The sequence below is a fragment of the Scyliorhinus canicula genome, chromosome 4 (assembly GCF_902713615.1).
Source record: "Scyliorhinus canicula chromosome 4, sScyCan1.1, whole genome shotgun sequence".
NCBI lineage: Eukaryota > Metazoa > Chordata > Chondrichthyes > Carcharhiniformes > Scyliorhinidae > Scyliorhinus > Scyliorhinus canicula.
This window is the reverse complement of record NC_052149.1, coordinates 7,786,822-7,910,678: the sequence shown is the minus strand read 5'-3', so window position 1 is coordinate 7,910,678 and position 123,857 is coordinate 7,786,822. Positions and strand designations below refer to the sequence as shown.

Genomic DNA, 123,857 nt, shown 5'->3' with positions numbered 1-123,857 from the left:
CCCCTCAGCTTTGGACTGCCCAAACACTTACATAGTTCGCTGGTCCCTCCGCACATTTTGCACACCTGTCTTCCACCCTAAAGAATCTGCTCATCTGGGCCACTGTCATGTGAGCCCGATGAACAACCTTGATTTGAATCAGGCTGATCTGGCACAATTTGCGGTCGCGTTGACTCTACTCAAAGCGTCCGCCCAAAGGCCCTCCTCTATCTCTCCCCCCACTCCTCCTCCCACTTTCGCTTAGCTCCTCGTTCGCGTCTCCTCTCATCCATAAGTTCCTTATAAATGTCGAAGCGCTCCCCTCACCTACCCACCCCTGGAACTACCCTGTCCTGAATCCCCCTTAGCAGCAGAGTGGGAAGGTTGGTACCTGTCTACGCAGCTCCCGCACCTGCAACATCGAAATTTGTTCCCCCACCATGCAAACTTCTCCTCCAGCGCCCATATTGGGAAGTTCCCTCTATAACAAGTCCCCCATCCTTCAATCTCGCTCTCCGCCATATTCGAATCCCCTGTCCTCCTCCCCGGGCAAACCGGTGATTATTACAGATTGGGGACCAGACCGATGCTCCCTCTGCTCCCACATGTCTCCTCCATTGCCCTCAGACTCTCAATGCCATGCCCACACCACGGGCTGGTGGAGTACCCGCCCGGCGGAACGCAGGCGCAGTTACCAGACCACCCCGATACTTGTGCCCTGCAAGAAGCCGCCTCCATACGTACCCATCCGAGCTCCCCCCCCCCCCACCAAGTTTCCTAATCGTAGCTATGTTAGCCGCCCAGCACTAATTGCTAAAGTTTGGCAGCGCTAGCCCACCCTCTTTTCTTCCCCTTCCCCCCCCCCCCTCCGCTCCAGCATTACCCTCCTCACTCGCAGGGACTTGCGCCCCCCCCCCCCCCCCCCCATACAACCCGCTATAACTTTATTGACCCGCTTAAAAAAGGACCGCGGAATGAAGATGGGGAGACATTTAAATACAAACGGAATCTCGGGAGGACCATCATTTTCACCGTTTGGACTCTACCAGCTAGAGACAACGGAGCGCATCCCATCTCCGTAAATCTGATCCACCAACCGGGCCAAGTTCAATTAATGTAGCCGGTCCCAATCCCGCGCCATTTGGATACCTAAATACCTGAAACTGTCCCCCAACCACTCTGACGGCAGCTCCCACAGTCGCCTCTCCTGACCCCGCCCTGGACCACAACATCTCTCTCTTCCCCATATTTAGCTTATACCCCGAAAACCGGCCGAATTCCCCTAAAATTCCCATGATATCTTCCATCCCTCAATTTGATCTGAAACATACAGAAGCAGGTCGTCCGCATACAGTGAGACTCTTGTGCTCCACCCCCCCTGGACCAGCCTCTTGAGGCCCTCAGAGCATTGCCAACAGCTCTGTTGCCAGCGCAAACAGCAGTGGGAAGAGGGGGCATCCCTGTCTCATCCTCCGGTGCCATCTAAAATAGTCCAAAGTCGTCCAGTTCATCCGTACACTTGCCACAGGAGCCTATACAGCAACCTGACCCAGTCAATAAAGCCCCTCCCAAATCCGAACCGCTCCAGAACCTCCCATAAATAATCCACTCAACCCGGTCAAAAGCTTTTTCCTCATCCATCGGGACCACTACCTCCACCTCCCTACTTTCCGGTCATCATGATCATGTTTAACAGCCTTCTTACATTGGCCACCAGCTGCCTGCTCCCCATAAGCCTTCTTAACAACCGTATCAACCTGGGTGGCAACTTTGAGGGATCTACATACATGGACCCCAAGATCACTCTGTTCCGCCACACTTCCAAGAATCCTGCCTTTATCCCTGTATTCAGCATTCATATTCGACCTTCCAAATGAATCACTTCACATTTATCTGGGTTGAACTCCATCTGCCTCATATCAGCCCAGCTCTGCATCCTGTCAATGTCCTGTTGTAACCTGCAACAGCCCTCGACACTATCTACAACTCCCCCAACCTTCGTGCCATTGGCAAACTTACTAACCCACCCTTCCACTTCCTCATCCAAGTCATTTATAAAAACCACAAAGAGCAGAGGTCCCAGAACAGATACTTGCGGGACACCACTGGTCACCGACCTCCAGGCGGAATACTTTCCGTCCACTACCACTCCGTCTTCTTTCGGCCAGCCAATTCTATATCCAGACAGCCAAATTTCCCTGTGTTCCAAGCCCCTAACGTTCTGAATGAGCCTACCATGGGGAACCCTATAAATGCCTTACTGAAATCCATGTGCACCACATCCACTGCCCGACCTTCATCAATGTGTCTCGTCACATCCTCAAAGAATTCAATGAGGCTTGTGAGGCATGTCCCGCCCCTCACAAAGTCATACTGACTATCTTTATCAAACTATGTTTTTCTAAATGATCATAAATCCTATATCTCAGAATCCTTTCCAATATGTTGCTCACCACAGACGCAAGACTGATGGCTCTGTAATTCCCAGGGATTCCCTATTCCCATCTTGAATAGGAGAAACAACATTCACCTCCCTCCAATCATCCGTACTACTCCAGTTGAGAGTGCGGATGCAAAGAACCATCGCCAACGGCGCAGCAATCTCCTCCCTCGCTCCGTAGAAAACCTTGGGTACATCCCGTCAGACCCAGGAAGACTTAATCGATCCCTGATGCTTTACAATTTCCAGCATCCTCCTTAATATCAACCTGTTCGAGTCTATTAACCTGGTTCACACTGTTCTCCTGGCAACAAGGTCCCTCCTCTCGAGTGAATACTGAAGCAAAAGTATTCATTTAGGGCCTCCCCATCTCTTCAGGACCTGTAGGCCACAAGTTCCCTCCACTCTCCCTGATTGGCCCTACGCTCACTCTGATCATCCTCTTATTTCTCACACACGTTTAGAACGCCTTGGGGTTTTCCCTAATCCTTCCTGCCAGGGCTTTTTCATGCCCCTTCTAGCTCTCCTCAGTCCATTTTTGAGTTCCTTCCTGGCTACCTTGTAACCATCTGGAGCCAAGTCAGATCCTTGCTTCCCTCAACCTTATGTAAACTTCCTTCCTCTTGACTAGAAGCTCCACTTCTCTTGTCATCCATGGCTCCTTCACCTTATCATTCCTTCCTTGTCTCAGTGGGACAAAACTATTCAGCACTCGCAGCAAGTGCTCCTTAAACAACCCCCACATTACTGTTGTGCATTTCCCCAAGAACAACTGTTCCCACTTTAGCTCCTCAGCTCCTGTCCTAATAGCAGTATAATTTCCCCTCCCCCAATTAAATACCTTCCCATGCTGTCTGTTCCTATCCATGACTAGAAGTATGTAAAAAGTTAGGAGTTGTGGTCACTGTCATCGAAACTGCTCTCCCACCGAGACATCTGACATCTGGCCTGGTTCGTTGCCGAGCACCAAGTCCAATATGGCCTCCCCCCTAGTTGGCCTATCTACATATTGAGTCAGGAATCCTTCCTGTACACACCTGACAAAATCTCCTCCATCCAAACCATTTGCACTAAGGAGGTTCCATCAATATTAGGGAAGTTGAAATCACCCATGACAACACTCTGTTACTTCTGCACTTTTCCAAGATCTGCTGCCCAATCTGTTCCTCCATCTCTGCTGCTATTGGGGGGTCTATAGGAAACTCCCAATAAAGTGACTGCACTTTCTCGTTTTTGACTTCCACCCATACCGACTCAGTAGACAAACCCTCCTCAACTACCTCCTTTTCTGCAGCTGTGATGCACTCCCTAATTAACCGTGCCACTCCCACCTCCTTTTTACTTCCCTCCCTATTCTTCTGAAAACATCTAAACCCTGGAACATCTAACAACCATTCCTGCCCCTGTGAAATCCATGTCTCCGTAATGGCCACAACATCGTAGTTCCAAGTACTGATCCATGCTCTAAATTCATCTCCCTTATTCCCGACACTCCTTGCATTGAAACAGATCCCCTTTCCACTGAGTGCAACTTTGCCCTATCAACTGTCTATCCTTCCTCACAGACTCGCTGCATACTATTTCTGCCTGTTCAACAGCTACCCTATCCTCCAATCCATAGCTCTGGTTCCTACCCCGCCTGCCAAAAACCCTCCTAAGAGCTGTAGCAAACCTCCCACCCAGGATATTGGTGACCCTCCAGTTTAGGTACAATCCGTCCTTCATGTACAGGTCCCCACCTTCCCCAGAAGATATCCCAATGATCCACATATCTGAAGCCTTCCCTCCTGCACCAGCCCTGTAGCCACGTGTTCAGCTGCACTCGCTCTCTGTTCCTTGCCTCACTTGCATGTGGCACTGGTAGCAATCCTGAGATCAGTACTCTGCTCGTCCTGCTCTTCAGCTTCCAACCAAACTCCTTAAAATCACTTTTTAGATCCTCATCCCTTTTCTTAGCTATGTCGTTGGTGCCTATGTGCACCACGACTTCTGGTTGTTTTCCCTCCCTTTAAGAATCCTGTAGACTCAATCAGAGACAACCCCTGACCCTGGCACCCAGGAGCCAACCTTCCGGGAGTCTCGCTCGCGACCACAGAATCTCTTATCTATTCCCCTAACCATTGAGTCCTCCTACCACTATTGCTTTTCTATTCTCCCCCCCTTCCCTTTAGAGCCACAGAGCCAGACGCAGTGCCAGAGACCTGGCTGCTAGAGCCGTCCCACGGTAGGTCATCCCCCCCACCAGCATCCAAAACGGTATACTTGTTTTGAAGGGGAACGGCCACGGGTGATCCCTGCACTGTCTGCCCGTTCGTTTTCTTTCCCCTGACTGTGACCCAGCTACTCTTGTCCTGCACCTTGGGTGTGGCTACCTCCCTGTAACTCTTCTCTATTACCCCCTCTGCCTCCCGGATGTTCCGAAGTTCATCCAGCTCCAGTTCCCTTGCACGGTCTCCAAGGAGCTGGAGTTGGCTGCACTTCCCACAGGTATAGTCAGCAGGGACACCGGTGGTATCCCTCACCACCCACATCCTACAGGAGGAGCATGCAACTGCCCTAGCCTCCATCCCCTCTTACTTTACAGAATTAGCTGCCCCGTGGACCAACTGGGCCTCCGCCCTCCGACTCTGCTCCCAGTCAATTGCACTCTCTGGAAACTCTCAGCTCCCTTCACGCTCTCTGAGGAAATGGAGGAAGTGAAATGAAAGGAGTACCTTACTCCCACCTCACCGAACCCCCTCAGTCACCAAACTCTCACTGTAGCACCCAAATTCAGCACTGTGCACTGTAGCTGGCTCACCTTTATACTGTGATTCTAGCCTCTGAAAACTGGTCCAATCCAATTAACTAATTAACAGTCTCCAGCTGAAAGTAGTTACAAGTACAACCTTTGTTTAAAGCTGATTGAAAACTCACCTTCTTCTAAACCCAAACAGCAACTTTTAAGTTAGTTAACTAGATAAAAGAAAGACTAGACTTGAGATAAAAATGTAACATTAATATCCCTCAGTCACCAAACTCTCGCTATTGTATTCAATGCACCCAAATTCAGCACTCAGTGCAAATGAGTATCTGCGCGCGCGTGCGCGTGTGTGGAGAGTATCTGTGTATGGGGTGGGGAGTATCTGTGTGTGTGTGTGTGGGGGGGGGGAGTATCTGTGTGTGTGTGTGGGGGGGGAGTATCTGTGTGTGTGTGGGGAGTATCTGTATGGGGTGGGCAGTATCTGTGTGTGTGTGGGGGGGGGAGAGTATCTGTGTGTGGGGGGGGAGTATCTATGTGTGTGTGTGGAGAGTATCTGTGTGTGGAGAGTATCTCTGTGTGTGGGGGGGGGAGAGTATCTGTGTGTGTGGGGGGTGAGAGTATCTGTGTGTGTGTGGAGAGTATCTGTGTGTGTGTGGGGGGGGGTTATCTCTGTGTGTGGGGGGGGGGGTATCTGTGTGTGTGGAGAGTATCTGTGCGTGTGTGGGGGGGTTATCTCTGTGTGTGTGGGGGGGGGGGAGTATCTGTGTGTGTGGAGAGTATCTGTGTGTGTGGAGAGTATCTGTGCGTGTGTGTGGGGGGAGGGGGTGTGTGTGGGGGGGGGCGAGTATCTGTGTGTGTGTGTGAGTGTGTGGGGGGGTGTGTGTGGGGGGGGCGAGTATCCGTGTGTGTGTGTGTGGGGGGTGTGTGTGGGGGGGCGAGTATCTGTGTGTGTGTGTGTGGAGAGTATCTGTGTGTGTGTGTGGGGGGAGTGTGTGTGTGTGGGGGGAGTATCTGCGTGTGTGTCTGTGTGTGAGGAGACTCTGTGTGTGTGTGTGTATGTGGAGAGTGTCTGTGTGTGTGTGTGGGGGGGAGTGTGTGTGTGTGGGGGGAGTATCTGCGTGTGTGTCTGTGTGTGATGAGACTATCTGTCTGTGTGTGTGTGGAGAGTATAGAACATAGAACAGGGGGCAGCACGGTAGCATAGTGGTTAGCATCAATGCTTCACAGCTTCAGGGTCCCAGGTTCGGTTCCCGGCTGGGTCACTGTCTGTGCGGAGTCTGCACGTCCTCCCCGTGTGTGCGTGGGTTTCCTCCGGGTGCTCCGGTTTCCTCCCACAGGTCCAAAGATGTGCGGGTTAGGTAGATTGGCCATGCTAAATTGCCCGTAGTGTCCTAAAAAAAGTAAGGTTAAGGGGGAGTTGTTGGGTTACGGGTATAGGGTGGATACGTGAGTTTGAGTGGGGTGATCATTGCTCGGCACAACATCGAGGGCCGAAGGGCCTGTTCTGTGCTGTACTGTTCTAATTCTAATTCTAACAGTACAGCACAGAACAGGCCCTTCAGCCCTCGATGTTGTGCCGAGCATTGTCCGAAACCAAGATCAAGCTATCCCACTCCCTGTCATTCTGGTGTGCTCCATGTGCCGATCCAATAACCGCTTGAAAGTTCCTAAAGTGTCCGACTCCACTATCACAGCAGGCAGTCCATTCCACACCCTAACCATTCTCTGAGTAAAGAACATACCTCGGACATCCCTCCTTTATCTCCCACCATGAATCCTATAGTTATGCCCCCTTGTAACAGCTACATCCACCCGAGGAAATAGTCTCTGAACGTCCACTCTATCTATCCCCCTCATCATCTTGTAAACCTCTATTAAGTTGCCTCTTATCCTCCTTCGCTCCAAAGAGAAAAGCCCTAGCTCCCTCAACCTTTCCTCATAAGACCTATCCTGCTAACCAGGCAGCATCCTGGTAAATCTCCTTTGCACCCTTTCCAATGCTTCCACATCCTTCCTATAATGAGGTGACCAGAACTGCACACACTACCCCAAATGTGGTCTCACCAGGGTCATGTGCAGTTGCAGCATAACCCCACGGCTCTTAAACTCAAGCCCCCTGTTAATAAACGCTAACACACTACAGTAGTCCCCCTTTATAACGCGGGTGTTGGGGTCCAAGACCCCCACCCGCGTTGTAACCGAGCCGCGGATATCCACGATCAAAGTGAGCCGGCCGCTGAAATTTAATTGGATCCACGATGGGGGTTTTAAATTTATTTAAAAATCTATGCTAGCGCTTCCCATTGTGAGTCTACAGGGGGCGGGGGGAGAGGTCAGACCCCCGTAGACTCACAATGGGAAGCGCTAGCATAGATTTTTAAATAAATTTAAAACCCCCATCGTGGATCCAATTAAATTTCAGCGGCCGGCTCACTTTGATCCGGAGAGGGAAGCTGCTCTCACTGAAACAATCAGCCGGCCGCTGAAATTGACACTGCCCGCTGCTCTCTCCCTCCAATCCAACTTTTAAGTTTTAATGTTTCTGATTGGAGGGAGAGAGCAGCCGGCAGTGTCAATTTCTTTTTTTTTCCCCCCACATCCTCCAACTAGACCCCTCTCCCCCCACACCCTCCGGCTCGCCCCCTCTCCCCCCCCAACACCCTCCGGCTCGCCCCCTCTCCCCCCCAACACCCTCCGGCTCGCCCCCTCTCCCCCCACACCCTCCGGTTCGCCCCCTCTCCCCCCACATCCTCCAACTAGACCCCTCTCCCCCCCACACACTCCGGCTCGCCCCCTCTCCCCCAACACCCACTGGGCTCTGTCTCCTCCTCTCCCCTCTCCCCTCTCCCCCCCACCCCACCCACCTCACACCCTCCGGCTCGCCTCCTCCCCCCCCCCAACACCCGCCCCCCTCCCCCCCCAACACCGCCCCCCCTCCTCCCCCCCCACACCCGCCCCCCCTCCTCCCCCCCAACACCCGCCCCCCCCACACCCGCCCCCCCCTCCAACACCCGCCCCCCCCTCCTCTCCCCCCAACACCCGCCCCCCTCCTCTCCCCCCCAACACCCGCCCCCCCTCCTCTCCCCCCCAACACCCGCCCCCCCTCCTCTCCCCCCCAACACCCGCCCCCCTCCTCATCCCCCCAACACCCGCCCCCCTCCTCTCCCCCCCAACCCCCCGCCCCCCCTCCTCTCCCCCCCACACCCCCCCCCCCTCCTCTCCCCCCCAACACCCGCCCCCCCTCCTCGCCCCCCCAACACCCGCCCCCCCTCCTCTCCCCCCCAACACCCGCCCCCCCCCCAACACCCCCCCCCCCCAACACCGACTCCCCCAACACACCGACCCCCCCAACACCCGACCCCCCCCCAACACCCGACCCCCCCCAAACACCCGACCCCCCCCAAACACCCCGAACCCCACCAACACCCGACCCCCCCCACACCCGACCCCCTCCTCTCCCCCCAACACCCGCCCCCCCCTCTTCTCCCCCCCCCACACCCGCCCCCCCCTTCTCCCCCCCCCCACCCCCCCCCCCTCTCCTCCCCCCCCACACCCCCGCCCCCCCTCTTCTCCCCCCCCCAACACCCGCCCCCCCCTCTCTCCCCCCCCAACACCACGCCCCCCCTCTTCTCCCCCCAACACCCGCCCCCCCCTCTTCTCCCCCCCAACACCCGCCCCCCCTCTTCTCCCCCCCCTCTTCTCCCCCCCAACACCTGCCCCCCCTCTTCTTCCCCCCCAACACCCCCCCCCCTCTGTCTCCCCCCAACAGCCGCCCCCCCTCTTCTCCCCCCCAACAGTCGCCCCCCTCTTCTCCCCCCCCAACAGCCGCCCCCCCCTCTTCTCCCCCCCCAACAGCCGCCCCCCCTCTTCTCCCCCCCAACAGCCGCCCCCCTCTTCTCCCCCCCCTCTTCTCCCCCCCTCTTCTCCCCCCCCCTTCTCCCCCCCTCTTCTCCCCCCCCTCTTCTCCCCCCCCTCTTCTCCCCCCCCTCTTCTCCCCCCCCCTCTTCTCCCCCCCCCCCCTTCTCTCCCCCCCCCCCCTCTTCTCCCCCCCCCAACAGCTGCCCCCCCTCGGCAGTGTCAATTTCAGCGGCCAGCTGATTGTTTCAGTGAGAGCAGCTTCCTCTCTGGATCAAAGTGAGCCGGCCGCTGAAATTGACACTGCCGGCTGCTCTCGTCCCGCCCCCCCCCCCCTCCTCTCCCCCCAACACCCGCCCCCCTCCTCTCCCCCCCAACACCCGCCCCCCCTCCTCTCCCCCCCAACACCCGCCCCCCCTCCTCCCCCCCCCAACACCCGCCCCCCTCCTCCCCCCCCCAACACCCGCCCCCCCTCCTCTCCCCCCCAACCCCCGCCCCCCCTCCTCTCCCCCCCAACACCCGCCCCCCCTCCTCTCCCCCCAACACCCCGCCCCCCCTCCTCTCCCCCCCAACACCCGCCCCCCCTCCTCTCCCCCCCAACACCCGCTCCCCCCCAACACCCCGCCCCCCCAACAACCCGACTCCCCCAACACCCGACCCCCCCAACACCCGACCCCCCCCCAACACCCGACCCCCCCAAACACCCGACCGCCCCCAAACACCCGACCCCCCCCAACACCCGACCCCCCCCAACACCCGACCCCCCTCCTCTGCCCCCCCAACACCCGCCCCCCCTCTTCTCCCCCCCCCACACCCGCCCCCCTCTTCTCCCCCCCCACACCCGCCCCCCCTCTTCTCCCCCCCAACACCCGCCCCCCCTCTTCTCCCCCCCCAACACCCCCCCCCCCTCTTCTCTCCCCCCCAACACCCGCCCCCCCTCTTCTCCCCCCAACACCCGCCCCCCCCTCTTCTCCCCCCAACACCCGCCCCCCCTCTTCTCCCCCCCCTCTTCTCCCCCCCAACACCTGCCCCCCCTCTTCTTCCCCCCAACACCCGCCCCCCCTCTTCTCCCCCCAACAGCCGCCCCCCCTCTTCTCCCCCCCAACAGTCGCCCCCCCTCTTCTCCCCCCCCAACAGCCGCCCCCCCCCTCTTCTCCCCCCCCAACAGCCGCCCCCCCTCTTCTCCCCCCCAACAGCCGCCCCCCTCTTCTCCCCCCCCTCTTCGCCCCCCCCCTCTTCTCCCCCCCTTCTCCCCCCCCTCTTCTCCCCCCCCCTCTTCTCCCCCCCCTCTTCTCCCCCCCCCTCTTCTCCCCCCCCCTCTTCTCCCCCCCCCCCCCTTCTCCCCCCCCCCCCCTCTTCTCCCCCCCCCAACAGCTGCCCCCCCTCGGCAGTGTCAATTTCAGCGGCCAGCTGATTGTTTCAGTGAGAGCAGCTTCCCTCTCTGGATCAAAGTGAGCCGGCCGCTGAAATTGACACTGCCGGCTGCTCTCTCCCTCCAATCCAACTTTTAAGTTTTAATGTTTCTGATTGGAGGGAGAGAGCAGCCGGCAGTGTCAATTTCAGCGGCCAGCTCACTTTGATCCGGAGAGGGAAGCTGCTCTCTCACTGAAACAATCAGCTGGCCGCTGAAATTGACACTGCCGGCTGCTCTCTCCCTCCAATCAGAAACATTAAAACTTAAAAGTTGGATTATTTTAGTGAGAGCAGCTTCCCTCTCCGGAGCCGGCCGCTGAAATTGACGCAACTGACAGTTGGGGTCCATCAGCCCCCCCGCGGTATATCGCGAACCGCGGTATTGCGGAGCGCGGTATAACGGGGGACTACTGTATAAGCCTTCTTCACGGCTCTATCCACTAGAGTGGCAACCTTCAGAGATCTGTGGACATGAACCCCAAGATCTCTCTGTTCCTCCACATTCCTCAGAACCCTGCCGTTGACCCTGTAATCCGCATTCAAATTTTTTCTACCAAAATGAATCACCTCGCACTTATCAGGGTTAAACTCAATCTGCCATTTTTCAGCCCAGCTCTGTATCCTATCAATGTCTCTTTGCAGCCGACAACAGCCCTCCACCTCACCCACTACTCCACCAATCTTGGTGTCATCAGCAAATTTACTGACCCACCCTTCAGCCCCCTCCTCCAAGTCATTGATAAAAATCACAAATAGCAGAGGGCTCAGCACTGATCCCTGTGGTACACCCGCTGGTAACTGGCCTCCAGTCTGAAAATTTTCCATCCACCACCACCCTCTGTCTTCTATGTGACAGCCAGTTACTCATCCAATTGGCCAAATTTCCCTCTATCCCACACCTCCATACTTTCTTCATAAGCCGACCATGGGGAACCTTATCAAACGCCTTACTAAAATCCATGTATACGACATCAACTGCTCTACCTTCATCTACACACTTAGTTACCTCCTCAAAGAATTCAATCAAATTTGTGAGGCAAGACTTACCCTTCACGAATCCGTGTTGACTATCCCAGATTAAGCTGCATCTTTCCAAATGGTCATAAATCCTATCCTTCAGGACCTTTTCCATTAACTTAGCGACCACCGAAGTAAGACTAACCGGCCTATAATTACCAGGGTCATTCCTATTCCCTTTCTTGAACAGAGGAACAACATTCGCCACTCTCCAGTCCTCTGGCCCAGGGGACTTGACGACCCTCGTGTTTTTCAAAATTGCTAATACATCCTTCCTCAGAACATTTATCTCCTCCAGCCTACCCGCCTGCATCACACTCTCATCCTCAAAAACATGGCCCCTCTCCTTGGTGAACACTGAAGAAAAGTATTCATTCAACGCCTCTCCTATTTCTTCTGACTCCATGCACAAGTTCCCACTACTATCCTTGACTGGCCCTAACCTCACCCTGGTCATTCTTTTATTTCTCACATAAGAGTAAAATGCCATGGGGTTTTCCTTCATCCGACCCGCCAAGGTCTTCTCATGTCCCCTCCTAGTTCTCCTAAGCCCTTTTTTTAAGCTCATTCCTTGCTATCTTGTTACCCTCAAGTGACCCAACTGAACCTTGTTTTCTCATCCTTACATACGCTTCCTGTTTCCTCTTGACAAGACATTCAACCTCTTTTATGAACCATAGTTCCCTCACACGGCCATTTCCTCCCTACCTGACAGGGACATACCTATCAAGGACATGCAGTATTTGTTCCTTGAACAAGCTCCACTTTTCATTTGTGTCTTTCCCTGACAGTTTCTGTTCCCATCTTATGCTCGCTAATTCTTGCCTAATCACATCATAATTACCCCTCCCTCAATTATAAACCTTGCCCTGCCGTATGGCCCTATCCCTCTCCATTGCAATAGTGAAAGACACCGAATTGTGGTCACTATCTCCAAAGGACTCTCCCACAACAAATCTCACACTTGGCCCGGTTCATTACCCAGTACCAAATCCAATGTGCCCCCCCCGCCCCCCCTCTTGTCAGCCTATCCACATATTGTGTCAGGAAATCCTCCTGCACACACTGTATAAATACTGCCCCATCCGAACTGTTCGACCGATAGAGGTTCCAATCACTATTTGGAAAGTTAAAGTCACCCATGACAACTACCCTGAGACCTCCACACCTATCCATGGTCTTTTTTGCAATTTCTTCCTCCACATCTCTATTACTATTTGGGGGCCTATAGAAAACTCCTAACAATGTGACCGCTCCTTTCCTATTTCTAACTTTGGCCCATATTACCTCAGTCGGCAGATCCCCTTCGAACTGCCTTTCTGCAGCCGTTAAACTATCCTTGATTAACAATGCTACTCCTCCACCTCTTTTACCACCTTCCCTACTCTTACTGAAACATCTCAACCCTGGAACCTCCAACAACCATTACAGTCCCTGTGTTAACCATGTCTCCATAATGGTCCCAAGCATCAACCCATACTCCCAAGTTCACCTCCCTTATTCCGGATGCTCCTTGCATTAACGTAGACACACTTCAAACCACCTTTCTGACTGCCGGTACACTCCTGCGACCTTGATACCCTCCTCAGTACCTCACTACTCTCAACACTGGCTTCTGGACTACAGCTCATTTTCCCATCCCCCCATCTGTGTGTGTGTGTGTGTGTGAGGAGAGTATCTGTGTGTGTGTGTGTGGAGAGTATCTGTGTGTGTGTGTGGAGAGTTTCTGTGTGTGTGGAGAGCATCTGTGTGTGTTTGTGTCGAGAGTATCTGTGTGTGTTTGTGTCGAGAGTATCTGTGTGTGTTTGTGTGCGTGTGTGTGTGGAGAGTCTGTGTGTGTGTGTGGAGAGTATCTGTGTGTGTGTGTGGGGAGTATCTGTGTGTGTGTGTGTGGAGAGTATCTGTGTGTGTGTGTGGAGAGTATCTGTGTGTGTGTGTGGAGAGTATCTGTGTGTGTGGAGAGTATCTGTGTGTGTGTGTGTGGAGAGTATCTGTGTGTGTGGGGAGTATCTCTGTGTGTGTGTGGAGAGTGTGTGTGTGGAGAGTATCTGTGTGTGTGGGGAGTATCTGTGTGTGTGTGTGGGGAGTATCTGTGTGTGTGTGTGTGTGTGTGTGGAGAGTATCTGTGTGTGTGGGGAGTATCTGTGTGTGTGTGTGTGTGTGTGTGTGTGGAGAGTATCTATGTGTGTGGAGAGTATCTGTGTGTGTGTGTGTGTGTGGAGAGTATCTGTGTGTGTGTGTGTGTGTGTGGAGAGTATCTCTGTGTGTGTGTGTGGAGAGTATCTGTGTGTGTGGAGAGTATCTGTGTGTGTGGGGAGTATCTGTGTGTGTGGAGAGTATCTGTGTGTGTGTATAGAGTATCTGTGTGTGTGGAGAGTATCTGTGTGTGTGTGTGGAGAGTATCTGTGTGTGTGTGTGTGGAGAGTATCTGTGTGTGTGTGTGGAGAGTATCTGTGTGTGTGTGTGTGGAGAGTATCTGTGTGTGTGTGTGGAGAGTATCTGTGTGTGTGTGGGGAGTATCTGTGTGTGTGTGTGGAGAGTATCTGTGTGTGTGTGGGGAGTATCTGTGTGTGTGTGTGGAGAATATCTGTGTGTGTGTGGGGAGTATCTGTGTGTGTGTGTGGAGAGTATCTGTGTGTGTGTGGGGAGTATCTGTGTGTGTGTGTGGAGAGTATCTGTGTGTGTGGAGAGTATCTGTGTGTGTGGAGAGTATCTGTGTGTGGAGAGTATCTGTGTGTGTGTGTGTGTGGAGAGTATCTGTGTGTGTGTGTGTGGAGAGTATCTGTGTGTGTGGAGAGTATCTGTGTGTGTGTGTGTGTGGAGAGTATCTGTGTGTGTGGGGAGTATCTGTGTGTGTGGAGAGTATCTGTGTGTGTGGAGAGTATCTGTGTGTGTGGAGAGTATCTGTGTGTGTGTGGAGAGTATCTGTGTGTGTGTGTGTGTGGAGAGTATCTGTGTGTGTGGGGAGTATCTGTGTGTGTGTGTGTGTGTGTGTGGAGAGTATCTGTGTGTGTGGAGAGTATCTGTGTGTGTGTGTGTGTGTGTGGAGAGTATCTGTGTGTGTGTGGAGAGTATCTGTGTGTGTGTGTGTGTGTGTGGAGAGTATCTGTGTGTGTGTGGAGAGTATCTGTGTGCGTGGAGAGTATCTGTGTGTGTGTGTGTGTTTGGAGAGAGTATCTGTGTGTGTGTGTGTGTTTGGAGAGAGTATCTGTGTGTGTGTGTGTGTGTGTGGAGAGTATCTGTGTGTGTGTGTGTGTTTGGAGAGAGTATCTGTGTGTGTGTGTGTGTTTGGAGAGAGTATCTGTGTGTGTGTGTGTGTGTGTGTGGAGAGTATCTGTGTGTGTGTGGAGAGTATCTGTGTGTGTGTGTGTGTGTTTGGAGAGAGTATCTGTGTGTGTGTGTGTGTGTGTTTGGAGAGAGTATCTGTGTGTGTGTGTGTTTGGAGAGAGTATCTGTGTGTGTGTGTGTTTGGAGAGAGTATCTGTGTGTGTGTGTGGGGAGAGAGTATCTGTGTGTGTGTGTGTGGGGAGAGAGTATCTGTGTGTGTGTGTGGAGAGTGTGTGTGGGGGGGAGTATCTGTGTGTGTGTGTGTGTTTGGAGAGAGTATCTGTGTGTGTGTGTGTGTGTGGAGAGTATCTGTGTGTGTGTGTGTGTGGGGAGAGAGTATCTGTGTGTGTGTGTGGAGAGTGTGTGTGTGGGGGGAGTATCTGTGTGTGTGTGTGTGGAGAGTGTGTGTGTGGGGGGAGTATCTGTGTGTGTGGGGGGGGAGAGAGTATCTGTGTGTGTGGAGAGTATCTGTGTGTGTGTGTGTGGGGAGAGAGTATCTGTGTGTGTGTGTGGAGAGTGTGTGTGGGGGGGAGTATCTGTGTGTGTGTGTGGAGAGTGTGTGTGGGGGGGGGGGAGTATCTGTGTCTGTGTGTGTGTGTGTGTTTGGGGAGAGTATCTGTGTGTGTGTGGGGAGAGAGTATCTGTGTGTGTGTGTGTGTGTGGAGAGTGTGTGTGGGGGGGAGTATCTGTGTGTGTGGGGGGGAGAGAGTATCTGTGTGTGTGGAGAGTATCTGTATGTGTGTGTGGAGAGTATCTGTGTGTGTGGGGGGGAGAGAGTATCTGTGTGTGTGTGTGGGGAGTATCTGTGTGTGTGTGTGGAGAGTATCTGTGTGTGTGTGTGTGTTTGGAGAGAGTATCTGTGTGTGTGTGTGTGGGGAGAGAGTATCTGTGTGTGTGTGTGGAGAGTGTGTGTGGGGGGAGTATCTGTGTGTGTGTGTGGGGAGAGAGTATCTGTGTGTGTGTGTGTGGAGAGTGTGTGTGGGGGGAGTATCTGTGTGTGTGGGGGGGAGAGAGTATCTGTGTGTGTTGAGAGTGTGTGTGTGGGGGGGGGGAAGTATCTGTGTGTGTGTGTGTGGAGAGTGTCTGTGTGTGTGTGTGTTTGGAGAGAGTATCTGTGTGTGTGTGTGTGGGGAGAGAGTATCTGTGTGTGTGTGTGGAGATTGTGTGTGGGGGGGAGTATCTGTGTGTGTGTGTGTGTTTGGAGAGAGTATCTGTGTGTGTGTGTGTGTGTGGAGAGTATCTGTGTGTGTGTGTGTGGGGAGAGAGTATCTGTGTGTGTGTGTGGAGAGTGTGTGTGTGGGGGGAGTATCTGTGTGTGTGTGTGTGTGGAGAGTGTGTGTGTGGGGGGAGTATCTGTGTGTGTGGGGGGGGAGAGAGTATCTGTGTGTGTGTGTGTGGAGAGTATCTGTGTGTGTGTGTGTGGGGAGAGAGTATCTGTGTGTGTGTGTGGAGAGTGTGTGTGGGGGGGAGTATCTGTGTGTGTGTGTGGAGAGTGTGTGTGGGGGGGGAGTATCTGTGTCTGTGTGTGTGTGTGTGTTTGGGGAGAGTATCTGTGTGTGTGTGGGGAGAGAGTATCTGTGTGTGTGTGTGTGGAGAGTGTGTGTGGGGGGGAGTATCTGTGTGTGTGGGGGGGAGAGAGTATCTGTGTGTGTGTGGAGAGTATCTGTGTGTGTGTGTGGAGAGTATCTGTGTGTGTGGGGGGGAGAGAGTATCTGTGTGTGTGTGTGGGGAGTATCTGTGTGTGTGTGTGGAGAGTATCTGTGTGTGTGGGGGGGGAGAGAGTATCTATGTGTGTGTGTGGAGAGTATCTGTGTGTGTGTGTGTGTTTGGAGAGAGTATCTGTGTGTGTGTGTGTGTGGGGAGAGAGTATCTGTGTGTGTGTGTGGAGAGTGTGTGTGGGGGGAGTATCTGTGTGTGTGTGTGGGGAGAGAGTATCTGTGTGTGTGTGGGGGGAGTATCTGTGTGCGTGGGGGGGAGAGAGTATCTGTGTGTGTTGAGAGTGTGTGTGTGGGGGGGGGGGAGTATCTGTGTGTGTGTGTGTGGAGAGTGTCTGTGTGTGTGTGTGTTTGGAGAGAGTATCTGTGTGTGTGTGTGTGGGGAGAGAGTATCTGTGTGTGTGTGTGGAGAGTGTGTGTGTGGGGGGAGTATCTGTGTGTGTGGGGGGGAGAGAGTATCTGTGTGTGTTGAGAGTGTGTGTGGGGGGGGGGAGTATCTGTGTGTGTGTGGAGAGGGGATGCTGGGGTGGAGGTGTCGGGGTGTGGGTTGATATGTGTGTGGAGAGGCGAGAGTGTGTGAGGAGGGGATGTGTGTCTCTGTGTGTGTGGAGGAAGAAGGTGCGAATGGAGATCTGTATGTATGTTTGAAACTTTGTTTGATTGGGGACTTTTGTGTCTTTGTGGGGTGTGTGTTAGTATTTGTGTCTGTGGATGTGTTTGAGGGGTGGGGGTGGTTATTGTGGGCAGTGTCTGTACTTTGACCCTCCCTGGGAGGTTGATGCCAGTGACAAAAATCAGAACACATTCTGCACCCACCAATTAACTGCAGATGCAGTTGATGTATATTTGGAAGGTGTATTTTATGTGTGTTTTTCTATATTGGTATTGAAAGCTTCCATTTGCAGTAATAAGATTCCACTGGGAGATTGGTGGATGAGATAGTGGAGCTCAGGCAGTGATGGTGCCGTGGTTACCTGTGCCCAGGATGCTGGGTGGTGAAGCGGCATTTTGCTTCTCTTGTGTCAGCTCAGCATTGCTGAGCCAAGCTCAGGTATCCACCTTGGCACCCAGGAGAAACTGCATCAGAAACAAGCCCACGTTCGTTCTTGAAGGTGGAGGGGGAAGCAAGGTGTACAATCCAAGCTCAGCAACATAAAGGACAGCAGCACTTTGCAAATCATCTTCACAGTCCGAGGGTGCCAGCCGTGGCCTCCTCAACAGAGGGTTTTAAACCTCGCACTCCCTCGGGTTGCTGCCTGCTAGACTCCCAAGTTCCAGAATTCTCCCTTTAATTGGAGGAAAATTGAGGTCATAGAATCCCTCCAGTGCAGAAGGAGGCCATTCGGCCCATTGAGTCTGCAAAAGAACAATTTACCCAGGTACACCCCACCACGCACAGACACCCTGTCACAATATCCACTCATGTACATCATGAGATGCAGACAGGCAGTGATTGACATGCAGGGTAACCAATCAGCATACACGACACAGAACCACCAATGATCAGACAGGACACCACCACTATAAAGCCCACAGGGCATTAAGGCTCTCCCTCTCTCACAGGACACGGCCAGGGAGATAGTCACAGTGCACAGGCCAATGAACATCATCACTATGTGATAGAGAGCTAGTCTGGTCAAACCGGTAGGAGGTTATCAGTTAGGTTAATAGAGTGTCAACCCACAGCAGATTATGTACCGCAATCAACAGGTTCAATAAAACAGTTTTGGACCATCTCCTGTGTCGGAAGTCTGTTTCTCGTTTTACTGCATCCAGTTGCAGTCGATGTTAGACCAACACAGATAACACATCACACCCCTCTCCCAACCCCGTAACCTAACCTGCACATCCCTGAACACTTATGGGGAAAGTTTAGCACGGCCGGTCCATCTAACCTGCACATTTTTGGACCGTGGGAGGAAACCGGAGGAAACCCACAGGGAGAAAGTGCAAACTCTCCACAGACAGTGACCTGAGGTCGGAATCGAGCCCGGGACCCTGGCGCTGGGAGTCGGCAGTACGAACCGGCGTGCCGTCCCAATGTCACATCTGATGCACGGTTTTATCCCCTCCTGGCCAAATGCATTTTATAGGTTCAAAAAAAAATATTAACACCTGACAGGAATGCAGTGCTGCTGTGGTTATTTACAGAGCCAAACACACAGCTGAGGTTTGAGAGGGAGGGCCCTGAAGCGGGGCAGGCTGGGAGATGTAGTCTTTTCCTGCACCTTTGCTGTTGGGTCAAAGCACCAGCAGGACCACAACTCCCAGGGTGCAGTGCGTGCCCAGGTGGCCTTGATTGACAGCTGGCTGACAGGACAGAGAGAGAGAGAGATAGAGCTATGGGACTGAGAAAAGGTAGGTGCCAGGGCATCTGACAGGGTACAGAGGCATTGCTTTTATTTATTTATGTAAACGCAGTCGTCAGTAATGCGCTGCAGTTATAGGCTAAAGTTATCCATATCCAATTGAAAAAAAAAACATGCTTTGAGTCAATTATTATATCTGCATTGGAGGCAATATTGACACTCTGGTATTTGAGAGATATTTCAATCTAAAATACGATCGAGCAAAGGGAGTCCTTCTTGTATTTTTTTTGCTGCATTTTTGTGTTATGGACACTCCTGGCCTGTGTTTGTAGCATTTACTGCAGTGCTCATCGTCTGCCTGTTTCTCTCTCTCTGCAGTGCTGTGGCAGTTGTGACTGCTTTAAGTTACCTTTTTTTCATGTCTGCATTTTTATTTGATGCTGCGGATTGTGGTGAAGCTGCTGTGCGAGGTGTATTTTGCATGCAGGATGTGTTGTTGTTTTCTGCTGTCAGGAAGGTTTCGGTTTGGGGGGGACTGGGTTGTATTTGGGGGGGGGGGGGGGGGGGCGGTTACTAATTAAATGAAATCTCAGCCCTCCAGTGCATTGCTTACTGATTGTAGTATGATTCTGTGCTCTGTAGATTGAAGCTCCATTATGCTGAGGTGTGCATTGGCCTTTGTAATTTTCTATAATGGAGTGTATCTCTCTTGTCAATAGTTTAATTTGTGATGCAGATGGAATATGGACATGGAAAAGCGAACTCATCCATGGCCATGCCCAATGGAAATAGGAAATAGATTTGGTTTTGACATTTTCACAATGTTGCCCGCCCTGGATTTATGTTTTATAATGTTGGTTTGTGCTCCAATTGCCTGCCCTTTGCAAACTTGGCGTTTGCTCTATTTTTAAAGAGCTTTGCCCTGGTGTAGGGTTGCACAGACTTTCCATTGAATCCCCACAGTGCAGAAGGAGGCCATTCGGCCCCTTGAGTCTGCACCAGCCCTCCGAAAGAGCGCCCTTACCAAGGCCCACTCCCCCGCCCCATCCCTGTAACTCTGCACATCATAGAAAGATAGTGTAGAAGCCAGGTATTTCAAATACACTTAATATAGGTAAAACAATTATATAAAACATTTATATAAAACAATTCTTATTTGCACCTGACAAGTTTTTAACTTGATTTTCTACTGAGTTTCAGCAATGCTCAAGAACAACCGGTAACCTTAAATTGAAGCTCTACTTCACAATCATAAGTTCCTTCAACTAGGAACTAGAAGCAGGCCCTTTGAGCCTGTTCCACCATTCATTATGATCATGGCTGATCATCAAGTTCAATACCCTGATCCCGCCTTTCCCCCATATCCCTTGATCCCTTTAGCCCCAAGAGCTATATCTAATTCCTTCTTGAAATTACGCAACATTTTGGCCTCAATAACTTTCTGTGGTAGCAAATTCCTCAGATTCGCCACCCTCTGGCTGAAGAAATTCCTCCTCCTCTCTGTTTTATAGGATCGTCCCTTTAGTCTGAGAGTGTGTCCTCTGGTTCTAGTTTTTCCTACAAGTGGAAACATCCTCTCCACGTCCACTCTATCCAGGCCTCGCAGTATCCTGTAAGTTTCAATAAGACCCCCCCCCTCATCCTTCTAACGAGTACAGAACCAGAGTCCTCAACTGCTCCTCATACGACAAGCTTTGAATTCCCTGGATCACTTTTGTGAAATTCCTCTGGACCCTTTCCAAGGCCAGCACACCCTTCCTTAGATACGGGGCCCAAACCAGTTCACAATACTTCAAATGGGGTCTGATCAGAGCCTTATACATCCTCAGAAGTACATCCCCGGTCTTGTATTCTCGCTCTCTTGACATGAATGCAAACATTGCGTTTGCCTTCCTAACTGCCGACTGAACCTGCACGTTAACCTTAAGAGAATCGTGAACAAGGACTTCCAAGTCCCTTTGTACTTCTGATTTCTGAAGCATTTCCCTATTTAGAAAATAGTCTATGCCTAAATTCCTCCTTCCAAAGTGCATAACCTCACACTTTTCCACGTTGTATTTCATTTGCCACTTCATTGCCCGCTCTCCTAGCCTGTCCAAATCCTTCTGCAGCCCCCTTGCGTCCTCAATACTACCTGCCCCTCTACAGATCTTTGTATCATCTGCAAACTTAGCAACAGTGCCTTCAGTTCCTTCTTCCAGATCATTAATGTATATTGTGAAAAGTTGTGGTCCCAGCACAGACCCCTGAGGCACACCACTAGTCACTGGCTGCCATCCTGAAAAAGACCCCTTTATCCCCACTCTCAGCCTTCTGCTAGTCAGCCAATCCTCTATCCATGCCAGGAACTTATCCTTAACACCATGGGCTCTTAATCTATTTAACAGTCTCCTATGTGGCACTTCGTCAAGGGCCTTCTGGTCATCTAAATAAATCACGTCCACTGGTTCTCCTTTGTCTAACTTCCTTGTTACTTCCTCAAAGATTTGTCAGACGTGACTTCCCCTGGACGAAGGCGTGTTGACTTAGTCCTATTTTACCATGCACTTCCAAGTACTCTGCAATTTCAACTTTAATAATGGACTCTAAAATCTTACCAGTGACCAAAGTCAGGTTAACTGGCCTATAATTTCCCATCTTCTGCCTCCCTCCTTTTTTAAAACAGCGTTGTGACATTAGCCACCTTCCAGTCCTCTGGGATCCTTCCAGTGATTCCTGAAAGATCATCACCAATGCCTCCACAATCTCCTCAGCTATCTTGTTTTGAACCTGGGGGGTGTAGTCCATCCGGTCCAGGTGCCTTATCCACCTTCAGACCTTTCAGTTTCCCCAGAACCTTCTCCTTAGTGATGGCCACTGCACTCACCTCTGCCCCCTGGTTCTCCTGGAGCTCGGGCATCCCACTGATATCTTCCACCGTGAAGACTGACGCAAAGTAACTATTCAATTCTTCTGCCATTTCTTTCTTTCCTATTATTACTTCTCCAGCCATATTTTCCAGTGATCCAATGTCTATTTTTGCCTTTCTCTTACCTTTTATTCATTGAAAAATATTCTTCCTATCTTAGAACATAGAACATAGAACATTACAGCGCAGTACGGGCCCTTCAGCCCTCGATGTTGCGCCGACCTGTGAAACCATCTGAAGCCTATCTGACCTACACTATTCCATTTTCATCCATGTGTCTATCCAGTGACCACTTAAATGCCCTTAAAGTTGGCGAGTCTACTACTGTTGCAGGCAGGGCGTTCCATACCCCTACTACTCTCTGAGTAAAGAAACTGCCTCTGACATCTGTCCTATATCTACCACCCCTCAATTTAAAGCTATGTCCCCTCGTGTTGGTCATCACCATCTGAGGAAAAAGGCTCTCACTGTCCACCCTATCTAACCCTCTGACTATCTTATATGTCTCTATTAAGTCACCTCTCAGCCTTCTCCTCTCTAACGAAAACAACCTCAAGTCCCTGAGCCTTTCCTCGTAAGACCTTCCCTCCATACCAGGCAACATCCTAGTAAATCTCCTCTGAACCCTTTCCAAAGCTTCCACATCCTTCCTATAATGTGGTGACCAGAACTGCACGCAGTACTCCAGGAGCGGCCCCACCAGAGTTATGTACAGCTGCAGCATGACCTTGTGGCTCCGAAACTCAACCCCCCTACTGATAAAGGCTAGCACACCATATGCCTTCTTAACAGTCCTATTAACCTGGGTGGCAACTTTCAGGGATTTATGTACCTGGATGCCGAGATCTCTCTGTTCATCTACACTACCTAGAATCTTGCCATTAGCCCAGTACTCTGCATTCCTGTTACTCCTTCCAAAGTGAGCCACCTCACACTTTTCCGCATTAAACTCCATCTGTCACCTCTCAGCCCAGCTCTGCAGCTTATCTATGTCCCTCTGTATCCTATAACATCCTTCAGCACTATCCACAACTCCACCGACCTTGGTGTCATCTGCAAATTTACTAACCCATCCTTCTACACCCTCTTCCAGGTCATTTATAAAAATGACAAACAGCAGTGGCCCCAAAACAGATCCTTGCGGTACACCACTAGTAACTGAACTCCAGGATGAACATTTGCCATCAACCACCACTCTCTGTCTTCTTTCAGCTAGCCAATTATATATCTTCTTTTATATCACTGGCTAGCTTGCACTCATATTTCATCTTCTCCTCCCTTTTTGTTTTTTTAATCCCATTTTTCAGCATTTGATCTGTTGGGTGGTCAGTTTAGTGAGAATAGAGTCAGGGGAACAGGAAGTAGGTCTCATGACCAAGAGAAACTCGGGGTGGAGAGACAGTTGGGGGTTTGGGGTGAGGCCTGGGCCGAGCTTTTGGGGAAGTATGGCCCAGTGGTCTAACAGAAGGGAGGGAAGCAACAGAGGTAGCTGAGTGGGTGGTCTTGACCTCCGTGACCCGGAGAAGTGGGGAGGGGGGGTGATATCTAGATCGGAAAATACAAAAGCTTCATCAGGGTTTCCCTGTGCCATCGTTAGATACTACGATAATGGAGCTGCCGGTTAATTGAAGCAATCGAATATTGAGACGTTGTAATTTTATTTGAACAGCTCCTCTTCAAGTGTTGGACAGTGCCTGCTGGATGATAGAGTTGGGTAACAATTCCACCTTCCCTTGCCAGGGTCAGAGCCTAGACATACAACACAAAAGGAAGCCATTGATTCCAAAGTGGCAGTTTCTTCTTCTACTTTTATGATATTTATTGTCACATGTACTGAAGTACAGTGAAAAGTATTTTTCTACGGCCAAGAGAATGTACACAGTATGGCCATAGTAGAGAAAAGAATAATCGACAAAGTACATTGACAAATGGTACATCGACAAATAGTGATTGGAGAGCAGCATAGGGCGTTGTGAATAGTGTTCTTACAGGGAACAGATCAGTCCGAGGGGGAGTCGTTGAGGAGTCTAGTAGCTGTGGAGAAGAAGCTGTTCCTATGTCTGGATGTGTGGGTCTTCAGACTTCTGTACCTTCTGCCTGATGGAAGGGTCTGGAAGATGGCAAAGCCTGAGTATGAGAGGTCTCTGACAATGCTGTCTGCCTTCCTGAGGCATATTCTCGGACCTTCAATCCCAGTTTCCTGCTGGCTCTGCAACCATTCTCGGATGAGGCATTTTTCCCTGGTTACAATCCTAGTGAACGTGCGACCCACCTGTAAAACAGTGTGCACAATACTGTGAGCTCTGGCCTATTTAAGGCCTTGTACATGTGCATTGTCACCCCCTTGTTTTTCTCTGTTCTATACTTGCACGCGACTGACATCTTCAGTACTTTGATGTTTGTGCATGGGCACATTTTTTCTCTCTGTATCTGAACCAAGTTGATGCTGAGAGTTTTAACAATCTTTCCTTTTTCCAAGCTGCCTAAATTTTGCTGAATTTGAGAACCATTTGAATGAAATGCTGGAGAAATGGTGCTATCACCTCGCCCAACCCTCGTCCGCAACAGCTTTAACATAAAGCACATTTTCAAATTGGAGGTCGCAGATCCCCTCTCTTTCATTCACAACTTGAAACAAAACTTCAGCCTGTGGCTTTGTCTCAGGTCGCTCTGGCACCTCAAAGTGCGTTCTTCCTTTGTGTTTTAACAGCGGTCCCCAACGAGGAGGCGCCAAGGCTTTAACCTTGCCCCCGAGGTGCCGTTAAGGCATCACTTTCACATGAAGAATAACCATCCCAAGTGCAAAGAACAATACAGCACAGGAGTAATGATAATAATCTTTATTAGTGTCACAAGTAGGCTTATATTAATATTAACATTGCAATGAAGTTACTGTGAAAAGCCCCTAGTCGCCACATTAACACTCCAATTAAGTTACTGTGAAAGCCCCTAGTCGCCACATTCCGGCGCCTGTTCGGGAGAATTCAGAATGTCCAATTCACCTAACAGCACGTCTTTCGGGACTAGTGGGAGGAAATTGGAGCACCCGGAGGAAACCCACACAGACACGGAGAGAACGTGCAGACTCCGCACAGACAGTGACCCAAGTCTGGAATCGAACCTGGGACCCTGGCGCTGTGAAGCCATAGTGTTAACCACTGTGCTACCATGAGTAAACATCCTAGTGAGCATTCCTCTTTTAAAGGAAAGAAATACAAGAAAACCGGAATAAAAATTAGAGACATAAGGGCGCAAGTTAAGAAATGGGAACGTTCAGTGGGCCATTCAGCCCCTCGGACTTGATCCATCATTCAGGAAGATCCTGTCTGATCTGATTGTGGCATCAACTTCACTTTCCTCCCTGCTCTCTTTCTCTCCCCCCTCCCCGCCCCTCCCAAAGCCCTTGACTCCCTTGTCCATTAAAAATCTGTCCAACCCAGCCTTGAATATATTCAATGATCCAACCTCCACTAAAGAGAACCCCAGCGATTAACAGGAAATGCTGGAAGACCTCAGCAGGTCTGGCAGCATCTGTGGAGAGGGAAAATATAGTTAATGTTGAATCCGTATGACTCCTATTCAGAGCTAAAGAGAGGGTGAAATGTAATGGACCATTTATTGTATCAGAGGGGGTGTAGCAGCTGGAGCAGCGTAAAAAGTTAGTGATTGGTGGGAGCTAGGGGAGATTGGAAGAAAGATGTGTAGGTCACGGGATAGAGGAAATGTTAACGGCAGGAGAAGGTGCTGTAGTTGCATCAAAGTAAGGTATCGGAACGTGTTAATAGGTGAATAAAGACTGGTGCTCAGTGAAAGCAAAACACAAGAACAAATGAGAGATGGCGGAGGGAGGTGTTGCATTGCTACTAAAAATGTTTTCATATAAAATAAGATTTTAAAAGGGGAAATGAAATGAAAATCGTTTATTGTCACAAGTAGGCTTCAAATGAAGTTACTGTGAAAAGCCCCTCGTCGCCACATTCCGGCGCCTGCTCGCAGAGGCTGGTACGGGAATTGAACCGTGCTGCTGGCCTGCCTTGGTCTGCTTTCAAAGACAGCTATTTAGCCCTGTGCTAAACCAGCACCTGACAGAAAGATCACTGTCTAAAGTTGTCTAACTCAATGTTGAGTCCTGAGGACTGTAATGAGCCTAAAGTTTGCAGTGGGCTTCACTGGAGCATTGCAGCAGGCCAAGCGGCCTGTGGGCACAAGAGCAAGGTGCCGAGTTAAAATGGCAAGCAGCAGGAAAGTTGGGGTCATGGTTGTGCGCTGAGTAAAGGTGTTCTGCAAAGCGATCACCCAGTCGGAGTTTAGTCTCCGCAATGTCGAGGTGACCGCATTAGGAGTAGCGAATACAGTAGACCAAATTGAAGGCAGGGCAAGTGAAACTGTGCTCATCCTGAAAGGAGTGCTTGGGGCCTTGAATGAACAAGGAGGTAAAAGGGCCGATGTTGCACTGTCAGCAATTGCACGGTAATGAGATGAGGAGTTGGTGGTGATTAAGGAGTGCACCAGAGTGCCACGGAGCAAGCAATCCCTACGGAATGCTGACATGGGGTGAGGGGAAGATGCGTTCCATGGTGTCATCGTGCTAGAGTTAGTGGAAATGGCGGAGGATGATCCTTTGAATGAGGTGATAAGCGAGGGCAGGGGGGAGGTGCCATTTTCGAAGGCGGCATCGTTGGAACAGATGCGACAGAGGTGGAGAAACTGGAAGAATGGGATGGAGTCCGTGCAGGAAGCAGAATGTGAGGAGCTGTCATCAGCACGGTAGCACAGTGGTTAGCACAGTTATTTCACAGCGCCGCCATCCCAGGTTCGATTCCTGCCTTGGGTCACTGTCTGTGCGGAGTCTGCACGTTTTCCCCGTGTCTGCGTGGGTTTCCTCCGGGTGCTCCGGTTTCCTCCCACAAGTCCTGAAAGACGTACTGTTAGGTAATTTGGACATTCTGAATTCTCCCTCTGTGTACCCGAATAGGCGCCGGAATGTGGCGACTCGGGGCTTTTACAGTAACTTGAAAAATGAAATGAAAATCACTTATTGTCACGAGTAGGCTTCAATGAAGTTACTGTGAAAAGCCCCTAGTCGCCACATTCCGGCACCTGTCCGGGGAGGCTGGTACGGGAATCGAACCGTGCTGCTGGCCTGCTTGGTCTGCTTTAAAGGCCAGCAATTTAGCCCAGTGAGCTAAACCGGCCCCTTCATTGCAATGTTAATGTAAGCCTACTTGTGACACTAATAAAGATTCTAGATTATAAAAAATCGAGATAAGAGAGGCCAAGGAAGGGAACTGACCTATTGGAGATGGACTATGTGAAGATGAGAGAAGGGTGGAGATTGGAAACAAAATCTCAGACTCACCTCTAAGTGCTCCGCAGATGCACATTCTCCCCGTGTCTGCATGGGTCTCACCCCACAACCCCAAAAAGATGTACAGGTAGGTGAATTGTCCCTTAATTGGAAAAAAGAGAATTGGGTACTCTAAGTTTAAAACATTTTTAAAAAATGTTCCACCAGACAGTGAAGGGCAGCAGCTGTCGTTGTGTCCACGTACACAGTAGCCAATTTATGCATAGGAGGATCCCACAAACAGGAAAATCGTGAATGGCCAAATTTTAGAGCTGATTTGTTTTTTTGCAGGGGCTCCGAATGTTGTCTCTGCTTCTACTTGGCTTGTTTCATGGGATCTCTTGAGATCCACTAGATCACATAGTCAGGTTCTCAGTTCTATCAACTGATCCAGAGGACAGCATCACTCGAAGTTCTACCCCCTCCCCCAAGGTGCTGCTTAAGTCCAGGACTGGGATTTGAATGCACAGTTTATTCAGACTAACTGGCCTGGTGAAGGATTTAGACCCAAAACATTAAGCCATTCTGTTCGTTGATGCTGTCAGATCTGTATATCCCCAGAGTTTTCCACATTGAATCTCGTGGTCATGTGCAGCATAGGTTACATGGAGCCTCGATTTTAGATGGTGCTGGTTCTGAGGGGCTTGCTGACGGACAGGTGCACAGATTAAACTGCTCGGGTTAGACCACCCCCATGTACAACGGTTCCTCCAGGAAAATAAGACATGGATTAAAAAAACATTTACACCTGTGTGCATCTCTCTTTTACCTATTCCCTCCTCCCTCCCTCCCTCTACATCTCTCCCTCTGCCTCCATCCTTCCCTCCGCCTCCAACCCTCCCTCCACCTCCCTCCCTCCACCTTCCCTCCCTCCCTCCACCTTCCCTCCCTCCCTCCTCCCTCCCTCCCTCCCCCGCCACCTCCTCCCTCCCCTCCTCCCTCCACCTCCCTCCCTCCCTCCCTCCACGCCCTCCTCCTCCCTCTACCTCCCTCCCTCCCCTCCCGCCACCACCCCCCCTCCCTCCCTCCCCCTCCCGCCCTCCACCTCCCTCCCTCCTCCACCTCCCTCCACCTCCCTCCCTCTCTCTCCACCTCCCTCCACCTCCCACCCTCCACCTCCCTCCACCTCCCACCTTCCACCTCCCTCAATCCCTCCACCTCCCTCCCTCCACCTCCCTCCCTCCCTCCACCTCCCTCCCTCCCTCCCCTCCACCTCCCTCCCTCCCTTCCTCCACCTCCCTCCCTCCCTCCACCTCCCCTCCCTCCCTCCACCTCCCTCCCTCCACCTCCCTCCCTTCCTCCCTCCAACTCCCTCCCCTCCACCTCCCTCTCTCCCTCCCTCTCTCTTCTCACACCCACTCTTTCTCATTCTGGCAAAAGATTCAGCCCTTTCCGTTTCTTAACGAGCTCTGAATTGCCTGCCGCCTGCTAATTAATCCAATTAACAACACTGGAGAGTTGGTGAGGGTGGGCCCCTGTGCATATATTAATCTGAGTGTTCAAGCGAACAGCAATCCCTCAATCGCCACAATGGGCCCCTGAATGTTGACATGTTTGTTTTTGTATCTGGACCCAGCTCTGTGGTTTATGCTGCATTTTAACTGTCCCCAGTCCCGCACTAGCTGGAGTGCGGCTAATAGCATGTTCTTGCACTATTCCTGTAATTAAGCTGTGCTCGGGTAATTACTGCCGCGCTGCATATGGAAGGTTCTAAATTTGAAGCCGTGCTGGCAATAATAGCTAATTGAAGGGAAGCAGCAGAGAACGGCATTGCAAAGTTTTCAGATCGCATTTCCCCGATGCTTGGTTGCGAGCGTTTACGGTGCTGAGTTTGGATGCACTGGACTGTGATTGTGGTCCGTTGAAAATGTCAATGTTTGGGATTGCTTACTGTTTGAGTTCGGCCTACGGGAATTTATAATGGGGAACAAAGAAATGGCTGACCAACTAAATACATCCTTTGGTTCTGTCTTCACGCAGGAGAACACAGTTAAGATATCAGAAATGTTGGTGAACACAGGGTTTGGTGAGAGGGAAGAACTGAAGGAAATCGACAAATCCCCAGGGCCTGATAGACTACATCCCAGAATACACAAGGAAGTGGCTTTAGAAATAGTGAATATGTTGGTGTTCATCTTCCAGGATTCTATAGACTCTGGGACAGTTCCTCCAGATTGGAGGGGAGCTAATGCAACCCCACTATTTTAAAAGTGAGGTAGAGAGAAAGCTGGAAATTATAGACCAGTCAGCCTGATATCATCAGTGGTGTTGCTCGTTTTACTGGAGTGTGATTAACACGCCTCCGTTTAAAGGCCGTGTGCTTAACACTACTATGGCTCTGTATGTGTAATTATGCTCGGAGTCGCCAGGTGCCGTATTGAGACACCGTCACAAGTATATCAAGGTCAGGTTCAAAGTAATAAATCCATACACCGATTAGTAAGTCCAAACGATTGGTGTTTATTATAACAAATATAATAAATACTCATGCATACGCTAAAGAGACTAACTTACTTCTAATACTAAACAACTAAATACTTATCTAGACAGGAACAGGCAAGGTCAGGGAGCAAGGCCTTCGTCCCGTTCTTGGTCTGTAGCTTTCTGATCGGCAAAGTTGTCAAGGGCTAGCAAGGTCTGGATCACGTAGCGATCGTTGTGTTGGCACTTACAGTTCGATGGCTGATGCTCAACGGCCGGTGATGAAACTGGAGTCAGGATGCGATGTAACAGGTCTGGGCCGGAGTCTGGAAGCAACAGACTGAATCATGTGCTTGACCTCCTTTTTATAGGTCCCAGGAGGTTCAGGCCCCCTTGGGGTGGTTCCCTCATCTATTGGGTCTTTCCCAATCGATATCTTTCAAACTCCCCAATTCTAGGGTCGTTTCTCGATGTTTGGGGCGGTCCCTACGGCTCTTTGTTTCGGTTGCTTTGGCGCCATTCTGTCTGGGCGTCTATGGAAAAGTATCCATTGATACTTAAATGTTTCTATTGTACCTGGGCCTGGGCCGGGATCACCTCATTAATATGCAGATCTGTTTCCCATTTGCACCTTTGGCTGAAACTCTGCAACTCTTTGGAAACTGGTTTCTGTACGTGCAAAATGCAAAACAGTCTTTTGCAAGCTGTGTGTCCTCACTATGACTGTTTTTCCCTGTGTTCCTTGTGGTTCTCCATTTTGTAGCCCAGTGTCCATCTTAGATGGCTACAGTGGGGAAAATGCTGGATCCAAAATGTAATAGCAGAGCACTTGGAATACAGTGGCATGATCGGGTAGAGTCAGTGTGGATTTAAGGAAGGGAAATAATGCTTGCCAAATCTACTGGAATTCTTCAAGGATGGAACTAGCAGAATTGATGAGGGGGAACCAGTGGATGTGGTATATTTAGACTTTCAGAAAGTTTTTGACAAAAGTCCCACATGAGAGATTAGTGTGTAAAATTAGAGCACATGGGATTTGGGGTAGTATATTGAGATGGATAGAAAACTGGTTGGCAGACAGGAAATAAAGAGTAGGAATTAACGTTTTGTTTTTCAAATTGGCAGGCAGTAACTAGTGGGGACCACAGGGATCGGTGCTAGGACCCCAGCTATTCACAGTATAGATTAATGATTTAGATGAGGGAGCTAAATATAATATTTCCAAATTTGCAGATGAGGCAAAGCTGGGTGGGTGGTGGTGGTGGGGCGGGGGGAGGGGTGAGCTGTGAGGAGGATGCAGAGATGCTTCAGTGTGATTTGGACAAGTTGAGTGAGTGGGCACATGACAGATGCAGTGTAATGTGGATGAATGTGAGGTTATCACTTTGGTAGAAAGACAGGAAGGCAGATCATTATCTGAAGTGCTATAGATTGTGAGAGGGGAATGTGAAATGAGACCTGGGTGTCTTTGTACACCAGTCGCTGAAGATAACCATGCAGGTGCAGCAGACAGTAAAGAAGGCAAATGGTATGCTGGCTTTTGTAGAGAGAGAATTCAGCGAGAGGATTCGAGTTCAAGAGTAGGGATGTCTTGCTGCAGTTATACAGGGCTTTCGTGAGACCACACCTGGAATATTGTGTGCAGTTTGGGTCTCCTTATCTGAGGAAGCATGTTTTTGCTATAGAGAATGCGCAGCGAAGGTTTACCAGACTGATTCCTGGAATGCCAGGACTGATATATGAGGAGAGAATAAATTGGTTAGGATTATATTCGCTGGTGTTCAGAAGAATGAGGCGGGGAATCTCATAGAAAGCTATAAAATTCTAACAGGAATGGACAGGGTGGATGCAATAACGATGTTCACGATGGTGGGGGAGTCCAGAACCGGGGTCACAGTCTGATAATATGGGATAGACCATTTAGGAGAGAGATGAGGAGACATTTTGTTGCCTAGAGAGCGGTGAGCCTGTGGAATTTGTTACCACAGGAAGTAGTTGTGGCCAAAACGTTGTATGTTTTCAAGAAGCAGTTAGATATAGCACTTGGGGTGAAGGGGATCAAAGGATATGGGAGGAAGGCGTGATCAGGCCAATGAGTTGGATGATCAGCCATGATTATATTGAATGGCCGAGCAGGCTCGGAAGGCCGAATGGCCTCCTCGTCCTCCTATTTTCTGTTTCGAGAAGAGCAGGGGCATTTTCCCCTGTGTCCTGCCTAATATCTATCCCTCAATCAACCTCGCAGAACACGTTAAAATAAAAGCAAAATACTGCGCAGACTGGAAATCCGAAACAGAAAATGCTGGAAGAACTCAGCACGTCTGGCAACATCTGTGGAGAGAGAAAACAGAGTTAATGTTTTGAGTCTGTAAGTGAGCTCGAAACATTAACTCTTTCCTGTCCAGAGATGCTGCCAGACCTGCTGAGTTTTTCCAGCATTTTCTGTTTTTGTGTCACAAAGGACGTTGTCCGGCTTTATCTGATTGCTGTTTGTGGGAGCTTGCTGAGCACAAATTCGTGGCCTTTCCTACATTACAACAGTGACTACAATTCAAATAAATAACTTAATTGGTTATATAGCGCCATGGACTGTCCTGAATTTGTGAAAGGCGTTCTATAAATAAGAACATAGAACATACAGTGCAGAAGGAGGCCACTCGGCCCATCGAGTGTGCACCGACCCACTTAAGCCCTCGCTTCCACCCTATCCCCATAACCCAATAACCCCAAATGTAAGTTTTTAAAAAAGTTTAGAGTTTATAAAGTCCAAATAAGGGGCAAATTCAGCGTGCCCAATCCACCTACCCTGCACATCTTTGGGTTGTGGGGGTGAGACCCACGCAGACACGGGGAGAATGTGCAAACTCCACACGGACAGTGACCTGAGGCAGGGATAAGACCCAGGTCGTCGGTGTTGTGAGGCAGCAGTGCTCACCACTGCGCCACCGTGCTGCGCCTGCATTTCCAGCATTTTGCCTCTTACTTTAATGAACCCGAATCTTGTACCTCTTTTGCAAAAAGGATTCTCGGTAACCACGGTAGCAATGCAAACCTGCGACTGTGTGTTTACCTCACAGATTTCCAAATGAGGTCCCCTGACTCGAGCAGGTTTGACAGGGGAACCCGGGGATTTTGTAGAGATGCGACATGTCAATGTTTACTGACTTAATGATATCTGACTGCCTTCCGATGCATTCCTCCGGGAGTTGGGACAGGGATGTCTCGGAAGAACACCTCCACAAGAGTTTACCACCAGCTGCTCAACTTGGAATTTCAATAAGTCAACCTTTGCCGGAATGAAGACTTTAAAGTATGTTTGAGATATTTCTGAGAAGTATTTTTGAATGCCTAATTGCAAGGGGTTGGAGAAATTGTCAATCTGAGCGGGTTGGGTTTCAGACCTAGTCTGTATCACGGGCAAATTTCCCCCAGCCCTCGGGAGGCGGGCTTGAGGTTGGGCGTGGGGAAGGGGGAGGGGGTGGTGCAGTGGGAAAATAACTGGTGGGGGTGGCGGTGGGGCACCAGGACGGGTGGGGAGGCTGCCAGCCGCCATGCGGTGGACCATTGACATCACAGGCTCCATAACCCAAAGAGGGACAGTGACAGCTACGTAAACAGTTACGTAGAACATACAGTGCAGAAGGAGGCCGTTCGGCCCATCGAGTCTGCACCGACACACTTAATTCCTCACTTCCACTCTATCCCAATAACCCCTCCCAACCTTTTTGGACACTCCAGGCAATTTAGCACGGCCAATCCACCTAACACGCAAACTTTGGACTGTGGGAGGAAACCGGAGCATCCCGGAAGAAACTCACGCAGACACGGGGAGAACGTGCAGACTCCGCACAGACAGTGACCCAGCGGGGAATCGAACCTGGGACCCTGGAGCTGTGAAGACACAGTGCTATCCACTATGCTACGGTGCTGCGTGCTTGCGTGCAGGAAAATCCGCCCCTTCGGTTGGAACCAGCCATTTGGAGAGTGTTTCCTCCACAAAGGATGGCCCACCTGCTTGACCCCACTGAAACGTCCCTCATTGTTATGAAGGGCCTCCTGCTCTGCAGGAATTCTATGGCTCTTTCTCTGCCGCCTTCTGCCCGTTACCCTGCGCATTTTTCCTTTTATTAATAATAATAATAATAATAATAATCTTTATTATTTTTTACAAGTAGGCTTACATTAACACTGCAATGAAGTTACTGTGAAAAGCCCCTAGTCGCCACATTCCAGCACCTGTTCGGGTACACGGAGGGAGAATTCAGAATGTCCAATTCGCCTAACAGCACATCTTTGGACTGTGGGAGGAAACCGGAGCGCCCGGAGGAAGCCCACACAGACACGGGGAGAACATGCAGACTCCGCACAGACAGTGACCCAAGCCGGGAATCGAACCTGGGACCCTGGCGCTATGAAGCAACAGTGCTAACCACTGTGTGACCCTTCATATAACAGTCTAATTCCTTTCTGGATGCCTTAGTCGCACCTGCCTCCACCCCACACTCGGGCAGCGCATTCCAAACCTTAACCGCCCGTCGCCTGGAAAGGTTTCTTTCTCACATTGCTTTTGCTTCACCCAGAGAATGGTGCGAAAGTGGAACTCGCTACCCCGGGGAGTGGTTGAAGCACATAGTGAAAGATATGTTAATGGGGAACTAGACAAGCATGTGAGGCAGAAGGGTACAGAGGGGTTCGATGATAGATTGAGATGAGGAAAGGCGGAAGAAGGCGCGAGTGGAGCATGGAACAGATGGACCGAATGGCCAGTTTCCGTGCTGCACATCTACCGCCCATGTAATTCTATGCAAAGGATGTTTTCAAAACTTTCGATGCTACTTAAATTAAAAATGTTAACGCGCATTAAGAAAGAACATAGAAATTGGCCTTGAAGTTCCAGGATGTCGAGTGCTCTGTGTAAAGTCCTTCGGAGGACTTCAAGGAACGCACCGCCGCCTACTCTGACAGGCCTGCTGCCATTTCTCGTTTTAATGAACGTTGATTGGCAGCAGTCCATCCTCCCTTCCGTATTTGGAAGGACGTGCAACCTTGGAGAGCTGTCAGTCAATCCAGCCCATCCAGGCACAGTGCTGCAGTGGCCAGAGGCTGTACTGCAGCCTTGTGCCTCAGACAAAGCCCCAGGTCCTGCACTGATGCCAAGTAGCAGGGGTCCTGGGGAGGGGTGGGTAAAGGATAGCCTGGGTTTCATAGAATAGAATATACAATGTGGAAGGAGGCCATTCGGCCCATTGAGTCTGCACCACACTCTATTTAAGCCCATGCCTCCAATCTATCCCTGTAAACCAGTAATCTGACGTAACTAAGGGGCAATTGATCATGGTCAATCCACCTAACCTGCACGTCTTTGGACTGTGGGAGTAAACCGGAGCACCCGGAGGAAACCCACGCGGACAAGGGGAGAAAGTGCCGACTCTGCAAAGTCAGTGACCCGAACCCTGAATTGAACCCGGATCCCTGAAGCTGTGATGCAGCAGTGCTAACGACAATGCTACCGTGCCGCCCATCCTGCGGATGGGTGGGCTTGGTGGTGAGTGCGGGGGGGGGGGGGGTCTGGAAGTCTCGTGTCCTTCAGGAGAGGACGTCCCCGGACTGAAGGGGCCTTCCTGCCCGAGATGGAGGGAGAGGACCTTTTTTCCTGTTCCCCAGCCTGCGTCGAAAGGCACCCGCCAACCTAGAAATTGAGGCCGAGTGGGAAAAGGCCAATAAATGGTCCTAGAAGGGTCACGGGCAGACTTCCCGTCTCGAGGCCCTGTCCACCCCACTGTAACGTGGTGTCTGGGTCAGGATGGACCTGATCCTGAGGGATTCCCATCCCTGCTGTTTTGGAACCTGCTGTGCGAGGAAGCGTAACATTATGGCCCATATCCCAGACGTGGGGCAATATCACAATGGGCTTTCTTATGGGTTAAAGTTTCCATAGTTCTGTAATACATTGCACCACTAAAGTCTGATGTACGAGGCAGCTAGGGGGATGGGAACTTAAATGGGCATGAATTTCCCGACACCGGCTAGCGTATTGGTTATCAGTCATGCTGCTCGTTCCTAGCCATTTTCCTTGGGGCCGGAATGAACGAGGATTGGCAACCGGCCTGCAAGAGTTAGGGAATCTGTCCCAGCCAATGAAATGGCCAATTAAATGTTCATGGCCAGCATCGCTGCGGGTTTTATTAATTGGATTTAAATGCCACCTGTTGCTGTGGTGGGATTTGATCTCAGGTCCCCTATTGATAGCCTGGGCCTCTGGATTACTGATCCACTGACATTATCACAACGCCCACCAGCTCCCAGTCGAGAAAATGCATTTCCACTCACGGCTGGAGACACAACAGTGGTGACTTTGGTACAAAGGAATTTATTAATCGTTTGTCCCTCACCCCCTTTTGAAAGTTAGCAAATTTTTGCGGATGGATTATGATCCTTGTTTTACTTCTAGTTCGCCTGGTATTTGCGCATGTGGCGCTTTGGGAACAGTGCTTTATTCTCTGATTGCATGGAATACCTGATACAACTGTTCGTTTCAGATCTGCCTGGACTGGAGGGCATGTCTTATGAAGAAAGGTTGAGGGAGATCGGGCTTTTCTCACTGGAGCGAAGGAGGAAGAGAGGTGACTTGATAGAGGTGTACAAGGTGATGAGAGGCGTGGATAGCCAGAGACTTTCCCCCAGGGCGGAAATGGCTATCACGAGGGGACATAATTTTAAGGTGATTGGAGGAAGGTATAGGGGAGATGTCAGAGGTAGGTTCTTTACACAGAGAGTGGTGGGTGCGTGGACTGCACTGCCAGCAGAGGTGGTGGAGCCATTAGGGACATTTAAGCGACTCTTGGACAGGCACATGGACAGCAGTAAATTGAAGGGGTGTAGGTTAGGTTGATCTCAGGTTAGAATAAATGGTCGGCACAACATCGTGGGCTGAAGGGCCTGTACTGTGCTGTACTGTTCGATGTAAGGCAATTCACAGTTGGTGCACCCCCGAGACTTCCCCTAAATTCTCTGCCTTTGTTTTGTTTCTAGGGATATGGAAGGACTCGGAGAGAGAAAGCAATTGAAGCGAGCGCTTCGTTAGTTAACCCTTCAGAAGCTGCAGCCCCTCCAGACAGCGAGTGCATGGAACCAGAGCTGAAAGAGATTGAAGAATGGCGGAATCCAGGTTTGAGTCTTCTTTTAAAGTAAGGGTTTGAATGGAGGTTGGTTGGATAGTGCACTCACCTCTATCTGGTGTCCAAACCCTCCTTCCCCAATAAAACCCTGAGCATGTAATTGTGGTGATATGCATCACAAGGGGTTAATGTAAATACACTACGACTAAGTAAGCACCAGAGGGAGCGCCAGAGACGTAATGACATGCAGACATGCAGCTAATGAACACATAGAATAAGACACGACCAATGGGCAGTCAAGACACCCAGAGGTGACACTACCACATAGGGCATTACACAACTCATATCTATGGACAGGGCACACCTGCTCTGCCTCTTTCCACAGGCAACACTTAGAGAATAGGACAAGGGCAGATCAGAAGCATCACACCCACCACGTGGCTTAGAGCAGGCTGGTTAGTTAGACTGAGTTACTACAGCAATATTAGCAGGAGAGTCGAACTCATAAAGAACTGTGCTAATGGTTCAATAAATCACATTGAACTTACTTCAACGTCTGGAGTATCTTTTGGTCAAAGCTGCATCGAGTTGCAGCCTGTGTTATCCCAGAGTACATAACACAACAGTAATCCAGGTTGATACTTCAGTGCAGCATCATTAGGAATGCTAACTTTCAACTGAGACATTAAACAAAGGACTGTGCTGCTTGTTTAAGTGGATGTAAAATATTCTAACTCAAAACAAGAGCGAGCTCTTCTACTCAACCTGGCTAACATTCCTCACTCAGTAGCACGGGCAGCACAGTAGCATTGTGGGTAGCACAACTGTTTCACAGCTCCAGGGTCCCAGGTTCGATTCCGGCTTGGGTCACTGTCTGTGCGGAGTCTGCACATCCTCCCCGTGTCTGCGTGGGTTTCCTCCGGGTGCTCCGGTTTCCTCCCACAGTCCAAAGATGTGCAGGGTTAGGTGGATTGGCCATGATAAATTGCCCTTAGTGTCCAAAATTGCCCTTAGTGTTGGGTGGAGTTACTGGGTTATGGGGATAGGGTGGTGGTGTTGACCTTCGGTAGGGTGCTCTTTCCAAGAGCCGATGCAGACTCGATGGGCCGAATGGCCTCCTTCTGCACTGTAAATTCTATGAGAATATCAGAAATATATTAGCTGACCATCCATTGCTTTCCTGTTCTCAGGTTAGTTGCCACATTTTTATCCCACCCCCTCCCTTCTGCCCTATCCCCGATTTCTCTCATGATGCTCTGTCCGAGCTAATTTAATCACGAGATGTACCTCCTGCCCCCTCGATTTTGGCCATCTGACTTAATATGTGTCATGGTGTGTTTTACAATGCCCCTCTGAAATGTCATGGGAGATTTTATTATGTTAAAGGTACCAGATAAATATAAGTTTGTAGAACCCCTACAGTGCAGGAGGAGGCCTTTCGGCCCGTCGAGTCGTACCGACCCTCTGAAAGAGCGCCCTCCCTGGGCCAACTCCCCCACAAACCCGTAACTCCCCCTAACACTATGGGGCAATTTAGCACGGCCGATCCACCTAACCTGCACATCTTTGGACTGTGGGAGGAAACCGGAGCACCCGGAGGAAATCCACGCAGACACTGGGAGAACGTGCAGACTCCGCACAGACAGTGACCCAAGCCGGGAATCGAACCTGGGTTCCTGGCGCTGTGAGGCAGCAGTGCTAACCACTGTGCCACCACCCCATTGTTATTTTATCGTTGACTGCACATTTCCTAGAACACCAATCAGTTGTAAAGCACGTTTATGCTTGTAAAGTTGTAAAGCAAACTGCAGTAAAGCAGTTTGGGCAGCACGGTAGCATGGTGGTTAGCATAAATGCTTCACAGCTCCAGGGTCCCAGGTTCGATTCCCGGCTGGGTCACTGTCTGTGCGGAGTCTGCACGTCCTCCCCGTGTGTGGCTGGGTTTCCTCCGGGTGCTCCGGTTTCCTCCCACAGTCCAAAGATGTGCGGGTTAGGTGGATTGGCCATGCTAAATTGCCTGTAGTGTCCTAAAAAGTAAGGTTAAGGGGGGGTTGTTGGGTTACGGGTATAGGGTGGATACGTGGGTTTGAGTAGGGTGATCATTGCTCGGCACAACATCGAGGGCCGAAGGGCCTGTTCTGTGCTGTACTGTTCTATGTTCTGTGTTCTAAAGCCTGTGAAATGTGTTTTTCTTTATTCATTTGTGTAATGTGGGTGTTGTCATGGTATGCAGGCACACACACGCCAAGCAGCTAATGGACACAGAGAACAGGACATGACCAATAAGCAGGCAGGACACTCAGGGGTGGGATCTGACTATAAAAGACACAAGGCCCTCACACGCCGCCTCTTTCCACTGATGAACACCTGGAGAGTCAGTCAAGGGTGTTGTTACAATCTCACACCTCCACTACATGACCAAGAGCTAGTCTGGTTCAGTCAGACAGAGTAACCACACTTAGGTTAGCAGAGAGTCGAACTCACAGAGAACTGTGCTAACTGTGCTACTGGTTCAATAAACCTGATTGAACTAACTTCAAGGTCTGGAGCATCTTTCTGATCTAAACTGCAGCCAGTGTTAGGCCAGTGTACCTTAGCACGACATGATACCAGGGGACTGCTAATTTAAGGTGGCTTACCTCAGTCTGCTCCGTGACGACCAGCAAATGTATCCCGGCACCATGGAGAAGATTCAGGCTCCTCACCAGCTCAGGACCTCCGACAATCTCAGTGCCGACTGACGGGTATTCAAGCAAAAGTTTCTGCTGCACATTGAAGCCTCAGGTTCGAGGGTGCGTCCGACGCAAGGAAGATCGCGCTTCCCCTCTCAACAGCGGGTGATCAAGCCATCGAACTCTTCAACTCGTTTAACTTCACCGAAGGCCACGGCCCACACTATCTGCAGATTCCTGGCTTGGGTCACTGTCTGTGCGGAGTCTGCACGTTCTCCCTGCGTCTGTGTGGGTTTCCTCCGGGTGCTCCGGTTTCCTCCCACAGTCCAAAGATGTGTGGGTTAGGTGGATTGGCCAGGCTAAATTGCCCTTAGTGTCCAAAAAGGTTAAGTGGGATTACAGGGATAGGGTCTGTTCCGATTCATTAACTTTACATAGAATTTACAATGCAGAAGGAGGCTATTTGGCCCATCGAGTCTGCACCAGCTCTTGGAAAGAGCACCCTACCCCCTACCAAGGTCAACACCTCCACCCTATCCCAATAACCCAGTAACCCCACCCAACACTAAGGGCAATTTTGGACACTAAGGGCAATTTATCATGGCCAATCCACCTAACCTGCACATCTTTGGACTTTGGAGGCGTGAGCTTTGGTAGGGTGCTCTTTCCAAGGGCCAGTGCAGACTTGATGGGCCGAATGGCCTCCTTCCGCACTGTCATTTCTATGATTCATGAAGATTGTGGCTTTCCTGAACCTCAGCCTCGCGTTCCGGCCTACCCCACAATAACTGCCCTCACCCACTTGCTCGTCACGAATGTGTCGACCCTGCCTTAAAAATATCCACTGACCCTGCTTCCACCGTCTTTTGTGGAAGAAAGTTCCAGAAACTCCCGGCCCTCTGAGAGAGAAAGATTCCCCTCACCTGTCTTAAATGGGCGACCCTTTATTTTTAAGCAGTGGCCCCTAGTTCTCGATTCTCGTGCAAGAGGAAACATCCTCTTCACACCCACCCTGTCAGGACCTCCGAGGATCTTGCGTGTTTCTGTACTTCACTTTATTTTTCTGTAGATTTATTGAAGGCAAAGCTCAGTATTCAGACAAAGGAAGAAAGGTATGCTGGCAGGGTCGGAGGATGAAGTGTGGGAGGAATCCCGTGTGATCTGATGGGCCGAATGCCCGGTTTCAATGCCGTAAACGCGACGTAACACATGACGGTACCCGATTTACAACGGCAGCTTAAATTTCCAGAGCGCCTTCGGCATGTTCCCCGAGGTCACTCACGGAACACAATTTGACAGTCGCATGAAGAGATGATGGGTGACCAAAGGTTTGGCCAAAGAGGCGGTGTTTTTTTTTGTTTTGGGAACATCTGAAAGAAACACGGAGAGGCACGGAAACCGCTGGAGAGAATTGCCAAGCAGAGGAGCGAGACAGCAAGGCCGAGAACCTGTGTATCTCAGGAAGCACTTGGGCGATCTGTAAATGGGACTTTACTGGCAGCAGAGTTTGAGATGAACTGTAGATGACGGAGGCTGCAAAGCGTTATTAACTATGTAATATTTACACAGATTTGGAGCGAGGTGCCCCTGAGACAGAGTCAATGGAACTCGTTTCCCAACAGAACAACTGCAAGAATAAGACGGCTCCTGAATGTACACAGCCTACTGAATCAGTAAGTACTATATTCAGCCTGGGGAGTTGGGGAACATTTAGTGTTCTTGGGACTGTTTGGGTTAGGAGACACCAGGGGCAGAATTCTCTGACCCCCCCGCAGGTGGCCCGCGATGGGCCGAAGTCCCGCCGCTGTCAGGCCTCTCCCGCCGACGTGGTTTAAACCACCTCTGTGCCGGCGGGATTGGCGGCGCGAGCGGGCCCCCGGGGTCCTGGTGGGGGGGGGGGGGGGGGGCGCGGGGCGCTCGGACCCCGGGGGGTGCTCCCCACGGTGACCTGGCCCACGATCGGGGACCACCGATCGACGGGCGGGCCAGTGCCGTGGGGGCACTCTTTTTCTTCCGCCGCCTCCACGGCCTCCACCATGGCGGATGCGGAAGAGACCCCCTCCTACCACGCATGTGTCGGTGGTGACATCAGCAGCCGCTGACGCTCCGGCGCATGCGTGGACTCACGTCGGCCGGCGAAGGCCTTTTGGCCAGCCTCGACGCCGGGCGGAGTAGCGGGAGCCACTCCGGCGCGAGCCTAGCCCCTATTCTCCGCACCTTTGGGGAGGCCCGACGCCGGACAGGTTGGCGCCACTCCGCTACGCCGGGACCCCCCCCGCCCCGCCGGGTAGGGAAGAATTTTGCCCCAGGTCCATGGAATCGCAGTAAACAAAGCAGGGGAGTAGGCCATTTGGCCCATTATTCCTGTGCCGCCCCATTGTCCAATTCGTCCCACTTCCCTGTCATTTCCCATAAACCTTTCCTCTCTCAATATTAACCTAATTCCCTTTTTGAAAGTTACTATTTATTGAAGTTGCTTCTTTCACTTCATCCAGCAGCTCATTCCAGTTCACAGCAACTGGTGTGAAATAAAAGGACCCTCCCTGATTTTGACTTGTATCTCTGCCCAGTGATTCTCGACTCTTCCACCAATGGGAATAGCTTGTTCTTAGTTACTCTCTCAAAGTTGACGAAACTACGTAGTCAGGCAGTGACTAGTGGGTTACCTTGGGGATCGGTACAGGCACCCAGCTGTTCAAAATGTATATTAATGATTCAGATTAGGGAACTAAATGTAATATCTCCAAATTTTCAGATGGGACCAAAGCTGGTTGGGAGGGTGAGCTGTGAGGAGGATGCAGATATGCTTCAGTGTGATTTGGCAAATGCATGGCAGATGCAGTGTAATGTGGATAAATGTGAGGCACGGCAGTACAGTGGTTAGCACTGTTGCTTCACAGCGCCAGGGTCCCAGGTTCGATTCTCGGCTTGGGTTGCTGTTTGTACGGAGTCTGCACGTTCTCCCCGTGTCTGCGTGGGTTTCCTCCGGGTGCCCCACTTTCCTCCCACAAGTCCCGAAAGACGTGCTGTTAGGTGAATTGGACATTTTGAATTCTCCCTCTGTGTACCCGAACAGGCGCCACAGTGTGACGACTAGGGGCTTTTCACAGTAACTTCATTGGATTGTTAATGTAAGCCTACTTGTGACAATAAAGGTTTTATAAAAAGGTTATCCACTTTGGCAGCAAAAACAGACAAGCAGATTATTATCTGAATGGCTATAGATTGAGAGAGGGGAATGTGTCCTTGTATACAGGTTGCTGAAGGTCAGCATGCAGGTGCAGCAGGCGGTGAAGAAGGCAAATGGTATGCTGGCATTCATAGCGAGAAGGTTTGAGTACAGGAGCCGGGATGTCTTGCTGCAATTATACAGGGCCACACCTGGAATATTGTCTGCAGTTTTGGTCTCCTTATCTGAGGAAGGAAGTTCTTGCTGTCGAGCAAGTGCAGCAAAGGTTTACCAGGCTGATTCCTGGGATGGCGGGGCTGACGTACGAGGAGTGATTGAGTCGGGGAGAATTATATTGGCTGGAGTTTAGAAGAATGAGGAGGGTACCACAAAAGAAACCTTTAAAATTCTAACAGGGCTAGGAAGGAAGGATGTTCCTGATGACAGGGGAGTCCAGAACCAGGGGTCACAGTTAAGGATAAGGGGGGGTAAACCATTTAGGACAGAGATGAGACATTTCTTCACCCAGAGAGTGATGTACCTGTGGAGTTTGATACCACAAATTGCTGTTGAGACCAAAATATTGTACGTTTTCAAGAAGGAGTTAGATACAGCTGTTGGGGCGAAAGGGATCAAAGGATATGGGGGAAAGCGGGAACAGGTTACTGAGTTGGACAATCAGCCATGCTCATGATGAATGGCAGAACAGGCTCAAAGGGCTGAATGGCCTCCTCCTATTTTCTATGTCTTCTTTTTGTTCGACTAGCCTGTTGTGCTTTGAAGTAAATTTCTGTCTTTTCCCCATCTGAGCTGCTTAATATATTGAATACCATAACAAACTCTCGCTCAACCCTTTCGTCTTTAAGGCAGAAATCTTCTCTAATTTTCTCGTTGTCTTCACTCTTTGTGCTTGCAGTCAGTATTTTTGAACTGTGACACGTACAAGAAGTCTCGTGGCATGAATGGTCACACTCAAGATGTGTCGGGACACTCAACAGGTAGGAACGTCTCCTCGGATGAATTGGTCGGATAGGGGAACGAGCGCGTGGTATTCACTTGGGCAGGTGTGAATGGCCCTGCAATGCTGAGGCCCGTCTGCAGGTGGCAGCGTTTCACCGAAATTGGTGGAACGCCAATATTCATGATCAAGACTGAGCAGACTGGGCCTAGTTTCTGAGAGAAGGTTCAGGGGTTACCTGATGGAAGTTTTTTTAAAATCGTGATGGGTCTTGATCGGGTTTTCATCCCCTTATCTGAGGAAAGATACACTGGCGTTGGAGGCAGTCCAGAAAAGGTTCACTAGGTTGATCCCCGGTATGGAGGGACTTTCTAATGAGGAGAGGTTAAGTAGGTCAGGCCTGTGCTTGTTGGAGTTTAGAAGAATGAGAGGCGACCTTATTGAACATGGAGGATTCTTAAGGGGCTTGACAGGGTAGATGTTGAGAGGTTGTTTCCCCTTGTGGGAGAGTCTAGGACCAGTGGGCAGAATCTCAGAGTGAGGCGTCGCCCGAGATTCAGACAGAGATGAGGAGGAATTTCGTCTCTCAGAGGGGAGTGAATCTGTGAAATTCTTTACCGCAGAGAGCTGTAGAGGGGCTGGGTCGTTAAGTATGTTCAAGGCTGAGATAGGTTTTTAATCAGTGAGGGAAATCATTGAATCCCTACAGTGCAGAGGAAAGCCATTTGGTCTGCACTGACACTCTGAAAGAGCACCCTACCTCGGCCCAATCCTTGGCCTATCCCCGTAAGCTCACCTAACATTTGGACACCGAGGGGCAATTTAGCATGGCCAACCCACATAGCCTGTACATATTTGGATTGTGGGGAGGAAACCGGAGCAGCCGGAGGAAACACACGCAGACACGGGGAGAAGGTGCAAGCTCCACACAGACAGTGACCCGCGGACGGAATTGAACCGGAGGCCCTGAAGCTGTGAGGCAACAGTGCTAACCACTGTGCCAACATGCCACCCAATAGGTTCTTTTATTTATATGGGGATTTTTAAAAGGTGAATAATGAAGGCGTCAAGAGGGAGAAAAGAAATTTTACAAACTGAAGTTAAATAATCTTTCAAATGAGTTTCTAGCTCACAACAGAATTCCAGCAAAGCTCTCACTAGATGGACTGTTTGACGGAGGTTGGGTTTGGGATGGGAGGGCGGCTGTGTGAAGTCTAAACACCGGCGGAGACTCGTTGAGTTGAATGACTTGGTTTCTGTGCCGTTTGGGGATTGATGCACATTTGTGGCAAGCTTTATCCTGGCTTCTAATCCATGTAATACCTGACTGGGATGGGTGTGAGTGATGATGCTATTGCTAAACACTAAACACGGTGAGAATTCTTCTCACCCTGTTCCGACCCCCTTCTGATTGTAAGGCTGAAGAGAGATTGGGGAAATGGGAAGAGGCTGGTAGGCTCTGTTGTGAAATCCCTCCAGGCAGGGACCTGACCTAACCTGCCCATTTCATCATAACCAAAATGGATTGCAGGTCGTGTCTATTGGGAACGAGACCGACATTGTCCAACTGTCTGGAGATTAATAGTCTGGAAATTAACATTTTCATCCCATCAGGTTTGAGCCACTGTAACAATTTTAAGATTTCTGCCTCCTTTTAAATTTGACTTGCACTTTGCATGTGGAATGAAGTCAGGCACGTGTTCCTCATCCATTCACCCTAACATGGCACTGGTGGCCATGGATTTCCGTTGGATTGGTCCACGGTTATTGGTAAAATACTGCAGTGGTTTACCACTGCCTCCTGCAGCCTTGCTGACCAGGAACCTCTCCTCTTTACCACCCGCCGTCAGGCATATTGGAAGGATTTGCAATCTGATCATCGCCCTGTTTGACAACTTTCTTGGCCATCCAAGTGCTGAAGTGGGACTCAAACCCAGGCCAGAGATAGGGACGCTACCCACTGCGTCACAAGACCTTCAGGCACTTGATAGATATGGGTAGTTCTCAGACTTTGGGCAGAGGAGTCAATGCTAATAATAAGAATAACAATGTTCCGGATTGGCTGGTCTTGCTTTCGAGGTGAATCTGGGATAGTCACATTGAGAGTTGGAGGTGTCACTTTGATGGTTATTGCCAGACATGTGCAGCGAACTAACTCAGAAACCCAGAGGGCAGGATGGCAATAATGTGTCCATTGTGCCATTACAGAGGAGTGATCAGAAACTGAATTGTAATAAAAGTGCGACTCGGCAGCACAGTGGTTAGCACTGTTGTTTCACAGTACCAGGGTCCTGGGTTCGATTCCCGGCTTGGGTCACCGTCTGTGTGGAGTCTGCACATTACATAGAACATACGTAGAACATACAGTGCAGAAGGAGGCCATTTGGCCCATCAAGTCTGCACCGACCCATTTAAGTCCTCACTTCCACCCGATCCCCGTAACCCAATAACCTTTTTGGCCACTAAGGGCAATTTAGCATGGCCAATCCACCTATCTACCGTGCTGCCCATTCTCCCCGTGTCTGCGTGGGTTTCCTCCGGGTGCTCCGGTTTCCTCCCAGAAGTCCTAAAAGACGTGCTGTCAGGTGAATTGGACATTCTGAATTATCCCTCTGTGTACCCGAACAGGCGCCGGAGTGTGGTGACTAAGGGCTTTTCACAGTAACTTCACTGCAGTGTTAATGTAAGCCTACTTGTGACAATAAAGATTATTATTATTATTAAATGTCAGCAGTTTATTCAGAAACAAACTGCTGCACCTGCTGGAAATCCGAAATAAACGCAGAAAATATTGGAAATACCCAAGAGGCCAGACGTTATCAGGACAGAGGGAGAAACAGATTTACTGTGTCTGCTCTCTGACCTGAAATCAGAAGCTGGAATATTTGTTGCACTCCTCCGTTACTGCCTGACTTGCTGAGTATTCCCAACACTTGCTGTTTTTATTACTCTTCAATCATGTCACCTCTTCAGGCCCCTCCTTCTTGCCGACGAGGGTTGGGTGGAATGTTGTGCCAGCACTTTTGCGGAGGCCACAGCGTTTTTTGCGACTGTTTCATTGCTAACGGTGGGATGATCCTCCGCAAGGCCCCAATCTTTTCTGAGGTCAGTGGTCTCGAGTCGACTTTGTCAGGACAGTCCCCCGGAACGTGCCCCACGTCTTGCTGCTGTCCACCTTCTCGGCTGTTGACACCCTGACAGGATCGTTGGCCTCGTCCATCGTTCCAGGCTTCATCCACCGATCGGGGTAATGTCCCTTACCGACACCGGAGGAAACTTGGTTTAGTTGATCGGTCACGGTGAGGTATCTGGGCGTGCACTGCCAGCTGCTTGGTGATGTAAGTGAGAGCTGAGAGCACAGTGGGACCCCCCCCCAGTAAGCCAGGCCCACATCTTGGGAGTGTGTGACTCCTGTCTCAAAACACCCCTATACACCCCGTTCATCCATCATGTCAAATAAAACAGCTTGTTGGTTCCTCATCTTTCGGCAGTGCTTTTTCAATCTCCCACCCAGAGAAATAAGGAGCACTTTAAAAGCAATTTGTACAGGAGATGGGGGCGTCGCTGGCAAGGCCAGCATTTATTCTCTTTACCTATTGTGTTTGTGAACCGCTGCAGCCCATGTGGTGTAGGTCCACCCACAGTGCTGTTAGGGAGGGAATTCAGGATTTTGACCCAGCGACAGTGAAGGAACGGCCATATATTTCCAAGTCAGGATGGTGAGTGGCTTGGAGGCAAACCTGCAGGTGGTGGTGTTCCCATGTACCCTCTGCCATTGTCTATCTTGGTCGTAGTGGTTTGGAAGGTGCTGTCGAAGGAGTTTTGGTGACATGCCACAGTGCGTCTTGTGGATGAATATAGAAACAGGAGTAGAACATTCAGCCCTTCCAACCTGTCCCGCCATTCAATGAGATCATGGCTGATCTGTGACCTAACTCCATGTTGGTCCAAGTCCCTTAATATCTTTGCTTAACAAAAATGTATCTATCTCAGATTTAAAGTTTTAAAAAATAAATTTAGAGTACCCAATTCATTTTTTCTAATTAAGTGGCAATTTAGCGTGGCCAATCATAAGACCATAAGACATAGGAGCAGAATTAGGCCACTTGGCCCATCGAGTCTGCTCCGCTATCCAATCATGGCTGATATTTTCTCATCCCCATTCTCCTGCCTTTTCCCCATAACCCCTGATCCCCTTATTAATCAAGAACCTATCTATCTCTGTCTTAAAGACACTCAGTGATTTGGCCTCCACAACCTTCTGCGGCAAAGAATTCCACAGATTGACCAGCCTCTGGCTGAAAAGAATTCCTCCTCATCTCTGTTTTAAAGGATCGTCCTTTTAGTCTGAGATTGTGTCCTCTGGTTCTACTTTTTCCGACAAGTGGAAACATCCTCTCCATGTCCACTCTATTCAGGCCTCACAGTATCTTGTACGTTTCAATAAGATCCCCTCTCATCCTTCTAAACTCCAACAAGTACAGACCCAGGATCCCCAACCGTTCCTCATACGACAAGTTCTTCATTCCAGGGATCATTCTTGTGAACCTCCTCTGGACCCTTTTCAAGGCCAACACATCCTTCCTTAGATACGGGGCCCAAAACTGCTCACAATACTCCAAACGGGGTCTGACCAGAGCCTTATACAGCCTCAGAAGTACATGCCTGGTCTTGTATCCACCTAGCCTGCACGTTTTTGGGTTGTGGGGGGGCGAAACCCACGCAAACACGGGGAGAGTGTGCAAACTCCACACTGATGTGGAGATGCCGGCGTTGGACTGGGGTGGGCACAGTCTTACAACACCAGGTTAAAGCCCAACATGTTTGTTTCAAAAACACTAGCTTTCGGAGCACTGCTCCTTCCTCAGGTGAATGGAGAGGCATGTTCCAGAAACATATATATAGACAAATTCAAAGATGCCAGACAATGCTTAGAATGCGAGCATTTGCAGGTAATCAAGTCTTTACAGATCCAGAGATAGGGGTAACCCCAGGTTAAAGAGGTGTGAATTGTCTCAAGCCAGGACAGTTGGTAGGATTTTGCAAGTCCAGGCCAGATGGTGGGGGATGAATGCAATGGGACATGAATCCCAGGTCCTGGTTGAGGCCGTACTCATGTGTGCGGAACTTGGCTATAAGTTTCTGCTCGGTGATTCTACGTTGTCGCGAGTCCTGAAGGCCGCCTTGGAGAACACTTACCCGGGAGATCAGAGGCTGAATGCCCTTGACAGCTGAAGTGTTCCCCGACTGGAAGGGAACATTCCTGCCTGGCGATTGTCGCGCGATGTCCATTCATTCGTTGTCGCAGCGTCTGCATGGTCTCGCCAATGTACCACGCTTCGGGACATCCTTTCCACACTGACAGTGACCCAGAGCCGGGATCGAACCTGGGACCTCGGCGCCGTGAGGCTGCAGGGCTAACCCACTGTGTCACCGTGCTGCCCGCAGATTTAAAGTTAACAACTGATGTGGCTTCAGCTGCTGTTTGTGGGAGAGAGTCCCAAATCTCTACCACCCTTTGAGTGAAGAGGTTCTTCCCGATATCTCTCCTGAATGTCTTGCCCTAATTTTTAGACTATGCCTCTCGAGTTTTAGAATCTCCAACTAGTGGAAATAGGTTTATAAAAAAATTAGAGTACTCAATTCTTTTTTTCCTCAATTAAGGGGTAAGTTTGTATGGCTAATCCACCTCCCCTGCACATCTTTGGGTTGTGGGGGCGAAACCCATGCAAACACGGGGAGAATGTGCAAACTCCACACGGACAGTGACCCAGAGCCGGGATCGAACCTGGGTACCTCAGCGGCGTGAGGCAGCAGTGCTAACCACTGCACCACCGTGTCACCTGGTGGAAATAGTTTATCTACCCTGACTTTCCCTCTTAATAACTTGAAGATTTCGGTCAGAGCACCCCTTAACTTCCTGAATTCTACCTAAAACAATTGCTAATTTGTGTAATCGCTCCTCCTAGTTTAACCCCTGTAAACCAGGTATCATTTTTGCAAACTATAGAAAGCATCCTATCTGGCTGCATCACAGCCTGGTATGGCAACTGTTCGGCCCAGGACCGCAAGGAACTTCAGAGAGTCGTGAACACCGCCCAGTCCATCACACGAACCTGCCTCCCATCCATTGACTCCCATCCACACTTCCCGCTGCCTGGGGAAAGCGGGCAGCATAATCAAAGAACCCTCCCACCCGGCTTACTCACTCTTCCAGCTTCTTCCATCGGGCAGGAAATACAGAAGGCTGAGAACAGCACACAAACAGATTCAAAAACAGCTTCTTCCCCACTGTCACCAGACTCCTAAACGACCCTCTTATGGACTGACCTCATTAACACTACGCCCTGTATGCTTCATCCGATGCCGGTGCTTATGTAGTTACATTGTATATCTTGTGTTGCGCTATTATGTATTTTCTTTTATTCCCTTTTCTTCCCATGTACTTAATGATCTGTTGAGCTGCTCGCAGAAATATACTTTTCACTGTACCTCAGTACACGTGACAATAAACAAATCCAATCCAATCCAACCCAACGATGCACTCCCTCCAAGGTCAAAGTATCCTTCCTAAAGTGGTGCCCAGAACTGCTCCAAGTGACTCCAAGTGGGGTCTAACCAGGGTTTTGTACAGTTGCAGCATAACCCCTGTGTCTTTATATTCCAATCCTCTGGATAAAAAGGCTAGCATTCCATTAGCCTTTTTGATTATTTTCTGTACTTGTTTGTGGCATTTTAAGGATCAATGCACCTGAACCTGCACGGTAGCACAGTGGTTAACACTGCGGCCTCACAGCGCCAGGTTCCAGGTTCGATTCCCGGCTTGGGTCACTGTCTGTGCGGAGTCTGCACGTTTTCCCCATGTCTGCGTGGGTTTCCTCCGGGTGCTCCGGTTTCCTCCCACAAGTCCCGAAAGACGTGCTTGTGAGGTGAATTGGACATTCTGAATTCTCCCTCAGTGTACCCGAACAAGCGCTAATAAAGATTATTATTATTAAGTCTCCCGATCTTATAAATGCAGGCATTCTTGCGGATTGACAGTTCTTATACATCTCTGTCTGTCGTGGTTGGAGGAATGGTAGTGGGCTCTGTCTCTGGTACTTGGTTATAATGATAATCATTAGTATCACTTGTGACATTAGTAAAGATAGTTATTTTATTATTAAGTAAGCTTACATTAGATCGAGAGGAGCTCCCGCTAGTGGCCACGATTTGCGGCACTTTCAGAGGTTCCCCGACTTTTCGATCCCCCCCCCCCCCCAAACTATTGACGGCCTTTGGGACCGTCACGGGCAGCTAGCGTGGCCGGTTTGAAAACCAGCGAAGGATCCCGCGTGGGTGTCGGGCGGCAGGTGCCGAGGCGTCGGGCCCAGCGCGCGGGCTCGAGGGGCTGAGCAGCGGGGGCAGAGCCAAGCGGGGGCCGAGGCGGGAGGCCCGAAGCCAGGGCGGGATGTAGAAGTGATGTCCCACGTCGCTGGCTCCCACCTAGAGCGTGCCGAGAAAGTTGAAATCCAGTCCCAGGGAAAGTCTGGAGGGATGCCAAAAAAGAAGAGAAGGAAGAAGTTTTAAATAAGCTTGGTGGAAAAACTTCCCCCCCCCCCCCCCCCCCCGGCCTTTGAAAAATTGACTGTTTTTCAAAGGAAAAAACGGATTGAAGAAGGACAGGAGGGTGAAGGTGGGAAAAGGGGAAAGAAAAAAAATGGAAAAACAATACGCAATATGCGAAAAGCAGCGTCGAAGAAGGGAGGAAACGCGGGTTCGCCGCTGAATGAGAAGACGAGCAAACGTGCTGACAGGATGGCGGAGGCCGAACTGCATGGTGGGGCCGCACTACTTACGGTGGAGAAGATGACCGAGGTGATGGCGGTAGAGCTGGAAAAACAGTTTGCGAGGCACATAGAGGCCTTGAGGAAGGAGACGGCGGCCGCATTGAAACCAGTGGTGGAGGAGGCGATCGCCCCAGTGAGGGTAGCTGTGGCAAAGGTATTGGCCGAGGTGAGAGAGCAGGGCGAGAAGATAAAGGAAGTGGAGGAGGCCGTGACACAGCACAGCGACCAGCTCACCTCGATAAGGGACGAGCTGCGGAGGGTGGTGGAGGTCAACAGAGGACTCCGAGCAAAGCTTGAGGCCTTGGAGAACCGCTCGAGGCGGCACAATTTGAGAATTGTGGGCTTGCCCGAAGGGACAGAGGGCCCAAGGTCAGCACAATACTTCGCTAAGAAGTTGGCGGAGCTGATGGGGGAGGGTGAGAACCCCTCCCAGCACGAAACCGAACGAGCTCATCGGTCATTAAGGCCGAAGCCCAAAGTGAACAAGCCGCCAAGAGCAGTAATTATCTGCTTCCATAAGTACTGCATTAAGGAGGAGGTGTTAAGCTGGGCGAAGCAGAAGCGCGAGGTGCTGTGGGATGGTGCTGGAGTTCGGATCTACCAGGGCTTGACGGTGGAGTTGGTAAAAAGACGAGCGGCGTTTGGGCGAGTGAAGGTGGCACTGTACAGAAAGGGAGTGCGATTTGGCATGGTATACCCGGCGAAGCTGAGGGTAACGTATGAGGCCAAAGACTTTTATTTTGAGACGGAGGAGGCGTTCGTGAGGGCAGAAGGCTTGGGACAGACGTGAGGAGCGGAGCTGGAAGAGAGACTGTGGACTGTGACTGGGGAGCTGGAAAATGTATAAATGCTACAACTTTCTGTTTACTGATGTGTATTGTAATTTACTTCTCTTTACATTATTATAGAGTTCAAGTTAATGGTTGGGTTGATTGACGTTCTGTGTTGCGACGGTTATATCTTAGTTTAGTGAATTGTATGGGTTGGATTGTTGTTTTGGTTTTTTTCTTTCTCTGGGACTGGGTGGGAGGGGACGGTATAGCGTGGCGGGGGGAGCCACCCGCGCTGGCTAACTCCTTGGCCGGGGGGAGCCACCCACGCTAGCTAACTCCTTGGCGGGGGGCCACCCATGCTAGCTAACCCCTTGGCGGGGGGCCACCCGCGCTAGCTAACTCCTTGGCGGGGGGCCACCCATGCTAGCTAACTCCTTGGCAGGGGAGCCACCCACGCTAGCTAACTCCTTGGCCGGGGGGAGCCACCCGCGCTAGCTAACTCCTTGGCGGGGGGCCACCCATGCTAGCTAACCCCTTGGCGGGGGGCCACCCGCGCTAGCTAACTCCTTGGCGGGGGGGCGGGGGGAGCCACCCGCGCTAGCTAACCCCTTGGCGGGGGAGCCACCCGCGCCAGCTAACTAAAGTCGGCTAGTGAACGGAGGTGAGGTGAGAGGAGGGCTGTGGACATTGGAGTCTGGTTAGCAGGTTTCGATGGGCCTACGAGGCGAGCGAGGGGAGGGGAAGGGATTGATGCTGGGAGATGTTTTTTAAAGAGGAAATGTAGGGGGGGTTCTAGGGAGGGGGGAAGGGGTTCAATGTTAATAACGGATAGGGACGGGTCAGGCTCATGGGGCAGGGCCCGGTGGTATGATGATGGTGGATAAGAAGGGTGGGGGGGATGGGAGATCCCCAGTTAGGACAGTCACGTGGAACGTGAGGGGGGTTAGGAGGACCGATCAAGAGGTCAAGGGTGCTTGTGCATCTTAAAAGCTTGAAAGCCGATGTGGCAATGCTGCAGGAGACTCACTTGAGGGTGAAGGACCAAGTGAGACTGAAAAAGGGCTGGGTTAGTCAGGTGTTTCACCTCTGAATTTGACGGAAGGGCTCGAGGGGTAGCGGTAATTGTCAGCAAAAGAGTACGCTTCCAGATGGAGAAGGTGGTGGCAGATCAGGGGGGTCGATATGTGACTGTGACAGGGGTGCTGGAGGGGAGGTTAGTGGCGCTGTTAAGTGTATACGGTCCCAATTGGGACGGTGTGGGATTTGCAAAGAAGGATGGCCCCATCCCCGACTTGGGCACACACAAGCTGATAGTGGGGGGGGGGGGGGGGGGGGGGACTGGAACTTGGTGCAGGAGCCAAGGTTGGACAGGTCACGGCCGCGCTCGCTGGTCCCATCGGGGGGGGGCCAAGGCATTGGCTGGGCTAATGGCAGAAATGGGAGGGGTGGCCCCTTGGAGGTTTCTGCACCCGAGGGAACGGGAGTACTCGTTTTTCTCAGCAGTCCATAAGGTATACTCGCGGATCGACTTTTTCATGGTGGGAAAGGCTTTGCTGGCTGGAGTCAAGGGTCGGAATACTCGGCAATTGCTGTGTCAGATCATGCTCCGCATTGGGTGGATATGGTACTGGGGAAGGGGGTAGTGCAGAGGCCGGGGTGGAAACTGGATGTGGGGCTTTTGGGGAACTAATTGTTTTGTGAGAAAATTGAAAAGGTAATTAAGGAATATGTAGGTTTCAACGGTACGGGTGAGGTGTCGAAGGCAGTTATCTGGGAGGTTCTAAGGCGGTGGTGAGGGGTGAGGTAATTTTGTTTAAGGCCAAGGTGGACAAAGAGGAGAGGTTGGAGCGGCAGAGGGTAATAGATGAGATGTTGGAGGGAGATAGGAGTTATGCAGAAGATGGGGACCCAGCGAAGCTGTAATGGAGGAAGGAACTATAGGCGAGCTTCGACCGACTGTCCACCAGGAAGGCGGTGCACCAACTGAGACGAGCGAGGGGTGCAGTTTATGAACATGCGTATGTTAGCAGGTCAGCTCTGGAGGGAAGCAGCAGCAAGGGAAATTATTCAGGTGAGGGATAGGGCAGGGAAGTTGGTGGTGGCTCCGGATCTGATTAACAAGGTTTTCGAGGAATTTTATGAAAGGTTGTACAGGTCAGAGCCACCTGGGAGAGACCGTGAGATGCAGGAATTTCTAGATGGGTTGGAGTACCCGAGGCTAGGGGAGGGGGGCAGGGCTACATTAGAAGGAGCGATAGTGGAGCAGGAGATAAAGGATGTGATTGGGAGGATGCAGTTGGGGAAGGTGGCAGGGCCGGATGGGTTTCCGGTGGAATATTATAAAAAATTAAAAGATAAGCTGGCACCCCTGATGGTTGGGATGTTTAAAGGGAAGGGAGTGCTGCCACAAACCTTGGGGCAGGCATGGATTTCACTGTTGCTAAAAAAAGATAAGGATCCGACGGAGTGTGGGTCGTATAGGCCCATATCACTTCTGAATGTGCACGCAAAGGTATTGGCGAAGGTACTGGCGGGTAAGCTGGAGGAGTGCCTCCCGAAGGTGATAGGTGAAGATCAGACGGTGTTCGTGAGAGAGAGACAGCTTTTTTCGAACATTAGGAGGGTTTTGAACGTCGTTATGGCACCGGCGCAAGGGAAGGAAATAGAAGTGGTTGTGGCATTGGCTGCTGAGAAGGCGTTTGACCGGGTAGAATGGGGGTACTTGATGGCAGTTCTGGAGCAGTTTGGGATTGGATCAAGATTTGTGAACTGGGTAAAGCTACTATATAAGGAGCCGGGGACGAGTGTCCGCACAAATAACATCAGCTCGAGATACTTTTCTCTCCGCCGTGGGACGAGGCAGGGACGTCCTATGTCCCCCTTGCTGTTTGCACTCGTGATTGAGACGTTGGCCATCGCATTAAGGAGTTTGGGAGCATGGAAAGGAATAGTGCGGGGGTGGGGGGGGGGGGGGGGGGGGGGGGGGGGGGGGGTAGAGCATAGAGTGTGTATGCCGACGACTTGCTGCTGTAAGTGTCGGAACCGAGTGTGTCGATAGGGGGAATATTGGAGCTACTGCGAGTATTTGGGTCTTTCTCGGGGTACAAGCTGAACAAGAACCTGGACAAGAGTGAGTATTTTGTGGTGTCTCGGGTGGGGACAGGGGTGGGACTGCTGCCATTCCGTACGGCAGGGACTCACTTTAGATACCTGGGGGTGCAGGTTGCCTGGAAGTGTGGGGAAGGGGGGGGATTCTTCGCAGGTACAATATTTCTAGTTTGGTGGGGAGAGTGAAAGCTGATTTGGCGAGGTGGGATGGTCTCCCTCTGTCACTGGCGGGTCGGGTACAGGCGGTTAAAATGAACGGGTTGCCGTGATTTCTGTTTATTTTTCAATGCCTCCCGATTTTCCTGCCAAAGGCTTTTTTCAGGGAGATTGAGGGAAGGATTACCTCACTCCTATGGGGAGGGAAGGTGGCCAGAGTTAGGAAAGATGCTGCTACAGAGGGGAAGGCAGGCAGGGGGTTTGGGTCTTCCGGACCTGATGTATTATTACTGTACTGGACGGCGAACGTGGAGAAGGTGCGGAGCTGGGTCAGAGGGGTTGATTCCCAGTGGGTCAGAATGGAGGAGAGTTTGTGCAGGGGGTCGGGACTGAAAGCACTAGCAACAGCGCCGCTCCCGATAGCCCCGGGGAAATACTCAGGGAGTCCGGTAATAATAGCTTCATTGAGAATTTGGAGGCAGTTTCGCCAACACTTCGGGTTGGGGGCAGGGTCAAGGGAAATGCCTGATTCGGGGGAACCACAGATTTGAGCCAGGGAGGTGGGATGGAAATTTTCGGAAATGGGAGGAGAAGGGGATTAAGACACTAAAAGATTTGTTTCTTAGGGGTCGGTTTGCAGGTTTGAAGGGGCTGGAACAGGGGGAAATGTTTAGATACATGCAGGTTCGAGATTTTGCCAGAAAGGAGATACAGAGCTGCCCGGTGGAGCCGGCCTCCACATTGCTGGAGGAGGTGCTGACGTGGGACTAGAGAAGCGGGTAGTGTCAGCGGTTTACGGAGATATTTTGGAAGAGGAGAAGGCACCACTGGAAGGAATCAAAGCAAAGTGGGAGGAAGAGTTGGGAGAGGTTATAGAGGAGGGGGTCTAGTGTGAGGTGCTCTGGAGAGTGAATGCCTCCACCTCATGTGCGAGGTTGGGGCTGATACAACTGAAGGTGGTGTACAGAGCACACCTCACGCGGGCAAGGATGAACCGGCTCTTTGAAGGAGTAGAAGATGTGTGTGAGTGTTGCGGGGGGTGGGGGGGGGGGGGGGGGGGGGGGGGGGCGCTAATCACATTCATATGTTTTGGTCCTGCCCAAAGCTAGAGGATTACTGGAAGGAGGTTTTTAGGGTAATTTCCAAGGTGGTGCACGTGAAACTGGACCCAGGCCCTCGAGAGGCCATATTCGGGGTGTCGGACCAGCCGGGGTTGGAAACGGGTGCGGTGGAAGATGTTGTAGCCTTCGCCTCGTTGATCACCCGAAGTTGGATCCTGATGGGATGGAGAGCAACCTCTCCACCCTGTGCCCTGGCGTGGCGGGGGGACCTGTTGGAATACTTGACCTTAAGAAAGTTGAGTTTGAACTGAGGGGAAGGACGGACGGGTTCTACAAGTCATGGGCATTATTCATTATGCACTTTCAAGAACTGGATAACATCGAACATTAGTGGGGGGGGGGGGGGGGGGGGGGGGGGGGTTGTGGGGGAGGGGGGATGTGTATATTAAGGATGATATGGGTAATCCCTGATTCCTTTTTGTCATTTGTTTATGTAAACATGCGGGCTGATGTTTGGGGTTTGGTTGGAGGATGGGATCGTTGTTATTGTTATGGGGATTGACATATTTGTTACTGATTATTGTTTATTGTTGGTGAATGTAAATTCGGGAGAAAATGTGAAAATGGAGGAGAATAAAAATATATTTAAAAAAAGTAAGCTTACATTAATACTGCAAAGAAATTACTATGAAAAGCCCCTGGTTGCCACACAACGAGCGCCAGTTCGGGTACACTATCTGTTTCTATTTGTTTTGGCGCTCCTTCGACTTGATGCAAGATCAGTTTGTTAATTGAGATTGATGGATTTTTGTTAGGTTACGGAGGGTAACGGGTCAAAGGCAGGGACATGGGGAGCAGATCAGCTGTGATCTCATGGGATGGCAGAACAGACCCGAGGGGCTGAATGGCCTGTTCCTATATTGATCGTGCAGAGGCTTACGTCTTTGCTTTTCGAGTAGCTCAAGATGTCTTGTGCTGGGTTACAGATTCTTATTCACAGCAAGCAGTGATGCTCATTGTCAGAGCTGAGTGCTGCAACATTGGCCTCCGCTTCAGGCTGTGTGGAAAGTTCATTCCTGTGGTATGAGGATATGGAGAGCACGCTGCCCTGTGTGCACTGCATGATTTATTTACCTTTACAGTCTGGATGTGATTAGTGATTTAAATGTGAGGATTTCTTCAGCAACAAGAGAAGGCCAACAACAGGCTCAATACTGAGCTCACAGACTGCAGGGAGCCAGTCAAACTCCTATTCAGAGCGTCTGATTAAAAAGGTGTCTGTGACTGAGTTGGAGTTCAGAGCAGTAAGTGTTGAGCGTTTACCCAGTATAACAATCAGCTCAGGCTCACTTGCAAGTCAGTGAGGGATACAAAGCTTATTCTCTCTAATTTCTATCTCTGTCTACCTCTCTCTCTGTCTGCGTCTCTCTGTCTGCTTCTCTCTCTCTCTCTCTCTCTCGTGCTCTCCCTGCTTCTCTACATCACTCTTTTTCTCTCTCTCTTTTTTTCTCCTTCTGCCTGCTCTCCCTGTCTGCTTCTCACTCTTTCTGACTGGCCTCTTTCTGACTGGTTTCTCTCTGTCTGCTCGTCTCTCTGACTGCTTCTCCCTGTCTGCTTCTCCCTCTCCCTGTCTGCTTCTCACTCTTTCTGACTGGCCTCTTTCTGACTGGTTTCTCTCTGTCTGCTCGTCTCTCTGACTGCTTCTCCCTGTCTGCTTCCCCCTCTCCCTGTCTGCTTCTCTTTTTCCCTGTCTGCTTCCCTCTCTCCCTGTCTGCTTCTCCCTCTCCCTGTCTGCTTCCCTCTCTCCCTGTCTGCTTCTCCCTCTCCCTGTCTGCTTCCCTCTCTCCCTGTCTGCTTCTCCCTCTCCCTGTCTGCTTCCCTCTCTCCCTGTCTGCTTCTCCCTCTCCCTGTCTGCTTCCCTCTCTCCCTGTCTGCTTCCCCCTCTCCCTGTCTGCTTCTCTTTTTCCCTGTCTGCTTCCCTCTCTCCCTGTCTGCTTCTCCCTCTCCCTGTCTGCTTCCCTCTCTCCCTGTCTGCTTCTCCCTCTCCCTGTCTGCTTCCCTCTCTCCCTGTCTGCTTCTCCCTCTCCCTGTCTGCTTCCCTCTCTCCCTGTCTGCTTCTCCCTCTCCCTGTCTGCTTCCCTCTCTCCCTGTCTGCTTCTCCCTCTCCCTGTCTGCTTCCCTCTCTCCCTGTCTGCTTCTCCCTCTCCCTGTCTGCTTCCCTCTCTCCCTGTCTGCTTCTCCCTCTCCCTGTCTGCTTCTCCCTCTCCCTGTCTGCTTCCCTCTCTCCCTGTCTGCTTCTCCCTCTCCCTGTCTGCTTCCCTCTCTCCCTGTCTGCTTCTCCCTCTCCCTGTCTGCTTCCCTCTCTCCCTGTCTGCTTCTCCCTCTCCCTGTCTGCTTCCCTCTCTCCCTGTCTGCTTCTCCCTCTCCCTGTTTGCTTCCCTCTCTCCCTGTCTGCTTCTCCCTCTCCCTGTCTGCTTCTCCCTCTCCCTGTCTGCTTCCCTCTCTCCCTGTCTGCTTCTCCCTCTCCCTGTCTGCTTCCCTCTCTCCCTGTCTGCTTCCCTCTCTCCCTGTCTGCTTCCCTCTCTCCCTGTCTGCTTCTCCCTCTCCCTGTCTGCTTCGCTCTCCCTGTCTGCTTCCCTCTCTCCCTTCTGCTTCCCTCTCTCCCTGTCTGCTTCCCTCTCTCCCTGTCTGCTTCCCTCTCTCCCTGTCTGCTTCCCTCTCTCCCTGTCTGCTTCCCTCTCTCCCTGTCTGCTTCCCTCTCTCCCTGTCTGCTTCCTTGTCTCTGCCTCCCCTGCCGATCACCACCCACCCCTACCTCTGCGCGTGTGTGGGCATGTGCGTGTGTGTGTGTGTGTGTGTGTGTGAAGCTCTCTGACTGTTGCTCAGACGGTGTTGGGATAAATTGCTGTGTTTTCTGAGCTATTTCAGATGCAGCTGAGGAAGGAGAAGGACAAGTTAGGCATTGGATTATTTTTGATTGCTGAACGAGATGATCTCATTTAGAACCTTGATCGGCTTCAGAAAATCTGGATGCTCCAGATTAGATTTTGTTTTAAATTTAGTTTTCTCTCTGGGGCCTCCGCTACCATTGATTTCAGACTGAAAGGTGAGGTTTGTTTAATTTGACAGACGCAAGTGTTTGGAGAATTGAGATCTAATTAATATCTGAGTCACACGAGGAGAATTAAAAATCGCCGGAAGTTGGTTGATGAAAATGCGCTGCACTTTTGTACAAGAATATAGTGAATGATATTGTCACCTTTCCCAGTAAGCCACCACAGGGGCTGGTTTAGCTCACTGGGCTAAATCGCTGGCTTTTAAAGCAGACCAAGCAGGCCAGCAGCACGGTTCGATTCCCGTACCAGCCTCCCCGGACAGGCGCCGGAATGTGGCGACTAGGGGCTTTTCACAGTAACTTCATTGAAGCCTACTCGTGACAATAAGTGATTTTCATTTCATTTTTCAAGTTACTGTAAAAGCCCCGAGTCGCCACATTCCGGCGCCATTTCAAGTAAAACCTGCAGGGTTGGTAAATCGCAGCAATATAACTGCTAACTGCTTGGGATTTCTTCAGATCAGTGGCTGTACGGGGAGTGTGTGACCAGCTTCAGGGAAGAGGCGGCAAAAAGGATGTTACTCGTTCGACTTCCGTCTCCTGACCTTGCCCGGAAAAATGACACGGCCAAAGAGGAGGCAGAGCAACGAGCAGCAGGTAATGGGACGGTCTAGATTTCCCGGCGCAATTAAAGTCCAGGGAGGAACGGCAAGCCGCTTGGCAGTTATCCTACTTTCTGTGTTAATGATTGTCGCACTCGCTGGCTCTTTGCTTAGTTAACTTCTTCAACTCAGTCCCATCAGTTGTAAAACAAACTGACACAGCACACCAGGGGGTCAGCTGGTACACTGCGTCCATACTGGCTCTTTGAAGGAGCTATCAAACTATTTATTCTTTCAGAGGACGTCGCTGGCTGGACCAGCATTTGTTGCCCACCCCGAATTGCCCGTGAACTCAGTGGTTTGCTAAGCCATTTGAGTCAACTAAATTGCTGTGGGTCTGGAGTCACATGTAGGCCAGACCAGGTAAGGACGGCAGATTTCCTTCCCTGAAGGACATGAATAAACCAGATGGGTTTTATCACAATCGATAGAACTAGAGCAGGGTTCGTCAAACTTTTTTTCCGGGGCTCCCATTTTTACCAACCGGCCAACCTTCGCGACCCACGCCGGCCGACCTGCGCGACCCACGCCGGCCGACCTGCGCGACCCACCATTTTCTCTGACCTTATTTGCTGCTGACAAAAATGGAGGAAATGGTTTTGGGTCCCTTTGGCCCTCGTACACGCTCCTCCAATGGAACCTGTTGGATGAAGGTGAAGCCTTCCCGTGTTGGAAAGTATGGAGTCTCCATCTGTCCAAAGTTCTCCATTTTTTTCCTGTAAAATTTTACCAAATAAACCCCCCCCCCCGAACTTGTAAAAAAAAAATTAACAAAATAAGTTAAAAAAATAAAAATAAAATGAATGAATAAACTGAATAAAAACCCTCCGAACTTGGAAAACAAAAAGCTGCGACCGTTTTTTAAAAATGCTGCCGTAGTGCGCATGCGTGCCGATAATCTAGTACGCATGCACAGTGCGGCCACTTTTTTTTAAAACGGTCGCAGCTTTTTGTTTTCCAAGTTCGGGGGGGGGGGGTTTATTCAGTTTATTCATTCATTTTATTTTTATTTTTATCATTTATGTTATTCATTTTTTTTTAACAAGTTCACAGTTGTAAGCATGAGTGCCGATGATCTAGCACGCATGCGCAGTGCGGCCAATTTTTAAATACATGTTCGCAGCCATTTTGAAGGCCGCTTGCAGCCGGCGTTATTAACAGCCGGCTGCTGCGGCTATTGCACGCAGGTTTGCGCGATCGGGAGCGCCGTGACAGACGCCTCCGTGACCCTCCCGAGGGTCGTGCCCCCGAGTTTGACGATGCCTGAACCAGAGACATAGCTGCTAGACTGGGACTGCAGCAGGTGATGAGAGAACCAACAAGAGAGAAAAACATACTTGACCTCATCCTCACCAACCTGCCTGCTGCAGATGCATCTGTCCCAGGCAGTATCGGTAAACGTGACCACCGCCCAGTCCTTGTGGTGACAAAGTCTTGTCTTCACACTGAGGATACCGTCTATCGTGTTGTGTGGCACTACCACAGAGCTAAATGGGGTAGACTTCGAACAGAGTAACTCTAGACTGGGCATCCATGTGGGTCACCAGCAGAATTGTGTTCAACCACAATCTGTAACCTCATGGCCCGGCATATCCCCCACTCTACCATTACCACCCAGCCAGGGGATCAACCCTGTTCAATGAAGAGTGCAGGAGAACATGCCAGGAGCAACATCAGGCAGACCGAAAAATGAGGTGTTCACCTGGTGAAGCTACAACACAGCACGACCTGTGTGCCAAACAGCATTAGCAGCAAATAACAGACAGAGCTAAGCGATTACACACCAACGTATCAGATCTAAGCTCTGCAGTCCTGCCACATCCAGCTATGAGTGGTGGCGGACAATTAAACAACTCACTAGAGTAGGCTCCACAAATATCCCCATCCTCAATGATGCATGAGCCCAACACATCTGTGCAAAAGATAAAAGTTAAAAAAAAATAAATTTAGAGCACCCAATTCACTTTTTCCAATTAAGGGGCAATTTAGCCTGGCCAATCCACCTAACCTGCACATCTTTGGGTTGTGGAGGCGAAAACCCATACAAACACGGGGAGAATGTGCAAACGCCACACAGACAGTGACCCAGAGCCGGGATCGGACCTGGGACCTCGGCGCCATGAGGCAGCAGTGCTAACCACTGCGCCACCGTGCTGCCCCAAAAGATAAAGTTGAAGCATTCGCAACAATCTTCAGCCAGAAGTGCCAAGTAGATGATCTATCTCGGTCTCCTTCATAGATCGCCTTCATCATGGATGTCAGTCTTCAGCCAGTACAATTCACTCCAGCCGTAAGAAATGGCTGAAGGCACTGGATACTGCAAATCTGACAATGTTCCGGCAATAGTCCAGAAGTCTTGTGCTCCAGAACTTGCCGCACCCCTAGCCAGGCTGTTCCAGTACACCTACAACACTAACATCTACCCGGTAATGTGGAATATTGCCCAGGTGAGTCCTGTACACACAAAGCTGGACAAATCGAACCTGGCCAATTACCACCACACCAGGTTTAGGTTCCGCCAGGGTCACTCCGCTCATGACCTCATTACAGCCTTGGTTCAAACATGGACAAAAGAACTGATCTCCAGAGGTGAGGTGAGAGTGACTGCCCTTGACATCAAGGCAACATTTGGCCGGGTGTGACATCAAGGAGCCCTCGCAAAACTGGAGTCAATGGGAATTGGGGAAAACGCTCCGCTGGTTGGAGTCATACCCGGCACAAAGGAAGATGGTTGTGTTGGTTGGAGGTCAATCATCTCAGCTCCAGCACATCACTGCAGGTGTTCCTCAGGATTGTGTCCTTGGCCCAACCATCTTCAGCTGCTTCATCAATGCCCTGACTTCTATCAGGAGGTTGAAAGTGGGGTTATTTGCAGTTGACTGCACAATCTTCATCAGCACCATTTGCGACAACTCAGATAATGAAGCAGTCCATGTCAAAATGCCGCAGGACCTGGACAATATTCAGGCTTGGGCTGACACATGGCAAGTAATGTTCATGCTGCACAAATGCCGGGCAATGACCATCTCCAAGAAAGAATCCAACTGTCGTTCTTTGACATTCAATGGCATTACCATCGCTGAATACCCCACTATCAACATTCTGGGGTTACCATTGATCAGAGGGCGAACTGAAATAGCCATATAAATACTGTGGCTACAAGAGCAGGTCAGAGGCTAAGAATTCAGTGCCCCACCCCAAGCCTGTCCACCATCTACAAGGCACAAGTCAGGAGTGTGATGGAATACTCTCCACTTCCCGTACCAGCCTCCCCGGACAGGCGCCGGAATGTGGCGACTAGGGGCTTTTCACAGTAACTTCATTGAAGCCTACTTGTGACAATAAGCGATTTTCATTTCACTTGCTTGGATGAGTGCAGCTCCAACAACACTCAAGAAGCTCAACACCATCCAGGACAAAGCAGCTCCTCTTGATTGCTCCTCCTTCCACAAACATTCAAACCATCCAACACCGACGCACAGTGGCAGCCGTGTGTACCATCTACAAGATGCACTGCAGGAACTCACCAAGGTTCCTTAGGCAGCACCTTCCAAACCCACGACCACCACCATCTAGAACGACAAGGGCAGCAGATAACTGGGAACCCCACAACCTGGAGATTCCTCTCCCAAATCACTAACCACCCTGACTTGGAAACATATCGCCGTTTCTTCACTGTCGCTGGGGCAAAATCTTGGAACTGGAACTCCCTCCCTAACAGCGCTGTGGGTATACCTACACCATATGGTTTGATTTGATTTGATTTATTATTGTCACATGTATTAGTATACAGTGAAAAGTATTGTTTCTTGCATGCTGTACAAACAATGCATACCGTACACAGGGAAGGAAGGAGAGACTGCAGAATATAATGTTACAGTATGTCCTGGGTACATGGGCTTCTTAATTATGCTGGCTGCCTTTCCGAGGCAGCGGGAATTATAGATAGAGTCAATGGATGGGAGGCTGGTTTGCGTGATGGATTGGGCTACATTCACGACCATTTGTAGTTTCCTGCGGTCTTGGGCAGAGCAGGCTCCATACCAAGCTGTGAGACAACCAGAAAGAATGCTTTCTGTGGTGCATCTGTAGAAGTTGGTGAGAGTCATAGCTGACATGCCAAATTTCCTCATTCTTCTGAGAAAGTAGAGTCGTTGGTGGGCTTTCTTAACTATAATGTCGGCATGGGGGGACCAGGACAGGTTGTTGGTGATCTGGACACCTAAAAACTTGAAGCTCTCGACCCTTTCTGCTTCGTTCCCATTGATGTAGATAGGGGCATGTTCTCCACTACTTCCTGAAGTCGATGATAATCTCCTTCATTTTATTGACATGGAATGCAGCGGTTCAATAAGGCAGCTCACCATAACCTTCTGAAGGGAAATTAGGGATAGGCAATACATGCTGAGGGGGGGGGGGGGGGGCACTGGTGGATGGCGTGTTTGACGACTGTGATATTAATTATGCTGATGTTTTCTTTGTTGATGGGATGTGGGTGTTGCTGGCTGGGGGAGCATTTATTGTCCATCCCTAATGGCCTTGAGAAGGTGGTGGTGATAATGATAAGCTTTATTATTGTCACAAGTAGGCTTACATTAACATTGCAATGAAGTAACTGTGAAAATCACCTAGTCGCCACACTCCGGCGCCTGTTCGGGTACATAGAGGGAGAATTCAGAATGTCCGATTCACCTAACAAGTACATCTTTCGAAACTTGTGGGAGGAGACCGGAGCACCCGGAGGAAACCCACGCAGACACGAGGAGAACATGCAGACTCCGCACAGACAGTGACCCAAGCCGGGAATCAAACCTGGGACCCTGGCACTGCGAAGCAACAGTGCTAACCACTGTGCTACATGGTGAGCTAACCGTGGTGTAGGTACACCCACAGTGCTGTTGGGAAGGGAGTTCCAGGATTTTGACCCAATGAAGGAACAGTGATCTATTTCCAAGTCAGGGTGGTGTGTCTTGAAAGGAAACTTGGGTGGTAGTGTTCCCATCAACCTGCTGCCCTTGTCTTTCTAGGTGGCAGAGGTTGTGGGTTGGAAGGTGATGTCAGGGGAGCCTGGGAAAACCTGGCTGTTCTTGACCCAGTGGTAGTGTGGGAGTCAGTACAGCACAGGACCAGGCCCTTCGGCCCTCCACGTCGGTCACTGCTGCTGGACATCTTAGCCATTCAAAGGCACAGGAAGGGATTGTGAGAACTAACCTTTGCAGAAGCCTCTGCTTTGCCAAGACTTCCCAATTCAGCTGAGTCTTTGGCAAGCTGTTGGACAGGATGGAGTTTTGGCCTTGTCCATGCCGAATGTCCATCTCACCACCAACTCGGTGGTGGTCAGCAGCGATCTTAACTTCTATTCATTCTTAAGTTGAGAGGCCAATACCGGAATTTGTTGCCAATCCCTCGTTGTCCTCTAGAAGGTGCTGGTGAGCTGTTTTGTGAATCGCTACAATCCCCGTTGACGTCGATGTACCTTCTGTGCTTATTTTTCTGCAGTTCTTTGCTCAGCCACTTGAGGGGGCAATTGCGGGTCCCATTGCTGAGGGTCTGGAGTCACATATGGGCCAGGCTGGGTCAAGATGCCCGTGAAGGGCATGAGCGAATCAGATGGATGGTTATGACCATCTGGAGAGTTTCAGGATCACTATGCCTGAGATTGGCTGTTATTATTTATTAATTGAACTGAGTGGGATTTGAACGGCTGTCTCCCTCTGGATTACTGGTCCACTAACATTTCCATTATGCTGCCCTCCTAGCCTAAAATACAAATGCCAGAAATGCGATTCTATTCAACACCCGAGAGGTTTGCAACTCGAATGCAGCACCTCAGACTGCCCAGCGGCAACCCAGACTGCATGGCGCCCTCCGCCATGGCGCTAATGACGATGCGCAGAGAACCTCTCCCCCTGTCCGATCCCCCTCGTGGACATTTAGAGGCTAGATTCCCCTGCAAGGACTGAAAAGGAGAGGGAGATCTGGAACAGCTGGCCTCGCTGTTGCCAGCTATTGTTTGCGTGAATGTATGTGTCAGCGTTGTAACAAGAACAGAGTTTTCTCTCCCTCCAGATACTGCCAGACCCGCTGAGTTTTCCCAGCATCCTCTGTTATGTTTCAGTGCTGGCTACTCTGAGGAGTCAGTAAGTATCCTGGGCGCATATGGTGTTCAGGGTAAGATCCTGGCATGGATAGAGGATTGGCTGACTGGCAGAAGGCTGAGAGTGGGGATAAAGGGGTCTTTTTCAGGATGGCAGCCGGTGACTAGTGGTGTGCCTCAAGGGGTGGGTGCTGGGACCACAACTTTTCACAATATACATTAATGATCTGGAAGAAGGAACTGGAGGCACTGTTGCTAAATTTGCAGATAATACAAAGATCTGTAGAGGGACAGGTAGTATTGAAGAAGTAGGCAGGTTGCAGAAGGATTTGGACAGGCTGGGAGAGTGGGCAAAGAAGTGGCAGATAGAATACAACATGGAAAAGTGTGAAGTTATGCACTTTGGAAGGAGGAATGGAGGCATAGACTGTTTTCTAAATGGAGAAATGCTTAATAAATCAGAAGCGCAAAGGGACTTGGGAGTCCTTGTTCACGATTCTCTTAATATTAACGTGCAGGTTCAGTCGGCAGTTAGGAAGGCAAATGCAATGTTAGCATTCATGTCGAGAGGGCTAGAATACAAGACCAGGGATGTAGTTCTGAGGCTGTAAAAGGCTCTAGTCAGACCCCATTTGATGTATTGTGAGCAGTTTTGGGCCCCGTATCTAAGGGAGGATATGCTGGGAAAGGGTCCAGAGAAGGTTCACAAGAATGATCCCTGGAATGAAGAACTTGTCGTATGAGGAATGGTTGAGGACTCTGGGTCTGTACTCATTGGAGTTTCAAAGGATGAGGGGGGATCTTATTGAAACTTACAGGATACTGCGAGGCCTGGATTGAGTGGACGTGGAGAGGATGTTTCCACTTGTCAGAAAAACTAGAATCAGAGGACGCAATCTCAGACTAAAGGGATCCTTTAAAACTGAGATGAGGAGGAATTTCTTCAGCCAGAGGGTGGTGAATCTGTGGAACTCTTTGCCGCAGAAGGTTGTGGAGGCCACATCACTGAGTGTCTTTAAAACAGAGATAGATAGGTTCTTGATTAATAAGGGGATCAGGGGTTATGGGGAGAAGGCAGGAGAATGGGGATGAGAAAATATCAGCCATAATTGAATGGCGAAGCAAACTCGATGGGCCGAGAGGCCTCATTCTCCGTCTATGTCTTATGGTCTTGCATTCCTCTCCTTTGGGGGAGCATGTGCCTGAGGCTCTTTGGCTTGAGTGTCGGCTGGAGGGCCAATGCCTCCTGGCTGATCCTGAGCCTTCAGAGTGAATGAGGTAATTGAACCTCTTTCTGCAGACCCCATGGAATTTCTCACAGTGGCAAAAAAAGCTTGATCGAGGCCTGCTTGTTGTGGGGAGCGCTGGTCCCCACTTGCCTTCTCCGGAAGGAGGTCATCACACCCTGCCTTGACAAAGTCTCTCTGTGAAATGAGGGGCAGCTCGACTCTGGCTTTCCAGGCCAGCTGTTCCATCAATTAGTACTGCAAGCAATTTGCCGGGTAAAACAGCAGTCACAGGAATGGCGGACGCTGTGGGTTTAAGTTGGGCCCTCTCTCACTTCTGCTCCTGCCTCCATTCCCTGTCGAGGAAGGGCAGGTTGACCCAGAATGTTCCGTCACCATTCTTGGAAAAACGACTGGTGACAATGTTCACATGCCAGCACATTTGGACTGAGCCCTCATTATTGGAGTTACATGCTGACCGGTTTGCCAGTAGCTGCTTGGGTGAGCTGGTGAGGAAAGTTGGAAGGGGGGGGAGGAAAGTTGGAGGGGGGGGGGGGGGGGGGGGGGGGGGGGCGGTGAAAATAGCTTTGTAATAATTTGGATTGGTGTTAATTTGACGAGAAATTGAAGCTCATTAACACTATTTGGATCTCATTATGGATGCTAATTAACACAAGTGTATTAATTGCTGTGGAAAGTTGATTGTAATTGATCTTCGCAGTGCATCACAGCGATGAGCTCAATGCAAAAGCTACGCTGTGGATACCATTTAGTTTGATGAAAAAGCATAAGTCAGTCAGAATGTGCTATGTAGGTGGAAAAGCAATATTGTTTAATGGAAACCTCACTGCACTAACTCCTTTTATTTAATAAAAGAAACAAGCAATTTCAAATTCTGAACATCATTTTGAGAGGTGCGAATCCAACCCTGGGGAATGGGGAGGAGGCATAGTGAAGAATATTTAGCCCCTAGCTGGATGTACCGACTCGCAGCCGCATCATCAGCGATTGAAGCAAGTGGCTGTGAAACCATCGAGCTTGATTGATAGCGCGTTATAAATCTAGCGGAGCTTCGAGAGAAAGGGAATATTAATTTCTGGGGCAGAAACCTAATCGCGTTTCCCTCCGTGCAATTGATTTTGCACATCGGATTTACTGTTTTGTCGAGAGGAATAAGCTGAAGGGTTGGTTTGTGCTTTTGGTTGATTTGCCGGGTTTTTGCCCTCTCTGAAAGGGACGCCAGTCATGTGGAAATAATCACTAAAATGTCCTCACGGAAGCCTAAACGATGGACCTTGTTCCTCCTTTCCTAGTTCCTGAACTGCGAGGTGCTTCTTGCCTCCCCACCCCCTCTGCGTCCCCTGTCGAGATGGAGAGTATCGAGAGCGGTTCGAATAAAAGGTACGTGGGCATTTTCACTCCACTTGCTAACAACCCAACTCTGTAAATCGCTTTTTAATTTTATAAACACGCGCTGCCCCTGAAGCAGATATAAACACCTGGCCTCTGGCGTTGGGTGTAATGGGTAAGCTTTATTTCATTGAACATGGTCCTGTTGAGAAAGAGCACAGAGTTCAGCTACATCACTGACCCAGGTGTGGTTTACGTTCACACTGCCCAGATTGTGCAGCGGTGAATTTGTTTAGCAATTGCAGTTAACTTTAGTTTTTTTCCTTCTTCTCAAGTTTTCTCCCCTCGCCTCTCGAAGGCGCTGGCAGCTTTGGGTAATGTTCCATCAATGCCAGCATATCTCAATACCTCCCAGGAAATGTCTTAATCCCTCCCCGTCCCCCTATCTTCCTAACTCCGCAGCACTGAGGCCAGGTATCATCCCAACGGAGATTAGCTCGTGTGCGGGATCTATTGCCCCCATTGAGGTGCTTGGGTGGACCCAAGACAGATGGGGAAGTATGAAACTAGACAAAGATCCTTTTCACAACGGCAGGTTTATTTGCAGGATGTGGCATTAAATACCTCTGCCTCCCAACTACCAACACCCCAGTATCCCGGCAGTCCCCTTTTATACTCCCTTAATAGATGCAGGAAATTTTTTTTAACAAAATGGCAAGGGTGACAGCCCCTGGTTTAAGTAAAACGGCAAAAGGAAACTTAACTAACTGAACCAGAATGTCATTCCCAGGGTTAAAGATGATGCGTGCCAACCCTTGAGGCACCCACCGGTCACGAAGGTGTGAAGCCAACCAGTGGAAGTTCCTTTTATAATCAATAAAACAATAATCAATAAATTAACCAAAAATGACGGGGGACAGCCCCTGGTGGAACACTCCAACTAAAATAAAATGTCCCAAGGAAACTTAGCTAATTAAACCAAATTGTCATTACTAGGGGCGATAATGCCCCCCAGTCCCTGAGGCAGTCCCGTTTTGTATGTGCTCAAGGCACTTAATCAATTGCTACCCTCCACCTCTTTATCCTCAACACAAGAACACAACACAGGGAGTTAGGAGTATGACCAGTCGAACCTGTTCCACCTTTTGATATGACCAGAGCTGATCTTGGGTTTCACTCTGTTCCCCATTTCCCCCTATTCCCTAAGAGGCCCAAAATCTATCCATCCCAGCTTTAAATATGTTCAATGATGGAGCATCCACAACAACTCCTCTGGTAGGGAATTCCAAAGATTCACAGCCCCTTGAGTGAAGAAATCTCTACTTGTCTCAGTCCCCAATGATCATCCTCTTACCCCGGAGACTGTTACCCACCCGCTCCCCCCCATGGTTTAGATTCACCGATCAGCGGAAACAATCTGTGTCCACCCTATCAGACCCCTTCAGAATCTCGCATGTTGCAATGAGATCACCCCTCGTTCTTCGGAGAATACAAGCCTAATTTAATGGAGTCAGTGAACAGGTCCACATTCAAGAATTCAGCGACCAACCACCGTCACAGTCTTCATCAGCGAGTGTGTAGAAGATTGCGTGCCAAGGAAGGCAGTACGTGTGTTCCCCAATCAGAAACCATGGTTTAATCGGGAGATTCGCTCCCTACTGAAGGCCAGGTCTTTTTTTTAATATAAATTTAGATTACTCAATTCATTTTTCCCAATTAAGGGGTAATTTAGCATGGCGAATCCACCTATCCTGCACATCTTTAGGTTGTGGGGGTGAAACCCACGCAAACACGGGGAGAATGTGCAAACTCCACACGGACAGTGACCCAGAGCCGGGATCGAACCTGGGACCTCGGCGCCGTGAGGCTGCAGGGCTAACCCACTGCCCCACCATGCTGCTCCTGAAGGCCAGGTCTGAGGTGTTCCAAGACAGGCGACCCGGACCTATACAAGAAATCTACAACCTTCGCAAAGCCATCAGGGACGCCAAGAGACAATACCAGTGTGGTGAATGTAATATATATATATATATATATATATGATAATTCACACTGTCTTTGTAAGCGCAGTAGCGCTATCCTACCACTAGGGGGAGTAGCTCTGGGAGTACTCAGGAAGTTGTACTGAGCTCCACCCTTGGCTCCGCCCACGACTCCTCCCCCTAGTGCTGCTGTATAAATATCCTTGTCCAGAGTCAGCCTGAGTTCACTAAGAGTTCATCAACGAGTAACAGGCTGGCTCTGAAGTAAGTCGATTCAAGCCTAGATTCACATCGGAAACTCGTGTCTGGTGAATTGATGGTTCCATCAACCAGACTAAGCTAGAGTCACAGACTAACGACATGGACTCTCGTCGATTGTGGCAAGGCTTAAACAACATGATGGGCTACAAAGCAAAGCCGAGTAGAATCTCCGGCAACAGCGCACCCCTCCGTGATGAACTCAATACATTCTATACTCAGTTTGAGCAGGAAACCAACAAACCATCATCAACTGCCCCAGCAGCCTTGGGCACACCCATACCCACCGTCACAGCTTCCAAATCAGATCGGCCTTCTTGAAAGTGAGCCCTCTAAAGCGGTGGGTCTTGACAGAGTCCCTGGTCGTGCACTCCGATCCTGCACGGACCAACTGGCGGGTGTGTTGCGGACATCAACTTCTCCCTACTCCGTTCCAAGGTTCCCACCTGCTTCAAGAAGACCACCAAAAAAGGTGCCAAAGAAGAACCGAGCAAATGACGTTCCTGTGAAAAGCCCCTAGTCACCACACTCCGGCACCTGTTCAGCTACACTGAGGGAGAATTCAGAATGTCCAATTCACCCTCCATAGATATAGAACATACACTGCAGAAGGAGGCCATTCAGCCCATCGAGTCTGCACTGACCCACTTAAGCCCTGACTTCCACCCTATCCCCGTAACCCAATAACCCCTCCTAACCTTTTTTGGACACTAAGGGCAATTTAGCATGGCCAATCCACCTAACCTGCGCTTCTTTGGACTGTGGGAGGAAACCGGAGCACTCGGAGGAAACCAACGCAGACTCGAGGAGAACGTGCAGACTCCGCACAGACAGTGACCCAGCGGGGAATCGAACCTGGGACCCTGGCACTGCGAAGCCACAGTGCTAACCACTGTGCTACCGTGCTGCCCAAAGTTATGTTTTTTTTCAGCCAGGGTTCTATCCTGGGACCTTCCTGTCCAGTTATCATAGAATTTACAGTGCAGAAGGCGGCCATTCAGCCCATCGAGCCTGCACTGGCCCTTGGAAAGTGCACCCTCCCCAAGCCCACACCTCCACCCTATCCCCGTAACCCCACCCAACGTTTTTGAACACTAAGGGCAATTTAGCATGGCCAATCCACCTAACCCGCACATCTTTGGACTGTGGGAGGAAACCGGAGCACCCGGAGGAAACCCACGCACACACGGGGAGAAAGTGCAGACTCCGCACAGACAGCGACCCAAGCCGGGAATCGAACCTGGGACCCTGGAGCTGTGAAGCAACTGTGATAACCACTGTGCTACCGTGCTGCAATCAAGCACGTCTTTTGCGACGTAAATAAACTGGGGAAAATAATTCAGATTAGCCACTCGTTTTTCTTATTGGCGTTAGTGGAACATTTCTGGACTGTGCACAGGAATTAGGCCATGTCCCCTAGTTCTACATTCCCCCGTAGATGGAAGCATCCTCTCTGCATCCACCTTGGCAAATCCTCTCCAAATCTTTATATGTTTCAATAACATGGCACAATGCAGGTAGGGAATATACAGTGAATGGTAGAACTCTCAAGGGTATTGACAGTCAGAGAGATCCAGGTGTACAGGTCCACAGGTCACTGAAAGGGGCAACACAGGTGGAGAAGGTAGTCAAGAAGGCATATGGCATGCTTGCCTTCATTGGCCGGGGCATTGAGTATAAGAATTGGCAAGTCATGTTGCAGCTGTATAGAACCTTAGTTAGGCCACACTTGGAGTATTGTGTTCAATTCTGGTCGCCACACTACCAGAAGGATGTGGAGGCTTTGAGGGTGCAGAAGAGATTTACCAGGACGTTGCCTGGTATGGAGGGCATTAGCTATGAGGAGCGGTTGAATACACTCGGTTTGTTCTCACTGGAACGAAGGTGGTTGGGGGGGGGCGACCTGATAGAGGTCTACAAAATTATGAGGGGCATAGACAGAGTGGATAGTCAGAGGCTTTTTCCCAGGGTAGAGGGGTCAATTACTAGGGGGCATAGGTTTAAGGTGCGAGGGGCGAGGTTTAGAGGAGATGTACGAGGCAAGTTTTTTACACAGAGGGTAGTGGGTGCCTGACTCGCTGCCGGAGGAGGTGGTGGAAGCAGGGACGATAGTGGCATTTAAGGGGCATCTTGACAAATACATGAATAGGATGGGAATAGAGGGATACGGACCCAGGAAGTGTAGAAGATTTCAGTTTCGACGGGCAGCATGGTCGGCGCAGGCTTGGAGGGCTGAAGGGCCTCATCCTGTGCTGTACTGTTCTTTGTTCTCTCAGGTGTCTAAACCTCAATGGCTGCTTCAAATGCCTTTTCAAAAGTTATTGAACCTACCATTACCCAGCCTCCCTCCCCCCCGTCCTGTGGAATGACAGCATTTGTCAGGAGGCCATTTGGCCAAAATGTCTGTGCTGCTTGCTCTTTGTAAGAGCTATCCTATTTGCCCCGCTCCCCTGCACATTTTGCACCATCAAATATTTATCCATTTCCCTTTTGGACGTTTAAGGGTGAATCTGCAACCACTGACCTTTCAGGCAGCGTATTTGAGATCACAATGCACTGTGTATTCTTTCTTTCTTCATTAACCTCTTTGCAGAGTCAAATGTCATATTGTGCTGTCAGCTACTGTGGACCACACATTGGTTCGAGGTCCTGGTGGGCCATACTGGGTCAGAATGGCAGCGTCTAACGGAGACCACGTGTTTTCTCAATGACCATTTATTGATTTTCCTGATGCTAAACCACAAATTACACGACATTCCGCAGTGGAATTTAAACTCCTGACACTGCGTATTGGTAGTCGAGTGATGTAGCTTGAGTAGATTCGGATTTAATGCTCTTGGGGGTCCAGGAAATCGGGAGGCGATCTCAGTGAAACATGGAAGATCCTGAGGGGAATTGACGAGGTGGAGGCTGAGAAGATGTATCCCCTTGTGAGAGAGACTAGAACTAAGGGACACAGTTTAAGAATAAGAGGTCTTCCATTTAAGATGGAAGCGAGGGGAAGTTATTTCTCTGAGGGGCATGAATATTTGGAACTCTCTTCCACACAGAGCGACGGAAGCAGGGTCATTGAATATTTTTAGGGTAGCGATAATTAGATTCTTCACTAACAAGGGAGTCGCAGGTTATCGGGGGTAGGTGGAATGTGTAGTTGAGGTTGCAGTCAGATCACATGATCTTATTGAATAGCGGGAGCAGGCTTGAGGGGACGAATGGCCATCTCCTAATTGATTTGTTTGATTTGAGAAATTTCTTGAGGGTTGTGAATCACTGGAATTTTCTACCCCAGAGGGCTGTGGAGAGTAACTGCGGAGAATGTTCCAGGGGGAGATCAATAGATTTTCCATTGACTCGTAGAACCAAGGGATTAGGGTGAGATAGAAGTTCAGCCTTAATCTTATTGAATGGTGCAGCAATCTCGAGGATCCTTATGACTCTTCTCCACCTCCTGTTCCTTATGTTGTACTGACTATGGCAAAAACAATTTGGCATGGAAGTTGTTGCGATGGCAAATTCGTCAGTACGTTACCCCAGCACACACAACACTATTTACGGCCCAAGAACTAAAGTTTTGTGTAAGAATTCAAAGAGACAGTGAAGTGCCTTAGGGTGATAGCATTTTGCAGCACCAAAGGAAATAATTGTACTTGTGCTGACTCCTTCCCTCATAGCCCCGTATTACAATCCCTGACCAGACCCCAACAGTCATACCGGACAGAAACCCCAATGTTTTATTTAATTCAGAAGACTGTGAGGAAAGGATATTTCGCTCCAGGAGTGATTCCACACACAAATAGGCATATGGCAAATAAAAACAAATGTTTTTATTAACACAGCATTGAACTACCCTACCATCACAGCAATATATCTTGCAATTACCAGTTAAACAATGCTTAACAATGACAATGAAACACAAAATCCTAACTGCTATCTTTTATCTCCACTCGAGCAAAATCCAGCTCGGGTCAAAATCCACTTTTAAATACAGTTAGCAGTCTCAGGAATGCTTGCTGTAAATAAATGTCTTGGACAAACCACTTTGAGGGAGAAATCCTCCAGGGAACAGCTTTCAGATTCTTGCCTATGTCAAACTACTTAATCTGCCAGCCTTTTCAGAAACTGCTGTTCTGTTCACAGGCAAAATCTTTTAAATTAAACTGCTTTGAGAGAAGAAGCCAGTCTGTTCACAGACAGATCAAAATTATTTTTTTCCAGAAACTGTTAGTCAGTTCACAGATGGATCTAAACTCCGTTTGTCCAGAAAAAGCTTATTTTTCAGGCAGATCTAAACTGAACTCCAAAACCCAACACCTGACTGCTTCAGCCCTGGCTCCTCCCATTAACTACATCATCTTCTTAAGCTGAACACACTGTCTCTAATTGTTTACTCCCCAGGGTACCCTCTTTATAGAAACAAAATCCCAACCTTTATGATGCTTTAGCTGGACCTCTGTCTCCAGAAAACCTGGCTGTCGTTAAAAACATGACCGCAACAGTCACACACACTCTAACCCAGGATTTTAACCCTTACTGCACCAAATGCCCCAGTACAATATATCTGAAATCCTTACATTTGCCTCACCTGAAGATATTCCCTTTGCAAATATATCTCCAAATCCCTTCTGAACATTTCTATTGAACCAGCTGTCACCATCCTTTTAGGCAGTGTGTTCGAGATTTGAACAACTCAAGTTGTCCTCATTTGTCCTTGTCCTCAGGGGCTGGTTTAGCTCACTGAGCTAAATCGCTGGCTTTTAAATCAGACCAAGCAGGCAGCAGCACTGTTCGATTCCCGTACCAGCCTCCCCGGGCAGGCGCCGGAATGTGGCGACTAGGGGCTTTTCACAGTAACTTCATTGAAGCCTACTCGTGACAATAAGCGATTTTCATTTCATTTCATTTCCCCTCTGATTCTTAATCAGTGACGTTGAGTTTGGATCCTCGGGTTATCAACCCTGCTGTCCGTGGGAATGCTGCCCTGAGTGATAACGGCCATTTGCTCCAGCTCTCGATCATCTTCCAATCCGAATGCAGTTGAATGTTGGTTTTTGTAACCCGTTGCGGTCTCTCTGCAGTTTACTGCTAACTATTTAGTCCCGTATTTCTATCTCCGCAGCCCAACAGAAAACAGTAAACTGCTGGACCCTGCACAGTGGACCATTTTAGATGTTTTCAATTATTTCAAGAAAGCTGGATTTGAAGATCAGGCCATGGCTTTTCAGGAACAGGTGGGTTGAAAGTGAACAGCAGTGGGTGAATTCCCTCCTCACGCTCCCCTAAACGTTTCAAGGTGCTTCTGACTTTGCCTTCAGCAGTTCACCCCGCCCCAGAAGGTGATCTTTCAGTTATTGTGTCTCCTGGGGAATCACGTCTCCACACCCGCTGGTTTTCAGTGTACCCACTGGGGGGGGGGGGGGGGGGGGGGGGGGTGAATGCACAGAATTAAGAGAACACAGAGGGGTGTGTGTATATCAGCAGTTGGGTAATAATCTTTATTAGTGTCGCAAGTAGGCTTACATGGGGCTGGTTTAGCACACTGGGCTAAACAGCTGGCTTTTAAAGCAGGTCAGCAGCACGGTGCGATCCCCGTACCAGCCTCCCCGAACAGGCGCCGGAATGTGGCGACTAGGGGCGTTTCACAGTAGCTTCATTGAAGCCTACTCGTGACAATAAGCGATTTTCATTTCATTTCATTAACACCGCAATGAAGTTACTGTGAAAATCCCCTCGTCGCACAGAATTCTCCATGGCAATGCCTCCACCAATCCGAAACTATTTGCCAATCAATCTGTACTCTCTTCTCCTACAATAAAAACGTGTTGATTTCCCCTGACATTGTATTCTTGCGGATGTCATAATGAGTGAAAGGCTGTGACAAAAATTGTCTTTTTTCAATAGTACCGTGCTACCAAATGACGAAAGATCAGTTTGTTTGGGTTTGGAAATGCTGATTTAGGCATGGGAGAGGTGGTGGCATAGTGGTGTCATCACTGAACTAGCAATCCAGGGACCCAGGTTTAAGGCTTTGGAGACCTGGGTTCGAATCCCATCACTGTAGATGGTGAAATTTGGATTTTTATAAAGAAAGCCTGGACTTAAAAGTCTAATGATGACTATGAAACAAGTGTCATATAAAACCATCGGGTTCACTAATGCTCTCTTTTGGAAGGAAATCTGCTGCCCTTACCTGGTCTGGCCTAGATCTGACACCAGACCCACAGCAATGTGGCCTAGAGTTCAAAGGCAATTAGGGATGGCAATAAATGCTGACCCAGCTAGTAACGTCCTTATACAATGAATTAAATTTATTAGCAGTTTGAGTTATAAAAACCCATCTCCTCTTCTCGCTTTTTGTACAGTAGACGGCGTCCTCTCTTAGCTCTGGCAGCGAGGATTCAGGCAGCACAAACTGGGGAGGCGAGGGGTTGGGGAGGGAGAGAGCAGGTACGAAGAACAAATACACGATCCGAGGAAAATGAGTTCAAAGCAAATTACTGCAGATGCTGGTATTCTGAGACAAAAACAGAAAGTTGCTGGACAGTCTCAGCAGGCCTGGCAGCACCTGTGGAGAGGGAAGGGAGCTAACGTTTCGAGTCTGGGTGACTCTTTGTCAAAGTAAGTGTGGCAGTAGCATCGAATGAACAAGGAAAAACACTGACCGGGAAAAGTGGAGAAAGGACAGGAAAATTGGACAAGAAACGGACAAAATCGGGTGGCAGCAAAAGGTTCGGGAATTGGGAAGGAAAGCTGGAGGGTTCGCACAGCAAATGAAGGAACTTTCCTGTGAGAGGAATGTGAAAATCCTCGGAAACCAGGGGCATATAGGAATAAAACCAAAATGTGGCTGAATTTGGGACTGCAGTTAACATTAAGATGCATTTTGACACAGACATCTAGACTGTTTCTTTCATGGCTCTCACGATGGTTAGCACTGCTTCCTCACAGCTCCAGGGACCCGGGTTCGATTCCGGCCTCGGGTGACTGTCTGTGCGGAGTCTGCACTTTCTCCCCGTGTCTGCGTGGGTTTCCTTCCAGATGCTCCGGTTTCCTCCCACAGCCCAAAGATATGCGGGTTAGGTAGATTGGCCGTGCTAAATTGCCCCTTAGTGTCCCGGGATGTGCAGGTTAGTAGCGGTTATGGGGATAGAGCAGGGTTGGGCCTAGGTAGAGTGCTCTTTCAGAGGTTCAGTGCAGACTTGATGGGCCGAGTGGTCTCTTTCTGCACAGCAGAAATTCTACGGTTCTATAGTTTCCATAAATACATCGAAGTTAAGCTAGATAAATGCATGAGGGAGACAGGGGTGGAAGGATATGTTTATTGGGTAAGATGGAATAGGTTGGAGGAGGCTTGTGTAGATAGTATGTCCTGACATAGCGGTAACTAGTAACCAAGAGGTCCCAGATAATGCTCTGGGGAGAAGGTTTCAAATCCCACTGCAGCAAGTGGGATTAAGACTGAATTAATAAATCTGGAATTGAAACTAATCTCAGTAATGGTGCCTCTGTTATTGTTGGCTTTGGCCTGGTGTGCAGTCGCCGTGGTGTTGGACTTACAGATAAGGCAGGAGGTGAGACTGTTAGCAAACTCTTAACTTTTATTGAACTGTAGGCTAACTATTTACAAGGTAGACTCTGCGCTATGCTCTACATGGAACTGTTTCTCTTTCCCTGCGCTGTTGTCATGCGATTTTACATCATACAGTGTTGGCTGAGTGTTGGCTGCACTCAGGCAGGCTGCACAAGGCCTTGGACAGGCTAGGTGAGTGGGCAAAGAATGGGCAGATGGAATACAATGTGGAAAAGTGTGAGGCTATGCACTTTGGAAGGAGAAATGGAGGCACAGACTATTTTCTAAATGGGAAATTGCGTAGGAATTCAGAAACACAAAAGGACTTGTGGGCAGCACGGTAGCATAGTGGTTAGCATAAATGCTTCACAGCTCCAGGGTCCCAGGTTCGATTCCCGGCTGGGTCACTGTCTGTGCGGAGTCTGCACGTCCTCCCCGTGTGTGCGTGGGTTTCCTCCGGGTGCTCCGGTTTCCTCCCACAGTCCAAAGATGTGCGGGTTAGGTGGATTGGCCATGCTAAATTGCCCGTAGTGTCCTAAAAAGTAAAGTTAAGGGGGGGTTGTTGGGTTACGGGTATAGGGTGGATACGTGGGTTTGAGTGGGGTGATCATGGCTCGGCACAACATCGAGGACCGAAGGGCCTGTTCTGTGCTGTACTGTTCTATGAGTCTATGAGACTTGGGAGTCCTTGATCACGATTCTCTTAAGGTTAACGTGCAGGTTCAGTTGGCAGTTAGGAAGGCAAATGTAATGTTAGCATTCTTGTCAAGAATACAAGACCAGTGATGTACCTCTGAGGCTATATAAGGCTCTGGTCGGACCCCATTTGGAGTATTGTGAGCAGTTTTGGGCCCCGTATCTAAGGAAGGATGTGCTGGGCCTTGGAAAGGGTCCAGAGGAGGTTCACAAGAATGATCCCTGGAATGAAGAGCTTGTCATCTGCTGAATGGTTGAGGACTCTGGGTCTGTACTCTTGGAGTTTAGAAGGATGAGGGGGGGGATCTTATTGAAACTTACAGGATACTGCGAGGCCTGGATAGAGTGGATGTGGAGGATGTTTCCACTTGTAGGAAAACTAGAACCCGAGGACACAATCTCAGACTAAAGGGACGATCCTTTAAAACAGAGATCAGGAGGAATTTCTTCAGCCAGAGGGTGGTGAATCTGTGGAACTCTTTGCCGCAGAAGGCTGTGGAGGCCAAATCACTGAGTGTCTTTGAGACAGAGATAGATAGGTTCTTGATTAATAAGGGGATCAGGGGTTATGGGGAGAAGGCAGGAGAATGGGGATGAGAAAATATCAGCCATGATTGAATGGTGGAGCAGACTCGATGGGCCGAGTGGCCCAATTCTGCTCCTATGTCTTATGGACTACATGTTTACATATTTAGTGTTAACACTTTACAGTGATCATGAAACTATCGCTGATTGTTGTAAAACCCCACTTGGTACGAGGGCAGCACGGTGGCCTAGTGGTTAGCACAACCGCCTCACGGCGCTGAGGTCCCAGGTTCGATCCCGGCTCTGGGTCACTGTCCGTGTGGAGTTTGCACATTCTCCCCGTGTTTGCGTGGGTTTCGCCCCCACAACCAAAAAATGTGCAGAGTAGGTGGATTGGCCACACTAAATTGCCCCTTAATTGGAAAAAATAATTGGGTAATCTAAATTTAAAAAAAAAAAACCCCCACTTGGTACGTAAGTGTCCTTTAGGGAAGGAAATCTGCCGTCCTTACCTGACTCCAGACCCACAGCAATGGGGTTGACTCTTAATTGCCCCTCTGAAATGATGTGGCAAGACACTCGGTTCAAGGGCAATTAGGGATGGGCAACACATGGGTGGACTTGGTGAAACCCACATTTCATGAGAGGATGTTTTAAAGATCGGAATTGGACAGATGAGCTACTTTGGTGTTGTGAATAGCTTTTCACGGTGAGAAATGCAGATTGTTTCTCTCCGTGCTTCTCTGTAATGACCATGTTTGGCATTGATTCTTTTATGTTCTGCCCCAGGAAATCGATGGCAAGTCTTTGCTTCTGATGAAGAGGAGTGATGTCCTGACCGGACTCGCGATCAAGCTGGGCCCAGCGCTCAAGATTTACGAGTACCACGTGAAGGCACTACAGATGCGCCATTTAAAAAGCAGCTCCTCGTAGTGTTAACGCTGGCCCGTGAACTTTCCATTGGGGTCCAGCGTGTTGAAACCTGCCCCCTGTTTCCTCCCCAGTGCAACCCCCTTCCTCCTCCTGACGAGTGCATGTGGGATTTTGCCCGTTCATCAGCCTGGGTTGCAGAGATTCTGTATTGTAGAAAATTGTCTTGGTGCTTTTCAGAACTCGAAGGGACTTGACCCTCCTGGAGGCAAAGTGGCCATTTACAGTGACTTGGAACCTCTACTCAATTTTGTGAGCAGTTGTGTTTTTCCTTTAGCCATTGACGATGCGTGTTTACCGTAGGTACATGTCAGTGATCTGATGATGGCCATTCAGATCCCATAAAGCCCCGACTGTACAATAATGGAACTCCAGCAATAATATATTGCTTGCTGTGGATCTTGCCCTGGGTGCTCTTCCATGAGGCGCCATGCTGTGTTTGTAAAATACCCCATTTTATATTGTAGCTGTTGAGTTGGTGCAAATGAGTCATTGGAAGAGTTTCCCTGGCGTCGCCGTTTTGTGATTAGCTGTTTGCCATGTGGCCGATACATGAGTGCTCAGTGTTAGCGTGGGAAGGTGTGTATCGGAATGTGGCTTTGATTGTGAAGCGAGGGGTCCACCAGCTTCTGTGCATCTTTTTAACCACAGGGAGTGGGATCAGCTATTCCAAAGTGTTTACTCCCACCCTTTAAAAGACCCTTGGATCGCCATCTGCCATTTTGTGCAGCCTTTCCTAACCCAACGGTGTGCTCCAGAGGGGCGGCCTATCGGATGTCGTCTAAATCACACACTCTCTCGGGCCCGCCCTCCCCTTTTCCGATGATCATTGAAGATATGTCCCCACAAAACGTGCGTGGCAAGAGAGAGAATTGAACATCAAACTCTGTCTTTGTCACATGGAAATGTTTGGAGGGAGAAAGAAAAATAATTTTTATTCCATTCGCGACCCACTTGCAGCTCAAAGCACCGAGTCACATCATTTGAGAAACAAGTTCTGTATAATTTAAGCAGGGGCTGTCTGTAGAACCAGCTCCTGCGATCCCTGGCAAGCTGACTTCCGAGTCAGAGAGCCGTGGATTCAATCCCACTCCAGGGTTTGAGCACAGAGTCCAAACCGCGATTGTGTGTGCAGGATACACGATGAGCACCGCCAGTTAGTGAGCGGTTTGATTTGTCAACCCAACTCCCTTCCATTCCACGTGTGCCCAGTGGAAAGATCGCTCCTCGGCTCTTTGTCCACCAGCCGATGCTTCACCCTGAGCCATTTTTCTTCACAGATTTTGTCCGGAGTGGTTTGTCACTGCCTTCGGTGGCGGGACGGGGCGGGGGTGGTGCTCGCCCATGTCTCCCTCAGCTAGATTGAGAATCGGAGCGTTCTGGACCACGACAGCCAACTGAGCCAACCAGACCCCCTCATAATCCCAATGCCAGAAGCCACGCTGAATGGCGAGGTGATAACGCATTGTCCCGATTTGATATTTTCACATTGTATGACTTCTCTAAACACTTACTTTAAGCAGATGCTTACGCTAATTAAAATAAAACCTGATTTGTTCAGTGCTTCCTCCAGGAAAGCAGCTGGGCGCCACTAAAAGGGCAGTGGCACAGCGGTTAACACTGCTGCCTCACAGCGCCAGGGACCCCAATCCGATTCTGACCTCGGGTTACTGTCTGTGCAGAGTCTGTACTTTCTCCCCATGTCTGCATGGGTTTCCTCCGGGTGCTCTGGTTTCCTCCCACAGTCCAAAGATGTGCGGGTTAGGTGGATTGGCCATAATAAATTGCCATTAGTGTCCAAAACGTTAGATTGGGTATGGCAATAGGGTAGGGGAGTGGGTGTAGTTAGGGTGCTCTTTAAGAGGGTTGATGCAGACTTGATGGGCCGAATGGCCTCTTTCTGCACTGTATGAATTCTATGCAACTCTTGTTCTCTGACAACTAGCCGAGATTGGAAACTCGCTACATGATGAGATATATCAAGAATGTTACAGTCCAGGGATTTCCCCCACCTCTGTTAACACGCCAAAGGGCAATTTGCATAAGCAGCTGGAACGGCAGATCAAGTGAAACCTGTGTTGCGATGAGGCGTGACGGTGCGTGGGATCTCACACCCCAGCGTTAACCATAAACCTCACCATCGTCGTCATTCTGTCTCTGCAAAACGCTTCCTGCCTGCCACATTCTCCCAGCCTTTCCGAGAGCCATCAAATAACATGCCGCCAAACCTAGAGCAGGCGCGTGCCAAATGGTCAGATTTATTTCCAGTTCAATAATGCACAAAAAGTAAAAGCAACGTAGTGAACCCGCACAATAGTTTTTTCTTCTAAAGAACTCCTTGCCACTGCAGGGGGATTTTATCCTCTCTTTAAAAGGATTGAGAATTGGGGTCCTATAAATCAACCGGAATTTATTTGAAAACTAGCCTCCTGGGTAGACTTTGAAATAAACGTTGTGCATCTCTTGTGGCGATGGTTGGTGAATGTGATGAGACAACCCATGTGCTTTCCAGTAAACAGCATATCTTGATCAGTAAGCAAAGCCATTTTGCACGAATACTTTGACTGTCCTGACAAGAAGTCAAACCCACTTTCCATTTTAATTTACTTGATCCTCCCCCCCCCCTCCCACACACACACACACACACATTCTAAGAAGTTAATGCCTCAATATTAGCATTTCGCACATAACTATGCATTAGGTTGATTCATGCCTATTTAATTCAGAAGTTTAGAATATCCAATTATTTTTCCCAATTAAGGGGCAATTTGGTGTGGCCAATCCACTTACCCTGGGTTGTGGGGGTGAGACCCACGCAGACAGGGGGAGAATGTGCAAACTCCACACGGACAGTGACCCAGGATCGATCCTGGGTCCTCAGCGCCGTGAGGCAGCAGTGCTAACCAGTGGGCCACCGTGCCGCCCTTAAGAGGCGATAGTTTTGACAATAGCACACATTAACGATTTGTCAAAGAAACTGTTGACTCCAGTAATTTGCAAACGAAGATGTTGGCTGCATTTGCAGACACGATAATCTGTGGTTCTTAATTTTGGTGCAGTTTAATGGCTGCCATATTAATTCCCACTGTTTTATTAATTGGTTCCTTATTTAGCACATCCTCATTCGGCATTGCACTGGCTCCCTGTGTGTTTATGGGCTGTTGGAGATAAGGGAGTCGGCACTGTCTTGTGTTCATCATTTACGCACTACTTTTGCAGGCACTCTTTGATTTTGATGGTCAAAGTTAGTTTAGATCATTTATTTGGTTTGGGTTTTTTTGTCAGCTGGTGAGTACATTTCATTCCTGTTAATTCATGAACGTCTGCAGATAAAGAGGTTGTCCTTCCATCACTTTCACCGACCCAACACCCCTACAAGGTGCTAAGAGAGGAGATCCTTTAAAGAGGATAGATAGCGATCTGGAGACACCCTGGGTTCTTTTCTGTATTCGTGAATCGACCGTCCCAAAGTGGAAATTGAGATTTAAACGAAAAATAACTTGCAATAAGAGAAAAGATTTAGCAAAGAAAAAGTGCATTGATCACAACAAAGGGACGCACAGAGTGGTTTGAATCCTGAGTTACCTGTCTGTCGTGTGGAGCCTGTATTGTAGCTTGTACCGTGTACCGATGTGTGTGTTTTTTCAAACTCGTAAGCCTTTTTTAAAACTTGAAACAAGTCATGGTGACACTGTTATTTCTATTGCTCCCTGAATCGGGAGAGTTTGGACACAGAACACGTGGAGCCAATTAAGCAGCAAATTGCTGACTGCTTAACCCTACATGTATTTTTGTGTGTGTGTGTGAAATGTTAAATTATGATTTTTTTGTGTGTGTGTATTATAATTGCAGATTTTATCAACATATTGTATTGTAACCAGTCATCTTAAATTACAGATGCACATTGAAACTATTTATACATGTTACTTGAGAAAGAAATGTTACATTGTTTTTTTAAAAAAAAATAATATGTTGTTGACTAAAGCCTTCTCGCCTGTGTCGTCTGTTCTTTTGAGGAGAATTGCAAGAGAGTGTGCTCAGGGTAAACCTGAAATAAGCCCAGTGCGGAGGTGGTTATATCTGAGAAAAAGAGCTTTTCGCACCTTTATTTACCATCCCGTGTCAAGAGAGTGAGGCAACGTGGCACCAAACTTTAGATCATCGAATGCAGCAAAGGTGGACCTAATCTTTATTGCAACATTAAAATACATCAGCTTACAATTCGGGAGGGGAGAAACACTTGCAAAGGTTCAAAACATTTCACCTTCAACCAAACTTTACATTGGATTCATCTTTTACCCTTGCATTGTTCCACGTCGGACTCTGATTCATTATCTTTTTAAATTTGGACCTCCACTGTGGAAGGATTTAATCAAAAGTAATGCGTAGAGGCTTGATCTTTCCGTACTCTTCCAAACGACCCTCTTCTGGAGGAGGAGGTGTTACAGTTTAGACACCGGTCTCCTTCGCAGTGTGCCTGTTATACTGCCCGAGGGGTTATCCAAAGGCAGTAGAACCTAGAACGGATGGAAATATAGACACACACATTTGGATGAGTTAATTGAATGTGAATATCAAGGGTTTCACGCACTGGAGAATATTTTTTAAAATTACGGTCAACTTTCAATATCTAGGAACTTCCGGTTGCGGTATTTCCCTTCTGCGCTATTTCACGGAGCTGAAAGGGGAGTTGTTGGAATCCCTGAAGGTGACGACGAGTAAGCTGCTGGAGACCCAGAAAACCCAGGGTGCAGCGATACTCGAGTTGCAGCAGCAGGCCTCTGAGCGCGAGGAGGAGGTTTCAGCCCTCGTGGGGAAGGTGGAGATACACGAGGCACTTCATAAAAAGTGGCAAGATCGGTTTGAGGAGATGGAGCTTCGGTCACGGAGGAAGAACCTGCGGATCCTGGGCCTCGAGGAGGGGCTGGAGGGGTCGGACCTGCCGGCCTATGTGGCCATGATGTTGAACTCGCTGGTGGGGGCAGGATCCTTCCATCTGCCCCTGGAGCTGGAGGGGGCCCACAGAGTACTGGCCAGGTGGCCTAAGGCGAATGAACCCCCGCGGGCGGTGCTGGTGCGGTTCCATCGGTTCAGTGACCGGGAGTGTGTTCTCCGATGGGCCAAGAAGATGAGGAGTAGTAAGTGGGAGAATTCGGTAGTGCGTATCTACCAGGACTGGAGTGCGGAGGTGGCCAAGCGGAGAGCCGGGTTTAACCGGACGAAGGCGGTGCTCCATGGAAAGCAGGTGAAGTTCGGCATGTTGCCGCCTGTGGGTCACCTACAAGGACCGGCATCACTACTTTGAGTCCCCGGAGGAAGCGTGGGCCTTTGTGCAGGCTGAAAAGCTGGACTTGAACTAGAGATTGGGGGCTGTGGGAGTTTTCCTATTCTATTCATATATCATTGTTTATGCTGTAGCGGGTTATTCTGTTTGTTTTTGTTTTTTCTCTCACTTTCAGACGATGTGGGTTATGGTTTCATGTTCTAAGGGGGGTACTGGGGTTTGTGGTTGATCTGTTTTTGTTTGTATGGAGTTGGTAGTTGGGTTGGGACTGCGGTTTGGGAGCTGCGTTGGTGGGGTGGGGCAGTGTGAAAGTGCGAGCTTTTCTCTGGTTTCCCGCGCTGCGGGATGAGGGGGTGGAGCTGGTGGCGAGGGGCGTGGCTATTAGACCGGGTTTCCCGCGCTGAAGTGGTGCCCAGGAGCTGATGCAGGGGAGGAGGGGGGACCTCATATCGGGAGGGGTCGGAGTTAGAGCGGGAGCTGCCGGGGTCAGCAGAAGTCAGCTGGCTCACGGGAGTACAGTGGAGGGAGAGTCGCGGCTAGGAGGGGTCCTAGCCTGGGGGGGGGGGATACCGGGTTGCTGCTGGATTGGCCAGGGAGAAGTTCCGGGGGGGTCGGGGTGAGGTTCTATCGCCTTGGGAAACGGACCGAATGGGTGATGGCCAGGGGCGAGCAGTCGATGGGTTATGGCTAGTCAACGGGGGAGGGGGGCGGGGTGCCCCCGGATCCGGCTGATCACGTGGAACGTGAGGGGGTTGAATGGGCCGGTTAAGCGGGCCCGGGTGTTTGCGCATCTGAAGGGGCTAAAGGCGAACGTGGCCATGCTCCAGGAGACCCACCTGAAGGTGGCGGACCAGGTCCATCTGAGGAAGGGGTGGGTGGGGCAGGTTTTCCACTCAGGGCTCGACTCGAAGAACCGGGGGGTGGCGATCCTGGTGGGGAAGAGGGTGGCGTTTGAGGCGTCTGAGGTTGTGGCTGATAGTGGCGGCAGATATGTGATGGTGAGCGGTAAGCTGCAGGGGGAGAGGGTGGTGCTGGTTAATGTGTACGCCCCAAATTGGGATGATGCTGGTTTCATGAGGCGTATGTTGGGCCGCATTCCTGGCCTGGAGGTGGGGGGCTTGATCATGGGGGGGAACTTCAATACGGTGCTGGAACCCCTACTGGATCGTTCTAGTTCAAGGACAGGCAGGAGGCCAGCAGCGGCCAAGGTATTGAGGAGGTTTATGGGCCAGTTGGGAGGAGTGGATCCCTGGGGCTCGGGAGTACTCCTTTTTCTCCCATGTGCACAGGGTTTATTCCCGCATTGATTTCTTTGTTCTGAGCAGGGGACTAGTCCCGAGGGTGGAGGAGGCCGAATATTCGGCTATCGGATTTCGGACCATGCTCCGCGTTGGGTGGATCTGGAGATGGGGGAGGCATGGGACCAGCGCCCGCTTTGGCGTCTGGACGTGGGGTTGTTGGCTGATGAGGAGGTGTGTAGGAGGGTTCGGGGATGTATCGAGAGGTACCTCGAGGTCAATGGTGCTGGGGAGGTCCAGGTGGGGATTGTGTGGGAGGCTCTGAAGGCAGTGATTAGGGGGGAGCTGATTTCCATCCGAGCCCATAGGGAGAGGAGGGAGAGGGAGAGACTGGTGGAGGAGCTGTTGAGTGTGGATAGGAGGTACGCGGAGGCCCCGGAGGAGGGATTGCTGGGGGAATGGCGTAGCTTGCAGGCCAAGTTTGATTTATTGACCACCAGAAAGGTTGAGACATAGTGGAGGAAGGCGCAGGGAGCGGTCTATGAGTATGGAGAGAAGGCGAGCAGGATGCTGGCGCACCAGCTGCGTAAGCGGGGCGCGGCTAGGGAGATTGGTGGAGTGAAAGATAGGGCTGGGGATGTGGTGCGGCAGGGGCCAGAGGTCAATGAGCTCTTTAGGGACTTCTATAGGGAACTACCGGTCGGAGCCGCCGGCGGTGGGAGGGGGAATGGAGAATTTTTTGGACAGGCTCCGATTTCCAAGGGTGCAGGAGGAGCAGGTGGAGGGACTGGTGGCGCCGATCGAGTTGGAGGAGCTAGTCAGGGGGATTGGCCACATGCAGTCGGGGAAGGCGCCGGGACCGGATGGGTTCCCGGTTGAATTTTATAAGAATTATGCGGACCTGCTGGGCCCCCTGTTGGTTAGGACCTTTAACAAGGCATGGGAGGAGGGTGTTCTGCCCACGACGATGTCTCGGGCACTAATCCCCCTGATCCTGAAGCGTGATAAGGACCCCTTGCAGTGCGGTTCATACAGGCCGATTTCACTGCTGAATGTGGACGCCAAGTTGCTGGCGAAGATCTTGGCCACTAGAATAGAGGACTGTGTGCCGGGGGTGATACATGACGATCAGACGGGTTTTGTGAAGGGGAGGCAGCTGAACACTAACGTGCGAAGGCTGCTAAATGAGATAATGATGCCGGCAGCAGAAGGAGAGGCGGAGATTGTGGTGGCATTGGATGCGGAGAAGGCCTTTGACAGGGTTGAGTGGGGGTACTTGTGGGAGGTGTTGGAAAGGTTCGGGTTTGGGGTGGGATTTATTAAATGGGTGAGGTTGCTGTACGAGGCCCCGATGGCGAGTGTAGCGACAAATGGGAGGAGGTCCGAGTACTTCAGGCTCCACTGTGGGACGAGGCAGGGGTGCCCCCTGTCCCCCTTGCTTTTTGTGTTGGCAATTGAGCCTCTTGCCATGGCTCTCAGGGAGTCGAGGAGGTGGAGGGGTTTGGTGCGAGGGGGGGAGGAGCACCGAGTGTCGCTGCCTGCGGACGACTTGCTGTTGTATGTAGCAGACCCGGTGGGGGGATTGCCGGAGGTGATGGAGATTCTTGCTGAGTTCGGGAGTTTCTCGGGATATAAATTGAACCTGGGCAAGAGTGAGCTGTTTGTCGTACACCCGGGAGATCAGGAGGAGGGGATTGATAGGCTCCCGCGAAAGAGGGCAGTGAGGAGTTTTAGGTACCTGGGGGTTCAGGTGGCTAGGAGCTGGGGGACTCTGCACAAGCTCAATTTTACTAGGTTGGTGGAGCAGATGGAGGAGGAATTTAAAAGGTGGGACATGCTGCCGTTGTCGTTGGTGGGTAGAGTACAGTCCGTTAAAATGACGGTGCTCCCGAGGTTTTTGTTTTTGTTTCAGTGCCTCCCCATTTTCGTTCAGAGGGCCTTTTTTAGGAGGGTGAACAGCAGCATTCTGGGATTTGGGCGCATGGGACTCCGAGGGTAAGGAGGGTCTTTTTGGAGCGGGGCAGGGATAGAGGGGGGCTGGCGCTGCCCAACCTTTCTGGGTACTATTGGGCGGCTAATGTCTCGATGGTACGCAAGTGGGTAATGGAGGGGGAGGGGGCAGCATGGAAAAGGATGGAGATGGCGTCCTGCGGAGGCACGAGCCTGAAGGCACTGGTAACGGCGCCGTTGCCGCTCCCTCCAACGAGGTATACCACGAGCCCGGTGGTGGCGGCCCCCTCAAAATTTGGGGGCAGTGGAGGCGACACAGGGGGGAAGTGGGGGGCTCGGTGGAGGCCCCGCTGCGGGGGAACCACCGGTTTGTCCCAGGGAACATGGATAGCGGGTTCCTGGGGTGGCACAGGGCGGGCATTAGGAAGTTGGGAGACCTGTTTATTGACGGGAGGTTTGCGAGCCTTGGTGAACTGGTGGAGATGTTTGAGCTCCCCCCGGGGAATATGTTCAGGTACCTTCAGGTCAAGGCATTTGCTAGGCGACAGGTGGAGGGGTTCCCTTTGTTGCCCCCACGTGGGGTAAGGGATAGGGTGCTTTCGGGGGTGTGGGTTGGGGATGGGAAGGTGTCTGACATCTATCAGGTAATGCAGGAGGTGGGGGAGGCGTCGGTAGAGGAGCTGAAGGCTAAGTGGGAGGTGGAGCTGGGGGAGCAGATTGAGGAGGGGACATGGGCGGACGCCCTGGAGAGGGTGAACTCCTCCTCTTCATGTGCGAGGCTTAGTCTCATCCAGTTCAAGACGCTGCATCGGGCCCACATGTCCGGATCTAGGATGAGTAGGTTCTTTGGGGGCGAAGACAGATGCGTCAGGTGTTCGGGGAGTCCAGCGAACCATGCCCATATGTTCTGGGAATACCCGGCACTGGAGGAGTTCTGGAAGGGGGTGGCGGAGATGGTGTCGAGGGTGGTGGGATCCAGGGTCAAGCCAGGTTGGGGACTCGTGATATTTGGGGTTGGGGTGGAGCCGGGAGTGCAGGAGGCGAAAGAGGCCGTGTCTTGGCCTTTGCGTCCCTAGTAGCCCGGCGGAGAATCTTGCTGCAGTGGAAAGATGCGAGACCTCCGAGTGTGGAGACCTGGATTAATGACATGGCGGGATTCATTAAGTTGGAAAGGGTCAAGTTCGCCCTGAGGGGGTCGATACAAGGGTTCTTTAGGAGGTGGCAGCCTTCCCTCGACTTTCTGGCTCAACGATAAGGAACTAGGTCAGCAGCAGCAGCAACCCGGGGGGGGGGGGGGGGGGGGTTTAGGGGGATAGTGTTTAAGTTAATTTGCTTATTGGTAATTTATTCTGTTGTTTATTGGGGTTGGGGGGGGGGGTGGGGGTTTTGTTATATGCGTTGTTACGGGTGCCGGGGGGTGTTTATTATTATTATTGTTATTATTGTATTGTTTTGTTGATATATATTTTTCAAAAAATTTCAATAAAAATTATTTTAAAAAAAAACTTTCAATATCTACCAGCCACACGTGGCAACATTGTAAATGCAATATATTGCAGTGGCATTTTGAATGTGATCAGCAAGCTTTCTGTGGCATTATACACAGTACATTAGCTAATGCAGTGCCTTATAAGGAGTTGCATCATTGTTATACCAAGAGAGCAATTTGCATTCTTCTGTTGCTAAATTGAGCCTGATTTTCTTTTAGCCACTCACTTCAATGCCAGAAAGTTTACCTTCAAAAGCAAGGTCGATTGCATGTTGATTGCAGTTGATGAGTGGTTTGCAAATTGGATAGTGCTTCAGAGCAGAATGGACCAGCCTGAAGTAAGCACCCGTCCCATTTGTCATGATATGCAGCAATGGGTCATCACAACAGGACACAACCAATGGGTAATCAGGACACCCAGAGGTGGCATTATCACAAGGGGGCACTACACGACCACTATAAAAAGGACAAGGCACACAGGCTCTGCCTCTTCCACCGGCAGAAACCTAGAGAGCAAGACAGGGCTGATTATCAGCAACATCACACCCCAGCAGGCTTGTATAGTTAGCAGAATAGACTGAATTACTAGAGTCAGATGAATGAAAAATGAAAATCGCTTATTGTCACGAGTAGGCTTCAATGAAGTTACTGTGAAAAGCCCCTAGTCGCCACATTCCGGCGCCTGTCCAGGGTGGCTGCTACTGGTTTAGCAGTGTCGAACTCATTTAGGAGCATTGTTAATCGCTCAATAAATACATTGAACTTATCTCAGAGACTGGAGCATCCTTCAGCAAAGTCTACATCAAGTAGCAGCTTACGTTACTCGAAGTAACAATGCAACACCATTTTCCTGAATATATTTGGCACTGTGAAATCTGACGGACCTGCACGAACATGACCTTCAGAACACATCGTACCCAGCTTACCTCATTGTTTTGATGGATTCCAAATTTTGTCAGATCGATTGTGAAGTAATGCTTATTTGGCATAATTATTTCAATCTCTTCCATCTAAAATGCAAAGATGCACATTGTAGACAGGCAATCTATCATTGAGATTCAATACATTTTAATTGCATATTTATCAAGATTTTGGAAAACGATTACAATATTGGGAACGTGTATACGTTGCATATATTCTCTAAAACTCTGCCAATATAAATGCAACAAGTAATTCTTTTTTTTATAACTTGTCAATAGACTGCTGGCTGCGTTTTGGTTTGGTATTATGTATTCATAACATCAACAAACTATTTGTGCATCAGCACGAGTAGCAGTTTCACCACTCGAGTTAGAAGGTTGGTAAGTTCGAGCCCCACTGCCAGACGTGGATGTAACAATCAGGCCTGTAGCCCAGGGAGGGAGTGCTGCATTCCTGCTCGTGCCATCTTGCCGATTAGATTTTAAACCAAAGTCCTGTCTCACCCTCTCAGCTGAAAGTCAGAGATCCTCTTGACCATGATATTGAAGAAGAGTGGGGGAGTTTCCTAATCATTATCACCATACTGTTCATGGGATCTTGCTGTGTGCAAATTGGTTGCTGTGTTTCCTACTTTGCAACTACACTTCAAAAGCATTTCATTGGCTGCAAAGTGCGTTGAGAGCTCGATTGGTCATGAAAGGTGTTGCATTAACCCAAGTCTCCTATTTTGGGGGTCTATTAATAATAGCTTATTGTCACAAGTAGGCTTCAATGAAGTTACTCTGAAAAGCCTCTAGTCGCCTGTCCGGTGAGGCTGGTATGGGAATGAAACCCCCACTGCTGCCATGTGTTGCATTACAAGCCAACTATTTAGCTCAGTGAGCTAAACCAGCCCCCAGTCTATTGAAATGGCTCAAGGAAGTCTATACGGAAATGTGTGAAAGAGGCAGTAGCATAGTGGTCTTGTCACTAGACTCGTAATCCAGCACCCAGGACAAGATCTGGGGACCTGTGCCCAACTCCCATCACGATACAAGAAATTAGCATTTAGTGAAAAGAAAAATCTGGAATTAAAAGTCTTAATATTGGCCATGAAACGATTGTTTTTAAAAATCTGCTCTCCAGGTCTGCATGTGATTCTACGTTGACTCTCAAATGCGCAGTTAGGGGAGAGCAATAAACGCTGGCCCAGCCAACAACACCCATATCCTCTGGCAATGTGAAGTTTCCATTGCTGATACTAATCTTAGATGGTCACACTTGAGGAATAAAAGAGTTTTTCTCCTCTTCCTGGGAGTGTCAGTGGATGGTGAAGCGCGACTGTTTCTGGTGGAAAGCTTCACACCTGAACCTGCTATCGTGGGTAGAAGGGTCGTTTAGATCCAAAACCTCTCCACAGATGCTGCCAGATCTGCTGAGTTTATCCAGCACTTTCTGTTTTTATCTCGGATTTTCCGCATCTGCAGTATTTTTCTTTTATTGCTATTGCCCTTGTTCATTTCCTCGCAGACGGCCAAAGATCACAGGCATCAAGTCCAGCGAAGATCAATCTACTGAGCACCGGCCTGTGGTCTGTATGGATTAGTGATACAGCAAACACCTGGACCAGAGCTGATGTGAAAGGGTAGTTATATCTGCAGCTTCAGATACCTTCCTTGAGATGCAGAGAAAGCTCAAACTGATTGTGTTCAACCTAAAAAGAACTTCCATTACTAATGTGTCTTGCACTGCTGCAGGAGTCAGATCACAGTTGATGAAGTACTTTTGAAGGGTAGTCGCTGTTGTAATGAAGGGCAGCGTCGCGGCGTTCGGTTCTCACCTTTCCATTTCCTTTGAAGAAGTTGTGCATTCAACCGATCAGAGTTTTGATGCAAATCATAGAACATAGAACATTACAGTGCAGTACAGGCCCTTCGGCCCACGATGTTGCGCCGACCGTGAAACCCCTCTAAAGCCCATCTACACTATTCCCTTATCGTCCATATGTTTATCCAATGACCATTTGAATGCATTTAGTGTTGGCGAGTCCACTACTGTTGCAGGCAGGGCATTCCGCGCCCTTACTACTCTCTGAGTAAAGAACCTACCTCTGACATCTGTCCTATATCTATCTCCCCTCAATTTAACGCTATGTCCCCTCGTGCTAGACATCACCATCCAAGGAAAAAGGCTCTCAATGTCCACCCTATCTAATCCTCTGATCAGCTTGTATGCCTCAATTAAGTCACCTCTTAACCTTCTTCTCTCTAACGAAAACAGCCTCAAGTCCCTCAGCCTTTCCTCATAAGTTCTTCCCTCCATACCAGGCAACATCCTGGTAAATCTCCTCTGCACCCTTTCCAATGCTTCGACATCCTTCCTATAATGCGGCGACCAGAACTGCACGCAATACTCCAAATGCGGCTGCACCAGAGTTTTGTACAACTGCAACATGACCTCATGGCTCCGAAACTCAATTCCTCTACCAATAAAAGCTAACACACCATATGCCTTCTTAACAGCCCTCTCAACCTGGGTGGCAACTTTCAGGGATCTATGTACATGGACACCGAGATCTCTCTGCTCATCCACACTACCAAGAATCTTACCATTCGCCCAGTACTCAGTCTTCCTGTTATTCTTTCCAAAACAAATCACCTCACACTTTTCTGCATTAAACTCCATTTGCCACCTGTCAGCCCAGCTCTGCAGCTTATCTATGTCCCTCTGTAACTTATAACATCCTTCTGCACTGTCCACAACTCCACCGACTTTAGTGTCATCTGCAAATTTACTCACCCATCCTTCTACGCCTTCCTCCATGTCATTTATAAAAATGACAAATAGCAGTGGCCCCAACACAGATCCTTGTGGTACACCACTAGTAACTGGACTCCAGTCTGAACATTTCCCATCAACCACCACCCTTTGTGTTCTTACAGCTAGCCAATTTTTGATCCAAACTGCTAAATCACCCTGAATCCCATGCCTCCATATTTTCTGCAATAGCCTACCGTGGGGAACCTTATCAAATGCTTTACTGAAATCCATATACACCACATCAACTGCTTTACCCTCATCCACCTGTTTGGTCACCTTCTCAAAGAACTCAATAAGGTTTGTGAGGCACGACCTACCCTTCGCAAAACCATGTTGACTATCTCTGATCAAATTATTCCTTTCCACATGATTATACATCCGATCTCTTATAAAACTTTCCAAGACATTGCCCACAACAGAAGTAAGGCTCACTGATCTATAGTTACTGGGGTTGCCTCTACTCCCCTTCTTGAACAAGGGGACAACATTTGCTATCCTCCAGTCTTCTGGCACTATTCCTGTAGACAAAGATGACTTAAAGATCAAAGCCAAAGACTCAGCAATCTCCTCCCTAGCTTCCCAGAGAATCCTAGGATAAATTCCATCCGGCCCAGGGGACTTATCTATTTTAACACTTTCCAGAATCGCTACCTCCTCCTTATGAACCTCAAGCCCTTCTAGTCTAGTAGCCTGTATCACAGTATTCTCCTCGACAACATTGTCTTTTTCCTGTGTGAATACTGATGTAAAATACTCATTTTCATTTCATTTAGCACCACTCCTATCTCCTCGCACTCCACGCACAACTTCCCACTACTGTCCTTGACTGGCCCTACTCTTACCCTAGTCATTCTTTTATTCCTGACGCATCTATAGGAAGCTTTAGGGTTATCCTTGATCCTACCTGCCAAAGACTTCTCATGTCCCCTCCTGGCTCTTCTTAGCTCTCTCTTTAGATCCTTCCTAACTCTCAAGCACCCTAACTGAACCTTCACGTCTCATCATTACATAAGCCTCCTTCTTCCTTTTGACAAGTGTTTCAACTGCTTTAGTAAACCACGGTTCCCTCGCTCAACCACTTCCTCCCTGCCTGACAGGTACATACTTATCAAGGACACGCAGTAGCTGTTCCTTGAACATTCTCCACATTTCCATTGTGCCCATCCCCTGCAGGAGCTCATCCTGAGTCAAGCCAGTGACTCAGGAGGTTTTTCACAGGAAACCGAGCTTCATATTCTTCCCCGAGTCACATCTTCTGTACATATCATTCTTTTCTTGCTACTCCAGCTCATTGGAATTTCGCATTTTTCACAGCTTTCCCTTTTCTCAAGGGCTCAAAGTTCCGCTCTTGATTCAGATTCCAAACCATGGTTGTATTGTGATTTTGGCTTTATTTGATGCATATGGGTGTGGGGGAAACATGAACTATCATGCCATATGTATTCGTGTTGCAGAAGAAAAAGTCCAACTCATTCCTCAAGTAAGTTAACTTCTTCATCCGAGACTCCTAACGGGGGAAACCCACGCTCAGCCCCAGGATTTGCGCGCACTGGTCTGATTGGCCGAACACAGGTCACATGGCCCTACAAGAACGCGCCCCTTAAAGGGGTATGCTATTTTGGAGGCAGTTCAGAGGAGGTTTTCTAGATTGATATCTGGAATGAACGGGCTGACTTATCAGGACAGGTTGGACAGACTGGGTTTGTTTCCACTGGAGCTTTAGAAGAGTGAGGGGTGACGTGATTGAGGTTTAGAAGATCCTGAACCTGCAATAGCATACCCCTTTAAGGGGCGAGATCTTGGAGGGCCATGTGACCTGTGTTCGGCCAATCGGACCAGCGCGCGCAAATCCTGGGGCTGCGCGTGGGTTTCCCCCATTAGGAGTCTGGGGTGGTGGAGAACGGTAACCTTTATCTCACCCTCTGTAACTGGTTACTTATCTTAATAATCCATTTATTCATTGATCTCCTTGGTCATTTCTTCCAGGACACTATATTTGGCGATGAGGATTAATCGGAGTGCCTTCCTACTACTACAGAAATCGGAGAGCAGACCTCGTGTGGAAGTCTTTTGTTTTGAAGAAAACTTGTAAAGCAGTTTGTGGAGTGTCAACCTGCTCTCTCTTGGGAAACCTGAGCCATTCGACCCTAGCACAGAACAGTGGGTGCTTTATGTCGAATGCCTGCGCTAATGCAATTGAGGGGAACAGAAGCAGCGGGTAATCCTACTGACGGCCTGCGGGGCTCCCGCCTATAACCGGAGAAGGAGCCTGACTTCTCCGCATGACCTCGACTTTGAGAAGCTTGTGGAATTAGTCGAGAGACATTATCACCCAAAGCCCTCGGCGATAATGCAACGATCCAAATTCAATTAAATGACGAGAGCCCCAGGGGAGACGATAGCAACATTCATGGCGCGCCTGAAAGAAACGAGCTTGGATCTGCAGTCTGGGTGTGGACGGGGACGAAGGAGCCCTGCAGAGTCTGGTGTCTCCGGTGAGATGGTGGAAAGGTTCCCGGTCAAATTTGAGAACTGGCTGCCATGTCTCAGGGAGTCTCGATCAGGAAGGAGGGCAGCTCAAATTCGACGGGGAACGTTTAACCTTGTCTTCGACACCTGGCGTTGGGGTGGCCTTCTGGTTGTGTGTGCCCCTGTTCCGGGTTTTGGTCGAGGTGGTGAGAGCTGCCCGAGCCGGCCAGGCTGGCCCCCCCCACCGCGGGAGCCTGGGTTGTTGACAGCCTGGGCCTGGTCGAGTCGGCAGACTGGAAGTAATGAAGCTTGTGTTCTGATCTTTGAAATCCATAAAGTTCCTGAACGATGCCCTCCTTATACATCCTACTTTGTCCTTGATGACTACTTCCTTCATGTGCCTATGGAGTGAACTTTTCTCCAGATGACTACCTCGCTTCTCAGTTGTCATCCTGGACTTTACTCCCTGAGAATTGTGATGCTTGTCTGCTATTGTTATTTTGTTTGTTTGCAGGGTAGTGAATTCTTTGGGGGTGATGGCTTGTACCATTAATTATGCTAAATTAACAGAGTTCGACTATTAATCGACTGGGACCAGACTGTTTTCCATTTGAGCCTTGGATATTGACCCCTTTTTCCCTTTTGGGGGTGATGTTGGCGGTTTGATCATCTGGTTTGACCTTGGTTTGGGGTTGGAGGATGGGGTGGTGGGGGCTCAATTATTTGCCCCTAACTCTTGTCCTTGCTCTATTTTTGCTTTCGCTGTGGGCGACCATGGGTCATTAACGTGGGTCTGGTCTTGCTCGGTCCTCTCCTCGAATTTATCTTTGCACTTTGCCATCTCGAAGGTGTGGGGGGCTGCCTGTTCCAATCTGGATTTGGAGAAGAGTTCAAGTTGTGCTGTAAGCGTTAGCCAAATTCTCCTTTGTATTGAGGTTCCCAGGTATTGTTTTCTCCTCCTGTCATTCTGTTTTGAAGCTATGGGTGTGTTGGAGGTTTGATGTGCTGCCTGTATCCTGTTCTGGTGCAGGTGGGCCACCTGCCCATGGGGGGGGGAAATTATTGGGGGCTTTGTCCCTGTTTTATCTGATCTCGTTGTTCCTAACACAGCAATGGCTGTTGTCATGGGCTGTACCGGCTGTATATTCATACCTGTCACTGTATTTTTTTCTGTGGTACAGAATAATCCAAGGCAGGGGATCACCCGGATTTGGGGCCTTCATTTTTGGTTTCTGAACCCAATGGCTGGGAAATTCATGACGGCAGCCTGGGCCCATTCTGCCCCCTTGGAAAGGAAGAAGGTTAAGTGTTCTGGTTTCTGCTTGGCACTTCCCTGCAATAGCCAGTCAGCTGAAGCTCCCACATAGGCCTTCAATGCAAGTTCCACCGGGACAAAAACATGGGAATGATTGGACGTGACAAGTAAGTACCTGATCGCAAACCCAACCCAACACCTGCCTGCTTTCAACCGTCCATGGATAGAGTGACCCACCCTTCCCAGGTTCAGGACTGGCCAGGGCCCCTGCTTGGCCAACCTCCACAGATGGGGCAATACGGCCAGCCCACTATGTGCCTGCGGGAGAGAGCAAACTCCGCACCACATTGTAGAAGGATATCCAATCCACATTCATCAACGGAGGCCTATCCACACTCAACACAGCAGGACGGAGGAAACTGCTTGGTATAGAGACTTTACCTTCACTGAATAAATAATCTCCGTCCCTGGTAGACCTGGAATCTCAGCGTCTTTGCCATTCAGAATGGCAGAGGTCTGCTAAATTGTGTTGATTTAACAAAGTTAAGCTAAATTGTACAATGATCACTTCCAGCATCTACTATAAGAGCAGAGAATGCCGTGGGGTTAGGCCAAGACCAAGGAGAATTCAGCCTTTGACAGTCAAGGGTGTAACGGAGGATCTGAGTGATGGGGTTAATTGTTTTCCCTTTATTCTTTCATGCAATGTGATGTCGCTGGCAGGACCAGCTTTTGTTTCCCATCCCTAATTGCCTTTGAACCAAGTGTCTTGCCCAGCCATTTCATAATCTTTATTATTGTCACAAGTAGCCTTACATTAACACTGTAATGAAGTCACTGTGAAAAGCCCCTAGTCGCCACATTCTGGCGCTTGTTCGGGTACACGGACGGAAAATTCAGAATGTCCAATTCACCTAACAAGCACGTCTTTCGGGATTTGTGGGAGGAAACCGGAGCACCCGGAGGAAACCCACGCAGACACGGCGAGAACGCGCAGACTCCGCGCAGACAGTGAGCCAAGTGGGAATCGAACCCGGATCCCTGGTGCTGTTAAGCAACAGTGCTAACCACTGTGCCGCCCCACTGTGCTACCGTGCCACCCCAGAGAGGCAGTTAAGAGTCAACAATCTTGCAGTGGATCTGCAATCACATGTAGGCCAGACCAGGTAAGGGCGGCAGATTTCCTTCCCTGAAGGACATTAGTGAACCAGATGGGTTTTCACAATTGATAGTCACAATTGATCATGGTCAGCATCAGAGACAAGCTTGCAGTTGATTTATTGATTGAATTAATACGCTGTGGTGGGATTTTAACCCATTTCCTCAGAGAGTTAGATTGCCCATCCAGACACATTACCAGTACAACACCATCTCCTCCAAATATTGCAACTTCCATTGAATAGCGTCCCTCACATTGAAAAACATCACCCAGCATTTTGCAAGGGCTTCAATTACAAGGGGCACAGAAGACACGTCGTGACGATTGTCCTGCAAGATCCGGGTGGTAACCCAAAGCGTAGGAAGGTTAGTGACGGAGAAAATGATGGGAGTGGAGGACAAAGTGGTAAAATGATGGGAGTGGAGGATGAGGGGGAACCCACGGCAGGAGAAATGGAACGCCAAAGTAGGAACACGGGATGGAACTAAACAAAAATACTGACCTCTGGCACTCTGCTCAAACTGAGGCACTGAGCTTTAAAGAGAGTGTTCTGGGCAGACGGGGAGTATATTCCTGTGCCATAGGGACCAGCAAATGATTCAATGATAGAATCCTTCACGGAATTCCTGGGGAAAAAGACAAGCTTGGTTAGACCTACATTTCCACAGGTTTTCGGCCGCAGCCCCTCACCCCTCTGACGTGCGTATATGTAATTCCGAGTGTATATTTGGACTCAGCTGCTGCTCCTCATGTTTGAACCCGCTAATGGGCCTGGAATTTCCTCGATCCCATTCACACCAATCGTGGTGATAGGAACTTCGCCCACAAAGTTCTTGTGTCACACATCTGTTGATGCAGTTGCATTGTAACTGGGATGTGTGAAACAAACACAGATGCTGCATCGGTAACAGTGGTAAGAACGCACGGGTTGCTGTTCCTTGCTCTGGTACCACACTCTCAGAGCCTTGGAATGGCTGTGGGGGGTGGAGGAGGAGTGCAGGCACGGACGTGGGGGGGGGGGGGGGGGGGGGCGGTGCTGGTGGGAAGGGCCTGAATCATCTTGGCTGCATTGAGACTGACAGCTGTGGTCAATGTCTCGACAGGAGGTATATATCAGGTGAAATAGACAGGTTAAGTAAGTGGGAAAAACCTGGAAGATAGAACATAGAACATTACAGTGCAGTACAGGCCCTTCAGCCCTCAATGTTGCACCGACCTGTGAAACCGCTCTAAAGCCCATCTACACTATTCCCTTATCGTCCCTATGTCCATCCAATGACCATTTAAATGCCCTTAATGTCGGCGAGTCCACTACTGTTGCAGGCAGGGCATTCCACGCCATTACAATCTCTGAGTAAAGAACCTACCTCTGACATCTGTCCTATATCTATCTCCCCACAGTTTAAAGCTATGTCCCCTTGTGTGAGCCATCACCATCCGAGGAAAAAGGCTCTCACTGTCCACCCTATCTAATCCTCTGATCATCTTGTATGCCTCAATTAAGTCACCTCTTAACCTTCTTCTCTCCAACGAAAACAGCCTTAAGTCCCTCAGCCTTTCTTCATAAGATCTTCCCTACATACCAGGCAACATGAAAAATGAAAATGAAAATCGCTTATTGTCACGAGTAGGCTTCAATGAAGTTACTGTGAAAAGCCCCTAGTCGCCACATTCCGGCGCCTGTCCGGGGAGGCTGGTACGGGAATTGAACCGTGCTGCTGGCCTGCTTGTTCTGCTTTAAAAGCCAGCGATTTAGCCTGGTGAGCTAAACCAGCCCCTAAGCCCCAACATCCTGGTAAATCTCCTCTGCACCCTTTCCAATGCTTCCACATCCTTCCTATAATGCGGCGACCAGAACTGCACGCAATACTCCAAATGAGGTCGCACCAGAGTTTTTTACAGCTGCAACATGACCTCATGGCTCCTAAACTCAATCCCTCTACCAATTAAAGCTAACACACCGTACGCCTTCTTAACAACCCTCTCAACCTGGGTCGCAACTTTCAGGGATGGAATATCAGAGCGGAAAATGTGAAGTTAGGCACTTTGGTAGGAAAAATAAAGGAGCGGAATATTATTTAAACTGAGAAAGCTGCAATGCAGAGGGATTTGGGAGTCCTTGTGCATAAAGGTCGGGCCTGTGCTCATTGGAGTTTAGAAGAGTGAGAGGCAACCTTATTGAGACATTGAGGATTCTCAGGGGGTTTGATAGGGTGGATGCTCAGAGGATGTTTCCCTTGTAAAGGAAGTCTGGGACCAGAGGGCATAATCTCAGAGTAAGGAGTTGCCCATTTCAGACAGAGATGAGGAGGAATTTCTTCAATCAGAGGGTAGTGAATCTGTGGAATTCTTCACCACAGAGAGTTGTAGTGACTGGGTCAGTAAGTATGTTCAAGGCTGAGATAGGCAGGCTTTTATTGAGTAAGGGAATAAAGGGTTATGGAGATAAGGCAGGAAAGTGGCGTTGAGGATTATCAAATCAGATCAGTCATGATCTCATTGAATGATAGAACCGACTCGATGGGCCAGATGACCTACTTCTACTCCTATATCTTATAGTCGTACAGTATAAACTCTGGAGAGCTCAGTTGGACAAATATCAAGTGGCTTTGGAGTTGCACTAAGCTTTTTGGGTGATGTAGTACTTGCGTTAAAGTCGGGAAAGTTATGAGCATTTAGTTTTTGCACAAGGCAGTGCAGAGGATCGATGTCATTCAGCAGCAGAGCACCTCAGCAGACACATGTCACGACTAATCGAGGAGATTGGAGCACAACCCAACCCAAATCTGGCAACACACACCAATCCCTTCACTAGAAAATGGAACAACTCAAGACCAGGGAATCCCAGACCTGAGGGTCAGAGACATAGCTGACGTAAGGGGTGTTTGAGACACAAGTATTTCCAGGATGTGGGTCTGGCTAGTGCCCTTTTGTAGGGCCATTTGGCCCATCATGCTTGTGACAGCTCTTTGAAAGAGCCATCTAATTAATCAGTCCCATTCCCCTCCCCTTTTCCATCATTATGACTTTTTCCCTTCAAATCTTTATCCACTTGAATTTCGTAAGTTATCACTGAATCTCAGGCAGCACTTACCAGGTCTCAACTCACAACCATTAAATAAATAATTCTCCTCATATCTAGCTCTTTCGCCCGTTACCTTAAATCTGTTTTATCTCATAGTCACTGGAAACAGTTACTCTATATTCTCGCAAAGCCTCTGATAATTCTCTACCAAAGCTTCCTTTGAGCTTTTCTCCTCTGTGGGAGAACGATCCCAGATTCTTTATCCTCCACACTTAATTATAGAATTATAGAATTTACAGTGCAGAAGGAGGCCATTCGGCCCATCGTGTCTGCACCGGCTCTTGGAAAGAGCACCTTACCCAAGCCCACACCTCCACCCTATCCCCATAACCAAGTAACTCCACCCAACACTAAGGGCAATTTTGGACACTAAAGGCAATTTAGCATGGCCAATCCACCTAACCTGCACATCTTTGGACTGTGGGAGGAAACCGGAGCACCCGGAGGAAACCCACGCAGACACGGGGAGAACGTGCAGACTCCGCACAGACAGTGACCCAAGCCGGGAATGGAACCTGGGACCCTGGAGCTGTGAAGCAATTGTGCTATCCACTATGCTACCGTGCTGCCCTTTAACGGGAGCACTTTGTCCCTGGTTCCATTCTGAGAAACCTCACCCCCAACCTTCCTGCTGTAAGAGGGACAGTCCCAGCTGGTAACACCAATCCCCACGCTTGTTGGGAAGTGGCAGGCAACATGAGACACCAGAGGAGTTGTGAAATGTAAATAGTGAGGGTTATTCTCAAATTAAGAGTTTGACAATTGTACAATGACAATGACACAGTGTGGTTACGCAAACTTACCAGGCTGCGTCAAAGTTGGTATGTCTGGGTGTACTGTAACGCCACTTGGCATACACAATGGTAGAGAACACTCTGTCCCTTACTTCAGGCAAGGTAGTGAATCGATCCTTTCGAAACCCCTCAAAGCCAGACTGCGTTGATTTTAAGACCTTCATGTTTTTTAATCCAGCATGAACCACGGGTGGTTCTGTAAAGCAACCAGGAGCGCACAGGTGAGAATATCATAGAATGCCTACAATCATCTATTCGGCCCATCGAACCTGCACCAACCTTCTGAAAGAGCCCCCTACCTAGGCCCACTCTCCCGCCCTATCCCCACCTAACCTGCATATATTTGGACACTGAGGGGCAATTTTTAACACGACCAATCCACCTAAGCTTTGGACTGTGAGAGGAAACTGGAGCACCCGGAGAAAACCCACGCAGACACGGGGCGAATGTGTAAACTCCACACAGTCACCCAAGGCTGTAATTAAACCTGGGTCCCTGGCGCTGTGAGGCAGCAGTGCTAAACACTGTGCCACTCTATGATAATTTGCAAGTGACCGTCTCGGCTTAATTCTTTTTTACATTTAGAGTACCCAATTATTTTTTTGTCAATTAAGGGGAATCTAGCGCGGCCAATCCACCTACCCTGCACATCTTAGGGTTGTGGGGGTGAGACCCACGCAGACACGGGGAGAATATGCAAACTCCACACGGACAGTGACCCGGGGCCGGGATCGAACCCGGGACCTCGATGCCATGAGGCAGCAGGGCTAACGACTGCGCCGCCGTGTACATATGTACAACCCCACTTGATCAGATTTCTCGGCTGAGACTCTGAGTCTATTGAGGGAGTGGAAGAGAATTCCAAGCTGCAGTTTGCAAGAAGAGGAACGCAGTGTTTCTTTCTACGTTCCCTAGTCAAAAGCAGATGAACTAGTCATTCAACAACAACTTACATTAAAACAGCACCTTTCATGTGAAACATGTCCGTGATACTTGAAGGACAAACATGCAGAATGTGAAGATTGCACTATGGATGGATTGATGGTCGAAGCTTGGTTGAAGAGGAAGGTTTTGCTGAGATGTATAAGGACGAGAGCTGACTGGAGAAGCAGAAAGATTCAGGCAGGAGTTGCCAAAAAGCTGAACTGACCCAGTTAAAGTCCCCTTTCACCAGTGGTGTGTGTGTGGGGGGGTGGGTGGGGGAGCTGGTATTGGAAGCACAGAATATTTTTGGAAGCAGGTATATCAAACTGGAGTCCACCCCCTCACCACCACCACCACCATAGGCTCAGGATAAGAGGCAGCAGATTTAAAACAGAGTTGAGGAGAAACTACTTCTGTGGAATTCGCTACTCCAGAGTGCGGTGGATGCTGGGACAGTGAGTAAATTTAAGGAGGAGTTTGACAGATTTTTAATTAGTGATGGGTGGAAGGGGTTACGGAGAACGGGCAGGATGGTGGAGGTGAGGCCATGATCATATTGAATCATATTGAGCAGGCCCGAGAAGCTAAATTGCCGACTCCTACTTCCTGTTCTTATAAGCAAGAACTATTCTGTCTAATTCCACCTTCCAGCTCTTGGTCTGCTGTCTTGTAGGGAACAGCACTTCAAGCACAAATCTGGTGTTTATGATTAATAAAGGGATTTGTTTGAAGACTAAGGGGATAAGGAGTTATGGGGAGAAGGCAAGAGAATGGGGATGAGTAGCATATCAGCCATGAGCGAATGGTGCAGCAGACCCGATGGGCAGAATGGCCTAATTCTGTTCCTATATCTTATGCTTTTATGGACTTATGGGATCGGTTACAAATGCCGATCTATACTGAAAATATGTGCTTTTCTCCTGCAGTGTAATTTGTTGTGATTGTTTGAAATTTGGTGTTCTTTTATTTGTTCCAGGAACATATGTACATTCGATCAGATCATGGCTGATCTCTTCCTGGTCTCAAATTCACTTCGCTACACGGTACGTACGGTAACACAATGGGTAGCACTGTTGCTTCACAGCGCCAGGGTCCCAGGTTCGATTCCCAGCTTGGGTCACTGTCTATGCGGAGTCTGCACGTTCTCCCCGTGTCTGTTTGGGTTTCCTCCGTGTGCTCCGGTTTCCTCCCACAAGTCCTGAAAGACGTGCTTGTTAGGTGAATTGGACATTCTGAATTCTTCCTCTGTGTACCTCTACAGGTGCCAGAATGGCGACTAGGGGCTTTTCACAGTAACTTCAGTGCAGTGTTAATGTAAGCCTACTTGAAATGAAATGAAAATGAAAATTGCTTATTGTCACAAGTAGGCTTCAAATGAAGTTACTGTGAAAAGCCCCTAGTCGCCACATTCCGGCGCCTGTTCGGGGAGGCTGGTACGGGAATTAAACCGTGCTGCTGGCCTGCCTTGGTCTGCTTTAAAAGCCAGTGATTTAGCCCAGTGTGCTAAACCAGCCTCTCTTGTGACAATAAAGATTATTATTATTATACCTGTTCCATATCTCTTTAACCCATTTTAAAAATCAGAAATATATCTATCTCTCTCTTGAAACCATCTAATGACTCAGACTCCACCGCACTATGGGGCAGCAAGTTCCACACATTCACCACCCTCTGCGAGAGGTAGTTCCTCCTCATCTCAGTTTTAAATTTACCGCCTCTCAACCTAATCTGTGAGCTAGGTTGCCCTACAAGGGGGAACATCTAGTCTACATTTACTTTATCGATCCCTTTTACTGAGTACAAGTGTCCCTTCTGATGAGTACAAGATGAAAAACTTCAGCAACACTTCTCCTTTTTCAGCAAGATTCAAGACTCTTCTGAGAACATGCCTCTGCCACCTTTCCGAATATCCCTCCATTTGGTCCCGTGTCAAACACGTCTCTTCACGCTTCTGTGGAACTGCTTGTCATGTTTTTACTACTTTATGAGCATTCCTGCTATTGAACTTGCTTCTTTGAGAGTTGTCAGGAAGATTTCCGAGGGGCGTTTTTCCTCTCTCAGTGCTGACGGGTCTAGTGCGCTGGAAGACCGGATTTCACTGATTCAGTGAACTGAGTGATCCTTGGGTACTGCTAAAAATCCTCCATTAGGCACAATACATTCTCAGAGAGGAAACCCTTACCCTTAAGGTTAGCAGCATTGCTAAAAGGCCAGGTCAACCCCATGATATAGACCGAGAAGATCTATGTCCTTTTTTGACTGGTAATAGATCTTTATCCATTTTTGATTAACCATAGCTTGTCATTCATGCGTGCCAGAAACTGCGATATACAAATTGATAATCTTAAAGGTCCTGCCCCCTGTGACTGAATAGATTCTACTTTGCTGTGGTTGGAAGGAGTTTTAAAAATATTCTTAGCAGCACTCGACAAGCAGTAATTATTACTCATTCACGGAAGCTCTGAGAGTGATGAGGGTGAGTCACATCGTGAGGAATTGGAACTGCACGTTTGTCAGACCAGGTTTGATGTGTTGGGTACTCTGGATCTGTAGAGACTGTGTTTACCTTAGCAGTAACATAGACAGGCTACCTACACTTGTAATAGCACAACTCTACGTTATTTAACTAAGAGCTGTTAAACATACTTGCACTGTGGGTCAACACTATGTTAGGTTGACTGAAGACCTATGGCTATCCTGACCAGCCTATACTGCTAGCACATGGGAGATGTTTGTGCTACTGACTGCAGGCTCTGTCTGTCTCAGAGGCTGCATCCCGAATGAGCGGGAAAACTAGTGCCCTCTGGCTTTATAGTGACCGTGCCCTAACTGGTGATTGGCTGCTGTGTTGTGTGTGTTGATTGGTCTTGCAGTGTGTCAGTCAGTGTGTGTCTCTGCACCATCATATACTGATGTGTATATTATGACAAGGTTAACCTGCTAGGCTACCTCCCCTGAAGAACACTAATGAACCAGTTTGTTAAGAAAAATCTCCTGGGATGTATCGGATTTGCTTAACTGCAAAGGCATCAAAGGTTGGAAGCGAAGACTTACCGTTCTGCATTTGTTCAACTTCACAAAAGTGCGTTGCTTCGTGATTATGAATGAAGGCGTGTACATGGCCAATACCGCCCTGTAATGAAAATAAATCCAGATATATTCCTTATTTTTCCTAGATCAGCAGATTTCCTATGAAGAGCAGTTAAGTATCGCACAATACGTTAAAGGTCATTAAAAAGAATGACCTGATATACACTGCCTGAAATGAAGATGTAAACAAATGTGATAATAACTTTCTAAAGTGAGATTAGATATATACTTGAAAAGGAATTTAAAAAGGTGGATTGTGCGGAAATAACATAAGACTCGGATTTCTTGGATTGGATTTAATTTGTTGTCACGTGCACCGAGGTACAGTGAAAAGTATTGTTCTGCGTACAGTCCAGACAGATCGGTCCATACCTGAAAATACAAAGGACATACATAAATACACAATGTAAATACATGGACACAGGCATGGGGTGAGCATACAGAGTGTAGTACTGTTCAGCAGAGAAGACCTGTGGAGCGATCAGTTCAGTCCATAAGAGGGTCATTCAGGAGTCTATGTCAACGGGGAAGAAGCTGTTTTTGAATCTGTTAGTGCGTGTTCTCCTGCCCGATGGAAGAAGTTGGAAGAGAGAATAGCCTGGGTGCGAGGGGTCTTTGATTATGCTGCCCGCTTTCCTAAGGCAGCGGGAGGTGTAGACAGACTCAATGGTTGGGAGGCGGGTTCGCGTGATCGACGGGGCTGTGATCACGACTCCGGTTTCTTACGGTCTTGGGTCGAGCAGTTGCCATACCAGGCTGTGATGCAGCCAGATAGGAGTTTTCTATGGTGCATCTGTAAAAATTGATAAGAGCCAATGTGGACATGCCGAATTTCCTTAAGAGTCCTGAGGAAGTATAGGCGTTGTTGTGTTGGATAAATCTTTCATAGTGTTTCACAGACACAATGTGGCCAATGACCTCCCGTTGTGCTTTATCATTCTACTGGCCTATTTGTGTAGCCAGAGTCACATGATACCCACTTACCAAATCAAATCTCCTCTGGAGAGCTTGGGTCTGTGATCTGCTGTCACGTTGGTCAAGGGAAATGCTACAAGAACACTCTATCTATCGCTTCATTTGGGAGATTTAACATTGACTCCTAGTCACAGAATCACAGAATTGTTACGGTGCAGAAGAACACCATTCGGCCAATCAGGTCTCCAAACGAGCATTATCACTGAGTGCCACCCTCCTAAATTTCCCCCATACCCCCTGCACATGGTTTTTATTCAAATAATAATCTAATGTACCCTTAGATGCCTCAATTGAACCTACCTCTACCACACATCCAGGCCGTGCATTCCAGACCCCAACCACTAGCTGTGTGAAAACGTTTTTTCTCACATCACATTTGAATCTTTTGCAAATCAGTTTAAACCTGTGCCCTCTCGTTCTTGATCCTTTAACGAGCAGGAACAGTTTCTCCCCGTCTACTCTGTCCAGCCTCCTCATGATTTTGAACACCTCTATCGAATCTCCTCTAAGTTTTCCAAGGAGAACAGTCCCAAACTCGCCAATCTACATCATAACTGGACAGCTTCTTGTGAACCTCTCCTCCACTGTCTCCAATACGTTCAAATCCTTCCTATAATGTGGCGTCCAGAATTGTACACAATATTCCAACTGAGGTCCAGCTAGAGTCTTGTGTGAATTTAGCATAACCTCCTCGCTCTTGTACTCTGGGAGAAACTCGCCCAGGATCACCGCCGCTGATGCAATCAAGTCAGAACAGAAGCGGGAAAGCAAGTGGAGGCAGAGAGAAAACGCAAGGAGAGGAAAGCCCTCGGCTCCAGCAGGGCTTATAGCAGGACCTTCCTTTGCAGTGACCTACCTGTCATGATATACACCTGTGTATATCATGGAGTGCAGACAGGCAGTGATTGACACACAGGATGACCAGTGAGCACACAGAACACAGCAGCCAATCACCAGACAGGACACTACCACTATAAAGCCAGAGGGCACTAGGTTTCCCGCTCTCTCTGGACCCAGCCACTGAGACAGTCAGAGTCCATGAGCTAGCCAGTGCAAACACCATGCGGTAGCTAGTAAGTCTGGTCAGGCTAGTACTAGGTCTCCAGTCAATTCAGTATAGTGTCAACCCACAGCTGAACATGTATATTAGTTAATACGTTGAATAAAATCGTGTTGGATCTCATCCAGTGTTGGAGGTCTGTCTCTCGCTACACTGCATCAAGTGCAGCCCACGTTGACCCAACCTGCCTAACACATCACTACCGGCCCCCTTGACCCTATCAAATACCCCAGATGAACAATATGATCATCGTCGACTTGGTGGATAGAGGAATATAGGACAGAGGAGCAGGAAGGAGCCATTCAGCCCTTCAACTCTGCTCTACCAGTCAGTAAGATCATGGCTGATTTGGGTGTGATTTTAACTCCATTTTCCTTCCCGCTCCCCCCCCCCCCCCCCCCCCCCTCCCCCCTGTACCTTTGAGTCCCCTGTCAATCATAAATTTGTCTAACTCTGCCTGGAATAAATTCACTGACCCAGCCTCCACTGCTCTTCGGGGAAGGGAATGCCACAGACTAACAACCCACTGACAGCAACGGTTTCTCCTCACATCTGCCTTCAAGGGGAAAACTCTTATTCGTAAAATATGGCCCCTGGTTCTAGTCTCCCCCATATGAGGGAACACCCACCGTGGTATCCACACCATCAAATCCCCTCAGGATATTATAAGTTTCAGTAAGATCACCTTTCACTCTTCTGAACTTGAACAAGTTCATAACTCTGAGATTCTATGATGATGTACTAGAGGGAGGATGATTTGATTTGTGTTATATTGTCATGTGAGAGTACCTTTAAGAAATGGGTGTTTATAAATGGGTGTGCATATAAGTATCTGTAATGAGAGTACCTTTAAGAAATGGGTGTTCATTACTGCAGTGATGGCAGAGAGTGGGTGGAGCTGGGCTGTCTGTCAGCTTTTTACTTTTGTTTTAGGCTGTTTGTTGCAGGGTGTGTTTTAGTTTCGTTTTCAGAGCTGGATAGCTGCAGTCACAGCCAGAAGGGGCATTAGAATCTTTCTCTGTAATCTAAAGATAGTAAATCGATCCTGGTGATTTAAAACTAATAACAGTCGTGACTTTAACCTGATGTGCTTCTGGTAAAAGATGTTTTAAGTCTTATGGATGTTAAAAGGAAAGCTTAAAGGATTACTTAGTGTTGTATTCTTTGAGGGTTGTATTTGAATCAATATGTTCACTGTATGTTTTAAAAAGGTTAACTTGAGTTCATAGAATAGACATTGTTTTGCTTTAAAATATACTTTTCCATTTCTGCTGTATCACACCTGTGGAATGGGCCGTGTGCTCCCCATACCACAATCTAGTAAAAGTTGTGGGTCAGGTGAACTCCATGATACACTTTGGGGTTCTCTAAACCCTGGCCCATAACAATATGCATTTTGAAACAACCAATGTATTTATAAATACGAACATATCAAATAGGAGCTGAGGTAGACCATTCGGCCCCTCGAGTCTGCTCTGCCATTTAATAAGATCATGGCCGATCTGTTTGCATTTCGAGTTCTGCATTTCCATCTACCCCCGATAACCTTTGATTCCCTTGTCTACCAAGAATCGAGCTATCTTTGCCTTAAAGATATTCAATGACCCCGCCCCCACAAGCTCCTGAGGCAGAGTGTTCCAAAGATGCACAATGCTCTGAGAGAAAGGAATTCTCCTCATCTCTGTCCTACAAGGGTGACATGTAATTTTAAAACAGTGGACCCTCGTTCTGGACTCACCCACATGAACGAACATCTTTTGCACGTCCACAATGTCAATACCATTTGGAGCCTAGATACTTCAATTAAGTCACTCCTCACTCTTCGAAACTCCAGCGGAAAGAGGCCCAACCTGTCTAGACTTTCCTCATGGCCTTTGTTACTTCCAGATATCAATCTAGTAGACCTCCTCTGAACCGTAGACCTCCTCTGAACCATAGACCTCCTCTGAACCGTACTCCTCCTCTGAACTGTAGACCTCCTCTGAACCGTAGACCTCCTCTGAACTGCCTCCAAATTTTGCAATTCATTTGGAGATGAATGCTTCCACCAATGCTCTGAATCCTGATAATCGCTGCAGGTGCCCCTCATCCGCAGTTGAGTGTCACTCGTCTGCGGTGCATTGGAGTGCTGGGGTGTACGGTATTTTTGGCATCATATGAGCGGAGAATAACAGAGACAAAGGTCAAGGGCGCGATTCTCCGCAAATGCGGCGAGTCGTAAAGGCTGCTGTGAAACCGGCCGTGTTTCGCGGCAGCCTCCGCGCCCCCTCACGGGACCCGATTCTCCCCCCCAGGCGGGGCTAGCAGCGCGGCCCCGTGAAGCACGGCATCGCGGGCTTAGCGACGGTCGCTAAGCCCGCGCGCCAAGCATCACGGCGGCTGACGCGCATGATGACGTCAGCCGCGCATGCGCGGGTTGGACAGCTCCAACCCGCGCATGCGCGGATAAAGTCATCACGCATATGCGTCAAACCCGCGCATGTGCGGGCCATCATGCCCCTCAGCCGCCCCGCGGACTGATCCTGCGGGGCGGCGGAGGAACAAAGAGTGCGCGGGTATCGTACCCGCTGCCCGCGATCGGTGCCCACCGATCGCAGGCCCATGCCACCCTTGGCACGGCCGTGATGCGGCCGTGCCAATCGGTGCCATGGTTGTCCGGGACAGCACTTTGCGGCCGTTTTCACGAACGGTGAGAGCAGGTGTGTTTGCGTTCGTGAAAACGGCCGTAAAGGCCTGGGAACTCGGCCCATCGGCCTGGGGAGAATCGCTGTTCGCCGTAAAAAACGGCGAGCAGCGATTCGTGTCGTGGGGCGGCAGTGGGGGGGGGGGGGGGGGGGAGAATAGCGGGAGGTCGGGAAAAATGTCGGGAAGGCCCTCCCACTATTCTCCGACCTGTTGTGGGCAGCGGAGAATCGCGCCCCAAGTTCTTGCAGTTACAAATTGGTTGTGGAATTGTCAGCTGTGGAATACCATTCGATCTACCCCCGGCGCCCGCTTTCAGGGGCAAGTGAAATGAGAATAGGTGAAAAAAGTTAAGTCAGTGAAAATACTAAATCAAATGTTGCCCCAGCACGACACCTCACAGCACCTGCCGTTAGCTAGACTTGACCCTTTGACTCAAAAGCCCAAAGTTACTGCAAGTGTGAGCTGATAACTAAGGACCCAAGTGACCCAGGGCAACAAATCGGGCATCTCGTAACCATTCGGAAATGAAGAGCAGAATCACTGAAATAAAAGCAATATACTGCGAATGCTGGTTTAGCTCACAAGGCTAAATCGCTGGCATTTAAAGCAGACCAAGCAGGCCAGCAGCACAGTTCAATTCCCATACCAGCCTCCCCGGACAGGCGCCGGAATGTGGTGACTAGGGGCTTTTCACAGTAACTTCATTGAAGCCTACACGTGACAATAAGCGATTTTCATTTCATTCATTTTCATGCCTGAAATCTCAAATATTTTCTTGACAAATGCATGGACAGGATGGGTATAGAGGGACACGGCACAAGGAAGTGCTGAGGGTTTTGGCAAAGGTTGGTATCATGACCGGTACAAGCATGGAGGGCCGAAGGGCCTGTTCCTGTGCTGTATTGTTCTTTGTTCTTAAAACTGTGAAGAGGCCATACTAACTTGAAATGTTAACTGTGTCCGGGATTCTCCGTGTGAGTCCACCCCGCTACTCCTGCTAGCGAGGACGGAGAATTTGGCACTCAGGCAAATCTCCTACTCACCGCAGCGGTGTGATGATATGCATAAAGCAGTTCTGTACATAATGTTATGCATGACCTCCGACCACTAGGTGGCAGTGTAATCCCATCAGGTGACCCTGTGGCTGAGGAGTTGGGAGTAGGTCGTGCTTGCAGTATCTCTACAGTAGTTAATTAGTGTTAGTGGTTTATTATTTTATCTATCCTAGTTACCGTATCACGCAGCTGTCCCACAATGAATGATTTAAACTAGATGTTCTGTCGTTTGTCATTTACTTCGGCCAATCCACAGAACACGATAAGCGAGATTGGAGAATCCCTCTGCCGTGAACGGATGGAGAATCCCGTCTTGTGTGTTTCTCTCTCCCCAGATGCTGCCCGAACCTGCTGACATTCTCCAGCATTTTCTGCTTTGATAGCAGAAACACTGAGATGGCGAGCCAATTAAAACGGGGTGAATTAAACATCAAAGCAGGTACAGAACGAGAAATAAACAGAGCAAGTAAAGATAGGAAGGAGGAGAAAAAAATTGAAACTGGAAAAGCAAGAAAAGCAATTAACATGTTAAATTTGCCATATTCTAAATCTAACCCATACTATTAGCTAATTCTCCATACCAGAGAAGCTGATTTAGAATAATTAACAATCAGGTGCTTTATCTAAAGGATCCCGATGCCACCAACTCCCAGGACTAAACAGATGCCGCAGGTTTAGTTTTTATCTCTCATGCAAATGCAGCAATTTCATAACGTTTAAAACATTTTAATGGCGAGCGGCGTTGTGTTCCGGTTCACTCAGTGACTTGAAGTTGCTGTGGCAACATGCATTTTGACATACATGTCGTCTGGAGCTATGGAAAGTAATGATTGAGACGCCGACGGTCTTTCCATCACACGGATGACCAGGAGTCTTTCCCACTCTTACCGCCAGCCATTGTCGTTTGTTTTAAAGCGTTGCAGGTTGACAACCAACCTCATTGGCCATGGAAGGAATGTGACTTCATTGAGCATCTAGTCCTGGAGAGGGACTGAAAGTCAATGGTTCTGGATCTGAGGCAGTGACGCCACCCAATGCACTACAAACCCTGGTGAGGCAGACAGCTAGGTGCTCTTTTTACTCAGCTACCAGAAGAATGATGCAACTCAGACATACAGAAACCACCCAGGATAAAGCAATCGACTCGATCAGCACCCCATCCACAACCTTAAACATTCACTCCCTCCACCACTGGCGCACAGTATGTAGCACCTACAAAACGCACCTCGCCAACGTTCTTTCAGCATCACGTTCCAAACCCACAGCCTCATCCATCTAGAAGGGTCAGCACGTTCTCCCTGCGTCTGTGTGGGTTTCCTCCGGGCGTTCCGGTTTACTTCCGCAAGTCCCAAAAGACGTGCTTGTTAGGTGAATTGGGCATTCTGAATTCTCCCTCCCTGTACCCGAACAGGCGCCAGATTGTGGCGACGAGGGGCTTTCCACAGTAACTTCATTGCAGTTAATGTAAGCCTACTTGTGACAATAATAAAGATTATTATTATTATTTTTGTAGCCTCAGATGCCCATAGGCTGCTTTACCCTTTGAGAGGGGGGAGCTGACTGGTGGCGGTTTAACCCGAGGATCACCACACCTCAGGCGAGGGGCAAAGCGGGCGTTCATGAATAACCTCAGCTGCTACGGGAAATGGCCCCGTGCTGTTGGCCACAATCTGCGTCACAAAACAGCTGTCCAGCCAGCTGAGCCGCACCTACAGCCGCATGTCCAGTGTAGATGGACCTTGCTGCTACACCACATGGACCGCAGTGGTTCAAGAAGGCGGCTGTATCATGTGGCAAATGGAGGATCTTAGCAATATTGTCTTCTAAATACTGGGACACTTTAAGGGTTAAATGCCTGCAATTATAATTTATTTGACTGCAGTGGTCACGTTTTTGAAAAGGATTTTGTTTAGTAAAGACCTGGGAATTTCTAGGCAAATGCAGGTGAAAATTGACCAGAGGAATGTGGCTTGACTGGTGAAGCCACCAGAGTGTTATTGTGCTTTGCAGCCTGCAGAAATCATTTGTTTTCTAGCTTGGGGAGATGAGGTCATTGCTGGGTGGAGCCCAGGAACGCTGAGAGGCAGGGAGTTTTTTGGAGAAGCTTTGGGAGAGAGAGGACCTTAATTCTGATCTGCCTGAAACTGAGTCCACAATTCTCTCATAAGAGGATAGTTATAAAAGAGTAATAACAGATAATGCAGAGCAGTCTTGGCTGGGGACAAGGAAGGAGCTCAAACACCGCAGGTGAACCAGCTATTTGAAGATATTCAGCCAGAGTCTGAATGGAGTCTAACACGACCCAAATCTGTTTTATAACGCAAGTATTACTCTATGCCATGCTAATTTTAAGATAGATGGAGAGCTGTATGTTAATTTTCCTGTTGTTTAATGGGAAATTGAGTAGTTGGGTTAAGGAGTAATTGTAAGTTGTTCTTTTCGGTAGTGAAGTTAAAAAGTGCAATATTGTATTCATAATGAAGTTTTGGTTTAGAAATACCAGAGCCCTATTTCTTCATGCAATCACTCCTCGAGTGAATCATTCTTTCCACACAGTCTTAAAACTAAACTAAAATATTGGGTTTCGGTCCCGTATCCTCATCACTGCTGGGGTTTCATCTGGGATTGTAATAATAATAATGATCGTTATTGTCACAAGTAGGCTTCCATTAATACTGCAATGACGTTACTGTGAAAATCCCCGGCGCCTGTTCGGGTACACAGAGGGAGAATTCAGAATGTCCAAATTACCTAACAAGAACGTCTTTCGGGACTTGTGGGAGGAAACCGGAGCACCCGGAAGAAACCCACGCAGACACGGGGAGAACATGTAGACTCCGCACAGACAGTGACCCAAGCTGGGAATCAAACATGGGTCCCTGGCACTGTGAAGCAACAGTGCTAACCACTATGCTACCGTGCTGCCCAAATGACACCAACATTTGTTAGGATACCAGACGGGAACTCTGACCAATAGGTATATTTTATGTAAAAATAACCTTTAATTTAAACACAGCAGTGACCATATTAACATCAAAGAAATAATGTTACGATTATCAGATAAACAGTTCTTAAACGCACGGAAAATCTTAAACTTATGCCTGACACCTTTACTATAAATATTCACTTGTAAGTAAAGTTAACAGAACAGGTTTGCTTATTTAACTGTGTTGAGATTTTTTGGAGAGAAAACCTTTAAGAGCAACCTGAATATCCTTCTGTCTTCTCAGAAGCTGCTGCTCAACCTGACAGTATTTGACAAAGCTGCTGTTCAACTTAAAAACCTCCAGCAGACTGCAAATCTACAGGCGGGCCTGGCTCCTCCCCTTAATTACATCATCTGTGTCCCACTATGATGTACCATCACCTGCTTAGGTAGGACTACATTCATAGAACATAAAACATAGAACATACAGTGCAGAAGGAGGCCATTTGACCCATCAAGTCTGCACCAACCCACTTAAGCCCTCACTTCCACCCTATCCCCGTAACCCAATAACCATTCCTAACCTTTTCGGACACTAAGGGCAACTTAGAATGGCCAATCCACCTAACCTGCATGTCTGTGTACTGTGGGAGGAAACCGGAGCACCCGGAGGAAAACCACGCAGACACGTGGAGAACGTTCAGACTCCGCACAGACAGTGACCCAGCAGGGAATAGAACCTGGGACCCTGGTGCTGTGAAGCCACAGTACTATCCACTTGGGCTACCGTGCTGCCCAAAATCCTTCACAACTTATCTACTCCCGAAGGAATCTCCAGCAGTCTTAACAATATCCCTTTACACCTCTCAGATAAAAAAAACTAAATGGTTAGACTCAATCATGACTTTGCCTTTTATGACCTCTTAATTGCAGCATTAGCAGCCACACAGTCTGGACACTTTAACTTAGGCTCTTTGACAATGTTACTGCAACACATATATACCTTGACTCAGTCTTTTAAAAAATATCTTACTACAACCAATATTAAAATTCAATGAGTGAGATTCTCCGTCTTGTTGCAATGCCCGTGCCTGCAACAGGATTCTTCGTTCCGCCAGTCAATGGGATTTGCCATTGTGCACAGCCCCACGCTGTCGGGAAATCCCCAGGCGCGAGTGTGTTGCCAGCGCAACCCAGAATCCTGACAGCGGAGAATCCAGCCCAATATATTTACCAATATCCTATATTCATCACAGTAGCTTTAGCTTCTTCTTCCTTTTCAGTTTCTTCATTTCCTGGGAGGCTCTGAAGGTTTGACCACAATTTGAACATGTTGCTGCTGGTCCTTTCTGCATAACAGTATGGTATAATAATATGTGTATATATATAGATTGGATTGGATTGGATTTGTTTATTGTCATGTGTACCGAAGTGCAGTAAAAAATATTTTTCTGCGAGCAGCTCAACAGATCATTAAGTACATGGGAAGAAAAGGGAATAAAAGAAAATACATAATAGGGCAGCACAAGGTACACAATGTAACTACATAAGCACCGACATCGGATGAAGCATAGAGGGTGTAGTGTTAATGAGGTCAGTCCATAAGAGGGTCATTTAGGATACTGGTGACAGCAGGGAAGAAGCTGTTTTTGAGTCTGTTTGTGTGTGTTCTCAGCCTTCTGTATCTCCTGCCTGATGGAAGAAATTGGAAGAGTGAGTAAGCCGGGTGGGAGGGATCCTTGATTATGCTGCCCGCTTTCCCCAGGCAGCGGGAGGTGTAGATGGAGTCAATGGATGGGAGGCAGGTTTGTGTAATGGACTCTCTGAAGTTTCTTGCGGTCCTGGGCCGAGCAGTTTCCATACCAGGCTGTGATGCAGCCCGATAGGATGCTTTCTGTGGTGCATCTGTAAAAGTTGGTAGGAGTTAATGTGAACATGCCGAATTTCCTTAGTTTCCTGAGGAATATAGGCGCTGTTGTGCTTTCTTGCTGGTAGCGTCAACGTGGGTGGACCAGGACAGATTTTTGGAGATGTGCACCCCCAGGAAAGGGTGAATGATGACATCTCAGTGTAACACAATCACTAGACGGCAATTCTAAATCACATTATATATATGAGGACTCAAAGGATCTTGGATCTCTTCCAACCAGGAGTGACTAGACAATAGAGTGTTAGGGAGGTAGATCACAGCATTGTTTAGCATGTGTAGTTTAAATTAATTAAACTTTAATATAGATTACTTGTTTACTGGTTATAGTTCTGTAGAGTGTGTGAACTCAATATTTGCTTTCAGTTAAAAACTAGTGGTTTCTTCAGAATCACACCATCAGACCATTCTGGATTACGAAGCAACGAGTAACGATATATTACCAAAGAGTAATGTAACAGAATGGAATGCTGGAATGACCTGGACCTTAGTCTGGGGTGAAGTTGCGTTGTGTGGTATATACACAACGCAACTCCCCTTGGGACTGGGGTGCTTGCATATTTTCTTTGCTTATGGAAGGGTGAGTGTGAAGAATCTGTGCTTGGCTTCTACACGCGTGCAGGTGGGTCTGGTAACGGAGGTTAAGAGGCTGTGGTGGGTTGTTGGTGCCTTTGGTTCTGCCGGAGTTGAGGAAGATGAACCTTGGTGCGCACTCAAACATACCGTGGAAAATGTCTCCTGTTTCTTGTAGTAACTGTGGGCAGAGGTGGCGTGGGAGGATGTGCACCAGTTTACCGTGTTTTCCATGGCCTCGCCCTGTTTCACCCTGGGTCTCTGGTGGGGATGTATCGGTATCTAGGTATGCCTAATGATTGTATTGAGCCAATTGTGATGTTGTTCTCCTTTCTGTCTCTACTCCGTATGCCGAGCCAATTGTTTTTATCCTTGCTTACGGCGATGTATTACTTTGCAATTTTGTAGCGTTATTCTCTAAAATGTAAAACCTTAAGAAGCATACTTTAAGGAAAAGAACGAGAATAGTTTAGTGAGCGAGAAGCAGTAATTTAGAAGGGGTAGAATTGGGCAATCAGTACTCATGGAATTAAAATGCAACAAGATGTCAATTCCTCTCAACAGTATTTTTCTATAATTCTTACTTTCTCCAAACGTTTCCAGGGGACCTCTTCCATGTAGACCATGGCCCGACTAACATGTTGGAAGGAAGTCAGGAAGTGGTCACAGATATCCAGTGCAAACTCTTCAATAGTTCGAATCTGACAAGATATAGCATGTCAATATATCACAGGCTATCATAGAATTTACAGTCAATATATGCTGAGGCAATTTCTAATTTTCTTTACACTTAATTCACAGAATCCATAGAATCCTGCGGTGCAGAAGGAGGCCATGTGACCCATGGAGTCTGCACCGACCGCCCGAAAGAGCACCCTACCTGGGCCCAGTGTCCCGTCCAACCAGCTCTCTCCCCAGTAACTTAACCTGCACAGCCCTGGATATTAAGGGGCAATTTAGCATGGCCTATCCACCTAACATACACATCTTTGGACTGTGCGAGGGAACTGGAGCACCCGGAGGAAACCCACACAGATACGGAGAGAGCGTGCAGTCTCCACACAGTGGGCTGGGCTTTTTGGCCACGCCCACCACTGGTTCACCACAGATGGGATGGGGACCATGTAAAGGTCCGTTGACCTCGGGCACGAATTTCCAGCCGCTGGGCGGGCGCAGCTGAAAAATCCTGCCCGGACAGTCACCCAAGGCCGGAATTGAACCCGGGCTCCTTATGCCGTGAGGAAGCAGTGCCAGTGGGCTGCCTGTACAGAACTTAAACATCCCCTAAAAGAGAGGAGAGCTCTTTGCAACAACTTTCTCGATGAAGAGTTTGCTTGAGTCAAATTTCCTCACAGTTCCAATAAATGGATCACCTCCGAGACTGACAAACCGAGCCTGGTAATAAAGTTCAAGGTAGTGAAAGATGTAGAGGTAGCTTTTATTGCACAAGCAAACTAGAGATTCAGGTCATGGCTGTGAGGTCATGGGTTCAATTCCAGCAGCTGGTAGAATGAAATTTACATTAATTAAAATATTGCCTTGACAGTGAGTACTTAGCATTTTTTGTCATTCAGAAAACATTACTGAGAATTTAATTCCATTCCACAAGCTTCCATGGTGGGGGGATTTGAAGCCCCTGAGGCTATGGACTACCAGCCTGGTGCCATTACCACCATCTTCCCTGCAGTGGTTCGGTCAATCCTTCAGGATTTAAAAAAAAAAATCATTTGTGGGATCTGGGCATCGCTGGTTGGGCCTGCATTTATTGCCCATCTCTAATTGCCCTGACGAGGCCTTTTCAGGGGGCAGTTAAGAGTCAACCACAATGCTGTGGAGTCACATGTAGGCCAGACCGGGTAAGGATGGCAGATTTCCTTCCCCAAAGAGCATTAATGTACCAGATAGGTTTTTATGACAATCGACAATAGTTTCATGGTCACCATTGGACTTTTAGTTCAAGGTTTATTTAAAATTCAAAGTTCAACATCTGCCGTGGTGGGATTCGAACCCAGGTTCCCAGAGCATTTCCCTAGATCTTTGGATTATTAGTCCAGTGGAAATATCACTGCAGCAATGACCTGCCGATTCCAGCAATGGAAGATTTCTGTGCAGGACACAAACCTTCCTGAAGAAGAATCATAGGAACTTCAAAAAGAATGGGCTTATTTCATCATCTCTGAGTTGCAAAATTACTGGGGAGGGAAAAAAGGTCTGGTTGACTGACAGGCGGTTCAGTTGGCCAATAAAAGGGGTTTTGTGTATTCCAAGTGGTGGGGGAGGGGGGGGGGGGGTGTGGGTGGGAGATGGAGCACTGAGAGAATGGACGTATGAGCAGGGAACGCTAGATGAAACAGAGGCCATGCTCAGTGGGAGCAAAGCTGAACAACTCAGAAGGCTGTAGTGAGCCTCATTGGAAGATGAGGTGTTGTCCTTCCAGTCTGCGTAGTGCATTAGTGGAGCATTGCAACAGGCTGAGGGGGGATATGTGGGCATGAGGACATGCTGTGAGGATTGACATGTTGAGTGGCCAATGGCAAGAGTGTGGGGACCTGGGGCAATTGGAAGCAGAAGGTCAACTGATGAGGGGGTAGTGTTCAATTGAATAGAACAATCATAGAACCTTACAGTGCAGAAGGAGGCCATCTCGTCTGCGCCGACCCTTTGAAAGAGCACTGTACCTAGGCCCACACCCGCCCTATCGCCATGACCCCACCTAACCTGCACATTTTGTGACACTAAGGGGCACTTTAGCATGTCTAACCTTCACATCTTCACTGTGGGAGGAAACCGCAGCACCCGGAGGAACCCACCCTGACACGGGGAGACCGTACAAACTCCACACAGTCACCCAAGGCCGAAATTGAACCCGGGTCTCTGCCGCTGTGAGGCAGCAGTGCTAACCACTGTGCCACCATGTCAATAATTGTTCTGTTTTTGATTATGTGAGTCTGGTAACTGATCCGTGCTCACTGTGCATGATTGGTTGAGCCTGGACGTGGCTCAGACCAAGCAAACAAAAATACAGAAGCTAGGAGAAGCTGTGAGCTGAAACATGGTGTACGCAATTCAAAACATTGTATACAACGCTGTGAATAAAGATAGGGCATACTTAGAAACTACTGTCATCTCTACATTGCTGATGAAATTCAAATATCTAAAATGTACAAAAAAACCTCCAGCAATGCTTTCAGTCAGAGTTGAAAGCCCGAATGTATATATGTGCAAGAACAAGCGTGTTACAGTAACTATACCCAAAGTAAACTTACCCCTTTAAGCTTAGCCAAGGCGTGAATGGTATTTTTGATAGTGTCAGTCGGAATGATATCAGAATTGTCCCCGAGCAGGTATTCCTTTAACGTCTTCAGTGTAAGCTGAATATTTGTTTCAATCTCTTTGATGTAATGATGCTTTCCTTCTCTCCTTATGGTTAGAACTTTCACCACATCTTTCCCATATCCGGTGCGGACAAATTCCACATCTCCCTGTGTTACAAAGGAAAACACAATCAGATCAGCAAGGGGGGGGGGTTTATGGTGGTATGTGGAGTTGAGGTTGTAGTCAGATTAGTCGTGAATTTATTAAATAGTGGAGTAGGCTCAGGGGGCCAGTGCTCTACTGCTGCTCCAAATTTGTATGCTCCTTTGTTCAAAGTAAGAACTCTTACAACACCAGGTTAAAGTCCAACAGGTTTGTTTCGAATCACTAGCTTTCGGAGCACTGCTCCTTCCTCAGGTGAATGAAGAGGTAGGTTCCCGAAACATATATATTCTGGAACCCACCTCTTCATTCACCTGAGGAAGGAGCTGCGCTCCGAAAGCTAGTGATTCGATACAAACCTGTTGGAATTTAACCTGGTGTTGTAAGACTTCTTACTGTGCTCACCCCAGTCCAACGCTGGCATCTCCACATCATTTGTTCAAACAGAACATACAAAACATGCTGGAAGTACGCCCGGTATCGTCCGCAAAGGGAAAAAGGCTAGGTTACCAATCCAGCTCTTCTGCTCCTCTGTTGGAACTTTGTCAGGTTATATATTAATGACTTGGACGAGAGAACTGAATCTATGATCTCCAAATTTGCAGATGATACAAAGTTGGGTGGGAGGGTGAGCTGTGAGGAGGATGCAGAGATGCTTCTGCAGGATTTGGACAGGCTGAGTGAGTGGGCACATGCACGGCAGATGCAGTATAATGTGGATAAATGGGAGTTATACACTTCGGTTGCAAACACAGGAAGGCAGATTATTTTTTGAATGGGTGTAAATTGAGACAGGTAGATACTCAGAGAGACCTTTGTCAGCTCGTGCATCAGTCACTGAAAGTAAGGGCGCATGTACAGCAGGCAGTAAAGAAGGCAAATGGTGTATTGACCTTCATAGCGAGAGGATTTGCGTATAGGAATAGCGATGCTTTACTGTAATTGTATAGGGCATTGGTGAGGCCACACCTGGAGTATTGTGGGCAGTTTTGGTGCCCTTATCTGAGGAAGGATGTTCTTGCTATGGAGGGAGTGCAGCGAAGGTTTACCAGGCTGATTCCTGGGATGGCGGGACTGTCATATGAGAAGGGACAGTCAGGATTATATTCATTGGAGTTTAGAAGTGTGAAAGGTGAGCTAAAAGAAGCTTACAAAATTCTAACAGGATTAAACAGGGTAGATTCAGAAAGAGTGTTCCCGATTGTGGGGGAGTCCAGAACCCAGGGGCCATAGTTTGAGGATGAGGCGTAAACCTTGAAGGACGGAGGTGAGGAGAAATTTCTTCACCCAGAGAATGGTGAATCTGTGAAATTCGCTACCACAGAAAGTAGTTGAGGCCAAAACGTTGTGTAATTTCAAGAAGGAATTAGGTCTAATGGGTGCTGGAGCAGACTTGAAGGACCAAATGGCCTCCTTCTGCTTCTATTTTCTATGTTCTACTTTTCTGTGGACGTTACCATCCTATAATACTAACCCGATGTTTCTCTCTGCAGATCTGCCTGACCTGAGCACTGCCAGAATTATATTCTTTCTTGTCCAGATATCAAACGTCAACAATATTTTACTGCTTAATGCATCAATTTTAACGTTGCTTTGTAAGAGTGTTGATAAAACTATCACTCGGAAAGTAAAAGCATTGTAGTGAAAATCTATGAACAATACAGGTTGAGTCCGTAATTAAGAAAGCAAATGTAATGTTGTCATTTATCTCAAGAGGCTTGGAATATAAAAGCAGGGATGTACTTCTGAGGCTTTATAAAGCACTAGTTAGGCCCCATTTAGAATACTGTGAGCAATTTTGGGCCCCATACCTCAGGAAGGACATACTGGCACTGGAGCGGGTCCAGCGGAGATTCACACGGATGATCCCAGGAATGGTAGGCCTAACATACGATGAACGTCTGAGGATCGTGGGATTATATTCATTGGAGTTTAGGAGGTTGAGGGGAGATCTAATAGAAACGTACAAGATAATGAATGGCTTGGATAGGATGGACGTAGGGAAGTTGTTTCCATTAGCAGGGGAGACTAGGACGCGGGGGCACAGCCTTAGAAT

The 123,857-nt window shown here is 49.2% G+C and overlaps 2 protein-coding genes across 3 annotated transcripts in view; one reads left to right on the top strand and one right to left on the bottom strand.

Annotated features, from left to right (window-relative positions):
* Positions 1 to 18,772: 18,772 nt before the first annotated feature.
* On the top strand, positions 18,773 to 82,388 carry samd13 (sterile alpha motif domain containing 13). 2 transcript variants are annotated; one of them, XM_038793666.1, is made up of 8 exons: positions 18,773 to 18,847; positions 36,507 to 36,642; positions 40,834 to 40,937; positions 43,350 to 43,431; positions 59,893 to 60,030; positions 68,672 to 68,759; positions 76,065 to 76,176; positions 80,526 to 82,388. In XM_038793666.1, the coding sequence occupies exons 2-8, from the start codon at positions 36,600 to 36,602 to the stop codon at positions 80,667 to 80,669; spliced, it is 711 nt and encodes a 236-aa protein (XP_038649594.1). In that variant the 5' UTR covers positions 18,773 to 18,847; positions 36,507 to 36,599; the 3' UTR covers positions 80,670 to 82,388. The 2 variants fall into 2 exon arrangements, with proteins under 2 accessions (XP_038649594.1, XP_038649595.1); XM_038793667.1 differs by lacking the exon at positions 59,893 to 60,030.
* A 2,430-nt stretch (positions 82,389 to 84,818) lies between these two features.
* uox (urate oxidase) overlaps positions 84,819 to 123,857 on the bottom strand; it is a 47,153-nt gene continuing 8,114 nt past the window's right edge. Inside the window, exons 2-8 of the mRNA XM_038793665.1 lie at positions 121,591 to 121,806; positions 118,909 to 119,025; positions 107,088 to 107,166; positions 103,119 to 103,305; positions 99,733 to 99,856; positions 91,554 to 91,637; positions 84,819 to 85,183 (exon numbers count right to left, since the gene is read on the bottom strand). Of these exons, the coding sequence (XP_038649593.1) occupies positions 85,109 to 85,183; positions 91,554 to 91,637; positions 99,733 to 99,856; positions 103,119 to 103,305; positions 107,088 to 107,166; positions 118,909 to 119,025; positions 121,591 to 121,806 (882 nt within the window). The 3' untranslated portion in view covers positions 84,819 to 85,108. The remainder of the gene's footprint in view (positions 85,184 to 91,553; positions 91,638 to 99,732; positions 99,857 to 103,118; positions 103,306 to 107,087; positions 107,167 to 118,908; positions 119,026 to 121,590; positions 121,807 to 123,857) is intronic.

Coding starts and splice junctions, on each gene's coding strand:
- samd13 (XM_038793666.1), top strand. CDS start 36,600: ATGGAACCAGAGCTGAAAGAGATTGAAGAATGGCGGAATCCAG. Junction 43,432..59,892: donor TGTGTCGGGACACTCAACAG/GTAGGAACGTCT, acceptor GGATTTCTTCAG/ATCAGTGGCTGTACGGGGAG. Junction 76,177..80,525: donor CCATGGCTTTTCAGGAACAG/GTGGGTTGAAAG, acceptor GTTCTGCCCCAG/GAAATCGATGGCAAGTCTTT.